The 144179-nt window shown below is 42.4% G+C and overlaps 1 protein-coding gene and 1 long non-coding RNA gene across 5 annotated transcripts; one reads left to right on the top strand and one right to left on the bottom strand.

The window, feature by feature from the left end:
• The first annotated feature begins 76864 nt into the window (after nucleotides 1–76864).
• PIK3R1 (phosphoinositide-3-kinase regulatory subunit 1) lies at nucleotides 76865–143035 on the top strand. 4 transcript variants are annotated; one of them, XM_079995486.1, is made up of 16 exons: nucleotides 76865–77032; nucleotides 86337–87073; nucleotides 114742–114834; nucleotides 119307–119381; nucleotides 121588–121719; nucleotides 122665–122866; nucleotides 123205–123284; nucleotides 131071–131173; nucleotides 131717–131815; nucleotides 131930–132110; nucleotides 133366–133491; nucleotides 135098–135240; nucleotides 135354–135530; nucleotides 135636–135704; nucleotides 137344–137514; nucleotides 138602–143035. In XM_079995486.1, exons 2-16 carry the CDS (start codon nucleotides 86740–86742, stop codon nucleotides 138789–138791), a joined length of 2175 nt encoding a protein of 724 aa, XP_079851612.1. In that variant the 5' UTR covers nucleotides 76865–77032; nucleotides 86337–86739; the 3' UTR covers nucleotides 138792–143035. The 4 variants fall into 4 exon arrangements, with proteins under 4 accessions (XP_079851612.1, XP_079851613.1, XP_079851615.1 ...); XM_079995487.1 differs by lacking the exons at nucleotides 76865–77032; nucleotides 86337–87073 and adding an exon at nucleotides 110142–110416; XM_079995489.1 differs by lacking the exons at nucleotides 76865–77032; nucleotides 86337–87073; nucleotides 114742–114834; ... (2 more) ...; nucleotides 122665–122866; nucleotides 123205–123284 and adding an exon at nucleotides 127238–127388.
• Nucleotides 119706–121581, bottom strand: LOC307226891. The gene is made up of 2 exons (XR_013843662.1): nucleotides 120559–121581; nucleotides 119706–120008 (listed from the first exon to the last, which is right to left on the bottom strand). It is a non-coding gene; the product is annotated as an uncharacterized lncRNA (long non-coding RNA).
• Nucleotides 143036–144179: the final 1144 nt, after the last annotated feature.

Here is a 144179-nt window from a genome sequence, read left to right as displayed (position 1 = left end):
TCTGGACAATCTTTAAAAGAAGCCTCACATAGAGCTGATATAGGAGTCAACCTGAGAAGATATGAATGAAGGGATAATATGGCCAATTCTCTAATCTAATTAGGCATCTTATGGATTATATGGAGCTGATTTAAAAGGCATTTCTGGCCATTGTGACAAACTAAAGTTTGTCCAGCGGTGCACCCAGATGTAAACCCAGGGGAATTTCCAGGTTATTTCTGATCCTAGTGTTTTAGGAATGCAAATTCCTAACTACTGGGCAAATTGTCTGAAGCACAGAGTTGGTAGGCTAACTGGTACAGACATTTCCTGAAAGCTCTGCTTGATCTGGTTTAATATAAAACATGCAGACTTAGAGATACCATGAAAGACTTGGAGCAAGTATGTTATCTTATAACACTGCTATTGTTTTCATAGCTTAGTATACATGACCAAACAATTCTGATTTTTTCTCTTGATAAGTGAAGAGGAGATTCTTGAGTGCAAACATGATGTGAAAATGCATAGCTCATGTTTACAAACTCTGCACATCTTATCTTTCTTATAACTATCTCACTGCAGATTGTTTAAAGTTGTTTTAAATCTGAGTAAATATTACATCAGCCTTGGTTTTACGAGCCAAAGCAAATTAATTTTGGATGAGAGAGCCCTCAGAAGTGAAATTCATGGACCTCGTTTGGCTCCTTTAAATTTGTAGATGAGTATCTGGAGCAAGCTGAGATGGATTGGGACATTATTCCTGGAATCCTGATTTCTCGGATGCTTGTATACTTGGGGTGAGCAGGGACCTTTCACGTAGAAAGTAACTTTATAACTAGCCGGTATTGTTCAGTCATCATTGTCGCCAGCTGGACTGAAACAGCTTGCTGATCCAGTACAAATCCAAAGCCATACCAATCAGAAGGAGCTTTACTTATTTCCCCTGAAACCAACCAAGAAACAATAGCAACGCCCCACGGAAAGGCTCCAAAGAAATGAGGCACCAGATGAAAATTACAGCTATGCACGCCAAGAAAGCATTTCTTCAGGCTGTACAAAATCTGAATTCTATTTTTAAAGTGACTTTATAGCGATATGGTTGATTTGAGACAAACTATGTGGACATCTTTCTCCAATTAGGCAACGCCACTGCTCATAAGAAATCTCATGCACGTTCACATTGCAACAACCTCACCAGAGTGGCAGCAGGCCAGGTCTCCCCAAAGTTCTACAGCTGTGCCCCAAGCCAAGACAATTTTATATTTTAGCTCCAAGGAGCTGAACTGCCAGTCCTCATCGTTCGCTTGGACTACTAAACCTTGATCTCATTTTAAATGAGTGGAGGACTTGATACTGTTCCCCAGGAGCCATTCCATGAGCACTCTGCATTCTAGCCCAAGACCTTTACAAGATGCTCACTCAACTACAGCTTGAACATCTGCTTTGCATACAGAAGATCCCAGGTTCAAACCGCGCCATCTCCAGGTAAAGGTAAAGGGACCCCTGACCATTAGGTCCAGTCGTGGCCGACTCTGGGGTTGTAAAGCTCGTCTCGCTTGATTGGCCAAGGGAGCCGGCGTACAGCTTCCAGGTCATGTGGCCAGCATGACTAAGCGGCTTCTGGCAAACCAGAGCAGCACACGGAAACACCGTTTACCTTCCCACCTTCCCTATTTATCTACTTGCACTTTGACGTGCTTTCAAACTGCTAGGTTGGCAGGAGCAGTGACCGAGCAATGGGAGCTCACCCAGTCATGGGGATTCGAACCGCCGACCTGTAACCCTACATATGCCAACATGAATGTAAGCCATGTTAATTTCAGTGTTGTCTATTCAGTTATGAAGCAGTCTCACTGATGTATATGGTCTATGTGGTCAGAGACTAAGAGCAAACTACAATAGTTCCATATACCATAGACACAAACTGCGCACATGCTAAAGTTTTGGCATGCATTACCCTTCCCTGACTGTGATGAATCTTGTTTTTTTCTGAAATTTCAATCCTGATTTCCCCTTGCAATTTTTCCTTTCTGTTATGGCTCTGCCTTTGACAGAATCCTGCTTAAAGCATCCTTTTTCATTCACTAGCTGTCATTTCAGCAAGCAGCTGAATGCTTATGCAGCAAAATGAAGTGTTGAGTAAGAAAGCTATATAGCAAATACAAAATTGCAACATATAGCATGTGATTCTGATTAAGGAAAATAAGGCCCTTGCAGTGGGAAGCTGTGGCTTCTCCAGTTGGTGGAATATAAGCAGAAACATGTCTCTTTTCCTTAGAAGTAAATAGCAGCAAGTTCATAAGCAGCAAAAGGAAATACTTTTTGCACAATGCATAATTGCCTCAATTAAATTTTTATTTCAAGATGAACGGAAACCCTTGGGTAAACCAAAAAGATATCTCTGGGATTAAGACTCTGCCTCTCAGTAAAATGTCCTTCTTTCTAAAGAACTGCTAGACATTTTCTTTCCCTTCATTTATTTTATTTTATTTTATTTATTTTAATGCAAAATCAAGCATAAACAAAATCACCACAGAATACAAGTATGAGCTATCAAAGCAGAACCAAAAGGGGGGGGGGGTCAGAGAATCAGCAATACATTCCAGACTTTTGATTTAATATAAATTATAACAAGTCTATAATTACAATATGTCTGTTGCTCTCCTATGCCTTCAGTTCAACTGAAGGTGGTTTGTACTTCCATTCAAGGAGCGAAGGGAGTCTGTTCAACGTCTCCATGCCATTTCAGAAGTGTGGTGGGTCCTTATCCAATTAATCTTTTTTGCAGATGATGCAGCCTTGACACTTTGAGGAAGCTCTACAGAGATTCATCAACCAATTTGCCCACCCAAGCCTGCATGAACTTCGGCCTCACCATCAGGCTGACAAAGACCAACATCTTGGGTCAGGGCATCGTCAACACTCCGTGTATCAGTATTGGTGAACACATGCTTGAGGTGGTAGATAATTTTGTCTATCTGGGCTCCACCAACTGTTCCATTGATGCTGAGCCAGATAAGCATACAGTGGTATCTTGTTTAAGAACAGCTTAGTTTATGAACAACTTGGATTAAGAATGCTGCAAACCCAGAAGTAGGCATTTTGGTTTGTGAACTTTGCCTTGGAAGCAGAACATGTTTTGCTTCTGGTTGAGTGTGTTCCATTGTGAATTGAGTCCCCCACTGCTATTTGAAACCACGCCTTGGTTTAAGAACGCTTTGTTTTAAGAACAGACTTCTGGAATGGATTAAGCTTGTAAACCAAGGTACCATTATATTGGCAAGACAGCTATGGCAATGGTTCACCTCTCTGAAAGGAATAAAATAATAATAATAAAAATCCTTCCAGTAGCACCATAGAGACCAACTAAGTTTGTTATTGGTATGAGCTTTCGTGTGCATGCACACTTATTCAGATACCGAAAGGGTTTAGGAGCATGTGATGCTAACAACCAAACACAAGGTCTATCAGGCTTACATGTTGAGCACGCTGCTTTACAGAAGTGAGTTGTGGACAATTTACATCCGCCAGGAATGGTGCCTCAATGCCTTCCATGTGAGCCGCATCAGATAGGGTATCACATGGCAGGACAGAGTCTCAAATGAAGATGTGCTCTTCCAAGCCCACATTCCCAGCATGTTCACATGTGATGTCTCAGCGATGTCTACTCTGGCTTGGTCATGTACCCAGAATAGAAGATGGCAGGATCCTCAAGGACGTGCTCTATAGGAAGCTGACTTCAGGCACCAGGCCTTTGGGCAGACCACCTCTGCAAATGTCACATGACGGCTGGCAACATTAACCTCATCATATGGAAATCCCTTGCAGCTTGTGTATCCACAGAAGTGACCAGAGGAGGAATGACCGCCGGGAGGAGTGCAGAGAGAGAAAATGCCAAGGTGCGCCTGTAGCAGCAAAACTATATCCCTTCACCTGCCCCACCTGCAACATGTATTTCACGTATCAGTCTCTACAGTCACAGCAGGTGTTGTAACTCTCCAACATGTTGACTTCACCCCTGAAACTGCACTCTTCAAATGTCTCCCGAGACAGACAGATGCCAAACCTCTAGCACTCAGCCTCATTATCCCCAAACACCAGATGGAGGAGAGTTCAAATTGATCTATCATATAGGACTGTGTAAGGATTACAGTCACAGATACTGAGTTAGTTCAGACATAACACCAAAGTGCAGTTAGTTCAGACATAACACCAAAGTGCAGTTTGTGCTAATAATACGTCCACAGCATGGCTTGTGTTTCAGAGGTACAGGCAAAACATTTATTGTTCTATTACCTTTTGAGATTTGCAAACTGGCTTCAAACCATTGTTTAAATCCTGGTTTTGTCAGGTTCTCTTGGTTTAAACACCACAGACTCAAGCATATGAAAACACTTTGAGCACTACAAAAGCACCATATAAATGCCAAATATTGTGCTTATAACATACATGTAGCACATTCTTACATCCTGCAAGCTTACTATATACCAGGCAAAACAGTTCTGCCCTTTCTTCATGCAGGTGTAGCATAAATAGGGTTTTTTTGGGGGGGTTAGCTTCATGAGTATTTAAGTTGATACGGTATATTGGGTTCCACCAGAGGTCCTCAATCTTTTTGGGCCGGCAGAGGGGGCACATTTGAAAATCTAAGAAACTTCCAGAAAGCACGAGGAAACATTCATTTCACAAAAGAAAAGCAAAATAGTGATGCTGAGGATCTACACATACATCAAACTGATGGAGCACAGACAAAAAAAGAGGCAACACTTCCCACAACCAAACAACAACAAACATCAGCAACCCCACCTCTTTAAAAATATATAGGGAGGGCCAGGAGGTCTTTGCAGGCACCAAAGAAGGTGGCTGAGGATGCTATGGTGACAACAGGTACAACATTGGGAACCTGAATATTAAACAAGCTTCTGTTGCTGGGCAAAATTTCCTGTCACACATAGCTTGTTAGCAAGCAGAATTGACAGGCCGATAAATACTAGAAGAATAGAGGAGAAAGCAACATTGTTTACATTAAAACCTAAGTGTGTCCTGTCACCTCATGTGATGTGGCATATTCATGTAGCTTTTAGCACTGAAATATAAAGCACACACACACCCTCCAACGGGCCAGGATCCATCCACTTTCTCCAGGGACCAAATGCCACACTTCTGTCCTCAGTTGAAGCCACAGAACACATTAAGACTGTCTGTGATGGTCTTTTCAATTGCACTGGAGATTAGAATTAATACAGCATTTAATTTCCTGATGACAAATAATACCACAGATTAAAAGCATGTGTGGATTTTATTGAAAGTCAAATGGGTGGGGATTATGCTATTTCCAGGCCTTACTCACAACGGGAGAGTGATTGTTATGATTACATGACGAAGATAGCGGTACTGAGAGAAGCCACATCTGTGAGTCATTCACAGAAGCTCAGCAAACAGCCCGGAATAAGGGGATTAAGAGGGCAAGACTGCAGAGATGCTTTGGAAGGATGTGTGTGTGCTTGTTAGGTGTCAAGAGAGATAATTGAGGATCATGCTGCATTAAGGAGATCAAGCAGGACCCAGACCACATTTGCACACCAGATGCCAGGCTAAATTGGTCACCAAGTCTGCAAAGGGCTTTGCTTTCTCCACTGTTACCTTTCCCTGCTTTCCTGGAGAATCTGTCTATGAAGCACTTCTCACATACATGCTCAGGAACACCTCGTTGATCACTGTGGCAAATCTGAAGTGGAGAATAAGGTGTCAGGGAGTGCCTAAAGTTTATGCTACCTTTGGGGCTGTCATTAGTGGAAGGACCCAAGTTGATAGAAGTTCTTGAGCTGGTGGCCAAGGATTGCAGGCAGAGATTCTGTGCGTCACCATTTTTCTCAGACCAGATAATAGAACTGCAAGGAGACCAGCCAAGGTAACCTGGACAAAATAATACTACTCTACCAGCTCCACAGAAGCTCCCAGATCAGGACTGCTGACTAATGTGATGAACTAGGAGGCTCTCCTCTGATTACAGATTGCTTTCACCTCAACTACACAGGAGCTGAGTCTAGCAATCACTGTAACTGACCATGCAATTGCATCATCTCTTGTTTAGAGATAATGTGCCGCCTAACAGTCCCTCTGTAGTAAGCCGGTGCCAATAGGTGTGTTTTTGTTTTGTTTAGTTTTAACAACCCACCTGGATGTGCCTCTTGATCTATAATTGTGGTTTGTTTGACTTATGCATTGTATGGACTTCTGGTTTCTCTCAGACACCTTCAAGCAAATGCTGAGGTTTACTGAGTCATGTCTTTCCAGAGGTTAATCTTATTATCATTTTTTGTGTGAAGGGTTTCCATTATGCACTGCTGTGGAAATGAGCCATCTGGGAGGATGCCCAGTTACTTAATCTACCTGCTTACATAGCTGGATATGAGCAGGCCTCTCATGTGGGGCTGTTGGTCTTAAAATTGGCCTGGACATTTGTCATCAACATGTGGTTGTTACTCAACTGCTTTTCTGTTTTAGTTGCTCTAGAAGGGGCATTGGGTATCCTAAATGAGTGCCTGGAGTAAAAAAATGGATGAAGATTTGAACTTTGGTCTCCTAGAGGAGACCACTACACCACATTGGCTCTTCAGTGTCATGTCATCCCTGACCATTGGTCTTGATGGCTGGGGACTGGTGAGTGCTTGGTGCTGTGTAAATATGGGAATATTCCTCTCTATTTATACTCATTGCTACCAGGTGCTGTAGAAATTCAAAGATTTCATCTTCTTCCTCTTCAGCATCATTGCTGGTGAGTGTACAGCTGGTCCTGTACAAATGTGGAAAATGTCCTTGCTGGGTTGCGTGGCAGGGAGGAGTGTGTTTTGTGGTTCGCCTCAGGTACCAATATGTCTTGGACTGGCCCTTATAAGTGAGGTCTGCATTTGTGATTTGTTAGGTCTGTTACAGAGTGGCTTTATTAACTAAGAGTGACTGTTCAACAGCTCTAATAGAGTTATTGTTGATCTCCTGCAGACTCTGGCTTTCTTTCAACATGGTGTCAGCAGTGGGGCACATTTCTAGTTCTAGAACCTGACATCAAACCTTCCTCTCTAGTTCAGCTTTTACCTTGGGAAGTAATGGGACTGATATTGCCCTAGCTGTATGGACTACATAGGCTAACAGCTTCTTCCCTGAGCCTTGTCTTTATTGGTGTCATTTTCAAAGTTCTCTGTGAGGTCTGTCATTACTGTAGTATTGGTGTTATTGAAAAATAATATATTTGCCATTTTTCTTTGCCTTAGTCAGCAGAGCTCACTATTCTGCCATTCATACAGACGGATGGGGTACGTTTTCCTGGGAAGGGAATCAGCATCCCAGTTCAGCAATACCTATATGGAGTCCAGAACACTTAATGACCAGTTTGCCAGAGACTGTACTGTGCATTTTATTAGCATTGCACTGTATTCATTCTCTCCCCCCACCTTGGTCCATGGCCATTCTGCTGTGGGGGTAAAAGCATAACTACTTGGCTAAATGAGTACTTTGAGGATATGAAAGCTTGTTCATCAAACTACTATTTTTGTTTGCACGCTAATGGTAATGTTCTGAACTCTTTCCCCCCTGTGGGAAATGAGAACCTGCTTGAGAACTGCATTAAAGCACAAAGACAGTCAACTGTGCCCTACAAGTAGGAGCAAGCTGGAATATAGAAATTTCCATGATGTGCTCCACAAAAATGTTTGAGACTTTACACACAGAGAAATGGGTGAGGGGGGCAGGATACAAGGAGGGAGGGATAAAACCTCCCTCCCTGTGTGTTTTTTGAATGCAAGGGGTGGCAGGAGGCTGCCCGCTCGCTAGCCATGCCCCTCCAGCAGCAACATGGTCACCACAATGAGAATTTGTATAATTTTAAGGCCATCTAAGATTGTCACCCCTTGCTCTGTCGTTCTATACCCTGTGGCATTATTCTTCATCATGGGCACCTATATCTCTGATCTGGTTCCACATACTTAATCCAATGTGCTTTTAATTAAATACTGCATCCTTTCACAATATTTTTGATTATTTCAATAGCCAATTATGTATTTTAATTATTTGCTGTTGGCTTTATTTGCATTTTCCCCCTCTTTACATTTCTTTACACTGTTGTCCCATCATGGAAGCCAAGGCGGCCCACACAGGGTTCCCAGAAAGTCTTCCATCCAGACCTGCTTAGCTTCTTCAAGATGGTAATCTCATGTATCTTCAGCCTTGGCTAGCCACTTTGAGTACAGTTTCTGTACTCAAAAACTGAGGGAATAACAATGAAATGGGTCCGTATCCTAATTCATGAGTGAGCAACACTCTTGTTGAGGGCCACATTCCCTTGAGAGTAATCAGCTGGAGGCCACATATTAGTGGGAGTGACACCTGGAGTAAAAAAATGGGTGGGACCGGAGCCAAAGGTGGCTTGGACCACACCCTTTCCTCTCTTTCTGCCACATTCCCCCCCCTTTCCCCTGTTTCATCCCTCCTTCCCATTCACATTAAATTAGACTAAAGGTTGAATGCAGAGACCTCGCAGCGGCAGGTTATTCTCCTCCACCCTGAATAGTGATGGTTAGTATCCCCATGGCTCATGTCAGCTTGGGCTCAGAAATAGATTGACCCATGCCCCACCCCCCAAAATGGAATAGTTCAACTTAGCTTCATGCCAGCTCTGAATATGACATCAGGATATCTCAAATCCTTCACGATACGACAAATCCAAACCCCTGATTCTCCAAACCCTCTCTCTGACTCCCTTAGACCCTACTGACAGCAACAGTCTGCCCAAGAAAAGGAAGAGGAGGGAAGTGGCTCCCTCTCTTCCTGTAGTTTTCCCAAGGGCCACCACATTGCAAGCTTCCATTTCTGAGCTCTGGGTGAATCAGTTTCATTGGCATCTCTATTCTTAAGTACAGTGGTACCTCAGATTAAGAACTTAATTCATTCTGGAGGTCCATTCTTAACGTGAAACTGTTCTTAACCTGAGACACCACTTTAGCTAATGGGGCCTCCCGCTGCTGCCACACCGCCGCTGCACTATTTCTGTTCTCATCCTGAAGCAAAGTTCTTAACCCGAGGTACTATTTCTGGGTCAGCGGAGTCTGTAACCTGAAGCGTCTGTAACCTGAGGTACCACTGTCATCATACATGCTGAAAATCTTGTGGTCAGTGGTATCTCCAAATCAGGACTTTGTAGCAGAAGTCCAGGGCTCTCCCTGCTCAGCAGAACACAGCAGGGCTGACGCCATGTTTTGAAGTAATGCATGCTGCCTTCTATCTCCCCCATTTCATGGAGGGTAGGGAGACAGAGAAATATGTTTCATATTTTAATGTGACCATCCAAATTCAGTTCCTGAAATGATATGCAAACTGCAACACAGCTTTCCTGGGGAATTTGCACTTTTTTGAATTTGCAATGCCGTTCTTGAACCTAATAATGTGTATTGTATATTGGTGAAAATAATGTCTACAAGTGTGTTTTATTTGGGGGGAATTGCTTGCAAAAAGGCTTACACTAGGCAAACGTGCACACAAATTATGTATGTAATACAAATTTCCCTATGGACTTTTATTACTGTTATTAATAATAATAAGGGACGCGAGTGGCACTGTGGGTAAAACCCAGCTCCTAGGACTTGCTGATCACATGGTCGGCGGTTCGAATCCCCGTGGCGGGGTGCGCTCCCATCATTCGGTCCCAGCGCCTGCCAATCTAGCAGTTCGAAAGCACCCCTGGGTGCAAGTAGATAAATAGGGACCGCTTACCAGCGGGAACGTAAACGGCGTTCCATGTGCTGTGCTGGCTCGCCAGATGCAGCTTGTCACGCTGGCCACGTGACCCAGAAGTGTCTGCGGACAGTGCTGGCTCCCGGCCTATAGAGTGAGATGAGCGCACAACCCTAGAGTCTGGCAAGACTGGCCCGTACAGGCAGGGGTACCTTTACCCTTAATAATAATAAGATATGTCGAAATGGGGCCAACTGCCCTTAAGATTGGGGGGGGGGTGAGAAACAGAGAGAATTCAAAATCAACAGATTCGTTCATCCCCAATGGTGAGGTGCTTAAACATGTAGGTTAATTTCAGGCAGGTAGATTTGGACAGCACCTGCTGTCATGGCACCACCAAGCCAAATCCATGTGCACTCATTTCTACACCAGATAACAGATACACATAAAGAGGGCTAAAACAAATCTCATTGCTTCAATAGCATGTGTTTGTTCTGTGTTGAAGACATTGCTATAATTTCTGTGATGTATAAAATAAGATGCTCTGAAATGTTGTGAATACGTTGCTTCTCTGCCCTTGTTCCCACCTGAGGCTGACCTGGAATGTAGACATCCCTTTGTACCTTTGGATCTAATGAACTGCTCCCTCTCTCCCACTGAAATCTGAAATGGTGCCCCTATGTACCATGATGCAAGAGATGGGAAGAGAGGGACCCCTTTCTCTTGACAATAGCTGTCACACTGGCAAATGAAATGAAGAGGGCGGAAGAGCCTTTGAAAAGCAGGTTTTTCAAAATGTCATTGAGTAGGTTTGGCCTGAGCTTTACAGAAACAATCCCATGAATTTCACTCCTACTCTGCGGAGCAAGGATGCCTTGTTCTGCCTCTATTTATTTTCTCTGGCTTAATGAATGTCATTATCTCATTGAATGTGAACCTAATGAAAACTGAACAGAGCATGCCAAGCAATATGGGTGCATCCTTGTGGAATTAAGACATCCTATAGGAGAGCTCACAAGCCAATAATTCCAACTGCACCATGCTAATTGAGAAAATGTTTAGGTTTCAGGTTGTTGTTTTTTAAATTGTTTTCCCTTTTATGTTAATGTGCAATGGGAGAAAATATATTAACTGATATAAACTTGATCACAGAATTTAGTTTAAGGAAAAGTAGTTTGTGTGTGTGACCTTGTTTGGAAATACTGCTAAACTATGGTGAATGAGGCTCTAACCACCACCACAGAGAAGGGCAACAAAGATAGAGATATAGGGGGAAAAACATATGGAAAAAGTTGAAGGAACTTGATAAGTTTAGCAGTACCTATTTATCTACTCGTGCTTTCAAACTGCTAGGTTGGCGAGAGCTGGGACAGAGTGACGGGAGCTCACCCCGTTGCACGGATTTGAACCGCCGACCTTCCGATCAGGAAGCCCAAGAGTTTTGGTGGTTTAGACCACAGCGCCATGTGTAGAAAGGACATGTATCTCTTAAACGTCTTTCTCTAGCAAAAGTATATGAACTTATAGGCACTCTTGTCTTAAATGGTACGCTACTGTGTGGAGCTACATCCTGTGATTATGACATTTTCTGTTTCTCATGTTCAGAAAGTTGTGCTGAAATATTTAGCAGCTAAGATTCCGCTTCAAAACACATCAGCCATTTCATATATTCTTTTGGAACACAAAAAGTAGAGCAGCTTTCAAGACATCGTATTCCTGTTGTTGCTTTGGGTTTCATACAGCCCAGAGAACGAGAAGCCAATTTAGTCTCTCAGGGAGGAGGGTGGGCAAGCGGGGAGACAGTTTGTGAAAGATCAGAGCCAGCGTGCATTCAAGCTCTGTGGGGTTGTCAAAAATGCTCTCGCTTTAACCTTAAGATAGGAATGCTGGGTGGAGAGGGGGTCTCTTTGAATTCACTCCACTGCTGCATAGAAATGGAGCTGGCTCAAGGATATGGACTGCTTGTCTCATTTGAAAAGCCCTTTTCTTGTGGTTTTTCTTTTAAAGTTACCTTGCTGGTTACCTGGCTTAGCAGTTTTTCACCAGCTTGAACTACCAGCAGTTTCTATGAAAGTCATTGGTTAGCATCTAAGGAACTACGGCTATTCTTTGCCCTTATTGAAATCTGAATTCTTTATGTAGCTGCTGAGGCTGATCAGAGGCAGCAAAGCCCTTTCCACCCCCCACTTCAGGATGGGGGAGAAATTGGATAAAGTTCACATTTAAAGTTGGATCTACCCGATCTGCACTTCCCAGAAGAACATGTGGAACTGAGACATCCTTCGGAATTTGCACTTCTTCAAATGCTGCAGTGCAGTTCTCCAGCCATGTAATGTGAACATACTAAAGTGCACATAAGATGCACATATTAGTGAATGTAACATGCCATTCCATTTTGTGGGAAAATAAGCTTTGCAAAAAATGTGTGCATTTGGCAAAAGTGCATATCAAGAGATATCCGCGCTAGAGTGCTGGTGAATTTTTATGAGATTTTTTTAATTATAAAAAATCAAACTGATATGGAAATGTGGAGAGCTGAACATAAGACTGGAAGAATTAGAGAGAAAGCAAATGGACAGGTTGCCCCATCCCTACCTGCTGCCTTGCAGACAGCAGCAAGTGCCAGGTAAGAGCTGCATCACCTGATGGGGAATATCAAGCAGCAGAACCCTTCTTTAATTTGTATGAAGATGAGGCAGGCTTAAAAAGATAATTACTTAAAGGTCTAATTGAACTCACAAATGCTTGGATGATCAATTGGTCTCAATGAAGACAGGCAAGGCCCTGGTGTTGCCTTCAGGGACTGCCTGGGTGTAAAATGGAAGTGATTCAATAGGGATTGGATTGCTTCATTAGTGTCCTGCCCTCTGATGCACTTACTTAATCAGAATCGACTGCTGTTGTAAAGAGGATATGGACTGCTGGTCTAATTTGGTAAGTCTTTCTTTATGGGTTGTTAAAAAAAAAGAAAGTCAACAAGCTTTAAATCAAGACTTCTTCCTGCCGAGACAGCGCTTTTGCTAAGTAAATGCAAATGCTAATTTCCATTTTCCTCCCATCTCTCCCTTCTCCTAGTCAAGTAATAGATTTGCTGCATATGCCAATATCATACCTATGGGCCTGTTGCACAAACACTGAATCTGATGCATTCATAAACATCCCAAGTGTAGCTGGGAACCACCACATTTGACTTAGCAACGTGCAACTCTTGCAACAATTGATATCAAAATGGCTGGTACTTCCCAGAGTTGTTTCCTTTGATGGTTCCTACCATGTCTCAGGCTCTCATTTTAACGAAAATATAACATTCGGTATCTGATAGCTTTGCTTATCACCCTGTTTCTAGTTAGATATCTCAGCATCCAAAACCATTTCAGAAGGCACACAGCCAATGTTGTGCTACAACAGTTTCATTTGTTCTGTCTTAACCCTCTGGCTTGCCTGTATCTGATGTTGGCACACCTGCATTCGCTCAGTTGCTTCATCCATCATTGGCTCGGGACATTTAGTGCTCTGGAGATCTTGTCTGCTTCTGCTGTAGACAGCTGCATAATCCGTCTGAACAAAATATGATCATGGGGTCATGCGTTGCTCAATCACTTTTGTGGGTTTCCACACTTCACTTTGACAGATGGTAACCAAATCTCGCACAGGCAAAAGAGAGGCAGGCTTTTGCGCCTTTGCCTTGTGTCCATTCCCGTTATCTCAATTTCAGTTGTACCTTACACTTCGTTTTGCTGAGGTTGTAACAGTGGTGCTGAGATAGGCAGCCTGGTTCTCAAATGCCTCCCCATTGTATGCCGTAAGAAACTGTTGCCCAGTACTACGTACTTAAGCTGACTGGCAGTGGCTCAGGTTCCCTAGGGTTTCAGGCAAGACTTCTTTCCAGTCCCACTAGGAGATACCATTTATTAAACTTGGGACTCCTGATTGCAAATATGTGTTCCACCACAGAGCTACAAAGGGAGGTGAGTCAGGAGGTTACTTACTGCCTGTCTTCCCTGATCAAGAGTATTCCTAATGGTGCTCTGAGGGTTAATCTTAAACTGAATAACCACGCTGGCCTTGAATGTATTTCAAACAATTATGAGACATTGGTTGGGGGTGGGGGGACAAAGAAACAAGTAGAACTAAGGTTCTGCTCTTGAGTAGAAAACATGGCAATAATCCCAAATCTGTAGGATGCAAAGCCAAGCATTTCTTCCCAATGCGCTAGAAAATAAAGCACTTTTTTAAAAAAAGAGTACAGCCTTTGACACAGTATGTTAGACAAAGCTTCCTTCATTCTCCCACAATGCATCAGCTGCTGCTGCCAAGCATGGAATAATCACTTCATCGTTTTCAAGTTACATTCAATGAATAATAGGTGCTCTGCCCCATGTGGAATGACTATTGTGTTGCCAGAAATAGCTCTACATTTCTAAATGTTTGCATAGGTAGACATGCCCTGCAGTGCTGGGATGATGCCCTTGCAGTGTCAAGGTAATGCATGCTCCTGGCACAACAAACAGTCTCCAGGCCCTGATGGTGGGACCAGGGAAATTGCTGTTAGTAGAAGCAGACCCTTGTTGAACTGGCCAAGGCACTGGGCTGAAGTGAACTCTTTTTGATGCCATGCTTAATGGGCTCTGGCAGACCTCACCTTGCTCTACTGAGCGCAGCCAAGGATACATGGCCCCCTTTTCTCTTGCCTCAGCCACTTCTGGATTTTGTCCTGGGAAAGTTCATACCTCATTAAAGTGTGCCTGGACAGATTTTGCAAATGGCATTGTTCCCTGTTTGCCAAGGGCAATGTCTGATCCAGGTAGTGGAGAACCTCTGGCTAAGAGTTTGGCAGTGGGCCCTCACCCTCCTCCTCACTTCTGTTCTTGATGCCCATTCCCTTCCTCTAGGCCCAATCTGTACAAACACCCAGAGGAAGAGTGCAAGTCAAGCAAAGCCCTTCCCGATCTCCTCAGCAGGCAGTGCTAGGGAGTAGGAGCAGCAGGGCCAAGAGGCTCTGGGAGTTGACATTTGTCCCCACCTCCACAGTGGTGTGGACCTTAGCAGGTGCCCAGTGATGCCCATGCTTGATGCTGGTGCTGATCAAGTGTCATTCTGACACTGTTACTTATAAATAAACTTGATTGTGCTGGAATTCCATTTCAGACCGCCGTGTTGCCACACCTGGTAGCAAATTTATTCCAGAAAAGAAACAGCAATGAGATGCATTTTCATTAGTTTGTGTCTATGTCATCTGAAAAACAACATGGTGGCATCTTTGGTTTCTCCTTCCTTCATTGTCTTTCATTGTCTCCCTTAAACACAAGTCCTTCAGTTGTGCAAAGGGAGCAAAGAGACTGCGACTGAAAAGAGTTGGGACAAAACCAAAATCAATTTAGGACAGTGTTCTTCAACCATGGGCCTTCAGATGTTGATGGACCAGAACTCCCATCATCTGTGACCATTGGGCTCAACTGTCTGGGGATCATGGGAGTTGTAATTTAACAACACTTGGAGATTCAAGTTTGAAGAACATTGGTTTAGGATACCCACTGCTGTAGGTTCCCCATAAAATGTTTCCCTAACCTTTACTTTAAAAAACTGCAAGGAAGATGATTCCATGGTGGGTTGGCTGGGTTTGTAGCTGCCACCAGTTTTTAAGGGGCTATGGCCCGCCTTCAGTTAACCCAGTGCATTAATGGAAGCCGGTGCAAGGACTCCAATTATACAGTGGGGCTTTCCCTTCTCCTCCCCCCCCCCCCATGCCTCATATGCCTTCCCCAAATCCACTGTGGAGGGAGGGAGAACGCCCAGAACAGCACATGGGGTTGGAGAGAAGAATGCTCTCTGGAAAGCAGAAATGCTGGTACTAATGGAACCATCATGTTAGTGCAGCATTTAATTCTACCCCAATATTTTCATTTTGTATTCATCACATGCAGCACAGTTTCCATTTTCTTGTAGTTCCTCTTCTGCCCAAAACTATGTCATTCACTGTCCATTGAGGCAAAATTACATTGCTTACGTCATTAACTGCATACAACGTAAGTTATGTTGTCATTACATTATTCCACCCCATTTGTTTCAATGCAAAGGAAACACAATGCAAATGGTGTGAGGTGAGTGTAATCAATTGCGCACTGAGAGCAACAGCAACAGTCAATGCCAATCCTATTCACTTGATTGATTTCTGTTCCAGACATGGAAGGAAAAAATGAATATTGGCAATTTCTGCTCCACTTTCCATTTTCATCAGAATTCCCCAACATCCCTAAATGCAAATTTTCCATTGTCAGAGAACTCTTTGCCATATACACAGGCGATGGCTGTGCTGCTGAAAGAATGGCCATGCATACCCAGATGCCTACACAAGCACATTTCAGCAGTGCATCCTGCTCTCTGGGAACCAAAAGGCCACAAAAATGAGCCGTTTGTTCTTCTTAGAGCCCACACTCTCGCCAACACCCAGCCCTTTAGACCCGGCTTCTGATTGAGGCAATTGTGCTGCAGGCTGCGCTGCTCCTTTTGGGTGCTGCTCTCTGTGCCCTCCTGTTGCACAGCTATGAGCTCACTTTATGCTCCGTGCAAGACTTCCTGAGAGTCAGCGAGAGGAAGCGCAGGAGTGTGCCAGAATGCCGACTCAGCACAATGGTGCAGCTGGCCTGGTGGACGAACCCTGGAAGAGCAGAAGGGAAGAGGAAACTTGGTGCTGTAGGAGAGCAGCACAAGAATGAAGGAGCCCATTAAAACATTAAAAGAATGAACAAAGGAATGAACAGGCTCAGGAGGACAGATTCAGTGAAGAAAGGAATGAGCAGGCTCAGCACGATGGAATAAATCCTGGCAAGGGCCAAAATTCAGAATCAAGCTGTACCTGAGAGGCTAAACAAACAGACATTTCTCATCCACATCAAGAATTATTAGGTTTCCAAAGATTAATGCTTTTTTACTCTGTCAATATTAATACAGAGTACAACTGGTGTGTGTGTGTCTGTTTCCTCTCCATGCCTTTATAATCAGGTTTCTGCAGGGCCTGTTGATGGAATACAAATCCCTCCAATAACAGAATATTCAGAAGAAGCTCGCTTTTACAGCCTTTGCAACATTGGGGTTGATGGGAATTGTAGTCCAAAACACCTGGAAGGTGGCAGCCTTTTAGATATTTGAAGGTGGTTACCCTATCTCTTCTCAGTCTCCTCTTATCCAGGCTAAACATACCCAACTCCCTCAGCCATTTCTCATAAGAAGAAGAAGAAGAAGAGTTTGGATTTGATATCCCGCTTTATCACTACCCGAAGGAGTCTCAAAGCAGCTAACATTCTCCTTTCCCTTCCTCCCCTACAACAAACACTCTGTGAGGTGAGTGGGGCTGAGAGACTTCAGAGAAGTGTGACTAGCCCAAGGTCACCCAGCAGCTGCATGTGGAGGAGCAGAGACGCGAACCCGGTTCACCAGATTACGACACTACCGCTCTTAACCACTACACCACTCTGGCATTGGACTTGGTTTCCAGACCCTTGACCAAGGCAGAACAGAATAGTACTATGACGTACCTTACTTTGGACACCATACTTCTGCTGATGCAGCCTAGAATAGCATGGAGCCAAAGCATGGAACCGACCATAGTGTAGCTCCAGTGGCCTGCTCCTTCTCCTTCTCCTCCTCCTCCTTCTGCCATGGAGGGGAAGGAGGGTTGAAGCAGCCTCCCACCAGTGGCATCATCAGGAGGAGGAGCAGGAAGCAGGACCACCAGCAACATCATTGCCCCCACCCCAATCACCCTTACAAGCTGGCACCTCTGCTTCCCACTATGGAGTTTACACATGTATAAGCATTGGCATATCTTAACTTGGCAGCAACATAAAGAAGGAGCAGAGGGGGAAGCCTCTCTGGTTGTTTCCTATGGTGATTCTAGCAATATGCATGATCAAAGAATATGAAAACAACCACCTCTTCTCCTCTCTCTCTTTAATCTAAAGTTGTGGGCTTTGTTTACAGCAGTGCCACTCGTGCACTGAATCTTCCAATAAGGCTAACTGAAAAGTATCCTCCAATGGGGTCCATCTGTCCTACAGCAGATAAACCGTGGGACATTACTGATAGTCTAATCAGGCCACACACTGGCAGAAAGCCACTATGCTCCTGAGATTATCTACTATCCCAACTTTTTGACCTGCAACCATGCAACTGAAGTGTGACTTGGCTCGCTTCCCAGGATCCTCTAATTCCCACCTTCAAGATACAGACTAGAAGTTGGCACAAGTAGCCTTTAGCCTCCTCTCCACAGCTAGCAGGCAGACTGAGCAAGGACAATGAGGAGAGACATCCGTCCTTATATTAAAGACAGTATCATCACCTATGTTGAATCTCTCAAGGAAATGTATTGCTGCTCTTGGCAGGATGGAACTAGTAGGCCAATACATAAACAGAGCATGCTCCCGAATCCTCTGTGCCAGAGTCAGAGCCAACATGAGAGCCTGGACTTGTGCATGTCCTCCAGCCTCAAGGAGACTCCTTGAATCATGCTGCCCCATGGGACTGCCTGCCCACTCTTCTATTTGATATGAGGACTGCCTCTATACATAAAAGACTTTATGTATAGAGAGATTTTACTACTTTATGTAGTGAGAGATTTTACTTTCTTGGGCTCCATGATCACTGCAGATGGTGACAGCAGTCACGAAACTAAAAGACACCTGCTTCTTGGGAGAAAAGCAATGACAAAACAAACCTAGACAGCATCTTAAAAAGCAGAGACATCACCTTGCCAACAAAGGTCCATATAGTTAAAGCTATGGTTTTCCCAGTAGTGATGTATGGAAGTGAGAGCTGGACAATAAAGAAGGCTGATTGCCGAAGAATTGATGCTTTTGAATTATGGTGCTGGAGGAGACTCTTGAGAGTCCCATGGATTGCAAGAAGATCAAACCTATCCATTCTTAAGGAAATCAGCCCTGAGTGCTCTCTGTAAGGACAGATCGTGAAGCTGAGGCTCCAATACTTTGGCCACCTCATGAGAAGGCAAGACTCCCTGGAAAAGACCCTGGTGTTGGGAAAGATGGAGGGCACAAAGAGAAGGGGATGACAGAGGATGAGATGGTTGGACAGTGTTCTCGAAGCTACAAACATGAGTCTGACCAAACTGCGGGAGGCAGTGGAAGACAGGAGTGCCTGGCGTGCTCTGGTCCATGGGGTCACGAAGAGTCGGACACGACTAAACAACTAAACAACAAATGTATTGAGGCTCCCCTTAGTTTCACCTTCTAGAGCTCAGGAGATTCTGTGGCTCATACAAATGCTTCATGTACCTGATGGGTCGCTTGCCACATGTGTGAAATACAGCTGTCTGCACCCCTCTAGGTAGCCCTCAGGACTCTCCTTACCTCACCAGCCTTGCCTCGTGCCCTTCTCGAGTCTTGGAAGGCTGCCCAAGAGAGGATGTGGCTCTCATACTGATCCCTGATTTATCAGACAACTGCTAAAATGATCTAAAACATTTCCTACTAATCTCTCGGGAACTATTTCTCCAACACCGCAGCTAGGCTTAAAGAAATTATCATTCTAACCCTGTCATGGAAGTTTCCACCTTTCTTTTGGTCGAGCCTGCTGAAATAGATGTCTGCTTTCTAAACCAAGAGTGGAAAATCAAGTTGAACCGGATGAAGTAAATGTTTGCCATCAGCAATGCCCTCTGGAGCAGCTTCGTCCAGTTTTGTCCTTGGGAAAATCTTTTAGTTTTGTTTTAAAACTCTGTTTAAATTTCTAACATTGCAATCCTATGCATGTTTGCTCAGACATATGTCTGACTCCTCGCAAAGGGGCCTTTGCTTGCAAGGTAATCAAACAGAATTTGGAAAGCATTTCACAAGGGATTGTGTCTCACCTCTTTCTTGGTTTGAACTGGGTATATGTCATAATTTGCTCCACGGAGCTAAACAGATAGTTCCCACATTACTTTGTGAGAACAGGATGCTGGACTAACTGGGCTGTTGGCCTAATCCAGCAGGTTCTTCATATACTTCAGTATCAGTTTACAGCCAGGGTTACTGTGATGCTTGTGACAGCTATAAATACAAAGAAACCCTGTGATGTAACCCTTAGCCACTTATTTAATATATGTGGCATGCAATTGCCACTGAATTGAGGCTTCAAGAATACTAGAGCTAGTGTTTTTTGTTAAGTGGAATTATAATCCAATTCTCACTTCATGCAGGCAACTACTTGCATCAGGGCAAACCCCTGGCAAGATTAAGATCCACCAAACTGAGCAGCTGATCGTGGAAAGCTCCACCTATACTGTCCATGCATGTGGGTAGCTCCATCGGTGAAGCAGGTCCAAATGTCAGTTACAGGTGCAGCTGAACCAGTCGCATTTAACTAAGCATGTTTTCCTTGGCACTCCACAAGGGATATCCTTGCTTTATTCAGCAAGTTTTTATCTCTTTTCCTGAGCTTGCATTTAAACGGGCCAGCTTAAGAGCAGGTGAAAGTGGAATTCAGACAATTCGCTGCAACGTAACAGTGCTGCATGCAAACGTAACTATGGGAGCCAATCGTAAGTTTCCATTTCCAGCAATGGAAATATATAGAACCATTTTAAAAATGGAACGGACTTTGTGACTGTCAACCTTCACCTTGTTTATATTAGACCATTTCTTCGGAATGACATCCACAGGAGCGAGGCAATGCTCACGCCAGTGGGAATGAGGCCTAATCTAATTTTATGTTGTGTGATGGGTGTGGGCCTTTTTACAGATGAAAGGGCTGGTCTGTGTTTTACTCGGCCACTGACGTTGGCTATCCAGTGGCATTTGTTCACCTACTTGATTTTTGAAAAAGAACACGTAGGTACATTCATGTGTCTGCATGTATACACACTTCAAATGCTTGACAGCGGCTCCAGCATGGGGGACTGCAAGAAGGTTCTTAATTGAATGACTTCCTTAATGTCAATCTACACTTTTTCACACAACAGGATAAAAATACAAAAAAAATCTGCCTTATACTAGTCAGACTGTCTGTGTAGTATTGTCTTCCTTGACTGACTTTGATTCTCTCCAGGGTGTCAGGCAGAGATCTTTTGCATCATCTGCTACCCAATCCTTTTTTATCTGCAGATAGTTGCACAGCTGCCAGGTGAGGGTTATCAAAAGGACAGGGAGGATGGTTCCACTGAACTACACTGGCAGCAAAATGAATAATCAGGGGCGGACCTTGGGGTCTTACATTTCAGCAGTGCCTTGTGCAATGCCAAAATTTGGCGTCGCCCCCCCTCTCGTGCTCCATTCTACACAATAGTTGTGGTGTCCCCTGCAGCGCCCCCTAGGCTCCATGCCCAGTGTGATTGAAGTGGTTGCTCTCCTCTAAATCCGCCTCTGTGAATAATCCTTAAATACTGGAAAGCCTAGACCACAACAAGCACAGAAAACCAGCTGCAATACCTCCTGCAACCATGAGAAAATTCTACTCTATGAACTACATAATCAGTCAAGTTTCAAAGAGTTTGGGGATGCATTTTTGGAACTCTTCGCCAAGTGATACCCACATTATGCCTCCTTAGCAGTTCTTCTAGAAGTGGAAGGAGGCACAATGTAGGGATGGAAACCTCCCCAACTAAATGGATGTTAAACTGGGACTCCAGCAGAACCCTGACACTCATTATCTGAGCCTGCAGCATCCTTAACAACTGTACAACAGAGATGAAAATACCATAGTTAAAAAGAGGGCATGAGTTTGAAGAGAAGTAAGGAAGCTGGAATAGGGGAGGAGGAATAAAGGACTGCATTGTTCCACTGTAATACTGTAGAAAACCCTATTATAATATAGATAAAACAACCACAAGGTTGCAAGGATTACAGCAGGGACCCTCTCCAGGTAAAGCACTGAGGCATCTATAATCCCGACCTATTCGCTGGTATTTTTAATTTCTTCCAATTCACATTCAACCAGAAAGGGATCTCCATCCCTGGCCAGGCAATTGTGGGGGGAGGCTTTTCACGGACTTTGCCTTGTTGTTGGGCAGGTGGGGGGATCTCACCCACCCAGCCAGTCAGGGGTGGCAGCACCCGTACAGAGCTTGCCCCTCCCCATTTTGGGGGCAGCAGTGGGGTGTTTAGTCTTGGTTGCTGAAATGCCTCAGGCCGCCCCTGAGCTTATCCTCCATGACTTTGTCTAAACCTATTTTAAAGTCATTCCAGTGGCCATTACTGCATCTTGTGGTAAATGAATTCCACAGTTTAAACTATGTGCTGTGTGACTATGCACTTCCTTTTGTCTGTAGTGAATCTTCCCATCTTCATTGGCTGACCCTTGGATTCTAGAATACTGAGAAAGGCCTGTCCACTTTCTCCATGCCTTGCGGAATGTTATACTCCGCTATCATGTCTCCCGCCATACTCACCTTTCCTCCCCCAAAAAATAAAAAGGCCCTTTCAAAAGTGTTCCACAATGCCATGCAAATTGTCAACATAGTCATCACATTCCAAAGCAGCAGGACCGGCAAACTGGAGAACCTGTTGCTGTGTGTCATCATCAGAAAGTTATGTGGTGATCTCATTCCCATCCAGGAAGACAAACCTAGAAGGTAGCGAAACTAGAACCAGGGAGCAACAAAAAAGCCAAAAGAGGGTGCTCCATTTCAGATGGTCTGGCCATCTGTTTGTAAGGCCCAGGTGCCTGTCTCGGCTCACTCCGCGCAATGAGGCTCCCAGAGCTTCTGTATTATTTATGCCGAAATGTACACATAAAACTTCCTACCAATGTACGCATTCATTGCAAAGGTCAAGTATGTGCTCAGTTTAACTTTGCTGATGGCTCGTGTCATGAGGTAATAGGAAGTTTATAAATATCTCAGTCCTAGCCTGTGCCACCCAACAACATTAAAAGAACAAAAAATATTGGAGCAAAATGGGCACAGGGTATTTTTTTTTAACCCCTCATTTTTTTCATTTTTTTAAAAGAATTTCTGTTATAATGTCCTGTGTGTTTATTATTGAACTTCTTCTAGGCCAGTTTTTCCCAAAGTGGGAAATATTTGCCCTTGGAGTGAGGTGGGATTCGGGGGGGGGGGGGCACTGAGAGCCAAGAAGATGGCAAGGGGGCACTGGAAGTGTAAATGACTAAGGCTTTAAAAAGCAGACCTCAGTGGATCAAGTGGAGCAGTTTTGTTGAATCAACTAAACTTAATAGTTTTAATTGGCTTTTGAATAAATCTGCAATTAATTGTTATTGATTTGAATTTTATTCCGTTATTATCTTCCTTAGTGAATCATGGAAACTGCCATTCTGAACAATGCTTTTGATAGGGTAAAGTAGGAGGCACTGGGGGGGGGTGAGTTTATGGAACAAAGGGGGCAGTGCCCCCCCCCAAAAAAAGTTTGGGAAGCACTGTGCTAGACCTTGGCCAAATTGTCCAAGATGTGAGGATCCAGGAGATGCCAGAAGTGGCCAGCGAAGTGGTTCTTGAGCAGGAACTCCTGCTGGTCACCACTGAAGACGAGAGAGAGAGAGAGAGCGCGCGCAATTATCTGGGAGTGGGATGTCCCACCTTATCAAGATTAGGCAGGAGGCTATGTTAAGGCAGGGGCTCCTTGCTCTGCACCAGGCAAGCAACAAGGTAGCTGATGGGCTGGCTGAAGCCCCTGCCTGATTGGAGCTGGTGCCAGTGAGTCTACATATGTGCAAGTGAACATTTGCAAACCCACCCTTAATTTTATAGTGCCCTTCTCTGCAACAATCGCAGGGTGGAGTACGACAAAACAAAGCCAAACACAAAATTATTTAAACCAATTCACGCAAAATGCCTACATAAATAGTATCATAGCAGTGTCATACTTACAATTGGCTTCACCTATCACCTATCACGCAGGTGGCGCTGTGGTCTAAACCACTGAGCCTTGGGCTTGCCGATCGGAAGGTTGGCGGTTCGAATCCCCACAACGGGGTGAGCTCCCGTTGTTTGGTCCCTGCTCCTGCCCACCTAGCAGTCTGAAAGCACGTCAAAGTGCAAGTAGATAAATAGGTACCGCTCTGGCGGGAAGGTAAACGGCATTTCTGTGCACTGCTCTGGTTCCCCCAAAGCAGCTTAGTCATGCTGGCCACATGACCCGGAAGCTGCCTGTGGAGAAACGCCAGCTACCTCAGCCTATAGAGCAAGATGAGCGCCACAACCCCAGAGTCGTCTGCGACTGGACCTAACAGTCAGGGGTACCTTTACCTTTACCTTTATCACCTATTAAAAGCCTGGTTTTAAGAAGAGCATCTTCACCTGCCACCAAAAGGAATATATTGCATAGCCAAGGCATCCCTCAGTGGGGAGTTCATTGACTGTTGTGAAGGCACAACCCAAAAGGCTCTTGCACAGTGCTGACGCACCCCACCGCCACCACCTGTTTCTAGTAAGGATGGGAATTCCCCTCCTCCTTCGACAGATCATTCCCTTGACTATGAAAAGCTTTAGACATTTGCCCTCCAATCAGCTGGAGACTTGCTTTCAAACCTCTATGCATATCCATCACAGCCTTAATCTTCAAGTGAATTAGCCTGGTTAACTAGAGTTGCCAAAATCTACACAACCAACCTTGAGCTGACATACATCCAGATTTTCCCAGAAGTTTCAGTGATTTCTGCCCCCGGATGCTGCTTAAGGGGGCTGAATACCGACTATGTCTGGAAAATTCCAGATGTATGGCAGCCCTAGGCCAAGTGGTTGTCCAAAGAGAGACAAGAGAAATAAGTCTCTTGTTTCTGTGTAGATGAAGTTCTGTGGTGTGAAAGGCATATTGGCTGCAAAGCTCAAAGCTTTGGATTGTACTCCTGGGTTGCAAGACGGCTCGATTTAGTTGCAAACCAATTGCTATAGCAGGTAGCATGTATGCTTCTTCAGGAAATACATGGATTTCAAAGTGGGATGTTTCCTTTGTCAGTGATAAAAATTTGTCTTGTTTCCTTGGTGAGTTATCTACTAATTTAAATGAACCCATTTTGCATGAAATAGTGAACTACTGGATCTTATGATGATGAGTTATCTGGCAAACTCAGTCCATAATCGCATCTTCAAAGTTTGCCCATAACTAGCATTCTGCTGATGAACCAGTGGAAAGTTTGGCTATTAGCAAGGATGACTGATTTTTGCTCTGAGCTGTCACACACCAGCCTCCCTGCTCCCATCCATAAATATATTCATTGTTATTCTCTATTTAGGAAGTGCCTATAGTAACAACCTTTAAATCACTTGCAGCTTAAAGTATAATAAATTTTATTAACAGCACATTAATCAATCCCTCAAGCTACCCAGCATTCAAATGCCACATGTTGCTCTCAGATGTTAAGGAAATCTGAGATCCTCTTTCTTTCCCTGCTTTAATGAGTAGGAAATATTTACTGACTATAAGGCGGCAGTCCTAAATACTTCCTTGTAAGGCCAGAAAGAATTCAGTGGAGTTTTGCTGATGTGTTTGGATGAAGTTAATAAATAAAAACCAGTTACAGATAGGTAGCCGTGTTGGTCTGCCATAGTCAAAACAAAAAAAAATTCCTTCCAGTAGCACCTTAAAGACCAACTAAGTTAGTTCTTGGTATGAGCTTTCGTGTGCATGCACACTTCTTCAGATACACTGAAACAGAAGTTTCCAGACCCTTCTATATAGTGAGAAGGTGGGGAGGGGTATTACTCAGAAGGGTGGTGGGAATGGGTGATTGGCAGATAGCTGTGATGAGCCTGTTGACGACTCTTAACGACTGTAATAGGTCTTACAGGAAAAAGCTTCTCACCCCTTGCTTTTTCCTGTAAGACCTATTGCAGTCGTTAAGAGTCGTCAACAGGCTCATCACAGCTATCTGCCAATCACCCATTCCCACCACCCTTCTGAGTAATACCCCTCCCCACCTTCTCACTATATAGAAGGGTCTGGAAACTTCTGTTTCAGTGTATCTGAAGAAGTGTGCATGCACACGAAAGCTCATACCAAGAACTAACTTAGTTGGTCTTTAAGGTGCTACTGGAAGGAATTTTTTTTGTTTTAAATAAAAACCAGTGATTTCAAAAACCCTGCCAGTTTAAGATCAGAGTTAAGGCTATTTCATGTTCGCTCAGACTCCCAAGAGCTGGAAAATTGGAAGCTTAAACAGATGTACCAGATGATCAGCAATGATGTGGTGGAATGTCACAAACTGTGCTTGCTAATAACCTACCCTCCATGTACCCACATTTTCCCTTGGTCTTTCAGACCCAGATCCATATGGAGAGCCTGGAGTTTTGCTTTATGAAGCACCTAAAACATTTTGCATATGTAGTTCCATGACATTTGTGGCTGCAAGAGCATGTGGTGTGGTTGCATTCTGTGTACAGGAGAATACAGGGTGTGTTTACAGGGGGGAGGTTGTATAGTTGCAGGGATATGTGTTGGGATGGTGCGGAGGGGTGCTTGTGTGAATTTTGAAGGGTGGCTGGTTGTCAGTTCACAAATTGTTTCAGAAAGTAGAAGTTCAGTAGGTGTGCCAAGTCAGATGAATTCCCCCCATCCCTACACACTAGTCAGCCTGAAGATACTGGAGTTCTTGATAGAAACTTGCCAGACCTGCTGCAATGTGAGAGCCGGCATGGTGTGATGTGGCACAGTCTGTATGGCATAGCAGTGTGGCACTGCCATGGAAATCTTTAGGAAATCAAATAAATGAATTAAATGAATGAATTGGAGGATCAGGCTATGACTGGGGAGACTCAGAGTCAAATGCCCCCTCAGTTATAAAATTCACTGTGTGACCTTGGGCGAGTTATTACATACGGTATACCTGATCTTAACCTACTACACAGATGGCAAGGATAAAAAGCAGAGGCAGACTATGCATCCTGCCTTGAGCTCCTTGGAAGAAAGGTAGGATTTAAATGTGGTGAATAGATACAATATTTCCCTGATGCTTCACTATACCAACACTGTCATGGGAAAGCAGCATAAAGAGTAGGCTTTTCTGTTTATCTTCTACCACTCTTCTTGCTGAAATGCTGCACTCTGCTCTCCCAGTGTGAAACTTGAGTCACCTATTTGGTTTCAAGCCTTTCAATTAAATTTATGTTCTGATTTGATGGCTGGACATCTTAAGAGCTGTAAGACAGAAAGGACATAGACTCAGGTAAGCTCTGTGCACAGTACATGTAACAGATCTCCCCTAACCACCATTGGAAAAGCCCAGGGAGTAGCAAGCTGACACTCCAGTATGCTGCTCACTGCATCCTCATCAGCTCTCTCTTTCTCTTCTGGAATATATGCCAGAACAGCCAGTCCAGGAAAGCCCCTAATTAGGACTCCATCTTTGGGGAAATGGGACATCTCTGAGGACATCTATTCCAAGGAACATGAACTCTGACCTCATCTGCTTACAAGCCAAGGAACCTGTTGTGCCAAGCAGATCTACTGACAGAGAAGAGTTCTTGCCTGCTAGCTAACATGGCAGTCTAGAACAGTGGTGGGAGAACCAAGCTGTGCCCAAGTGGGCACGAAACTACCCGTGGCTGCTGTAGGAGAAGATATATTGCTTAGTTATTATCCTTCCTTGCTCACATTAGTGAGATCAGCATAGGACCATCCTTTGCAACTTCAACTTGGAAGCTAAGACAATGTTGATTTAAACTTCTAGCACAACAATCCAGGATGCTTTAAGGCAGACTGAATTTTCCTTGGTATTTCCCCTCACCCCCTTAAAAATAATAATCACACACTGTTTTGTGAAGAACTAAAACTAGTATTTACTTACATAATTTAGGCCTTGAGGGAACAATTACAATAGCAAAATAAAGGCAGGTTGATAACCGCTATGTAAGTTACAAATGTACAAAATGTAAGTTCAAAAATGCTCTCTGAGCTGCAGAGCTCAGACATGCATGTGCGGTCAGCTTAGAAGCATGATGAAGAAAGAGACAGATGCCCAGGAAAAAAGCTGTTACAGCTTCTAGCCAATGTAGTAGTCAAATAACTATCTCATATAGTTCTCTCTAGCAAATTTTACAGGAGAGCTCTGTGAGCTTTAGCTGCTTCATATACCTATATAGCAAAACATGAATTGTTGGCTTGGCTGCAGTAATGTCCCACATCAGCAGGCAGAGGAAAGAGGCCTGGATGTTTTGGATCTGAAGACTTCATTGCATCTCCTGAGGGACCTGATCCTTGGTGCCTGGAGCTGACACAGCAAAAAAAAAAGTCTACATCACCACACTGCTGCTTGATTATTCCCTGCCCTGCTCTTCTCGCACCTTGTACTGTGATCTATGCGCTGCTCTTTGAATGTATGCACCCCAAAGGATAACACAGAAATGCATTAGTGCAAGGAGGAACAAACTTAGCAGAGCTTGCCGCACCTTGCCCCAGGATTAGAAAAACGGCGATGACACACTCTATAATTGTTTAGGCTGTATTTGCAACTCATAACAGCCACCCTCATGAAAATCCTGAGCAACAGAACTTTTACTTTCTCCAACCCCATGATTCATCAGAGCACACTGGGGTCATGAACTCTTATCTTTCGCATATTTTTGCACATGGAGTGCAACAATGAGCATCAGTAAGTGGCAGCCAGATTACAGCTCACTTACCTTGCTTATTATAGGATATTCTGTTACATCTTTGCTTCACCCTTCCTTCCAGGAGCTCTGAGCACATCATCAGTCTCTTATTGCCTCCTCACAAGAGCCCTGTGAGGTAGACAAGGCTGAGAGAGAATGGCTGACCCAAGATTGTCCAGTGAGCTTCTGTAGCTAGGTGGGCTATTGAACTCAGGACATGGAATCTTGCAACACTTACTGCACAATGGGTGGCTGGTTCTCTACTTTTGTGTTTCATCTGTTTACACTTTGCATTGTAGAATATTCTGGGGTTCTTTGACACCTCCCCTCTCCCAATAACCTCTGTTTTGCTTGTCTTTACGTTCCCATCTGCAACAGATACAGCATATGGAGAAAGTGTGCTTCTGGGTCACATAAAAATTTTGAGCTCTAGACATAGCAGAAGCATGTCCCATAGCATACGTAGGTCTCCAGCCTGTGAGCCAAACATTACAAACCAGGCAAAGCGTAAATACTGCATCAAGGAAATGACATGGAGAACTTTTCACAAGTACTTCCCTCTTGGCAGGAATCCTGTCAGGGATTTGGAGGAACACATGTGCTTCATGGTTAATGAGGACAACTCGTCAGTCAATGGATTTATTTGCAAACACCTTACTTCATTGTCTGCCTCTTACCAAACAACCATTACTTCATCGCCGCTAATATCGTTAGGAGGTTGCCGAGTATTGACTGGAGTTAAATATCACTCAATCTATAAACTGCAGCCAATCAACATGCTTTGTGATCGCTACTCAAAATTCTCAATAGGATTGAATAATGGAAGGGAGGTAAATCAAAGCTAACAGCTTCTAGCTCCAGCCAGTCTGTCTCCACTCTAGGCATCCATTCAGCTGGGAAGCATATCAAAATTTATATCCTCGACGTTTATTGTGTGGGGCACTAAAATGATGAGGAACCCTACACTCATGCCGCAAGAGCCATTAAGAGGAGGCAGAGTCTATATTTGAACAGTCCTATACAATTGCTCAGTAGCCAAAAACAGATGGAAGAACTGAAACATTTATCTACACACCAGCCAGATTTAATCTCTGTACAATGACAAAAGATTTTCTTTTTTGGAAAGCAATGTTGCAATCCAAAGCATATTTATCTAGATACAAGTCCCACAGAACTTTAGTGGGATTTATTTCTGAGTACTGTAAACAGTCAGGATCAGGTTGCAAAGTTAAAAGAACATTTGCACTTATTTTTTCTTCAAAATCAGAACGCAGGTGTGGGTGTAACAGAGTGATTTTGAAGAAACATAAATGCATGGCAGTGTTTGTTTCCTGCAGTACTGGGTTTTCAGAACTAAAATATTGTACAGATCTACAGTGCTTGTTTAATCAATATGGATGACACATTTGATCAGCTGCTGAAAGAGGCTCTGTCTGCATTCTGTGATTTGGGTGGGATGTCTGGGTACAGAATTCAGCATTCTGAGAATCCCAGGTGTCAGTTATAAAAAACAAACTCGTTGTCTTTATGCTCAGTGAAATCTTCAGACCCATGAGAAGGGGAAGTAATAAGTTTTGGGATGTGGATTCAGTGTCCTGCATCACTTCCCATGACCATTGGAAGCAAAATTAATTATGCAAAACGAGAAAATATATGCAAATGGCTTGAAGTACATAACTTACAAGTTAAAAACGACAACTTTTTTAGAGCATTTTTGAGGTTACATTGAACAGAAAGTTGATTTTTTAAAAAAACCTGCAGACTATACTCCAGCCTAACAAAATGCACATTGATCTGCTATTTCCAGCACACATTGTTAATTGTTCATGACAAACACTGAGAGCACTGTCACAGTCCAGAGCATGGCTGGGTATGTCACTGCAAGCAATACCAGCCTTGGTCCAAGCACATACTGGATCCTGCATATGAAAAACCTGCAAATTAAAGAAACTGGTCTACCACGTTCCTCTTCATGAAGCAGCATTCACTCCTTCATATCCTTGTGTGTGTGTTCTTAATTATTAGCCTAAAATTAAAGAAATTGGCCTGAATTGCTACTAAATGTCCTATTTTCTGGCTGTGTTGGGTAAATATATTCTCCAAGCACAACTGGACAAGGAATTTTTAAGAAAAACGCTTCATGTCGATAACGACTTGCACAGTCACAAATCACCAACACATTGTTGCTTTTCCAGTGCTAGGTAAAAGATGTCTTAATTTCCCCAGTCTTGTGAAGTACGCTTTTTCTCCACTGTTGTTTTTTCTGCTGTGTTTTATTATATTATTGTTTTTGCTACGTTCCAAGTCATCCTGGGAAAGTCTATGAAGGGCTGTATATAAATCCTTAAAATTATATTTTAAGGTGTATATATATATATACCTGCAACCGAGGGGCACTGGTGTAGTCATACCCTGAGTTGCACAATACTTGTAGATGTGATGGATGCTTTTACATAGTCACAGGGGTAAGTTAAATAGGACAGATCTCTCCCTAAGCACTTGCTAGCAATCAATTTGCTTTTGTCAGCATTAAGTTAGTAAATATTGCACAGTGAGCTTTATATAGGAGAAGTCACTGTCTGTGTATTTTCCAGCTTTCCTCCTCTTTTCAAAAGAGACTAGCAAAGCAAGCCTATCTATGTCTACTCTAAAGGAAGTCCTATTAGATTAAGTGGGACTTGCCACACCCACTCACCTAGCTTGCTTCTGAGTAGACATGGTTAGGTTTGTACCGTAAAGATGCAATCCAGAAAGCCAATATATATTAACCTGGGGGTAAGGTTTGTTAAACTCAAAAGGACTTCTAAGTAGATATGAAAATGACTGTACCATAAAGATCCCGTAGCTTTCTCCATGTAAACCACAGGTGGGGAACCTGTGGCCCCCAAGTTAGGCTTGGGCCACAGCACTGGGCAGGACAGACAACAGAAAGTGCTTCTTCACACAGCACATAGTTAAATTATGGAACTGGTTTCTACAGGGAGTAGTGATGGTCACCAACTTGAATGGTTTTGAAAGAGAATGAGACAAATTTATGGAGCATACAGCTATCAGTGGCTACTAACCATGATGGCTATGTTCTGCCTCCACAGTTGGAGCCAGATGCTGGGAGTCACATGTGGGGAGAGGGCTATTGCACTCTTGTGAGCTTCCCACAGGCTTCTAGTTGGCCACTGTGAGAACAGGATGCTGGACTAGACAGGTCATTGACCAGATCTAGCAGGCTATTCTTAGGTTCCTATGTTGGAGTTGGAGTTGAACAATCTGGAGGGCCAGGTTCCTCACCCTTGATGTAAACCAGGGATGGGTAATTTGTGGCTTTCTAGGTGTTGTTGGATTACATTTTCCATAATCCTTGACTATTAGCCATTCTGGCCAGGGCTGATGGTAGTTGAAGTCCAGCAACATCTGAAGGGCCATAGGTATGCCATCCCTAATGTCATCATCAGGTGTGTCCTCAGATGTGCGTAAGATGTGAATGAACAATTATGGGTACAGGTGGCAGCAGTTTCATAACCATGGTGCAAGATGGAATGGAGAACAGGCTCCTGCATTTTTTCATTGTGCTACAGAAGGCAAGCTGCAGCTGCCGAAATTTTCAGTTAAAGATGCATGAGACCTCTTTATCATAAGTCCTACCCTATCATGATGCTATAGCAATGGTCACCATGTCTGCACACATTATATGAGCCAGTATGTGAGGACATTTGTCAAGCACTAACCAGAATTTTAAGCTTTTTACTTACAAGGAGGAAATGCTGAATTCTCTCAATGAAATGCTTAGCTTTGACTGATCCATGACAGCGAAAGGTAGCCCATTAATCAGATGCTTGTCTGACTCTTCTTTCTTTCTTATTGCCATTTGTCCATCACCTCAGAGCCCAAGTTCCCTAGGCAACAACCTGTGCTTAACATCCTGCAGCAATTAGGTTTAGAACAAAAACAAAAATGTACATGGAATAATAGCAATGATATGAAAATATGCTGGAGAGGTAGAAACTTGAGACAGTGGCATTGCTGGACTTCCTTGTGGTGCTACTAGTTCTATATAAAAGAAGGACCTTTTTATTTTCTAAGTATAATTTTCTCAACTTGTGCTGTATAAAGCTAACCAACACTGCAAGAGATTAGCTGGCTGCTAATCCCATCTGCGCTCCAATTGCTCATGCCTCTGGAATGAACTGAAAACCTATGCTACATATAGGCTAACATCCTATTATTATTTTTTAAAAAGAAAGGTAATCCCTAGTCTGCCTCTAACAATAACCAAGGCTGCATTTCTGTAATAATTAATTCATTTCCCTGTCACTATGGGTCACTGTCTGGAAAAGGGGAGGCCAAAAATAGACAGTTGTTTCACCACATATCATATCTACTACATACAAGAAAGTGGAGGAGATACTGGGAAACTCTTACGAATTTATGTTATGAAGAGCTGTGGACCCAAGAGCCCTCTAGTCCAGTGCCCCATTTTTAATAGTGGCTAGTCAGGTATTTCCGAGGAGCCTACAGCAGGACAAGAAGACTGGAGCGCCCTTTTCCTCCTCTTCCTGAGACACACCTTGGAGGTTAATTAGGTCATCGTAAAAAATACCTATTGACAGCCTTATCTTCCATAGTGGAAAGGCTCAGTGGTAGACCATCTGCTTTGCATACAGAAGGTTCCAAGTTCAACCCTTGGCATCTCTAGATAGGGGTGGCAGGGGTCCCCTGTTTTAAACTCTGGAGAGGCCACAATCCAGCCACACAAAAATATTTGAGGTGCAAAGCATGGCCAGTGAGCTGTGTGGCCTGGCAGAGTTTTGAGGGCCAGACAGGTCTCTACCTGGAAGGCCATATCCAGCCCCTGGACCCTGAGGTTCCCATCCTTGCAGTATAGGGTAAAGCACCTATTACATTACAGTAAACCTGAAGGAGCGTCTCCACCCCCATCGTTCTGCCCAGACACTGAAGTCCAGCGCCAAGGGCCTTCTGGGGGTTCCCTCACTGCGAGAAGCCAAGTTACAGGGAACCAGGCAGAGGGCCTTCTTGGTAGGGGCACCCGTCCTGTGGAACACCCTCCTACCAGATGTCAAAGGAAAAAACAACTACCAGACTTTTAGGAGACATCTGAAGGTAGCCCTGTTTAGGGAAGCTTTAAATATCTGAAGGACTATTGTATTTTAATATTTTGTTGGAAGCAGCCCAGAGTGGCTGAGGAAACCCAGCCAGATGGGCGGGGTATAAATTTTTTTTTATTATTATTATTATTATTATTATTATTATTATTATTATTATTGGTCCATCTAAGAGCATTGATATGGTAAGCAGCTGCCTACAAGTAACAGCCCCATGTACCATACAGGAATAACCAAAAAGTCACAAATATCTGCAGCAACCTGTTGAGTTGTTTGTTTCTGTGACAAGGCTCATTTTTGTTTCTGTGTGGCATGTCAAATCCTGCGGGGTGCTGATTACAAACTGCTTAGTGTACTTTGATCTGCTAAATGAATTAATAACTCGGGCAACAGCCACAACATAGACATACAACCATATGTACACTTGTATGTCATGTGTTTTGTTTTGATTGTGTTTTTTTAAAAAATTGGCACAAATCAAATATAACAAACAAAATGACAAACAATAAAAATACAGAAAGAAGCATTATGCTGATTTTGAAGAGCATTAAGCTAAATAATTGAAGCTATCGAGCTAGCCAAATTGTATGTTGTATCATAGAGAGGGAGGGCTCCATGTAACCAGATTAGTTTTGGATGTGCTAAAGTCCTATCAAAAATGGAGGCAGTGAGAGATTTTACTTTCTTGGGCTCCATGATCACTGCAGATGGTGACAGCAGTCACGAAATTAAAAGATGCCTGCTTCTTGGGAGAAAAGCAATGACAAACCTAGACAGCATCTTAAAAAGCAGAGACATCACCTTGCCGACAAAGGTCTGTATAGTTAAAGCTATGGTTTTCCCAGTAGTGATGTATGGAAGTGAGAGCTGGACAATAAAGAAGGCTGATCGCCGAAGAATTGATGCTTTTGAATTATGGTGCTGGAGGAGACTCTTGAGAGTCCCATGGACTGCAAGAAGATCAAACGTATCCATTCTTCAGGAAATCAGCCCTGAGTGCTCACTGGAAGGACAGATCCTGAAGCTGAGACTCCAATACTTTGGCCACCTCATGAGAAGAGAAGACTCCCTGGAAAAGACCCTGATGTTGGGAAAGATGGAGGGCACAAGGAGAAGGGGACGACAGAGGACGAGATGGTTGGACAGTGTTCTCGAAGCTACCAGCATGAGTTTGACCAAACTGCGGGAGGCAGTGGAAGACAGAAGTGCCTGGCGTGCTCTGGTCCATGGGGTCACGAAGAGTCAGACACGGCTAAACAACTAAACAACAACAACAACAAAAGTCCTATCAGACAGCATACAATTTTTCAGGTTCTTCCAAACCTATGGAAACACACAGTTAATAGGTTTTTTGTTTTTCCCCCAGCAATTGCTAGGGTCCTTTGTATCAAAGGGAGAGCTGCAAGTGCTGCAAAGTTTGGGAGCTGCAGAAATACTGTCCGCTGCTAACATCCAAGTTAAGAGATCCTTAGAACTGAAATCTTTCATTTGATCATCCCAGGAAAACTGTGAGGAGCTTGGAATGGGATATTTAAATGTTTTGGTCATCTCTTGACATACCGTGGAATGTCAGGTGTTAAAGAATAATGCACTGGCTTGCTGTCATTAGATGGTGACTTTTGTGTGGGAGTCTTATCTCTCAGCAATGTTAAGAAAGGCTTTCCAATAGTGTTGACTCAAGGAGGAAGCCCGTGGATATGGTGCTGCAGAGACAAAGGTTAATTGACAGAGCTTAGAGTCAGCTGAGACTTATTAGTCTCCAACAATCCCAGCCCAGAGCAGTAAAGCAGAACGAGAGACAGGTGCTGCAACAGGATCAGTGGCCAAGCTAATTCTCAGAGGATAAGTGGGTGGTGGACAGCAGACAGCTTTCCTTTTAATATGCTCTGCTTAATACTCCTTGCTCTGGTATGAGGAAGAGCAATAAATCGGAACGAGCCCAAAAACAGAGCATGGTCTGACTAAAGGCAGTGGGTGCCACAATCTTGTTGATGCCCTTGCACGCACTCCAATCTCTGAGTTGCTCATCCAGGGTTCAGCTTCCTTGGAATGAAGGTCAGTGGAGACTGTGATGCCTTTAGGATATATGGCTTTATTTTACGACCTGAGCAAAGGATGGAGGGACTCACAGCATCAACTCTCCAACAGATCTTGCTTCCCCATTAGGTTTCAAGGAAGGCTTCAAGTCAAAGCTTGGAGTCCAGCCCAGAGCAAGTCATGCCTTTGTCTCTTCAGCTTCCAACATCAACTGAAACTCACACACAAAACCCTAGTGATTGTTCAACCTTACAGGGGATACCCCCATTTGTCTCCAAGGCAGCAAGGCAACTTCTTTCTAATGTAAATAGTGTACTAATCTGGCTGGCTAAGGTCATTGCCTTAACAAAGGAACTGGTTGGGTTGGTTTCTTCTTATAGGAAAGCCTCTACCTACACAGGTTTTTTTTTGGGGGGGGAACCCATGTGTATCTTCCAGACTGACCCTTCAAACCTATGACAATACTAAACACCTCTGACTCTAGACAGTGCCTGGGTGGTAGACCACCTGGGAACAACACCATGAGTTATGTGAGGAAAGATGGGGTATAAATAAAAACAAAGAAAAACAAACATACCAAGTACCACCCAACTTACTTGCCAAGCTAACAAGATGCTTTAAAGATGCATCGTTTATCCAAATGGGAAGGGCTTCTAAGAATAAGCTTCCTGAATGGAAATAGACCAGGCGATCTGGTGTGCCATGGTTTGTTGCAGCATGAGTTGGAATTCTCTGTTGAGATGTGGGGCAATCAGTCATGGCTCTCCATTGGCTTAAACTGGAGTGTTTGATTTTCTATCACTACTTTTGCAGGCATTTGCTCCTTCATCAAGGGGCAAGACTTATTCCTAATCAAACACTAGATTCCAAACAAAAAAAAATTCCTTCCAGTAGCACCTTAAAGACCAACTAAGTTAGTTCTTGGTATGAGCTTTCGTGTGCATGCACACTTCTTCAGATACCTGAAGAAGCTTCCCCATTAGGTTTCAAGGGAGGCTTCAAGTCAAAGCTTGGAGTCCAGCCCAGAGCAAGTCATGCCTTTGTCTCTTCAGCTTCCAACATCAACTGAAACTCACACACAAAACCCTAGTGATTGTTCAACCTTACAGGGGATACCCCCTGAAGAAGTGTGCATGCACACGAAAGCTCATACCAAGAACTAACTTAGTTGGTCTTTAAAGTGCTACTGGAAGGAATTTTTTTTGTTTTGACTATGGCAGACCAACACGGCTACCTATCTGTAACTAGATTCCAAGTCAGCCTAGCTCCTTTTCCTACATGCCCCTAGCCCTTCCCATTGTTCCCCTTTGCATTGGCAAATTTGTGTGGCATAAAGATGAAACAGATGGCACAAGGGTATCTCTACAGTGGTGTCCTTTTATTAACTGGTATCATGTGGTGCACCACAGCTGCAAAGGGGTTTAGGAGCAATCTCCCACCCAGGAGGTGTAACTCAAAGATAGAATTGCTCTATTGCCTGAGAAATCAACAGAAAGTATGGTTTAGATATATCTGTTACACTTCAGATTGGATTCCGTTGATTATAATTCAGAAAAGAGAAACAGAGTAAGTCTAGTGGCTCGGCAGAGAAATTTTCCTTGATTACAAGAAGGTTTGAAATTAACATCAAACTCTCTCTCCAGCGAATTGTATGGTTTTAATGATATTTAATAATATTTTAAATCTCCCTGTTATTGTTAAGCAACTTCACTCTTTGAATGGAAGAGCAAATTTGCTTGATTCCCACTATTATAATAGTGGGAATATTTTTAGATGCTTCAAGTAGGCAATAGCTAAGTTATTAAACAGTTAGCAGCTACAGTGCATTGGCCAGCACAAGATTATATCATACAAATGGCTACAAGTCTTCCCAGGGTAATACAACTCGGACGCCTGATTTCTTGGGTCATTACAAAACTTTGTCCTTATGAGAAAAGGAAGGTGACTTCTCCTATTTATCTAATTAATTGCTACTGCAGCCTATTATAGCTCTAGGACAATTTGTGGGTGTATAGACATAAGCATGGTACTGTCACAATTCTTGACAAGGCCTTTGGAGGAGCTGGAGGCTTGGCTGCCAAACAGAATAAACAGTGCATCTTGTTAAAGTGACAGGACTGTCTCTTTCTAAAATCCAAGTCTATGGGAAAAGACTACTCTCCTCTTTCAGCTTCTTCTAGGCCTCCTTCCTAGAATATGGAATAAAGTGGTGGGATATCAATTGGACTAGGATCTGGGAGAAAGGATTTAACATCACTGTTTGGCCATGAAGCTCGCTGTGAGACCTTGGCCAGACTCTTGACCTAAGCCACCTCACAGGGGACAATACAGTGGTACCTCACGGTAAGTACTTAATTCATTCCGGAGGTCCGTACTTAACCTGAAACTGTTCTTAACCTGAAGCACCACTTTAGCTAATGGGGCCTCCAGCTGCTGCCATGCTTCCGGAGCACAATTTCTGTTCTCATCCTGAAGCAAAGTTCTTAACCTGAAGCACTATTTCTGGGTTAGTGGAGTCTGTAACCTGAAGCGTATGTAACCTGAGGTACCACTGTATGGGGAAATGGAAAACCAACTTTAACCCCTTGCAGAAAAGCACGGCTCTAGGTGTAAACGAAGAAGATATCCGGACTGTCTGTCCCTGATTCTGAAGTGGGGAAAGGAGGCTAGCTTTGGAATCTGGGACACCACCAGGATAAACTGGCCTGTGCACATTATAATTTTCATGCAGGTCCTTGGCAAATACAATATCTGTAGGGACAGGCTTGCCTGGGTGAGTTGTGCAGTCAGGGTTTCATCTGTACTCCTGTACTATGTATAGACTCTGTACGCCACATTCTCATCTGAACTATCCCATGCAGGTTCCTCCTTTTTATGATAGCAATTTAAATTTACCAAAATATTGGACAGGGTTTTTCCCCCCACAACAAGCATGCAAAGTAGGCCACAGTGCAATGTTAGCCAAAAAAGAAGAAGAGGAAGAGTACAGGGGAAATAGCTGACTGGCCAGTGAATGGGATTTTGACACAATCGGTTGCAGCTATTCAAATAGAAGACATGGGAGTGTGTAGGGAACCGAAAGCAGTGCCCCAGTTGCCCTAAGAGATCAGCCTCCGCTCTGTAGCTGAAGATCTACTTTATGTTGCTGTGGCTGTTTAAAGGTGACACTCCTAACTGCATCCATCTAATTAGTGTGGTTTCACTTGTCTAAGGGCCTAACTACATGTGACATTAATGAAATGATTAGCAACCATGTAATTACATCGTGTGTGTTTTTTCTATCTTTTCATTAAACACCAGGCGTATGTGGTAAGGATGGATAAATCCGTCAACGTTAGTTTCTCTTTTTTGCATTTTAAGTTCAGTTCACATCATTTCTCCATCAGTTTGCATTTTTAAAAATAATAATAATAATAATAATTGCATTTTAGGGCACATTTTACCTAATATGCACATTTTTGTAAACTGTGTTCCCTAATATACTATAGTTTGTATGTTGTATACATTTTATGCCTACTTCCTCAATATACACAACGTTGTTCACATTAATTTTGGTAGGAAAACTGCATCACAAAATTCAGCAAAGTGTGAATTCAAGGGATATCTGCATTTTGGTTCAGTCAGTCACCAACCCTCCCCCACTTGGTCTTGCATCCAAACAGCTCCCCAATTTCCAAACCTTTGTTTGTAATCCAAGACACATTGTACATCTTGCCTCCCAAATGGTTTCTGTGCCCATAAGTCTACAGAAAGAAGTAACAAATGAGTATTGTTGTGTTTTCATGATACAGCAAGACAGGACTGGTTGAGAGAAGGCAGCACTAGAGCAACCTTTACAATTTTAGATCTTACTCTTCTCACTATTTCCTACTACAGTTGCACAACAATCAAAATTCAGTATTTCCCAATGGACATACTCCATTATTTTTCTCTCACACACGAACTGCAAAATCCTGTAGTCACAATGTTCACGGTCGCTTACAGAATAAATGAGGGCTGATACATCTGACCTACTTTTGGACTTGATTTCAAGTCACATTGAACCCACATGAGCCCACTTATTAAATTTGTGCATCATTTTCTGAGTAGTAAATAATGAGATGAGGAACACTGGGAAGTCTGCTATAAGTCATGCACAAAATGTCCACACAACTCAACCTGATTTCAAAACAAGTTTTATGTATCATTAAGCTGTATCATCAAGAATTTGGAACCCTTCCTTATTGTGATTTTAAAGCCACATGCTGACTTCTGTTGCTCACTCCTGTGTTGTGAAAGATTGCATGCAATAAGGCACATGAGTAAACCCATGAATTACAGTGGTACCTTGGTTTTCAATCTGTTCTGGAATTCCGTTCCAAAACCAAAGCGTTCCAAAACCAAGGCATGCTTTCCCATAGAAAGTAATGCAAAATGAAAAACGAGACCATTGATCCAATGAAAGCAATAATCAATGTACTGTACTATAAAATAAACAAGACAGTATTGTAGAAGATAAAAATTTAAATTATTATTTTTTCTTACCTGCACTGATGATAGTAACTGTTTGGATGGGGGGCTTTTATCCATTTCTGCAGTCAATCAATCAGTCAATCAATCAGTAGCTGAACTGGGTTGCACACAAAAGCAAATTAACCAAAAAAGCCTCAAAAACAAGAACGCAAAATAAATAGCAAAAACAAGAGCACAAAATTTAATTTGTTCCAGAAGACAGTCTGACTTCTGAAATGTTCGAAAGCCAAGACACAGCTTCTGATTGGTGCAGGTGCCCTGGAAACAATAGCCAACAACCCCATTGGACGTGTGGCTTCCAAAAATCATTCAAAAACTGGAACACTTCCTTCGGCGGGTGTTCGGCGTTTGAGAACCAAGGCATTTGAGAACCAAAGTACCACTTTACAAGCACTGCAGTCCAATAGGGTATGAGTTATCTAGGCAGCTGGATGTTCAATCATTTTTGCCTGGAAACTCTAAAAAAAGAAATAGTTCTATTTACAGTCCCTTAGAGGTTGCTTTGCTGTGGTGTGGACATTAGGTACACTAGAAGCATTTACACTGCAGGGGTTGTAATGAGGATGCTGAGAATTTAGAGATTGCTACCCACCATCCACCAAAGAGAACTACATTTCAGGGGATGGGGAATTGCAATTAAACCCACCTACACTACAACGCGGTGGTGCTGTGGGTTAAACCACAGAGCCTAGGACTTGCCGATCAGAAGGTCGGCGGTTCGAATCCCCGCGACAGGGTGAGCTCCAGTTCCTCAGTCTCTGCTCCTGCCTGTTGGTTTCTGCTCTCTTCACTGTGCAGCGAAAGGCTTGTCACAAGACAGGTGTTTACATTCCACAGAGTTACTGTTGGAGTTTTCCCACGGGAAAGGGAAACTGGATGTGACGTACACTGGTTTCCTGTTTTTCACTGTTCTCACACAGTGTGATTCTCTCTGAGCTTCAGAGGAGAGAGGATGCAGTTTTCTGCTCCGGCAGAGTAAAGATGGTTTTCTGTAATCTACCAGCTTTGAAATGTAAATAAAGCAATAATAGAGCATGTTGGCACGTATTCCTCATCATTCCGCTGTGCACTTGGATGCTACAAATCAACATTTTGGTTATGGACTCCAGAAGTCGAATCGGGCTCCTGGCAAAGGAGCAAAGACGCAGTCATCTGATGCCGGCAAAAGGATTGGAATGCAGAAGGACGGATCGGACGGTATCTGCGCGTCAAGATGATTGATGAGGTATGTGCTACTGCTCCGTACAGCCTGCCAGCAACTAATTAATGGCTTTATGGCTGGACTTTGAACTTTTATGTCCGTTTGCCGGCTACAGGCAGCGGCTATGGCTATGCTGGGGCAAATCGAAAGTAACTTTTGGGCTGAAGCAGCTGCTGATAACAGAAGTGACGCAGCATGTTTTAAAGGCAGCAGAGAGAAAGCTGTTTTGAACTTGCCTTTGGAATGAGGCTTGAAGCAGCACAGACGCAGCTTGTATAAAGCAGCTTGTTTAAAGCAGCAGAGATGATGCAGAAGGCTAATGCCAGAGTCATGATGGCCCTTCAGGATGCTTGTGGGATTCCCAAGCTCAATAAAAGGAACTATATGGACTGGGTTATCTATGCAGAGGCTATTCTGCGGAAAGAGGGTCTGTTTGAAGTTATTACAGACACCCCCCCAGCTCCAGTTACAGATGCATGGAAAGCTAAAGATTCCAAAGCAAGGGGAACTCTTACATTGATAGTATCCCCAGAAGAGCTCTGTCTATTGCGTGATAAGACCTCAGCCAGAGAAATTTGGGACGCTTTGAGGGAGGCACACTTGAGGACAGAAGCTGGGTCTACTATGTTTTATTTTAACAAGCTGCATAATATGGCTCTTGCTGAAGGTGGAGATGTGCGTACACATCTGATGGAGATGCAGAATCTGAGACATGAGCTGCAACAGAGAGGACTCAACTTTCCAGAGGCTGTGTATTCCTTCATGATACTACAATCTTTGGGTTCAGGTTGGGAGTCTGTTGCGACTCAGATTGCTGTACAGCCTACCGCTCAGCTGACAGTGGATTATGTTACTGCCGTGATTCAAAATGAAGCAGATCGCCGGGGTGCTAGCTGCATGGGAAAGGGGGAGTATTCACAGTCGTCATCCCATAGTGCAGTGGAACCACCAGATGGCGCCAAAGCTTTGAAGGCAGTGAAATGCTACTCGTGTGGACGTCTAGGCCATATGAAGAGGGAATGCAAATATCCCAGGGCCAAGACAGAGCAGCGCAGCGGAAGCTCATCGCGTGGAAAAGGCCAAAGCAGAGGCAAAGGTCCGGTGTCCAGGACAACGCAGCACAAAGCAATGGTCTCACGCTTCACTCCAAAAGTTGCAGAGGTCCAGAAGACGTCTAGATCTTTCTTCGTTGTTGATTCAGCGGCAACGCACCACATGTGCAACGATAAGCGACTGTTCGTGTCTTTTACACCGCAGGAAGGTGCGATTCACCAGGCGGATGACCACACAATTCCCAGTAAAGGCTACGGAACTGTTGTTCTTCACAGTTTGGACTTATCGATACAGAATGTACTTTATGTGCCAGATGCCAAACATAATCTGCTCAGCGTCGGACAGCTGAATGAGCGGAACATTGACGTTTCCTTTAAGAACAAAAGGTGCATCATCACAAAGAAAAATGATTATGTATTGTATGCTGAATATGTTGATCGTTTATATGTTTTGTATTATGATGATGTTGTGCAGGATGACACTTGTTGCATTGCAGGTTCTAACAAATGTTTGCATGCAGAATGTATTCATGATTTTCATCGAAAATTTGGACATTTGGGTTTTGAGGCAGTATCTAAAATGCCTGCCTTGGTTGAAGGTATGACTATTAAACCCTGCAGGTACCACATGAAGTGTAAGGCATGCGCAGCAAACAAGGTGAAAATGGCTGCGAAAGGTAAGGTGTCTAGTAGGCAAGCTACAGAACCATACCAAATTGTTCATGCTGATTTGGTTGGACCACTAGCGCCCTCTTTGGGTGGAAATAGGTACTTCATGGTTCTCATTGATGCATTTTCCAGGTATATTCATGTGTACAATCTCAAGCAGAAATCAGAGGCTTTTCCTAGGTTCAAGGAATTCTGTGCTTGGTTGGAAAATGTGCATGGTAAGAAGGTAAAAATTCTTTTCACAGATCGCGGGGGAGAATTCACTTCTCAGCAGTTTGAAGCTTTTCTGACTGAGAAAGGAATTCAACACGATTTGTCTAGTCCTCGCTCGCCATGGCAGAATGGACTTGCAGAACGAGCAAATCAGACATTGCTTCAAAGGTTAAAAACCTTGCTGCATGATGCAAATCTTCCAGAGAGTTATTGGGCCGAAGCTCTCTCATGTTTCACTTACAGTTATAATCGCAGGTTATCTTCAGCGATTGGTTGTACCCCCTATGAGAAGATGTTTGGCAAGAAGCCATACATTAAACACATGAGAATTTTTGGTTCTGACATGTGGGTTCACTCACCACAAAACTCCAAGTTAGACAAGCGTGGTTTGCATGGTATCTTTCTAGGTTATGAGAAAGGTTCTTACAGAATAAGGATGACTGACTCTAAGGCTATTAAGCTCACAAGAAGTGTTGAGTACAATCCCAAGTGGGGGGAGAATGTGGGAATTTTCCAATGTTACCCTGATGACAGTGATGAGACTGAGGATAGTCAAAAGCAACCACAACCACCCACACCCACTGATGAAAGTTCTGATTCTGAGACTGAAACTGATTCTGAGTCTGAAACTGAATCGGGTGATTCAGAGGATTTCAAGAGTGCGAAAGCCTCTATGCGACCCTCTGAAAGCTCTGATCAAGAATTGGAGGAACCATTGTTCACAATAGGTCGCTTTTCTCCTAAGAAGGAAGAGGAGAGTGCTGAAGACTTAAGGCTAATTCGCAGGTCACAAAGAGCAACAAAAGGCAGACCTCCAAAGAGATTTGCTGATGAGTTTGCCAAGATAGCAGTAACAGCTGTTAAAAGCTCCAAGAAGGTATTTGAACCTTCAAGTTTCCAAGAAATCCAGGATTTGGATTCAAAGGAAGCTGAGCCATGGTTAAATGCCATGAAGGCTGAGCTTGATTCCTTGGAAAGGAACAAAACATGGGAACTTGTTCCAATAGTTCCAGGAATGAAACTGCTTGGAAGCAAATGGGTCTTCAAAGCGAAGACTGATCAAAATGGCAAGATAGTCAGACACAAAGCCAGGTTGGTAGCCAGAGGCTTTGCACAGGTACCAGGTGAAGACTATCACGAGACCTACTCACCCACAGTGAGGTATGAGAGCATTAGGCTTATGCTCAAGCTAGCTGCAGAGGAGAATTTACACATTAGTCACCATGATGTGAATACAGCTTTTCTGTACGGATCTCTAGATGAATCACTTTATATGCTTCCACCTGATGGCGTACAGGTAAAACAGGGATTTGTTTGTGCTCTGAAAAAGTCCCTTTATGGTCTCAAACAAAGTGCACGGTGTTGGCACACAAAACTCACTGAAGTATTGTTTTCTCTAGGTTTTCAGCAAGGGAAAGCTGATCCATGTGTATTTGTCAAAGAGGAGGGGCAAAAGAAACTGTATTGTTTGTTTTATGTTGATGATTTATTATTCTTTTGGGATGATGTCACGATGTACAATAACGCCCTAGCTCAACTGAAGGAACACTTTGACATGAAAGATCTTGGTGAGGTAAACAACTACCTATCTCTGGAAATAGAGAGAGATCAAGATGGTAACATTCTAGTACACCAGTCACAGAAAATTGCTGATGTGTTAGGCAAACTAAACCTGATGGATGCTAACCCTGTAGACACACCAATGATAACAGGTTATCAGGTAGATGACACTGAAGAAGCATTTTCTGACACTACACTGTACAGAAGTGTGCTAGGCAAGCTAAACTTCATTGCCAGATGTTCAAGACCAGACATTGCTGTTAGCTGTAATTTGCTAAGCAGACAAGTCAACAATCCTACTGTTAAGGATTGGAAAGCTCTGAAACGCATAGCGCGGTATTTGAAAGGCACTATGCATTACAGACTGAGATTTAACAATCAGAAGTCTGGTGGTCTTGAGATATTTGCAGATGCAAGTTTTGGAAGTGACACTACAGACAGGAAAAGTACGTCTGGAGTTTGCTACATGTACAATCAGGGTCTATTTGATTGGTCATGCAAGAAGCAAACAACAGTTAGCTTAAGTACTTGTGAAGCTGAACTGAATGCACTGTCTTATTCACTCAAAGATTGTGAATGGTTGTTACAATTGTGCAAAGACATGAGAATTCCTGTCAAATGTCCAATCCAGGTTTACCAGGACAACAAAGCATGTTTGGCTTTGCTGAATTCTGAAGGTTGTAAGCAAAGCACGAAGCACTTGCAATTGAAGGTGCAACATGCTAGGGAACGTATTCAGAAGGGACTCGTAACGGTGTCCTATATGCCAGGTAATGAAATTCCTGCTGATGTATTGTCCAAGATTGTATCAAGGGATCAACACTGTACCTATGTGCAGAAGTTGGGTTTGTACTGATATTGTACGAACACGCTGCCCAGTGGTGTTCACAGAAAGGGGGAGGATGTTGGTTTCTGCTCTCTTCACTGTGCAGCGAAAGGCTTGTCACAAGACAGGTGTTTACATTCCACAGAGTTACTGTTGGAGTTTTCCCACGGGAAAGGGAAACTGGATGTGACGTACACTGGTTTCCTGTTTTTCACTGTTCTCACACAGTGTGATTCTCTCTGAGCTTCAGAGGAGAGAGGATGCAGTTTTCTGCTCCGGCAGAGTAAAGATGGTTTTCTGTAATCTACCAGCTTTGAAATGTAAATAAAGCAATAATAGAGCATGTTGGCACGTATTCCTCATCATTCCGCTGTGCACTTGGATGCTACAAATCAACACTGCCAACCTAGCAGTTCGAAAGCACGTCAAAGTACAAGTAGATAAATAGGTACCGCTATGGCGGGAAGGTAAACGGCGTTTCCATGCGCTGCTCTGGTTCACCAGAAGCAGCTTAGTCATGCTGGCCACATGACCCGGAAGCTGTACGCCGGCTCCCTCGGCCAATAAAGTGAGATGAGCGCCGCAACCCCAGAGTCGGTCACGACTGGACCTAATGGTCAGGGGTCCCTTTACCTTTACCTTTACACTACAAAAGGACATGATGCCTTCCTTGTGTGTTTAAAAAAATAAAGTAAGAATCCATTTCACTTTGGATAGTAAAACATTGGATTCCAAAGCATTTGTTGACTGGGTGACTTGGTTCCAGCTCTTGCACTCATAAGGCAAGTTTCATATTGGAAGGGAGCGGAAGAAGGATTGTGTTCTGATATGTTTCAGTCATGCTCATATATCATGGTAAATGAGCAAGCTTGTAAATGTCTCCGCACAGTTTCTAATTTGCTTTGAGTCACTGCTCTGTTGCTCACTCCATAAAACAAAAAGAGAGTGCTTCTTGCGGCATAGCTAGATGCTCTCTTTTAACTGGCGCTGTCATCTACATCTGGGAGATGTGGGGACTTGTGTAAAAATAGGAAGCTCTTTAAAAAGTCCTGTACAAGTTGTATCGGCCACCAAAATATAACACTCAAAAAGGTAGAGATATTCCTGGCACCCAGAGATTGTGCTTACATAATGGACCCATCCAACTCTGCTGAATAATAATTGACAGCTCATAAAAGACAGCTTCGGGTTGGTGGCCGATGAGGATATTTCTCTTTAAAATGTATATCTGTTAACTGAAAAGGTCACAGTATGCTTGTTTTGTCCTAGAATGTAGTTCACTTAAGTCCACTTCACTTTGGAATTCAAATTGTAGATTATTTCCATTCTTCAGTAGTGTGTGCCCATTTCTCCGTGAGTTATAATAGGAGTTATTAATACTTTTAGAAAGTATTTATAACATCTATTCAGACCTCATGGAGCCTGAATGGAACACCTGACAGTTTGTGATGTATTTATGTATATGTGCTCCACGGGAATAGGTGGCAGATGTGTACTGCAGGCAAAAGAGGACCTTACAGGGGACGGCAGGGGAAATGTGGTATCTTTTAATTCCTGCTTGCAACACTCTTCAGAACAGTAAAAGAAATACATTTTCACACATTTAGCTTTCTCTTTTTCCCTTCCTGGCTCTCTCTACATCTCCCCATTTCCATTTTCTTTCCTCGAAATTGCTTTTAGTGGCATTGCATGCTGCTGCCTACTAATTTATCACAAAAGATTTTAAATTCCACTTTTCCTTGAACTGGATGGTCTTTTATTCCTGTACATAATTGAGAGCACTTATCTGCCTCCATACGCTGAAAGGAGCTGGGGGGGGGGGCAGGAAGCAGTCTCTCTTCTAGCATGCCATGAAGTTATTGGCCAGCATTATAACCACTGTCTGAAAAGAAGAGACTATTGGTTTATATTATGTTCCCTGATACTGTTAGCTGCTAAATGAATTTCAGATGAATATGATTCCTTCTCAACCCTAGCCCATTTGTATTTCAAAGAATTTGGGTATGGCGGTGGATAACATTTCAGGCTGTTCCATTTGTGAACTTGATGCTCGGCTATATGTCAAACGCCTGCGCATGTCTCAAGGCCAGTGAGGTCTCAACGTTCCTAGAAGTTGCCTTTGTTGGGAGAGTGCCATGGAACAAGCCAATTTGTTCTCCGTCTTCTAAGAACAAGGAGGCTGGGGATCCTTAAAGTAAAAGTGTCCTAGTAATATATGTCAGATTAATATATCAGACAAATAAAGGTGTGTGCCGTGGGTGGGTGAGTGGGTGGGTGGGTGGACTCCTACACAGGGCTTTGGATAGACTGCATAGTATTACAGTGGTACCTTGGGTTAAGAACTTAATTTGATCTGGAGATCCGTTCTTAACCTGAAACTGTTTTAATTTGAGGTACCATTTTAGCTAATGGGGCCTCCCGCTGCCACCATGCCACTGCCGCACAATTTCTGTTCTCATCCTGAAGCAAAATTCTTAACCCAAGGTACTATTTCTGGGTTAGTGGAGTCTGTAACCTGAAGCGTATGTAACCTGAGGTACCACTGTAGTTGGAGAACGGTCCAAGAAGCAATGGTAAAAAGGAAGGGAGGAAGGGAGGTAGAAAGGACTACCACTGTTAACCAGTGGTGACTGGTGCCTATGGGACTTGATAGGACAGAAGGCAGGGAGATGAACAGTAGGTGGAGCCAGAGCGCATGACAGGCAGAGTCCACTCACTGTAGTTTTGTTCCCCTCCTGCTCCTTGTTGAGTTCTACAAGGGCAACACAGAGGAGGAGGACGACAGCCAGTGCCACCCCTTGATCTGACTGTAAGAAAGAAGGAAAGCTGGTGGGCACTGGCTGAGGAAGGACTGAAGTTGATGGGCAGTGACTGTCATGTGCACGTCCAGCATGAGTTAGAAGGCAGCCAGCAACAGAGATGCTTGCATTTCTCTCAGACAGCTGGAAGCAGTTGGCTGTCAATGCTCCACCTCCCTTCTTGACACTAAAAGGAAGGTAGATAAGCCATTAGCAGGAGGCGGGCTGGAGAGAAGCCAAGTATCTCAAGAAGCACAGGCAGCCTCAGAAGGCAGGAGGGAAACATTTCCTCACCAGAAGAGGAGGCAGTTAGCCTCATGAACCCCAGGAGCAGACAAATGGGAAACGTTTCCCTTTTTTAAAGGGAAATTCCCTTATTCTGAATAGGGATGCTATGATGGGACAGCTATGATGGGAAAGGAATTAGACATAAAACAAAACCAGAAACATAGGTTCAGGATATTCTGCAGAAGCTGGAAACACTCTTCAGAAGGGTCAACTGAATCATAAAACACAGACACTTAGCTAGAGCGTCAGAGGTTAATTGTTTGTTTTGCAAGAAATCTTCAAGCTAATTACGACTTGCATGCTGTGTTATCAAGATGGCAGCCTGGGCTCCTGACAATGACCCATTTACCCAAATACACCAGCCCACTGCTGCTGACTGGTAAGCCTCCTCCAAGCCTTTCAAAGAATTCACCCCCCAAAGAATTTGTGAAATGCAACCCACCGCCACCATTCACAGTTTGCAAACAGGGTGGCTTATTGGGAGGGGGGCATTTTCTCTCTGCCTTAATACAATGGATGTAGAACTCAAATAATAAAGACGTCAATATGAAAGAAGAGTTTGGTTTGGCATTTGCCCATCTCTTAACCTGAAAGCAAGTGGCTCATCATAGGGAAGGTTTACAGTCAAGACGAAGACACTTTGGCTAATGAGCTGCAAATCAAGCACCACCAGCATATTTCAATATATTCACCACATAACCCACTCCTTTAAATTGAATGTGAGTCTCACCACTGACTTCTGCAGGATGTGGACTGCATCCATAAAGCATAAATACTTCCACATGCTTTAGATCAATATTTTGCTTTTTAAAAAAATGACCCACAGGGAGACAAAAACATGCTTCTCCTTCTTCCTTTGCTGTCTTTTTCCTATTTTGCAAGTTGTCACTTGCTCCAGCCTGTGTAAAATGGAAGCTACTATCAAATAAATAATACCTTTTAATGGTTAGTAACAATAAATCAAGTTATTCCTCTGTTTCTTTTAATCAGGAAGTAAGATGGAGTGGGAAAGTAAAACATGACTGGCAAGCAGCACACCTTTGTAAAAATTGTTCACAGACACAAAGAGAGCGCAAGTTGTGTGCAAATGCGTTTCAGGTGTTTAAACTCCCTGAAGCCAATACAGTGGACTACAAATGATGAATGCTCAAATTGCTTTTCTGTTTTTCCACCACTGACCCAGCACAGATGCTGAATTTGGTAATATTTTTATTTTTTAAAAAATGAGTTAATAAAAGTGAAGCAATTTGCTCCCATATTAGCACAACCTTATCTTACTATCTTTAATGAACTAAAAAGGAACCCAACAACGGAACATCGAAGATGACCACCGGGTGTTTTTAATAATGCTCTCAGTTGTTAAAGGTTGACAAAAGAGATACCTTCTACAATTTACAGATGAATGGGTGGAATTTTAAATAATAAAGTCTTCTGTTGCCATCATTATGCAGAGTATTGACCCTACATCGTTCCTGCAAATGTTTTAACTGATCTCATCTAAGAGTTTTGAATGATATCATCTGAGAGTTGTATCTACTGTACCAACCCCTCCCCCCAAATTATTATTATTTTTACAAAAAAAAGAAAGTGGCTGACTCTTAACAGTGCTCATTAGGACTGCTTATCATGGTGGGATATTTCCTGTTATGCTTCTCATAAAATCTAAATTCCATGAGCTCTTTCCATGAATTTGTCTTACTATTTTAAAATTAATACTTTATGGAATATGATTTCATCCTGATCCCTGTTATCAGGGCCAGTGTCAAGTAGCAAGTAAGTGATGGAAAATCTAGGCAAATGATACTGCTGGAAAAGACAAAGGATGCTGAAACAAACAGGCCCATGTTTAGGCAAAAGCATCTCCAGAGAAGATAGCAAGCTACTGTTTCCAAACATTACTGAAAGTAAGAAGCATTGTGGTAAAAAAAGGCCTGACGTTTTAAGTAGGATAGCCACTGGTTCATATATAAATGGACTGTTCATAGTTTCTACCATAATAGGCAGAAAAAATACCATTGCATGACCAGGCAGCGACAGCCCCAGCTCCTAGGGATTATAAGGAAGGAACAAAGACTCTGACAACGTTATATGGAATTAAAATTAGGCCACAACTTTATTAAACTTCCGAATGTAGGAAGACCTTGGCTTAGACCTTGGGCGTGTATCCCTCCCAGCCCCCCAGCCAGGGGGAACTGGGGCTCATCAGGGTAAATGGGATAGGGGGGTGCTCTGCGAGACGTAAGTGTAGCAGGCAGCCCAGCAGGGTACTTCACTGACGACCTTTCAGTGTACGGCCAGTGACACCCATATATATGACCCCTTTAAGAGGGGGACCCTGGAATCGTTGCCGCAGGGGATAAGTCATCACTTCAGGGCCCCCCCCCCCATATAGGGAAGAAAAGACTAAAGGATTCCACCCAAGGCCATAACCGCCAAAGTTGTGATGAATTGCTACGGGGAAGACAAAACCTGCCAATGCAGGAAAATTTCTTCCCAGTCCTTCAACAGCAGCCAGTCAAAGACCGTAGCAGCGCCTGCTAAACAGGAAGAAAAAAGTTAACCTGCAAACAAGAAGCATTAAACAAAGGGAGGGGAGGGATGGTGAATCTCCAGAGCTGACTGCCTGGCTATTGTCGGCTCCACCCCCTATTTATAAATGGGGCTGGCCCCACCTCCCAGCAAGAAACTTGATTACTGAGGCTGGGCATGAACCTCCAAAAATTAACACTGAGAGGCAAGCCAGCCCCTGTTTAGCCAATAAGCTCCCTGGGAACTGTAGCACCACACGTGATCCCACAAAGGGCACCCACAATGTAAAGTGTGAGTGCTCATTAATGGAGTTTGTCCAGATATTTTGGGGGCATATCACCAATCTTTAGAAATGTTCAATACGCTTTACTCCCAGGTTAGTGTTCATTCTATTGCCAATTCAATATCCTACTCTTTTTGTCATACTAAAACAAAGACACATAATTATCTATAATGTTCCAACCTGAAAAATGACAGCTCTTTAGTTTTAATACATAGGGTGGTATCCAATGCACTTGTTATGTTTGCACAAATATTTCCATTTTGCAAATGAACTTGCCCCACATCCTCTCCAGCTCTTCCCTGGAGAGTTGAGGAAACTTCCATAGCAGATTTAGAGGGAGTGCACAGGAAGAGGAGAAGAAAGGGAAGTTTCATTGCACAGGCAAAAGTCCTTGCACTGACGGAACAAGTGAGTTGAATATTCAGAATAATGCTTTATAACCAGTCAGTGTGGGAGCAATATTTTGTGCATTCACTTTGAACGGTGAACATTTTTGCGCTGTTCAAACCCCTCCCTCCCTCCCCCTCAATTATAACTGAAAGGGCAAGCTCCTCTCAGGTTCTAAAGCTTTCATAGAAGCCTTCTCAATCTCTTCAGCTCAGTGCTAAAGGTAAAGGTGAAGGGACCCCTGACCATTAGGTCCAGTCGTGACCGACTCTGGGGTTGCGGCGCTCATCTCGCTTTACTGGCCGAGGGAGCCAGCATTTGTCTGCAGACAGCTTCTGGGTCATGTGGCCAGTAGGACTAAGCCGCTTCTGGTGAACCACAACAGCGCACGGAAACACCATTTACCTTCCCACCGGAGCTGCACCTATTTATCTACTTGCACTTTGACGTGCTTTCGAACTGCTAGGTTGGCAGGAGCTGGGACCGAGCAACAGGAGCTCACCCCGTCACAGGGATTCGAACCGCCGACCTTCTGATCGGCAAGCCCTAGGCTCTGTGCTACCTACCAGTAATTCTCTTGCAATGATCTTGCATGGGCAATATTTTTCTGTTTTACCCTAACATTTGCTTATAATGTCTCATCACCAGGGCTTTACCAAGCTTGTCACTATACTCTAAAATTCTTTGTTATAATCAAGTGATGCTCTTTGGTTGAAAAAATGAAGAATTCCACACATAAGATGTAAGCACTGCAGGCAGAAAACATTCAATCTTCAAGGTGCTTGGACACAAAGAGTACTCATTACTGACATGGCATTTTAAAAACGTAAATATAAACACTAAGCAGAGTCAATTAGGCAAAAGGGAATTTCTTCATCTGATGTTAGTCATCCCAGAAGGAGTCTTCCAAGAACTGCTCTTCCTTGGATTAAATAAGGCTGAAACATTACTCCTTCTGTAACCTTATTTAACATAGCATCAACGAGATGCCTCTGTGAAATGTCATTGGAGTTATGATCCATTAACACATTTGTAGCTGCTCCTTCTCTGAAGGAGGTAAGCTCTGCAGTAGAGTCCAGTTCAGAGATTTTACAACAGTGGCCTATGGCCCATCTCATGTGGCCCATGAGGCCACCTCAAAAGTATCAGAAGGGATTTTCTTAATGCTGCGGACATTTCCAGAACAACAAGCAATGAAAGCCATAGTAAAGCTCACTTCCTTCTGCACTCTGGCCTATTCTGACTGGGCATGCCTAACCCTATGTAAGGACGCGGGTGGCGCTGTGGGTTAAACCACAGAGCCTTGGACTTGCCGATCAGAAGGTCGGTGGTTCAAATCCCCGCGACGGGGTGAGCTCCCGTTGCTCGGTCCTTGTTCCTGCCAACCTAGCAATTCGAAAGCATGTCAAAGTGCAAGTAAATAAATAGGTACCGCTCTGGTGGGAAGGTAAACGGCGTTTCCGTGCGCTGCTCTGGTTCGCCAGAAGCGGCTTAGTCATGCTGGCCACATGACCCGGAAGCTGTACGCCGGCTCCCTCGGCCAATAAAATGAGATGAGCGCCGCAACCGCAGAGTCGGCCACGACTGGACCTAATGGTCGGGGTCCCTTTACCCTTTAACCCTATATAGCAAGTCACCCTCTTTCCTTCCACCCCATTCATTCAGTATGTCAGCTATGTGAGACTGTGAGAAGGAGGTCTCAGGGCAGTTCACAGAAAATATCACAATATATAAAATCAAAATAAGAACAATAAACCAGTAACACCCCCTCCTCCAAAAAGAGCAACATTTTAAAAGGGTATAGGATGTCAATCAGGTCAACCAAAGGCCTGGGTAAAATGGAATGTTTTTCCCTGGCTCCTGAAGGTATATAATGAAGGCGCCAGGCAAACGTCCCTGCAGAGAGCATTCCACAGATGGGGAGCCACTGCAGAGAAGACCTGTTCTCATGTTGCCACCCTCTGGACCTCTTGAGGAGGAGGCACATGAAGAAGGGCCTCAGAAGATGATCTCAGGGTCCGGGCAGGTTCATATGGAAAGAGGCGGTCCTATATTTAAGTGAAACACAAACTTAATGAGAATAATGATGTTTTTAGTTGACAAATCACTGGAAAAGAAAATGGCTGATAACAACACTGAAGGTTCTGTCGAACATTCTCAGATACATTGCTATCTTCACATGCAGAATATGGATAGATGGATAGATGGATAGATGGATGTTCAATTCCTGCAAAGTTTTCACCCTTTTAGATTTGTGTACTTTGCTCACAGCTCTCAACTTCCACTTTGAAATCTACAATTGTGATTTATCTACTGGCTGACAGCTATCAGCAAGGGAGAGTAGATGAGGCAGAAGATATAAGATAACATTTTTTAATTTACAGCTCTTTCGCATCAGTACAGACATTGCCAAGGAAACCAATGTGCGATTCAGCAAATCGTACCCATGTGAGAATTTTAGTTGCCTCGGATTAATTTACACCACTTTTTTTTTAAAAGAAGACATTGGATTAGTTAAATTAAATGTTTAAAACAATCTTACTAATCCCTTAGTGTGTTTTTTTTTAACCTAACCCAGCTCAGTTTCCGTGGGATCAAGGTCAGAAAAGTCACAGAGAGCCAGCAGGATACTAGCAGCTGAGAATGAGAACTCTCACTTTTAGATTTTTATCTGAAAGCTATAAATGCAGGTTTACAGGCAGCAGCTGAGTCTTCCAAGGCTGGCAATTTATATGATCTTTTAAACAAGAATAAAATATGCATTTTAAAGCACTTTTTTCTCCATGATGGCCTAAGAATGCCTTTGTTTCAAAGCCCTAGCATCCAGCTTTATTATATCTATGTTTAAGGAGGAATTTATCAAATTAGTTCAAATAGCAGTCTCCTTAACAAAAGCACATTTATGTTGAGGTTTGAGCTTCTTGGGTGGCAGGAGACATGGATATGCACGGTTACAGCCATATATTTTGCAATGCATTATTTACTCACTCCAGCCCATCTATTATGTTCTATAGATATAACTCCGACAGTTAACGTTAAGCTTTGTGCTATAATTCTAGAGTATTCGCTTCAGGTCACAGTCTGGCTTTGCAACAGAAATGCTTTGTGGAATAAAATGCAGGGGCCTCATTGCACATCCTGCCTTGAATATTATGTGTGGAATTTTCTGAATTTTCGTATAGATTAAAAATGCCGGTTCTGCCATGCCTCGCAAGGGAGAGGCATGTCTGTGTGGTCTTTTGAAACTGTTCGCCTTAGCGGGGATGGGCGAGCTCCCAGTTTAGGACAGGGGTGCGGAACATGCAGCCCTCTAGATGTTGCTGAACTCCAACTCCCATTGTTCCTGGTCACTGGCTTCACTGGGGCTCGTGGGAATTGGGGTCCAACCACATCTGGAGAGCCACACATTCCTTGACCCTGGATTTAGGATTTCTTTCAGGCAGCATAATGTCTTTGGCAGCCTCTGCATCTTCCTATGCATCTGAAGCTTGGGCTCATCTCCCATGTGAGTTTCCTTTGGCTTTCACACACACACAAAATTGCCAGCTGGATGCACAAATCAGCCACCGTTCCAGTTGGCAGGCACTTCCCGTAACACTATACAATGCATTGTAGCCATTTGTGGCCATATAAGAGCCTTCTTGAATATAAAGATAACTATCCTGGCATGGCAAGCATGCTTCAGGTCAAAAGGCTATTATTTCCAGAATCGCTTGTCTCGTGGAATGACTTCATCCATACATTGTGCATGAATATAAATAACTGTGCCGGCACGCCACATTTGCAATTGTTTTGCTACTGTAGGGTTTTGTTCTAGATCCCACAGCTCCCTGTGCAGTTGTGCCGTTATCTGTCACATTGGGGATTTGGAAGTCTGGGTTGTTGGCATACTTCTCCTTGTTTGGGGAATAAGTCCTCCCAGAACACACATCAGAAAAGATGAATGGGAAATTGCAGGGGGAAATTGGAAAGCTAGTAAGAAAGAGAGTTATACATTTCCTTCTCCCTTGCACTCTCTGAATACAGGATATAGATAAATGTAGGATGACGGGTACCATCTCCGCCTGACCTTTGGCCTGATGGGAGATGGAATCCAACCTGAAGGAGCATCTCCACCCCCGTCGTTCAACTTGGACACTGAGGTCCAGTGCCGAGGGCCTTCTGGCGGTTCCCTCATTGAGAGAAGCGAAGTTACAGGGAACCAGGCAGAGGGCCTTCTCAGTAGTGGTGCCCGCCCTGTGGAACGCCTTCCCATCAGATGTCAAAGAAATAAACAACTATATGACCTTTAGAAGACATCTGAAGGCGGCCCTGTTTGGGGAAGTTTTTAATGACTGATGTTTTAATGTATTTTTAATCATTTGTTGGAAGCCGCCCAGAGGGGCTAGGGAAACCCAGCCAGATGGGCAGGGTAGAAATAAATTATTATTATTATTATTATTATTATTATTATTATTATTATTAAAGCAGCAGGTTGGAAAGGCTGAAACAGAGGTTGTGGACGTGTCCATTTCAATAGAGAGTTTTGTTGCAAATTAGGGTACGTTTCATCCTAGTTTGTTAGATCCTTTCCAGACTAGCTGACATTTCCAACCAAAATGTAGCCTTCTGAGCCAAGGCATTTGTGAGAGGACTCACAAAATGGAAGGAGAATAGTGCTTTTTGGCAACAGGATGTTTGCTGGCATTTCTTCGAGCACAAGAATGCTGAGTTATTCCCGTTAAAACAATCACATCTCAAATTTGTTTAGAGGAGGCTTTCAATACGTTGGGTTTCATGGGATCTTTCCACCTTTTGAAATTGATTTTACAGTTAAGAATGTCAAGTTAAGGTCCCCCCACACCCCACCCCTGGAATTATGCATGCTATCACTTCTGGGGAAAGAGAAATATCAGATTCCGTCAGCCTTGGCCAGAGTGTTCTCCTTGTTTGATCCAGCTCGCACAATAACCTGAAACAACTGGGTTCTAAAATGAAAAAAATGTTTTTATTTACTTTCTCTGTGTGTCTTTCTCTGAGATTCCCCCCCCCACACACACACACACAAACACACTTCAGTTTTTTGTTCCTGCTTTCATTTTACACTTAGTGACTTTTTTTTCCAGCATTGATCCAGTTATGTCCTGGGCTGAGCCCTGATTTCATTCTCCTCAGCACTTAGAAGTGAAAAAGAACATCGTGTTCCCGCAAAGCAGCCCAGCAAACATGCTTCGTGCCTGTGCCAAGTTTGCAGCTGACCAATTGGCCCATATTCTGAGAGGGTTCGTTTTCAAAACTCTCTTTCTTACAAATAAGCTGACAACACTGGAAGATGCTTTGATTTTGTCAAGAAAGAATAAAGAGTTGGGTCAGATTCCCCTGAAGTCAAGAATGAAAGACAGACCCTTCTGAGCTAGGCAAACATTTTAATGTTTGCTTTATTGCCACGGCCACCTGTGTGAAATACTTTTGTCGAGAGACTTCCTTGGGAGATGACTAAAGCTTATTCCATATGGCGCTGGTCTCTGGCAACTCAGATTGGAAGAAACAGTGTGATTTATGTGCCCTGGATTTACCGTCCCAGAGCCCAAACTATTTATAAATATGAAGTCAGAAGTGTCTGTCTTGAGTAACCCAGTCAGATGTGGTGAAGGACCGATTCCTTTAACCTACCTGCATAGCCAATTTCACATCCAGCAGCTTTTTGAATTTTATGACCCACAGTTGCAAAGTAGCCATAATAGCAGAGATGGGTAGTTCAATTCTACTTTGTACTTGTGAAAACTTTAGTTTGCACCAATTTTTATCCAAGTGATTTTGTTCGTGGAAGATGCCAATGGAAGAAAACAGGCAGTTGCCTCATAGGTGTGAAATGGCTCAAGAAGAGAGCAGCCAAGCAGTTAGATTCTAGATTCTACACCGTAACTTTATATTCTTATAATATCCTCATATTGTGGACCAAGTTTTTTGAATTTGGGCTAGCTCCATAATCTCTGTAAAATAAAACTAAGATACATTGGATTTTGTATGATTTTGCAATTAATGTCCTGCTGTAGAATCTTCTCTACCTATTCTGGGAGTAGACAACATGTTGCCTTCCAGATTCTGAGAGCCACAACTTCCATCTTTGCTGACTCTTAGAAAGATGAAACACACTAAATTAAAATATCCAACATGAAGTATAAGGAATGCTTTAAACTCTCTGTTTCTTAAGCAGTGAGATATTTAATGCAACCAGTGCTTACTCACAGTACTGTGAGGGGGGGGGCGGCTGCAATATTTAACACTTGCCATTTTCACGACAATAGGACAACAGCACTTACTTGGGGAAGTGTGCCACAGCACATGTGCAGAATGCCATTTTCTCCTATCTTAAACAAAATCTTTTATTTTCTGCACATCTAAGGACAGGGAAAGAGCTGTTGAAAAATTCCAAGCATTCATGTATTGGTTTAATGGGTTAGTGTTGGGTGCCTTAAATGACCTACACTGAATATCTGAGTTTACTGAATAGATATGATGTCCAGATGAAATGATACATTAGATAGGGGGCATTTCAGGGTTTGACTGACATCTTCTTCCCCAGGAGCTATGAAATGAAATTAAAGTGTTTTTCTAACTCAAGATTTTGAACGAACTATGTATGAAAAGTATTTATACAGTGCTTTTCATGCAACCCTCTCAAAGCAGTTTAGATGAAAATGAACATTATATAATAAAGCAGAAGGGGTGGGGAGCAAGCTTCAATGAGAAAAAATGTTTTAAAAAGCCAAGTGTTTTCTCCCCTCAGGGCAAGGTGATTCTTGAGTAGCCCTGCGGTGGCTATTGAAGGCAGGAACCTATTGAAGGCTTTGCCGTGAGGCAAGAGAAAGAAGACAGAACAGTTTGGTGAGCTGCCTGCTATCTAGCTCCTGGTGCTCCTGTCCTCAACTGCCTCCTCAGGGCTACCCAGGAACCATTTTACACTGGAGGGGCAAGACAAGACTTAGATTTTTAAAAGTGTTTCCCCCCTTTCTCCAGGGAACACACTGGCAAGGCAGCACCCATCAGGGCTGAACTGTACATCTCCTTTTCTGCCATCGTCTCCTTTCCTTTCTCAGGAGAGGCGCAGTGAATAACCTGTCCTGGATAAAGGCTGGAATAGGGTGTTACAGAAGTTTTTAATCTGGTTTGACTTTTCATTTTCTGTACTTCTGTAATGAGAATGACATTTAATGAGAGATTTAGTGACGGCTGTCTTTCTGGTTTGAAGTTCCATTGCTGTAGCCATCCTGACACAGGGTTGCCTATAAGAGAAAGAAGCAGAAAAAGAAGATCCGCTCTCTTTAACAGGCGATAACTTCAAAAAGACAAAGTTTAAGGTAAACACTTATTTGTAGATTATACAAACATTTAAAAAATATTTTAAACCCCCCCCCCCCGGTTAGATAGATATGAATAATGCACTCTTACATTCTCCTTGCAGGTAAAATGCCCATTAAAAGCAAGCACAACATAGATGAATTGGCCAGACACATTTTAACAGGAAGTGACTTTTCACAGTGGCCAAACATTCATAATCTAACATAAATATATATATAAATAATGGTGATCTCAGATAGGGGTGAGACTTTTTAAATAAAGAATATGTTATACAAACTTATTACTCATCCATCGGCTTTGGTATAAAAGCTTCGGTTTTCAAACAAGCCTCAGAAATCAAACATGCCATGCAGCTTCCGTACTGAGCTTTCTGTATTGAGGCTTCCGTATTGAGTTTTCAGTTTTCGAACGTTTCGGAACTTGAACAGTCTTCTGGAACGGATTACGTTTGAAAACCGTGGTACCCCTGTAACCAGAATAGATATAACACTTGTTCAAATGCAATACAGCATATAAGGGGAACCCAATTCATCCACGGGGCACCCAAATGATATTTGGTTGCACTCTACCCTGGCCGCATTTAGGGGAAAACTTTTAGATTAGTCCAGGCTTTTCTGATAATTTTGCTGATTATTTCGTTTCTGTATCTGTATTTGATGTGATGTTTTAAAGATATTTGATTGCTGTTTATAATTGTGATATTTTGCACTGCGTTGTTAGCTCCTCTGAACTCCCACTGTGAGGAATTGTGGAGCATATTTCCAGGGAAATAGATAAATAAATGTTTTGTGTTGTGTGTTGTTGTTCTTTAAAAATGTAAACGTGTGTTGGTTTTCAGTTTGATTTCTGCTTAAAGAAGAGATCTACGAAACGCTAAACGTGCTCACTCCCATCATCTAGCCCTTTTCTAATAAAGGGTTTCACTTTACCTAGGTTGTCTTGCTCGTATTTAATATGGTAATTGATATTGGACACCTGCCTAGTCTCATCATAGCTTTCTCTTTCTCATGCACCTGTCTCGTTTGGCCAAAACATGACATGAGAACAGAAAGAGAATGCAGGACATAAAAGTTCAAACCTTTCTGTGAAGCTAACACAAGGATGACAAAATCTGTGAATGGGGGAGTTGGGGCTTTTTATTTCTGAGGAAGATGTGTTTTATGGATCTGAAGTTAGATCTTCTCACTTTTATTTTATATGAAAATTTACAGCCCACCTTTCTAGTGCCTATGTCACAGGACTCGTGACATTTAAAAACAACTCAATCAACTAGAAAGAGCAATGTTCAATAAAACAGAAAGGTGATAGCACAAACACAGCTTTAGGTTCTTGTTGCTGCAACCGTGCCTGGGCTTCCTACATGGTTTCATGTCTACTTTGGAAGGATGGGATAATAAACCTAACTGGTAGCAGCAAATGTTGACGAAGAAGACCCAAACTACCCGCGGAATGGGGGGATCTTTTTATTTTTTGTGCATTTTAATGAGAAATAACGTAATTCTCACATCTGAACCCAATTTGAGAACCAAAATAGAAGCAACCTTCAAAATTCACACTTTCCCCCAACCAAACATTGCACACAGAAACGCACGTATTAGGGAAAGTGTGCCCAAAAATGCATACATTATTTAAAATGACATATAGATATGCATTATATTATGGAAAAACGTTTGCAAAAATATGTGTATTAGTCAAAGCTGCATATTAAAATGTATATATATTAGGAGTTAATGTGTCTGCGGCTATATAATGAATACTTTTTTGGGGTGGGATGGTGGAAATGGTAGAAGAAATTCACATTAAAATGCTGGTAAATTTTCACGAGGACCTGATCTGGAAAAGCTCAGGGGAAGAGTCTTAAGCCACAGCCAGTGTTTTAATGTATGCATCTGGTGACTGTTTCACTTTTGTGCTCTACATATTATTTAACTGTGCTGGTTCTGAGTTTTTATGTGCTCTCTTAAGTTTAGCATGATTTTATCATAGTATTATTTTATTCTCCTTTGTGTGATGCCTGGAGAAGTGATTTTATGGGGCATCTCATAAATACAAATCAATAAAATAAAATTATTTTAATCCAATAAAATGCTGCCTCTTCCAGTTGCTCTGAAACAAGGCAGAAAGAAAGAGGAAACGGGGGGGGGGGCACCAGGTGGCGCATTGGAATATGGTTGACAGTAACATCTCTCTGACCCATACGAGGTAATTAAGAGGCTGCTATGGGAAGTATGCAGTCTTCCCCCCCCCAAGGATATGGGGGGGGACTGCCTTGCCAGCGGTGGCCACAATGCACCCCCAGACTTGAGAGAAGGGGGTGCGCCAGTCACTTGGCTAAGCCCTCGGTGTGTTCGGCTCTTCCCGGACGCTGTCTCCAATTCGTGCGTGCTGGCTTGCTTTAACACAAAAATATAATTGGAAATATATAATTGGAGATGTTGAAGCACATATGTCAAGCAAAGGTTGGGAGATAACACTGCTGATTAATGGATTTCTGGGATCGGAGTGGCAGGCGAAAGACAAATAAATCAAGAGACGAAGCGCCATTAAGAGATGGGTATGTTTGGAGTTAAGAAGGTGGGGTGGAGGAAAAACTTTTCTTTCTTAATATTATATGAGCATAAATAACCCTCCACCCCAAAGAAAAAAGAACCGCCGTATTTTACTACACAAGTAGGAATCTAAAAACTGTGTGGGATGAATTAATGATGAATGAAGAGAGGATTGGTAAAGATCGGAGAATGGAAAATTTTATGACGCAGTTTTAAAATGGCGTCTCGTAAGACAGGCTTGTTTAAGAAAGATGGGGGGAGGAGAACCAGGACTGTTTGAAAGTGAACGATGTGTGGAATTTGATCTTTAACCTACAGAGCCCTCTAGGAGATATTTTACAAGCCTGGGACAACTAATGGGCAGACCGAAGATAAATTTTCGAAGTAGGAGTGGAATGGCGGCTGTCCCTATGAAATATGACTTATGGAGTGTGTAAAACCCACACAGACGATGTTTGTTCTTAACCTGCCTGTGAAGATTATCAGAGATCACAAAGAAAGGAATATATGACAACAACAAGAATGAAGAAAGTTAAAAAGAGACTATCCGGATAGAACTGGATAGAACTGTTTAATTAATGCAGTAATAGAAGTGATGTTTGGATTCTCATCCGGAGCTTGATGTATGGGTACCCCCAACAAAATTGAAAAATTCGACTGTATAATTTGGAATTAATGTGATTTGAAATAATGTGATATGATTGGCCTGTTAATAAAAATTATGTTAAAAAGAAAGAAAGAAAGAGGAAACGCTTTCAAGAGCCAGGAAAAACAGGAGGGAAGGAACTCTGATGGGATCAAAGGATAGGAGGCAGTCTGTGAATGCTCAGCGACATACAGCTATAGCTGCTGCAATTTTTGAAGGCAATTTTGGTGAACTTAGGTACATCCAAACTACAACTCATAGCTTTATCTATCCATCAGGGACATTTCCTAGAACGTATATATTGAGTAGAAGCCTCCTGATGCATATTTTGCTCTAGGAGGCTTAATTTGAGGGTGCACTTCCAGAGTTAACAGTGAATACATTACTTCTTGTAAATACAGTGGTACCTCGGGTTACATACGCTTCAGGTTACATACACTTCAGGTTACAGACTCCACTAACCCAGAAATAGTACCTCGGGTTAAGAACTTTGCTTCAGGATGAGAACAGAAATCGGGCAGTGGCAGCGCAGCGGCAGCAGGAGGCCCCATTAGCTAAGGGTGACTGTTAAGAACTGTTAAGAACAGTTTCAGGTTAGAAAGGAAAAATATACGAAAACAACAAGAAGAGATGAGGAAAACAACAAAGAAGGAATGGATAGAATTGTGAACATTATTTGGACAAAATTGTGAACATCAAAGCAGCAGCAATAAGATGACTGGATCCCTTTCGGAGCTTGAAACATGGGTACCCCCAACAAAAATTTAAAATTTGGCTCTGTGATTTGGAATTAATGTGATTTGATTGGTTTGTTAATAAAAAATATTTTTTTTAAAAAAAAAAGAACAGTTTCAGGTTAAGAACGGACCTCCGGAACGAATTAAGTACGTAACCAGAGGTACCACTGTAAGCTACCATAGCTGCTGGAGAGCCATGAAAATTTGTGTCCTGGGCTTTTCAGACTACTCATGTACTACCTGAAACCAAAGCCAGATGTCCCCCCCCCCCCCCAGTTCTCCTACCCCACTAATTTGGCTTATTAGTGCAGGAAGCTTAGCGCCCTTCCAGTTATCAATTGCAGGTAGGAACAGAGGACACATGGAAATCTGTGAATTGAGATGAATATGCAGAGCTGAAACATCGCTTTTCTGAAATGACCTATTTCTGTTATAGAAAGCCACTTCTTGGGAAGAAGACCCAACTCTGCAGTAGTAGCATCTCTCTTCCTCGGTTATTTTTATCATAGGGCTCACAGGCTGAGGACTTGCTCAATACTCATTTGTTGGCCACTTCAGAATGTCTGAGTCTTTCTGAGATAAAACATGCCTGCGGCCAATATGTTCTCATAAAAGATTAACATTCCGTTCTTTATCAATAATCACAAATTAGTCATTCCTTTTCACACTCTTGTACTTTGGAATCAGAACAACATAAATTATTAACTGTTCTCATACTCCATCATACAAATGCAAGTGTTTTCGATAATTGCTAAAATATGAGCCTCACTTGGGCTCAAATATCTTCTGGTGCATTTGTGCCAAAAGTGAATTTCAGTCATCAAAAATGGGGAAGTTTCTCATGACAAACTAGGAATTGCAGTGTATTAAACAGCTGAATGCTTCCTTACACATCACCAATAACTATTCGCAGATATTGAGAAAGTCATGAATTGATGAACAGCCTGGCAACCCAGCATGGCTGAGGAAAGCCATCAAGACAAACGTGTTATCTAAAATACCGTTAGCAATCGACATCTACAAATCAGTACATTGATTCTGGATAAATGGCAGAAATGCATAATTTGATTTGCTTAGCAAAATATACCACCAAATAGTTCAGCAATGACTGTGTATAACAAGAAAGGAAGGGTAAAGCATCCCAATATTAGAAGATATTATCAGGCTGTTAAATTAACCTCATCAAATGAATGATTTAATGAGGAAGATCAAACAGGCCGAACTGGAAATGTTAACACTTAAATTAGTGGACCATATTTGGTTCCAGCAAAGATGAACATTAAGAAAGCTAAACCAGTTGTCAGCCTTGGCCAGGGCCAGGGCCAGACTTGGGGGGGCCTTGAGTATGGTGTTGACCACCATCCCCACACTACCCACAACCAGGGAAGGGCCCAGCCTTGCTTATGGTGACTGCAGCTGACACACCTGAGGCCTTGGCATTGATGTCTGCTGGGCATACTTCAGCAGTGGGCAGGTTGCATTGATTGCAAATAGGAGCTAAGAACTACCCAGACTATCAATTTATGAAAGCATCGTATTTAATAGATTTATGGGCTGGAGGCATTACATTTCAGGTGACTTAAAATGGCAGGCAGTCACTTAGGTGGGAGCTGAGTTTGACTCTCATTGAAAATTGGCAGCACCACCAACTGCTGAAAGGCATCCATGGACCGAGTGGGGCAGCTGGTGATTGGCAGCATGACTGGGTCAAGCTGGGAAAGGGCTTTATGAAGCTCCTGGGCTCTGAGTCAATGCCTGGCCTGGCCAATCGCTGCGGCTGGGCCTGGTAACCAAAGTTGACAAAGCCTTCTATGACATCAGAACAGTCAAGCCTATGGCAACCAGAGAAACTGTGATGCTGTAGCTTACACCCCACCCCACAGATCAGCCATTCGATGTTAAACAGTACTTACAGCATGTGAATATGCTAGTCTTCCTTGACCAAGCAAATATTTCCAATGTTATTTTTCTAACTCTGTGAAATATTAGGCCTGTTCAGAAATAAACCCTCACCAACGTATGCCTTGGGCAACCACCACAACAGCATATCTGGTGACAATGTGAAAAAGGAGCCTGTGTACACATGGAGGACACCTTCACATGAATTGGGACATCTGTACGTGCATAGGCTCCTTTTCACACAAACACTGAATGCAGGACACAGGGACAAATGTAGCCAGTGAGTGTGTCAGTGTTGGAGGGATACATCTTGTAGGTACAGCAAACATGGTCTGTTACCTCCTCAACACATTAGGACATTAATAGTGGAACTATCAAAATGATATTACACTATTTTGTAACCCCACTCATTATTATAACATCTCATTTAGAGGAGGGAAGAGTTTGTGTCTAAGTGTGTATTTGTGTCTGTGTGTCTGTTTGTGTTGTTTGTTCGCAGACCCTTTTGAAATGGCCATTTTCTGATGTGGTATAAACAACTGTGAACTTGACTTGGACGCTTATATAGAAAGCCAATGGGATAGCATTCTTCTCAACTAGAAGTTAATAACATTCTTTGCCAACTGAACAATTTTCAGCTTCATTCTTGGCAGAAGTCGCACCACAGACAAATGGATCAGACATTTTTGTAGAAGCTGTGGATGCTGAGTGCTTCTCTGAGAAGAAACACAATGGGAATTTTCACATGGGAATTGGGCCAGATGGCTTTCCCTGAACCTTCATTTTCAAATAATTCCACTTCTACCGCCTAAGTGGGTGAAGGAGATGGAAAAATAAAAACCATCAGTGTGAAAAAGAAAACATCTCACAGTATCCAGTGCTTGAGAGAAAGTTCATGTCGTAATTTTTCAGAAGGTGAACTGTAGGCATGTGTCCACATTTTGATTTCAGCTCTGTGAACCTATATTCCATATTGCTGGAGCCTTATTTATTTAGCATTTTGTTACTTATTTTGCTTAGCAGCTCCTATGAGCAAAACCCGCATTTGCTGTTGTGATGTAAATATGGGGGTGGGGACTCATCAATGACCAGATCAACAGGTAGGAGGATGAACAAAATGCTCCCCATATGCAGCATGTTTTCCCTGGTGTGTTTACCTCCAATCCTCCATTCTTCTGCCTCTCACCACAAAAAACAACACCATTGGATTTACTGCTGGATTCACAGTCCAGCTGGCTGGTGGGCTGAAGGAGAGTAATGAAAAAGGAGGGGGAGGAGGAAGGATCAGAATAGAAGGATCTGTGGTCTCAAATGCATCCCCAACTCCCATATTTGACTTATTAGATAAACATGGAGATGGGGGAGTTGTGTTTGTGCCATGAGATCTAATTCAGTTCTAAGCCTGTGGACCGTAAACTTGTTCATCATGTAAAGCATCAGGAGAGAACTTCTATGCCTGATTTCCTCAAACCTGGTCCAAAATTCCAACCACAGTACCACACTGTATCTCAGATCATATATGTTTCCATATATGCCATATCTCTTGTTGTCCGACACTTTTCTTCTCCCTTGTTGTATAAAGCAGTGCTTTCGAAGAGGTGGCTATTCTTTGTTCCTACAGATGTCGATTGACTCCAACTCCCATCAGTACCAGCCAAGCATGGCCGATGGTCAAAGGTTATGCAAGTTAGAACAGAAAGATGGAAGGTACCACAAGGGTCTAATCCAACCACGTGCATGCAGGAATCTTTTGCCCAACATGGTGCTCAGACCCACGACCCTGAGATTAAAAGTCTCATGCTCTGCCAGCTGAGAGTTGTAGCCCAACAACATCAGGTTCCCAATCCCTGCTTTAAAAAATGGAAATAAGCAACATGGGTTTAGCCTATAAGTCCTAGTTTGGTAGCAATGTTTTGTCATATGCTGAAGAAGTACCTTTTTACCGGGCCTTAGACATGTGTGAGATGTATTTTTAGGACCCACTTCCTTCTTTTAATTGCAGGTTGTTCAGTCTGATTTTGATAGGGTGTTTTTCTATTGTTATAAACCACCCTGGAACCTTATGGAGAAAGGTGAATAAGAAATTTAAATAATAATAATAATAATAATAATAATAATAATAATAATAATAATACAAAAATAATGAAGTGGGAGAATTCTTTATTCCAGACTAGTAAACTTTTGCTGACAAGCGTGCGGAGTTCAGTTCCTGTGCCAGTAGCAAAGCATGGTATCAAAGGTAAAGGGCTGAATTTCTGTCTTATCTTTGAAGGTCCATACTTTTCCTTATTACTTTATTGCAGTTTTTTGTGGTTTGAAAGATAAAAAGTGACTAGTAGGGAGTTGTACCAGCTGCATGCAAGTTTTTGTTTTTTTTTTAATAAAAACCCCCGAATCAATTGGTTGCTCTGGGCATTACTGATATTATGCAAATGGCAACTGAATTGTGAGGACAGTTTTATCGTTAAAAGACAAATTATTTGTGGTTTCTTGTTGCTCTCATTGTATTGTTTTCATAAAAGATTTCTCCACCATGCTTCATTACACAGCATATTCAACAGTTCCCCCGCACACTGCTTATATAATACTCGACATTTTCAAAGATTCTGTTTAGAGTGGAAGAAAAAGCCCAAATATACTAGGAAAATGCAGGTGAATCCTATGCATATTTTCTCCGAAGCAGGGACTGGGGAGGACTTTGATTCTGTTCACATTTGAAGGCAAACCTACATAACTTGTGCTTTCCAAAACAACATGGGTAACATAGGCAGCCTCCAGGATTCACACTTCTTCCAATTTTGCAGTGCAATTCTCTTCGCCAAAATGAAAGTCTCTGGCCCTTCTAGAAAGAAAGCTATGAAGCATAATGTGCCGTTTCTAATCAATTTCTGTTAAATGAGCCGGCCTGGCTGCTCCCACCTGTTTTAACCAATGAGTGAAGTCAGAGCTGTGATTGATAAGTGAGTTGTTTCGATTCCAGGCAATAGAAATCCCTGAAGTCCTAACAGGGTTGGATTTATAATGGTGCAGATGGAATACTTGCACCAGGGCCCATGCCAGCAGAGACCCCAAACTCTTCAGCTTTCATTTGAAAAAGTAAGTCTCTGGGCCTTCTAGATACAAGGTTATGAAGCATTGCATGCAGGAAGCTTTCTTAAGATGTAGTTTGCCAACCCAGTGCAAGCAGAAGAATGAGTTTAATGCTTTTTCTGGCTCTGCAGCACTTGCTGAAGTTGGTTGAGTGACCTGCCAGCGGCAGCTCCCTCATCAGAAGTGTTGTATGGTGTCGTTTGAATTTTCCCTCATCTGTAGAGACACTCTGTTAATCCCACTGGTTCAGAATAAAAAGACTACACAGAGTATTGTAACTGTGTGGCTTGGTATCTTTCTTCCCTAGGTAGCCTCCAGGTGAGAGGAGACCCGCAGAAGTGCTGTAATACAACACTGTATGAGTTAAAATATTCCCTTTTCAGTTTTCAAATTCTGTTAAACGTTAGCATCAAATGGCTTGGGTTGTTGGTCTTTAGAGAGAGTGACATGCAGTTTTATCGTTGATTGTCAAAAAGATTGTGTGATAGTTCTAGGGGTTGCTCGTGCGTAAGCCGGTGCAAACACCTGGCTGGGTTGCCTGCGTGAACCTTTTCTGTCCGGACAGCCACTCACCCGTGGCTGTCTCAATCGCTGGCAGAATCCGTCAGTGGGCGTTTCTTAAACTTCTTCCAGCAAAGAAGTTCTTTGACGCCTAGTCTCCTCCTACTCTCTCTGCGTGAAAGCCTTCTGCGCAAGGAGGGCGTAGGCAGCGGAGGACCCCTACTCTCCCCGCTGGTCCCCGGCAAGGAGTCATAGGACCACCTCGCCTCTTCCCCCATCTGCCCCCCTTCTCCACTGGTGCTACGCTGATTCTCCTCCCCAGAAGATGGGCTGCCTCTCCCAATCCCGGGACGCTCTCTGGAATCCCTCTGGATTTTGCTCTCTCCCTCTGGCACTGATGGCAGTTCCCTGACAGATTGTGTTGCTTGCCTCAAACTTTACAGATAAGGCAAGCTGTGCACCAAAATAAACCTTAAAAGATTTTTAAATAGAAAAATGATATCTAGAAAATGACGGATATACAAATGATACGGTAATCTTGTTAATCTGACATCTACTAAATCAATCGGTATTTATGAAATAGCTCCCATCCTTCTACTATTGCCACTGTATTAATGTCTGGCAGTTATCATGACAGTTATTGCCAGTTCTTCCTCATATTTCATTGCAATATATTTTCCCTCAAACATTTGCTGCCCACATACACGTGTTTCCTGTCTGCAGATTGTATCTGTGCCAAATGAGCACTCTTGTGATTTACATTTGAAGGCGATTTTTCCATTTTAAAATTAGTCAAATCAAAAATAGAAAACATTGTTTTGCTGCTTTTTCATTCGTCAGGTGAGATGGTACCATCAGTACAGGTATTTTGCTGGGATCTTTTTTGACGCTTAATCAATGCCACTAATACATTAGTGATGCCCAGGCATGGTCAATGCAGTCGATTCTAATGTTACTCCCCAAACCAGCAGCCCAACAGATTGGGAAGAGGACAACAGAACTGATAACTAGACTGTAGCTTAATTTTCTTTTTGGGAAAAGAAAGCCAGCGAACAAAATGGCAGCCAGCCAGATGATTAAGGTGGTTGTCATCATTTTTAAAAAAGATGATGCTACAGGGCACAAATTTGCATAAAGTTTTCAAGTTGCATTGCTTTATATGTGTAGACGCACATTTATAAATAATTACTAAGATTTAAATAGAAACACAATGTATATTTACTATAGTGCAGAAGGCTGTGACCTGGTGAATTGTGTGCCCACTCAGTTTGCTGTCTAGGTGCAACTGTTGATAGGCCATTTGAAGGCCTCTATGCTAACCTTCATGTCATTCTTCTCTTGAAGATGGACTTGAACCAGTTGGACTTGAACCAGGAAACCCTTCAGAGAGAGGACACCTTCAAATAGAGGACTATCTTCTGTAACACAGGACACATGGCCACAGCGCAGATGTCAGCTAGCTCTGGGTCATTGAGAAGATTAGTGTCACAGTTTTTCCAAGGCATACATGCCATTCACAAATCCAGGCACATGAGCTGTGATAAGTAGAACTACATAAGAGTCTTAGAAAATGCCCTGGAGGTCATTAACTGGCAGAGGTGGATTTAAGGTTCTGCTGCAGTGGGCGCTGAGCAGAATAAAAGGCAAGAGGCATGGGAGCACGCGCCAAATTTTGACCTTGCACAGGGTGCCACTGAAATCTGAAGGACCAAAACCCACCACTGTAACCAGGAGGGTTATGGAGCAACAGCATATGTAACTAACTGACCTGAAGAGGGGAAGCCTTCCTTCCTAATGTGGAATGCCTGGGGATAGATTTTAGCATGCATTCTAACAGACGGTAGCCCTTGTAGGTTATTACAACCCATGGAGTGGTAGGAAGACCAGATATCAACCTCAGAGAATTCCTACGTTGTACATTTTTGTTTATCTGTAGTTGCTAGCAAAGGGGAACATCAACCTTTCCATTCAGTGTGGATAATTTTCAGGACACTCACAAAAATAACTTTTAGCAGGCAGCCATCTGGACCTTCCCTTTGACCTTTAGCTATGGAATCAGTTCTGTCTTTGGTCTGTAGCAGAACCATTACTATTACTGGATACTATTGGGGGATGAGCCATATTTTACACATTCCCTAATCATGTGGCAAGGGACGCGGGTGGCGCTGTGGGTAAAACCTCAGCGCCTAGGGCTTGCCAATTGCATGGTCGGCGGTTCGAATCCCTGCGGCGGGGTGAGCTCCTGTCTTTCGGTCCCAGCTCCTGCCCACCTAGCAGTTCGAAAGCACCCTTATGTGCAAGTAGATAAATAGGTACCGCTTTCTAGCGGGAAGGTAAACAGTGTTTCCGTGTGCTGTGCTGGTGCTGGCTCGCCAGAGCAGCTTCGTCATGCTAGCCACGTGACCCGGAAGTGTCTCCGGACAGCGCTGGCCCCCGGCCTCTTAAGTAAGATGGGCGCACAACCCTAGAGTCAGACACGACTGGCCCATACGGGCAGGGGTACCTTTACCTTTACTTTAATCATGTGGCACAGAGCGAAATGGCAATTCAATATCGAAATGGCACAGGAAATTTCCCTGAGAAAAAATAGAATAGTTGACCATGTTCATGCACCATCTGTCACATGGTGCTGTGATCTAAACCACTGAGCCTCTTGGGCTTACTGTTCGGAAGGTCGGCGGTTCAAATCTCCACAATGGGGTGAGCTCCCGTTGCTCTGTCCCAGCTCCTGCCAACCTAGCAGTTCAAAAGCACGCCAGTGCAAGTACATAAATAGGTACCGCTGCGACAGTAAGGTAAACGGCATTTCCATGCACTCTGGCACTCGTCACGGTCCTCCATGTGCCAGTAGTGGTTTAGTCATGCTGGCCACATGACCTGGAGAGCTGTCTGTGAACAAACACTGGCTCCCTTGACCTGAAAGAGAGATGAGCACTGCAACCCCATAGTCGCCTTTGACTGGACTTTACTGTCCAGGGGTCCTTTACCTTACCTTTTACCTAGTGAAAACTAGCCCTATTAAATTGGTATCAGTACAGGGTGATTCTGTGACCAACTTTAGTCCTCTGATCTGCCCCATAATAGAAGAAATAAACACAGCATAAAGGGCACTGTGACTTCTAAAGGGCGTTCTGATAGTATAAATTTTATGGTTCCTTTAATGGATTATCTGTAGATGCTTATAAAAATGCTGCTTATGTCACAGATATTCTCCAAATGGAGACAATTGTCTCCATGACTGGGAAGCGCATAGTACAATAATTATCTATGGGATAATATGGTTCATGTTTTACTGTGACTTTGTTAGCGGTGAAAGCCTTACTCATATTTTAGAAACAGTAGGATCTGTGTTGTCATACTTTTACAAGGTTGAGAAATAAACACAGATGTCACAATTACAGATAATGTTGCACATTTTACTATGTGCTTGCAAATAAAGTTTCAGATATCTAATTATCAGTGTGGAAAATGCTAAGGAATGGTGAAGTTCAGAGACACTGAGCTTCTGAGTCCCAGGTCAACATCGCAAACATTTCCTGAGAACCCTGCTTTTTGTTATTTTCTTCATTACGAATACCTTACTGCAGAGCTTTTGAAACTTTTCATGTTTGTGGCACACCTTTTAGACATGCATCATTTCACGACACATTACCGGGTAATTCAGCTTTACTAGAAAGCCAGAAGTTAAGCAAATCCCTTTCCAGCCCCAGGAGGAGCATGAGGAGTGTTCATGTGACCCCCCCACACACCAGAGCTGACACACTAATGTGTTGCGACTCACAGTTTGGAAAGCTCTGCCCTACTGACTATATTTTTACTGAAAAGGAAGGTCCACCATGACATCATTGTAACATGGCCAGTTACATCAACAAATGTGGAAGTTACTTAATGGCATTCCCAAGGAAGCTGTAAATACTAGTCAATTTTTCTTAAAACCAGAAAATGAATGGTTATTCTTTTACTCTTTCCAAAATGTACTTGAATTCTTGAATTCTAAAGGGGGAAAAAAGTCCCAATTGAACAGCATCATCCTGTTCATGTCTACTCAGAAGTATATCCCATTGAGTGCAGTAAGGACTGTGGTCTACTTCTCGCTATTAGTAATTAGAAATAGTATTTCTTCTGACACAATTAGAAGCTGATTCCTTCACATTTGTCCACACACCTCAAACTCTTCCACACGTCTTTATATTCTTGATTATTACAAACGTTTGTTCCCCGACCTTTATGACAGTGGTGTAGCTGTCTTCAGTCTCTACAAAATTCAGTGCTAAATCCATCTTCTTTGATGGCCCCCAAGATAGTTATTAGAACTCACTCTTTTGAACATTTCTATTGATTCCCAGTTTCCTTTCACAAAGGCATTAAAAATTCTCAGCCTTGGTTTTAGAACTTTAATCCTGTCTGCCTGAGTATTTCACTCAGCCCTCTGTTACAGTAACTATATTCTGATAAGTTATCTGAATGCCCCGGTTTTATACTATGGCCCGAGTTAATATCTGGCTACCCTGAACACCTCCCATCTACTCCAACTTATTTTTAACTGTCCTTATCTTTGCAAGCCTAAACAGCTCATAGTGCAGTTGGATGCTCTTGACAAGTCCAAGCATGTATCTCTCATTTTGAATCTGTTATTGGGCTAGCTCTCTAACTGCACTGTCACACATTTTAGATTTTGCAGGACAGACCTTTTCAATGAGGTCTGCTGCACTGACAGCTTTCAGGAAGCAACTGCACAACCATGACACATCATTGTCCCATTGCATCATCACATAAGGGAAACCCGAACACAGCTTACGTAGCTGACATATGAACATGTCATAATAAAAAATGCCCTTTTATTCAGGAGACATCTAATTATTTCAAGACATGATACGCATTTTGCAGATTTGTAGCACAGAAGAAGCATATTATCTATACATATATTTATTTCATTTTGCATTGGGTTTTTGTTTGAACTCTCCTTATGCTATCCTTTAAACTAAGGATGGGGAGGTGTTTTGAGCCAGTTTGCCAACCACGACAAGTGTAATTGAATCTACAGTTCTGACATAAGCAATTTATCCAGTTCTTTCAAAGGGGACCTGATCCAAATGGAAAGTTATTTCTTTGAATTTTGTATATTCCTCCTGCAATTTCACCGACACTCCAACTTCTTTCCAGTACACATGGGGTGGAATCTACAACCCCCTCAGTTAGTGTGTTTGTGTCTTGTTGTTTTGTTTTAAGAAAAACTTCCAGAAGAGGAGGAGATTCCGGTGCTTGGAATGGATGAGGGAAAAAAAATGGAAAGGAGGCCTAGGAATGTTTCCTCTACAGCAACTTTTGGAGAAAGAGTTTCCACTCAGAAAAATGTTTTAATGGTGTTACCTCTTGTTTTGGAACATTGCATTACAAAGAACTCTGCTATTTACATAGTTTTCCGAGCCACAGGACATTCTGAAATCAGAATTTTCTGATTTGAGCTTGTGTGGTTTTATTTAGTCATCGAGCCATTGAAGTCCACAAAACATTTTTTTAAAAACCCTAGGACTGTCCTTATTTAATCATAGTAGGGCTCCAGTGTTTTTATCAGCTCAAGCTTTCTTAGGAACAGGGATGAGAGAGCAACCTGCAGCACTGGAATGTGTGCATTTACTTCTAAATAAACTTGGCTAAGGTAGAAACAAAACGAAACAAAAAAATCCAAAATCCAGTTGCATAATAACTTTATTGGAGCCGATAAAATGTTGCAAAAATGTGTGCAAGCTTTGAATAATAATAAAAAATATTCCAGAACTCTTCATCAGGTGAGATGTTGCACAAAGCGGGAGTTGTGGGGTGAAGGTGCTAAACAAGTTGTTTTACTATTAGGCTGACTTCTGAAGCCTTGGGGTCAGCATTTAGATCTGGGCTGTGGGACCTGAGGCCCTCCAGATGTTGTAGGACTCCATCTCCCATCATCCTGGTTAAAGTAACTTGTTTAAAGTACTGGAAGCAGAGTGTAGGAATAAATGTGGACAGTTCTCCCAATAAAAGAAGTGAAGTCCCCCAAGGATTGACTGGAACATTTGCTTTTTAAATTCTTCATTCATACAGGATTTGGAGTTATGAGTGAGCCGTGAGGTAAGTGCGTTTGTTGATGATAACAGAGCTGCAAGAACAAAAACAGATTGCGGGAGGCTCCAAAAGGATATCTCCAAACTGGGGGAATGAGCATTAAAATGGCAAATGTGATTCAGTGGAAGCAAGCGTTGTGTCATGCATGTTGGGCTAATAATCCTAACCACATATACAACTCAAGGACTCTGAACTGGAAGTGACTGGCCAAGGAGCAGCTTGATGAAGATATTGACCCAGTGTGCAGCCGCTGTGAAAAAGTCGAACTCCCTGTTAAGGATCATTAGGAAAGGGTTTAAAATAAAACAGCCAATATTATATTGTCACTGAACGAATCTGTGATGTGGCCATGCTTAGAATACGGTGTTCATTTCTGGTTGCCACACCAAAACAATACTGTACAGCTGGAAAAGGCTCAGAAAAGGGGAAGCAAAATGGCCAAGAGGCTGGAGCAACTTCCCTATGAGGCAGAAGTGGTTTGCTGGGTGCAGTGGAACAGCTCTACTGGTTGCCTGGCAGATGGGTTGTTGCTGCTTACAGTGAGGTGAAGGCACGGCAGTGGGGAGGTCATTGCCAGCAGGAGTGCCAAACTGGGGTTTAGACAATTTCACGACAAATAAGGCAATGGCTGGAGTACTGCAGGCACAATGGCTCTAAATACTCATTGCTGGAGAAAGTGCTGTTGCTGCTCATGTCCTGCCAGCAGGCTTCTCATAGGCATGTGGTTGGCCAGCATAAGAACAGGGTTCTCTATAGCCTATGCACCTTTGGTCTGATTCAGCCGGGCTCTTTTCATGTGCTTACCACTGACCAATTCATTTCGGCACCTGAGGCAAAGCACAAAATGGCACCCCCCTGGGAAGAAGAGGTGAGTGAAGATCTACATCAGGAATAAGAAGGGGAATATATATATATATATATCTACAATGATAACAAGAGGGTGGGAATCAAATTAACCTTACCCAATGGTTGAAGTGAGAATCAAGGGCCATCATGTGGGGAAAGGGGTCTGCTCTGAATCATGCCCCTATCAGCTGAGAGGCCGCTGTACTGGTGACATTTGCCTGGGTGGGGTGCTTCTGAGGAGGACGCAGATCCGACCTCCAAGGAGTACCCCACAGCCTTTGTTGCTGCAGCAATGATGCATTCCTTGGAAGCAGGAACTGCTGCCCTGGCAGATCCTGCCGCCTGACCACTGCCTAATGGGTGGGCTGGCCCTGCCTCTGCCCACTGTCCATGCTGGTCAAGGGGTGCCATCTTAAGTACAGTCATACCTTGGGTTACAGATGCTTCAGGTTGCATTTTCTCAGGTTATGGCAGTCGCGCATGTGCAGAAGCGCTAAATTGTGCTTTGCACATGCACAGAAGCGCTGAATCACACAGATGCACCGCTGCAGGTTGCAGACACTGTGGGTTGCGAACATGCATCCCGCACCGACCATATTTGCAATCCGGACGTCCACAGGGGGAGCAGCAGGTAAGCTCTGTCTTGCATAACCGATTACAAGATGTGGCACATGCACACCATTTGCATGCCAATGCCCATCAACTTTGTTGGGGATGGCCCCCTCAAATATTTTATTGGGTGGGCCGAAGGGACCTCAGCCCCTACGAGTTGGCTCTCCTATGATGCTGGCTGAAGCTTATGGAAGCCCAACAGCGCCTGGAGCCCCCTCACCCATTTACAGAGGCGTGCAAATGGCAGGTAGTCGTGAAAGGCGCAGGAGCCTACCAGAGGAAAAGCTGGCAGCCTTATCAAGGGGCTCGATAGACCAATGCGGGTGCAAAAAATCGTGTGATGTGGAGCCTAGACTCCGGTGTGGCCAGGCGCCCATTCTGCAGGGAAGGAACGTCTGAGCGAGAAAAAAAGGCGCCTGGCTGGTCTTCGATCCCCTTGGCGCGCGCTGGGGATTTCCACACCCCCCTAAAATTCCTCCCCCCCTCCCTCCATATCGTTCACTGTCATCTCAGCGGGTCAATGGCCGGTTCTTTTCCTCCGGCCCGCCACCCGAAGGGAGAGGGGCGGGCTGCAGCAAGAGGAACCTTTTCGGCCCGCGAGGGCGAGGAGGAACCGCCAAGCAGCCCGAGGGGAAGCGGACGGCCACTGCGGTGGCAGCTGTGGCGTCGGCTAGAGCGAGAGCAAGCTGGAGAAGCTGCAGCCTGGCTGGGCGGGGAGGCGGCGCTTGGGTCGGCCAGGCCTGGCGCGGGTTGGCAGGGGTGAGGGAGCGGAGGCGGGGCGAGAGGCGAGCTGGGAGGGACGCCAGCCTGCGCTGGGCTCGGGCTGCCTGGCTGGCTGGGGCTGAGGCGAAGGAAGCAGCGCGGCGGCGAGCGAGGGCTGCTGTGGTAGCGGCGGCGAAGCAGCAGCAGGCGCAGACGGAGGCTTGGCGCGCTCGGCTTCTCTCCCTTGGCTGCAGGGCGCGCGACTGGGGCCCGGGCGGGTGCGTGACAGCCGAAGGTGAGAGCCTTTCCTGCCCGCGTCGCCGTCCCCTCGCCTCCGCCCGCCTCCCTTCCCTGCCTCGCTGCTGCCGGCCTAGCGAGCGTGCGGAGGGGAGTCCGGCGGCGGGGCCGGGACGCCGCTTGGCCGCGCGCTGCAGACATCCTGTTCGGCGGCGCGAGGCCTCCTGCCGCCTGAAGGGGGGCTTCGCTGTCTCTCTCTCTTGCGCGCGGCTCCGGCTTCTTCCCCTCCCGGTGACAGGCAGGCAGGCAGGCAAGCAAGGAAAGCCTTGCATTGCATTCATTTCCCGTCTCCCCTGCCCAGCTGGCTTGGCTGGAGGAAGTTGAACTGGAGCGGAGCGGCGTCCTTGCAGCAGCGGGACCCGATCCCCGCGCCAGCTGGTTAGCTTGCGAAGGAGGAAAAAATGCTTTCTCGGGGAAAGGGCGCTCAGGATTGCAGGAGGTTGCATTTATGGCAGCCCCGCTCCTCAGCCCCAGACCAGCCTAGGTGCCCTCCACTCTCAAGGTCTGGGGACTGGGAAGGGTGCGAGGAAGGGAGGAATTGCCGGGTTAAATATTTCGTATTCCCTGCCTCGCCTCCCTCTTTTTTGGGTGCTGCTGGCGGCCGACAGAGTTAAAGCTGCGCTGAACTGCATGCATCGCGGTTAGGCGAATTCTCAATCGGCTACAGGTCGTTTGAAAAACCCGGAAGGAATAAACCCTCTCGCTGACTTTATATTTCAAAATCTGAACACGTTTCCTTTTTCTTTCTTTTTCTGCCTTTGGACTTTGCACAGCGGCTGTGCTGCGTGAGGAAGTCCACACTGCTGGCTTATGTGGAGAAGCAAATCAAAAGAGTACATGGCACTTCTTGGTCTAGACAGTGTGCAATGGCAAGAGTGGAGCACCAGGTGCTAGACTTGGTTGATGCTAAATAAAGCTGGCTAAATATTGACACTAAAATCTCATTCTCTGGATAAGCGAGCAATCCACGGAAGTTAATCTGGAAAATTGCTTCACACCATTTTCCTGATAGGAATTTTAATCATGTGTTGGAAGGCTAAACCCCCCCTCCCCACCGCACTCCTGTAATGTATTCATATTATAAGTACCGAATTTGCATAATGTTGTTCAACATAACTTTGCTCTTTTCTACATGTATTGTCTTTACTATTTTGAAAAACTTTAATTTCTCTTATAAATAAGTAAGCAAACTCTTACTACCCTATCCGGAATACACAGGAAGACTTACTGGTTTTAATTAGATGCAATGTGAAGCAGAGATGCAATTTGTTGAATTCATAGCCCAGATATTATATGAAGCTTGTGTTGCCAAAGCTGCATTTCAGTTAAGTGTAATGAGCTGTTAAGCGAACTTCTTGTGCTATCGAGAGTGCTGCATTGTGTTTGCTTTGGGATTTACTGGTGGCATTTTAGAAAAATAGCTCTTATTGGTGTATTGTGTCTTTCCTGGAAATGGAAAGTGTCTGGTTCTGGAGGAACAAATGGCTGGTTGAAGGATTTGAGTTCAGGAAGGGGAGAGGAAAGTCTTGGGTTTTCTGCTGCCTTGCCTCTAAGCATTGGATTAAAACGTGCCCACACTGAAAAAAGAGGGTATAAGAAGCATAGAACCATTTGAATAGGCAGAGAAATTTCTTGCCATTCAGATGACAAGTGGAAAAGGAATTGCAAAAGGAATTAAGCAGGGTGTTGCATTTTCACTTGATGTGTGTTGCTGGGTTATATTTTTATTAATTCATCAACAGAAAAAATCCAGTGTGTGGTACCCATAATGTAAAAAAAAAATGAAGACATTAGGTTGTATCCAACATAATCTCTACTTAGAGTAGACCCACTGAAATTAATAAACTTGACTAACTTATTTATTAATTTCAATAGGTCTACTGTGCGTAGAACATAGTTGGATACAGACCAATTAATTGAATGTATAAGGGAAAACAAAACAAAACAAAAAACCAACACCCTAGTAAAATCTCTGTGGTGCCGACAGGAGGAGCTATTATAACTTAAGGCTATGACACTCACAGGTGCAATCCTGTGCCTGTCTACTCAGTAGCAAGTTCTGTTGAGTTCATTGAAACTTACTTCTATTTCAGTAAGTACACAGTTGTAGTCTTAATGTATAAAAATTTGTATAGTAGAACAGATGCTTTGCAAGTATAAGGTACCAGTTTGTTAAATAATTTTGGCCAGAAGAGCTGGGAATGACTTCTACAGTCAGAGTACAGTGGTACCTCAGGTTACATACGCTTCAGGTTACATACGCTTCAGGTTACATACGCTTCAGGTTACAGACTCCGCTAACCCATAAATAGTGCTTCAGGTTAAGAACTTGGCCCCAGGATGAGAACAGAAATTGTGCTTCAGCGGCGCGGCGGCAGCAGGAGACCCCATTAGCTAAAGTGGTGCTTCAGGTTAAGAACAGTTTCAGGTTAAGAACGGACCTCCGGAATGAATTAAGTACTTAACCCGAGGTACCACTGTATACTGTTCTAAGGTAGAGGGACTGCTATAAAGAAAGAATCCCATTACTCCTCAGGATTAAAACCTGTAAGCTACAGAAGGATAAAATCTGGACCACATAAATTTAATGGGCATTCTGCTTCTTGATCAGGCAAATCCAATTCCACTTTATTTAAAAGATCATAATAATGTTTGCATATAGTACTTGGATTGTCCTGCAATGCTGTAATCACTTATAAGGGAGTAAGCCCCATTGCACTTCATGGAACTTACTTCTGAATAGATGTGCAGAGAATTGCATTCTAACTTCTTTAAAAGCTCCTATAATTAGTACAGGACTGTTTACAATAATGGCTGGAGACAGTGTTTTAATTTTGTTTAAAATGTGATTGGCTTGTGGAACACATTAATAGCACAAAGAATAAACGTAACAAGTAAATAGTTCTTTTAAAAAGTTATTGCTTAATGTGTAAGGTCATAAAGATGTCTTAGGCAGAGCGAATAGCTCTTCAGGACAACTTCAGAAGCAGAAAACTCATACTAAAATGTCTTGGTCAAGCAAACAGTTGAGTCTATCCTGAGAGATTCTTTCCTGTTCTCAAACTGACTGCAAACCAGAGGCTGATCTGTACCCTATCACTTGCTGGTATAAATACTGCAGTATTTCTGTATTATGGAAGTATTGGAGCATGGCAGCCATGTTGGTAAGATCCATCAGTTTGCTGTCTTGGAGAATAGGCTTAACAGCTAGAGGTTTGCTGGGCAAGACCATTGCTTGGCCCTGATTTCCAATACAGACTTGTACTGGCTGATAACAAAAAGGCAAAATGAAACTGCTGCATTTGGGGAATACAGTACATGGGTATAGAGAAGTTGAGCACTTAACAAAGCGACTTGGGGCATTTGCTTCACATGTGATACATTGTCAACCCTGAGGTTCAAGGGGGTTGTTGCTGTATTGTATCTACAGTGCAACCCTCCCTTTTCAGATTTAACTGAAAGTTTGTTGGGCTGAGTGGAGGGGCTGTGCTATCTTTCTCTACTGGTGGGGAGGGGGGAAATAGGTCAAACTAGACATATTTTACAGTGTTTAGAGAAGAACTCTAATTGGCAGTGTGCCAAAATGGTTGTGTCAACGAGAACAAAGTGAGTAGGCCTTCTCACAAACTTGTGCACTTGTGGAGCTGAAACTATTTCTTAGCGTGATAATAAATATTTCAAAGCATTTGAGATATTTGGAGAAGTGTTAATTTTCTGGCACAGGTTGTGTATATATTTAGTTGAGTGTTGGCGATGTTCCAGACTCTCAAGTCAAGGTGTGTTTAAGTGGACTTGCTTGTTTGTTGCAAGAATTAGTGACGAAAACAATGTACACAGAAATCACTGTAGAACAATTTAATTAATACTTACGGTGCATTCCCCCTTGTTTCCAGTTCCAGATGTGTTCCTAGGCATAGGTGTGAAAGTTCTAGAGTTATTAGTAGACTTTCATAGCCAATGCCGAAGTGTTCAGTTCCTTAGTGGGGGCATGTTGAGGCACATAACCTTACCTCCCCACCACTATACTCCAAGAGTCTAAATCCAATGTAAGATGTTTGGCTAGCTTCCAACAGTACATAAGAGCCCTGCAGGATCAGATCAAAGGCTTATCTAGTCCAGCATTCTAGGCGAGCCTGATGCTTGGGCAATAGCACAATCCCATAGGTGCAGTGGCAATGCTGTGCAAAATTCTGCATGCTGTATCTATAGAAAGTGGTTTTCTTTTCTATTAGAGGCTGTTTACTGAGTGTAATCAGTAAATATATTTACTGATATGCATATTTTTTCTTATTAAGAGGTTTACCACTGAGTTTTGGTGGTGGGCTTTGTTAGATGTGCATTTGTCAAGTGACTTGGAGGCGCCACCTTCTCCGGAGGACCGAGGGGACCTGATCCGACATCCAGTTGTCGTGCATGCGGGGGAGGGGGGGCACAGTGCCTCAGCCCCAAGGAGCTGGCACTCTTGTAGCATATCAATTCTTTCAATGCATCATTTACCCTTCTTGTCAAGTTCTTTTTGCAGATACCAGAGAGTGGAGAAAATTAGCATGTAGTGATACTGCATGTTCATTCGTGGGTTCCTAAGTACAGCAGAAAGGCTGGAGTACAGTGAGAGAAGAGCTTTGTAGAGATGCTACATGGTGCCTTTGGATGGTTGATAACTTGTGGCATCTTCAGAATCAAAAGGGCAGCTTTGCAGAGAGGAGTGTAACAGAATGACAGAAGACGTGAGGGGGTATAGGCACTTGTAACAGAGCTTACTGGCTCTCAAATGTAATTCTTGTTTAATCAAAGCAGTCAGTACTGTATACCCAACTAACAAAACCAAAGTAAGAGTTTGGGAAGGGATTGTACTTGCAGGAGGTCTGTTTCTCCTCTTTTCTTTCCAATAGTTTCACCTTTTAAGTACATTGATAGATGGCGACTTGTGCAGAGCTGTTTCTTGACCTTGTGTATATGCACAGGAATACTCTTTTACACTTGGCTTACAGTCACACAGCCAAATGACAACATGCATGAAAATAATTCTGTTGACGGATGATGATTGGTTGTCCTTATTGATTAGTCTTCACTAACATTTCCTCAGTGCATTGAAGATGTAAGGGATCAAAAGGCACTTCCCCCCATATATTATGAAGCCTGGCTCATGGAAGAGTAAACATGGTGTAAAATCCCATGTTTTTAAGATCATGAGAACCAAAGGACCTGTTATCATTACTTCCAATATATTTGCCAGTCATTGGTAGACAGAGATATGGCACTTTGTGCTCCATTTTTCTTCTTTCATACATAACTGCACATTGCAGGTCTAGATATAGAAAAAGATGATAACTTTTAGTAAACATTTACATCCATTAGTAACCATTGGTTATATTGAGAAATATTTCCCCATATTTTATCCTCTGATGCTACTGAATCTGTGTCATTGCTATTGCTTGTGAAGCCATCTGTGCTACAAGTTTCTTCACATAATTCCTCTTCTTCCTGTGAACTCACTAATACAGTCATCAGGTATCTGTCATCATTAATCATTCAACCAGTGTTATTAATGGACCAGTTGGTGATAATAGCAGTACAGTTGTCTTCACTGAAATATTTGGTAAGAAGTTATTTGTATATAGAGAAGCAAAGTGCTGGATGTAGGAGAAAAGAAGTTAACAGTGGTACCATCACTATTCTGGATCTCAGTATCTTGAGCTTCAATATTTTGTTTGTGTGAGATTCTATTTTGTTTCTAATTTTCCCACATTTCTATGGTGGCCCTATTTTCACAGAACAGTAAGCCATGGTCAATAACAAACCATGGCATACCACAAATCATGCTCGTCACACTCCTTCCTTTACTGAGCTGGGTGGGAACAAAGCAGAGTGCTGTCTGAATGTTACATGTGAACCAGCACTCATGCTTTCCTTGTCTTCAGACAAGCCATGAGCAGAAGCCAAGGTTTGTTCTGGGCTTCTGTTTGTGGCTTGTTTGGAGAGAAACAAATGTAAGCCCTGGTTCACATTTATTTTCTCTGTGCTAAGCAAAGGGAGCAGCAGAGTAGATGCAATATGAGCAGTCATGGTAAACCATAGTTTACCATGATGTGTGAACCCAGGCCAGGTCCTAAGAACAAATTCAGGAGACATATTAGAAAGCTCTTTGGTTTCCAACACCCAGAAACTTGAGGACCATGTAAGGCAGGGGACCTTTTCTGGCTGGTGGACCAGATCCAAACCTCCACCATCCTCTGCAGGTCACCTTGACCAGGTGTGGGAGGTACTCACTTGTCCCATTGTGACATCAAGCGATAACTTCAAAGGTGCTTGCTAAAAGCATGCTACAGATAAAGAATGTCTATTTGCAGCTGTGGTTTGAATCCAAACATCCAATTTTATTTTCATTTATTTATTATATTTATATACCGCCTTTATCTTCCGAGAAGATCAAGGTGGTGTACAGTGGATGCTCGGGTTGCGAATGTGATCCGTGCGGGAAGCACATTCGCAACCCGCAGCGTTCGCAACCTGCAGCACCGCGGGTCACGATTTGGCACTTCTGCGCATACGCAAAGCGCAATTTAGCGCTTCTGCATATGTGCAAGCACCGAAACCCAGAAGTAACCCGTTCTGGTACTTCCGGGTTCGGCGCGGTGCGCAACCCAAAATTGCACAACCCGAAGTGTCTGTAACCCAAGGTATGACTGTACATGGTTCTCCTCCCCAATCCACCCTCACAACAACCCATGGGTTAGGCTAAGAGATGGTGACTGGCCCAAGATCACCCAGTGAGCTTCATGGCTGAGTGGGAATTTAAACCACACTTAGCTCAAATGGATGAAGCAGGGGTCAGGTTCATTTCCCATCAGCTGATAGGCACTGAAAATGATCCCCACTTAGTGCAGCTGATCCCAGTGTGGCTCAGATGCATGAAGAGACAGTATGTCACAGTACAGAACATGTATACTGCCTTTGGTGCAGAATACAAAACTGTCTCCTTAACTCATAATTTTCATGCTTTTTGATGCATGAATGACTTTGTAAGAACCTTAACTCTACTGAAGGAGTTTTGATCCTAGAATTATTAGGTCATGTGTAAATGGTTTCTGTGACTTTGAAAATGTAGGATTCGATACCACATCTATTCTACTATGAGCCATAGTTCATGAAATACAGATTTTCAAAAATTGTGTTATGTGATCCTACTGCAACTGGGATAGAGCGGGGTTTTTTCCAGAGAATTTCTTTGGCAGAATTAATCCATCAGTTGGAATTTTCACATAACCGTTATTCATTATACTTTGCAGCAAATGGCAGAGTGGCAGTATAAAAAAAATATTATCCTGTAAATAGTCTCACCTGCTAGAATTACATAGCCCCCTTAAGACATTTTATTCTTTGCTTTAAAAGGTTTTCACTGTTTAAGTGAATGCTTTCACTTGTTGGTACAGCAATGCAGCAATTAGATTATGATTTGAATTTAGCTTTTTCTATAGCTGTAGAATGAATAACAGGTGAAATAATAAAAACTTTATAAGGCACCTACTGTTCTGGATTTCTGTAAGCTAGTGTTTAGTGTGTATATTTATAGTATTTTACAGCAGTGTATTGCTTTTTTAACTTCGTAATCACACCAACATGATTTAAATGTTCAAGCCTCGTCTTTTGCTCCAGGTCTAATTTAAGTATTTACCACTTCCCCCAGCCTGACAAAATACTGCTCCTTAGGTGGTCTAGCTTTAGTACAGTTACATAAAGCTGTGGGAAATCACATCAAAATATGAAAGGAGTAGGTTAAAGTCTTCATAGAAAAATTGTAACCTTGCTGTTAAATGTATAGTTTCTGAGGGAATAAAAAATGGAGGCACGTGATTTCATGCATAAAATCAATTTGTGTTCGAGCAATTCTTCTTTTCTCAGAAGAACCACCCCAAAGCAAGAAGGCAAGCTTGGGAGGATGCCATGGGTTAAACCCACCCTAGTTTAATTCACTCTTTCTCATGCTTGCCCTCAGCATTGGAGAAGGTAGACCAGTAGGGAGAAGAGCACTGATCCCCTAGGAGTATAGCCGATTTTAAAGATAAGAGCCCCAGAGCCCCTTTCCTGCCTTCTCCTGTCTTAGAACTTAAGCTCCTCTGTCCATACTCAGTCACTAGATTCTGCGCTGCCATGATGGATATTCGTTGAAGGATGGTTGCGCCACAAACTAGGCCTAAGATGAAAGACCTGTGTGCCTTCACGTTCTCTCCCTTATCATCACTTTTAACTGTTTGCCCCTGTTTCTATCTTTTTAAGCATGTATGATAAATTCACCTTTTAATTGCCAGTCATTATCCCATACCTGTTTTAAGTCTTATGTGTTCAGTTTATCCGTATGTCTTATCTTATGCTGGTCTGTGACTGAAATAAAGTTTGATACTGATATTTAAGCTCCTCTGTAAAAAAAATATGTATGAAATAGGGATTCAGTAATTTGCGAGGGGTGGGGTGGAAGTGCACCAAACAGAGAGCAGGGGTGACTTGGCCATTAAGGATGAGCACTTATTAGGGGGACTTCCCATAGAATCATAGAGTTGGAAGGGACCCCGAGGTTCATCTAGTCCAACCCCCTGCAATGCAGGAATATGCAACTGTCGCATACGGGAATCGAACCTGCAACCTTGGCATTATCAGCACCACGCTCCAACCAACTGAACTATCCATTCTAGCAACCCCTGGACTGGAATGCGGAAGCATTGTTCACCTGGTTTCCCAATGCAGAGGTCGCTGCTGGTAACTGAGAAAGGCGAGATGGTGGGGAGGGTGGCAAGGTGTGGGGGCTGTCAACCTGATGCCCCCACCTCTCTGCCCACATCATACTTATTTCCACTCTAGTGTGCTCCTCTCAGTTACTGGCAGTGACCTCCTCAGTGAGAAGCCAGGCAAGCAATGTTGTTCCACCTTGCTCTGTCCCGCCAGACTGGACTTGATTTCCATTGTAGAGGCAGTACTACAAGAACTAGCGCACTGGAAACTAATTTTCAGTATGTGCACTGAAGTTGTTAGTGCTCACCCCCTATCTATATTACGAAAAGAGGGGTGCTTGTGTAGAAGCTTCCTCTTGGTGCCAAGTAGATTCTTTTCTGGGTTGGCGTACCTCCTTGGAGTTCTAGTTTGAAGTCCGTTTTGTCAGGTCTTCCATTTTAATTTTTGTTCCGTGCCAGCACACTTGTTTCTGAAACATTTCCCACTAGAACCTGAGCTTACCATAGTTAGAGCCTTCAGTGAGAATGGGAGTAATTACGTTAATTTCATGTCTGAATTTTTTTCTTCCTCCGTAGGTGAAGTATGCGTGCAGAACTCCACCGCAAAAAGTTTAAGAAAAGTGAACATTTTCCAGCAAGTACATCAGAAGGAGGTGCAGCAAGGAGTAATTTTCAGCCCACCTTGAAAAATTGTGCCCATAAGTGCCAAGCTGACCTGAAAAGGAACTAGCTGGGAGTCTATACATAGATAAAAGTCCAATCTTCTGAAATTTCACTGATTAAATGTAAAAGACGCACATACAGCCTGAGCTGTACAGCCACAGATTCTGGTGCTTCTTATATGTTTGTGTTACAGTCCTTCTAACTGACACGTTACTTCCCCTGTTTATAACTTCTTTCGCTGTATATACAATAAAACCGAGTAGCACTGTGTTGCTGTTATTCGCTAAAATAATTGAATGTTAAGACCTTTGCCAAAATGAGTGCAGAAGGATACCAGTACAGAGCTTTATACGATTACAAAAAAGAACGAGAGGAAGACATTGACTTACACCTGGGAGATATTTTAACTGTGAATAAAGGTACTTTAGTGGCCCTTGGATTCAATGACGGGGAAGAAGAGAAACCTGAGGAAATCGGTTGGCTGAATGGTTATAACGAAACTACTGGAGAAAGGGGGGACTTCCCAGGAACTTACGTAGAATATATCGGAAGAAAAAAGATTTGTCCCCCAACTCCAAAGCCTCGGCCTGTTCGACCTCTTCCTGTGGCACCAAGTCCAGCAAGAGTAGGAACAGACAATGATCAACCAGGTTAGTAGTGACTCTCCCCCACCCCTAATCATTGTGGTTCAATGTCCAAACCTTTATTCTATGGAATATTTAGTGGATACTGCAAATGGTAAGTCATTGAAATTGGTCAGAACACTGGTAGCTTTATTATTATTATTATTCGTATTTCTCTAAACCATGTTCACTTTGTAACAACTGCATTTTCCTATTTGGACTAGAAAAGAGTTCATGCTTTCCTTGCATTTTGATTGCCCTTGTGCAGCATGACCATAAAATAGCAAAAACCATAATGGTTTTGGGAAGTACTTCAGCATACTTGCCTTCAGACTGTGTTCCAGAGAACCCTGTGGTACTTCAGTAAGAATGTTGGTAACGGCAAACAAGTTTTCTTTAAAGATACATTTTCCATTACTACCGAATTTCCTCTATAACATTTTACCCTTTTGAGTCTCAGGGCATGTTGTCAAGTCAGCTAGGGTGAGATCTGGCTAGTACTCTTCAGTGCTGTGCTCTTGAAAATCTACAGAATCCTCTGCAAAAAGCAGGGGTTCTCTTCAAGACAAGTGTGGAAGGGGTGTCCTGAATGTAACCCCCCCCCCAAAAAAAAAACAAACCCTGTTGCTCATCTAACGCATAGGACAGGGGAATTCTAAGATAATAAACATCTCAGTTTAGAGCAGCTGTCACCAACATGATGGCCTCCGGATACTGAACTATAGTTCCCATCACCCAAGATTATTGGCTGCACTGCCTGAGGCTGATGGGAGTTTGGCAATATGTATGATCTGCATACATGAATTATAACTATTTCAATAACACCTGAGTAGTTGTAACCACACATATCACTGAAACTATTACTTGCGACTATAGATAGAAATAAAATATCACTGCTACTGTTGGGTTGTATTCATGGGCCAGTTCTGCTAATATAGCTTAATATTTAAGAAAATATACACTAACTTTATTCAGATAAATACATGGTTTTTAAATGTAATAGGGGCCAGCCCTACCATCATGCAGAATGAGGCAACTGTCTCAGATGACAGATGCTGCTGCAGTGGCCCATGGCTGCTCCTCCAGATTCCTCCAGTCCTTCCACTGCCCCCCCCCAAATGTGGCCTGCTGCCTCAGATCCAGTGAACGATGCCATCTTATCACTAGTATTAATGTAAGTGTCAACTGCTGGCCCAGCTAGTTTTTGCTTGAGGGAAACACCATTTTGTCCTTTGCTTCAGACAGCAAAATGCCTTGGTCTGGGCCTAAATGTATTTTTGCTGTCCTCTGAGGCATACTGGTATTGAAAGCCAGGTCAATCAACTTTTTTTGTAAGAAATATATACATGTAAGAGAAAGAGGTTGGGAAGGAGATGGTTTTCACTAATTCTTTCACCTCCCCACAGTCTATGCCCCCCATATTTGCTCCAGAGAGTTGGGAGGACCCTCTGGAACAGCATGGGTGATGGTTTGGTACTTGCAGGGGGGCATGGGAATCACTGGAAATTGCCTCACTCTCATCTTCTCCTGTTGGAAAGCTCCAATGGATCAGAGAGTCTTCCATCATTAGAGAGATGCCACTTGGATGCAACCCTTAGTCTTGGTGACTTCTAGACCGTCATGTTCTCTCTTCAAGCTCTCGTGTGTGTGTGTGTGTGTGTGTGTGTGTGTGTGTGACAACAGAAGTAACTTACTAGGAAATCATTTTTGTTACTTTAAATGAATTAACGTAACGTGAATCTTTATCGTGTTTTTTTTGTTGAGTAACAGTGTTTGTCATCTTCACCTTTCATGGACCCCTGAATCCCGCCTGCCCACCAAAATCCCAAAGTAGTACAGAATGGTAAAATGTTAAAGCTTGATTCAGAAAAGTAGTTGCTGATGGGAAGGTGGCAAAGTGGAATGGAACTGAACTGCAAGAGATGGCTGTGGCTACATGTATCTGTGTACATCCATCTCCTTTGACGTTGCCTGGGGAGCAGCATGTGCATAAATGAATTTCCCTCTGAGGTTCTGTTGTGCAGAATGCCCACAAAGTAGAAGAGAAAGTGGAAACATGTAACATGGTACTTTCTGCTCTCTTTCTTACACATGGCAAATGTAAGCACCTTGCATGTTTAATAGAGCTGTTTTAGAACAACAGAGGGAATAATTCACAACTGTGTGAGTGTTCCACAAAGTAGTGACAATATGGCTGCCTACAGCTTTATGTCGAAAACATAATCTCCCCTTACATATTAGATATTAAGAAATGCCTTTGGATCCTATGGTGTGGGGAAAATATTTGGTGCTTAAATACCAGCACTGGTGCCTTTCCTTTTCTGGAGTCACAGTGTAAATTATTAAAAGTGGAAATTCTGTTCCCAGGATAATGAAATGGTTAATCTTTTATATAGTCCAAATGAATGTGGGCAGCAAACCAACAGGAACCTTCCCAGGATAATAAACCATTGTTCTGCCCATTAGAGTGCATTTTGACTATAAGGAGACTTGATGTAAAGCTTGCTTGACTGTATTTGGTCAAGTTCATATTTTCCATGCTTAACTTTTTCATACTGCTCCATCAGTAGGAGAGGGAGCACATGAGGAGTGATGTTTCTTACTGTACTACTTGGAGTCAAATTGAAAATGAAAACATAGTTGTATGGTTTACAGATTAGGCCTCTGTTGTGGTTTCTCACTGATATATTCACCATGGTACCTTTTCCCCAAACTATTTTTAACATGTGTTCCCATAAACAAAACAAGCTTTATTTGGGGTTTCTGCTTTTGTTTATCAGACTTAGTAACTTGATACTTGGAACACTTCTCTTTCCTTAATCAGACAAGTGTTTTGTCTTTGTGAGCATACATATCTTGAAATCAACAGATGTGATTGAAATTTGTGCACTATGTTTGAGGACGGCTGAGCTTTAATTAGCTAACAGAAATGTTTTCTTTTTCAAATTTAATTTTCTATACTAACCTAGGATTTAAAATATATAATGCTAACCAAAGCAATTTAATGTATGCCTAAATAACATAGACTACATAACATAGAAATTCTTAAGGGGTTGTGGAAGACAAATAATAATTGTTTTCAACAGTTTTGTCTCAGCCTTTTTGCAGTTAAAGTAACATTTTTGTAGCACCCTAATTACTTAACAAATTAGTAACTGGCTTACCCATTCCAGGATCTTTGTTATCTTCAGCACTGTTTTGCTTTGTGAATGGTTCTACATACCTACATAAGCTTTTAACATAAGTATCAGTCTGCACTTTCCCTTTCATGTTCTTTTGACCTCATTGCTTACAATCCTTTCCCTTTGCATGTATATAGCAATTTAGGATAACATTTCGCCCATCTGATGAAGGGGACCTTGCTTACCAAAAGCATGTGACATAAGAAATGCATTAATCTTTAAGATGCCACAAAACACTTTTTTAAATAATAACAGTGTTTAGCCTTACTGCAGAAAAATGAAATTCCTCTTTCTAACCCCCCGTTTTTAAAATAAAAATTACTGGTAGTTATTGGGAATTCCAGTGATTATCTGAGGTTAGGATCTCTGTGTACTCATGTAAGTACAGCTTGACAGTAAGGGCCAATTTAACATCTTAATGATGGGTGCTACTGCTTCCCCATGTTTAGAACTCTTTCTGTTATTGTCATATCTAGAAAGAGGAATTATGTGATATGGGGAAACCGTGTGGTTATGTCAAACACCAGTATCATTTCTTCCAGGGATGCTGGTCTTGGAAGAAACCACATTACTCGCCCACATGGTGTGGTTTCTCTTTTCAGATTGGAGCCATAAGGAATTTAGCCAACAGGAACCGGCTGTCACACTGCTCTGGTAACCAAATAGCCATAACTTATGGATGAAATTCAGGAACATCCCCTTGAAATTTTGTAGACAGTGCTGTTTATAATTGGTCATTACTGGGGGTGGGGAGAGAATTGGGGTGACTGGAGAAGTATGGATGGTCTTCAACTAAGTTTTGCTCAGAGGAGGCCCGTTGAAATTAATGGACCTAACTTAATCCTGTTCGTTTCAATGCATCCATTCTGAGCAAATTTTTGTTGGATACCTCCCCCAGTATGTTTCCCTTTCCAGTCCCCCCCCCCCCCCCCCCGTGCTTATTCTACTCCACTAACATTTGTGTGAGTATCAGTGCTGGTATAATCATATGGTTGCAAGATGGAGGGCACTTCTATTACTCCTCTTGCAAAAAATAATAATAATCTGTATAACCTTTAAGACGTTTATTGGTTATTCTATGTGTTTACACATACACAAACACACATACAAAAATCATTTTTGGGTATGGTGGTTGCCCTACCAATTAATATTAGAAATATATTTTCAAAGGTAAAAAGTTTCCAAAATAACCTTGGGGGGAGAGGGAGAGACATAGCGGTGAAGGGGAGGACATATCTTTGTGAGTTTCACCTCTCCATTTGACAACATTCGACAAAGCTGAACAGCATGGTCTTTATGTATATTCTGTCTTTTGTTGGGAATTGCACAAAGAGGGAAATGCAATTATTAGCACCCTGCAGAAGAATTCAGATAATCCCTAGGGACATCTTCCTCAAGGGAGAGAGGCTACTTGTACAAATAAACAATATCAGGAGTCTTTACTGATAGTAAAATATTGAAAATTGACAGTTCAACGCTGTGAAACAGCATCCTATTCTACAGCATATTTGTATTTCTTTTAAGAGGCATTGCAATCTACTGGTCTGATTCCCCAGCAAAGCAAGTGGGGTTGGTTGTTTACTCCTGAAATAAAGCTTCTGAAAAGATAAGTGACAATATCTCAGCTTGGAAAAATCTCTACTGCTGTTTTTCAGACCCAGAAAGAAAATGTTTCAAAAGTTTATTGCATTATTTACAAAGATGTGAAATAATATATGAAGTCTCTTCAATATTTGTACAGATACTTCTGTGGGAGGCAGTTGTCTAAAGCCAGGATAGTGGGGAATTCTTGGATTCCCCAAACGTGTTGGTATATCCATGAAATATATTGCAAAGCCAGGTGCTTTAAAAACATGTGACATTTACAAGTAACCTCCTGCCCTAACTCACATTTCAATATGTATCTTGATCCCTGTACTCTAAAACAGCAATCAAACAAAGTAGCTGAGAAGTTGGTATCCCATCATGGACTTGTACATCATGGACTTGCACATGTGCAGGAAATCCAAGAATGGGCTATATCTACATGTTTGCCCACGGAGGTAATAGTTCTCTTCAGGTGTTCTAAATACCTGTGTAGGAGGCACAAAGATGTACATGTTGGCTCCACCCCTTCACCCCGTGCCTTCCCACATTGAGCAGGAAGATCTGAAGTGGGATAATAAGCCCATTCAACACTATAAATGCAGGAATGTCAGGATGGAGGGACGTGGGGCTGACTTCCTGAACCCTGTAGCCTCTGTATAGTTAGACACTGTTAATCCCTAAAGAGGGCTAATGTATTCATGCTAACAATTCTGAACTCCACAATGAAGAGGGGTGTGTGGATGCATGTGTGTGTGTATGTGTACATACAGACAAATATATATGGCTGTTTTATTCCTAAGGAGAAGAAGAAAAGGGGAAGGAATTATTACAATTTTTGTTGTTGTTGTTGTTGTTATACCCTGCCCATCTGACTGGGTTGCCCTAGCCACTCTGGGTGGCTTCTAGCACACATAAAAAGACAATAAAACTTCACACATTAATAGGCTTCCCTATACAGGGTTGCCTTCAGATGACTTCTAAAGGTTCTATAGTTACTCACCTCCTTGACATGTGATGGGAGGGCTGTTCCACAGGGTGGGTCCTGCTAGCTAGGGAGTTTTAGTCCAAAAACAGATAAGAGACCCAAGTTTGGGGAACTCTGATATAGATAGACATGGTAATACACCTTCTGAACAACTTTTACATTAATACTGTTGAAAAATGGATTGACATTTCAATATGCCTCCTAAAATGTCTACCTGTTTAGGAAGTTTCTGTTCACTAGTTGTTGTTTTTAAGGGCTAAATGGCTGATTTATCAAAGGACTTCTAGGTAGCTATTAATCTTAAGTAATATACACACAAAAGGGATGGAATTATCAGTTTGCTTGGCATATTTTTGGTGTTACATTTGAACAACTGATTTATTTATTTTTAAAAGGCTAAAGCACTCCCCCCTCAATGCCACAGAACTTCTCTGACTGCTGTTTGACTCCATCTGCTGGTAAATACTCATAGTCCCAAAAACATTTCACACAAGTAATTGATGGATTGAAAGTAACAAAATGAAATCCAGTCTTTGTGTGTGTGTCCCCCACCCAACCAAGACAGACATCTTATTTAAATATTGTATCTAATGGTTCCAACCTAGTAGTGTATCTGATTATAACTCCTGCTAAAATGAAAAGAAAGCCAAAACCTGTCGTCTTGTCTACTTTTAGGGTCACTTGCTTGTGTTAAAATAGACAATTGCATACCAGCCCCAAACCCCGATCCCACCCAACTTCTAATACAAAATTGAAGGATATACTTAATTGGTGGTAATGCGCATTGCTGACACAGTCTATAGGTTTAGCAGTCTTTCACTTGGGGTTTACTTATAAAGGAAGACTTGGGTTTTTTTGCAAAACGTGGTCATTTGCAGCTGCTAATTTCTTGCCAAGAAATGATTAATTCTGTACCACCATGCCCCCTTAAAACTTTTCTTAATGCCATTTACAGATACAGAGTTTCTTGTGAAAGAACGCAGATGTCTGCAGCGCAGCTGGCCATAAAACTTTCTGCATGTGTATCTTGCTTAAAATCTTGTGTCCATGATGAATTACCATGAAATCAGTCTGAAGGCTGAAATCTGAGGAATTACCTTATTTTAATAGCCTGGAATGAAAAGGGCATTTGTGTTGCACTTTAAGTATTTAGCAGTGGTTATGGCTTATGCATTCTGTGGCATTATACTGACAGTACTGAAGGAGTGGTTGGGTTTGCTTTATTAAATCCAGCCAGCTTTTAATTTTTATTTCAAAACAGAAAGATTCAGATGCCATGTCCTAATTCTTTAAATTCTCATCCTGCCCTATAACAAAGATAGTGCACTATATAACAATACATAAAATCAAATAAAACACAACATATTTTATTTTTATTTTTTTAAAAAAACTTATGTTGACTAAACCCTGACCCCAGAAGCCAGCCCAGACAAAGGTCTTACAGTGCTTCTAAAAAATATGCTTAGTTTTTTTGGCTTGCGTCCAAGGGGAGGGGAATTCCACAGCTGCGACAGAGACCAAGAGCTCTTCTGTCTGTGCCTTTTTGTTGTCTGAACGGATCCAGTGAATGGAGTTTCCAGCAAACTTTCTGATGCCCTGAATAGATTGGAGTTGATTAGCATGTTTGTTTGACTTGCATTTATTTAGCAAACAAAACTTTAAAAGCACAGTGCAACATTGGGATTTAATACGCTGCATACATATCACAGTCCTCCCCCCCCCCAGAAGTATTTGAATTGAACTGTGTGGTTGATTGCTGAAAAGTCAGTAAACCACACCTGCACTGCAGTATATGTCTACTCAGAAATAAGTCCCATTGACCTTACGCTCAGCAGCACATGTTAATAGAATGACAGCCTTAGTGTTGACTAAATGCTTCGTTCAAAGCTTTACTGGGAAATTATTCTTCTCTGAATGCTTGTAAATATTTTAACACACAACTCAAGAAACTGGTTAAGGAAAGGAATGAAGGGACCAAAGACTTGTTAGGCCAATTTTAGCATGCTTAGAAATCAGTGTGTTTAGCTTTGTTATACAGTGGTACCTTGGTTCTCGAACAAATTGGCTCCCAAATGCCGCAAACCCGGAAGTAAGTGTTCCGGTTTTGCAAACATTTTTTGGAAGCCGAATGTCCAACGCGGCTTCCGCTTGAGTGCAGGAAGCTCCTGCAGCCAATCAGAAGCTGCACCTTGGTTTTTGAACGGTTTCAGGAGTCAAACGGATTCCTGGAATAGATTAACTTCAAGAACCAAGGTAACACCATATATGCATGCGTGTTTAGGAATGACTCACTTGAAACAATACAGTTCAGGAGCTGTGTAATTTGACTAGTATTGCATAGTATACAATCTTTTCATTGTGTTACTAATCAATTTTCTGGCATATGCATTTTAGTAGTGGGAAAATTTCCACCCCCGTCACTGAATGTATCACATACAAATATTAGAAGGCCAGTCATGGCTGATATTAGAATGAAATGGAATGAGGAATAGAGGAGGAGCCAAGCTTAGATAAGCCTAAGATGTTTAGAGATTTGTAGTAAAATTTAGCTGTACAGGGAAGTGACTTTGGTGTGGCTCACTTGAAGTTATAATGTGGCTTAAGGAGCCAAGGTAGACATTATATGGGAACGTGAGCTTTCCTTCACAATGCAAAGGCAGGAAATCCTTCATCATCCCAATACAGGGGACAGCGTTTACAGAGAAGAATAAGCAGGTGGATGGGAACTGATGCCTTCAACGTGCTGATCTTCTGCTGATAGTCCCTCCGCTGCACTCGCTATTATCTATGGGGCTGTAACTGCATTTCTCAGGATAAACCCAGAGTGGACCCTAAGACAGTTCTTGAATTTGAGTCTCCCAGCTGCAAACCCCACAATGCTGCTTTCTCAAAGTGCAAGTCACTGGAGGCAAAAGTAATCACTGCCGCAGTGAGTACAGAAGCTCACACAGCTGCTTGCCTGCTAAACTGAACATCATAGGACATCTCATGATGAATGGTGAGCAGGTGAACGACACAGTTTGCGCCACTGCGATTGCTTTCTGTTACAAGCAGAGATTTAGTCATCATTGCCCTGCACTGTAAATGCAGCAAAACCCAACTCATTATCTTGCATCTGTGGCTCATGTAATTCAGAGTCAAAACTGGTCTCTTTTTTTTTACTTGCATGCCTTGCTGTAACAGTTAGTAGTCTTCTCTAACCAGCAGCAAGAGACATAGAACTCCCCAAGTGAATGAATGACTGCTCTTCCTTTGTGTAAGAAAGCAGGGTGCTGATTACTACAACTCAGAGCTATTCCCATACATGTGCTTTTGTCTTTTGTTGAAAGAGAAACTGATACTCAGAGAAGCGGGGCTTGCATCCTGGTCTCAACTGTGAGCGAGCAATGACAACATGTGAATTCCAGACAGGGCCAGGAATGGATTAAGAGCTTCCTGTCAGTGTTGTGTATCAGGCTGTAAATCTTCAGTTTTAAACAGTCACTTGAATACTTAATCTTAGTAGTCCTTGCAACAACAAAAATCCAACAAGGCAGCCCAATTTTATTCTTCCACATACTACAGATGAGAAGAGATGCTAAGACTTGAGAAACTGTACTGAAGGCCACTTAGCAAGTTTGTGGCTGAGCTAATATTTAAACTGGGGTCTGCTCATGCTTTTAACCCAACACTAAAGCAGACAGCAAAGAGATATTTCTAGACATTATGGATGTGCAGCTTCATATCAACTTCAGCCTAAGCACATGCAAAGTGGTGCATCGTGAGACAAAAGTTCCTGATTGCACATAGATGCTGATGGTGTCCAAGTTGGTTGAAATTGTTCATGAGATCCTTGGTTCATAGCAAAAAGCTCACTGACAGCACCTGCTGATTGTATAGCAAGAAAACCGATTGTGTGTGTGTGAGAGAGAGAAAAGAATGAAGGGATGTATGTGGACCATCACCTATGAAGGAAGGCTTGAGAAGTTCCAGCTGCTGAGTTTAGGGGGCAAAAGAAGAAGATAACTCATCATTATGAAAAGTGTGGAGAGAATTATGAGAGAGAAAATACTCTGTCTCCAAACACTAGAACATAAGAGTGATACAGTGGAATTGATCAGTCACAAATTCAGGACAAATAAAAGTAAGCTAAACCTCCCACAATAATTATGGAATTTATTGTCACAGAATGCCACAGCAAACATGAGTACATGTCTTTTTTTAAAGGGGGGAGGCTATTCTTTGCTTTATAAATTATGATTATTTCTTCTCTTGAGAGAGAGAAGGTTCAGAAATGGTTGCTGTTTGATTTTAAGCTTTTGAACATGGACTATAGAAGAGATTTAGAGTTCTTGCCAATTCAAATCCAGTCGGCTGTTCCAAATCCGGAATAATTTAGCTGATAATTAGCCTGCATAAGCATTTTTATGAAAAGCATTATTGAGGGCTTTTCCTAGCATAATCCAGTTCTGAGACTTGACCTCTCTATGGGCTTGTTAGTAGTCTTGCTTGTTAGTAGGAGAAAGTGTTGAGGAATGCATGTTCAGTCATACAATGGTACATAACAAGAGCTACTTGTTTTTAAATCAGATATCTAGATTTTAAAGGACCTCTGTTCATCCAGGAAGGGGCCTCCTCAAGTGCACTGATGCTGCAAAGTGATGGTAAAAAAAGAAAGGAAAAAACAAGCTTTTAAAAAACCACCCTTAACTGCCACCAGTTCTGTATTTTCGCAGTTTCCTCTCTGGGATATATTTTTGTGCTGATGCTAACAAAAATCTTTACTATTAATTATTTGTGGTCCAGAAATGAATTCTAATGGGGTGTAATAATTTTGGGGCCTGTACCCAGTGAGATGGTAATAGCTGCAACACATGCCATGGGCTTTTTAAGACCCCTTGTTGTTAATAAACTGACAGTTGTCCTCACTCATTTTTCAAAGGACCTTGCAGTGAATGTACCCGTTTAAAACGGTTACAGACTAGTTTGACCACTCCAGACAGCTTTCAGCAAATAAGGCTGTTTGCTGGTCAGAATTGTGTCTGCACTGCAGGCCACTTTGAGAGAGAAGGCATGATCCTGTGCCTAACAGTCAGATGGAGAGGGAAGGTGGTCTCTTCAGGGGATGTCTCAGCCAGCACTATGTAAGTGTGCAACTGCTAGGAACCCACAGTGTGTATTGCTGGCATCACTGGAGAATGCTAGGTGGTTGACAACTATATGCTTGCATAGTTCTGACTGACACACTCAGGGTCCCATCATCACTTCTCAGCGGTTACTGGCACGCTCTCCTTGCTGCCTCCACCCTGACTGCCTCTTGGCAGCTCCCAGATTTGTAAATAGCCACTTTTCGGTTTGCCTCTGGTGATGAAGAATTGCCTCCAGGCATCTGGGCAGGGAAGATTTTGCAATTTAGGAGAGGTGGCACTTTCCCCCCTCTTTTTATGGAGCGGGAGACAAGTTCGTAATTTTTGTGAGCTTGGCCATAATTAAGGTTCCTTCATAAGCTGTTCGTTAAAGTTAAATGCCCACCATTTGAATGACTGAAGCAAAAAAAGGGGGGACCCAAATTGATAGTGTAAATATCTATGATGTTTGAGCATTCTTGCCAACATACGTTGGTGCAACTCTCCCCACAAGCACCAGAGGGGAAGACAGTTATAGGCTGGTCTAGGGTTTTCTCCAGATGTTTCCTCCAAAACTCACAACTAGAAGGTTTTTTATTATATTTAGGTAAGAGAAGGAACCAATTAACTTTTTTTTTTTCGTTTGTGCTATTTGCCTGATGTTCAGCATTTCTCACCCTTTTAATCTGCAAGGTTGAATTATCTTTTTCGTAAATAACTACCACTGAAATGCTTAAAAAAAAAGATTTTATTTTTTTTTGCTAAGGGTGTGTTTAACTTTCTTTTTGTTCTCAAATATTCCATATTTGTTCAGAGTAAGACAGGAAAGAGCAAGCTGTCATCTTCCTCCTGCCAAGGTCGTCAGCCAAATCCCTCATTAACGTGAGTGAAAATAGGATCAGACCAACGAAGATTATCCGGGATTGCCTGTTTAACCTGGGAATCTTGTCTGAGAAAGTACTGTGGGGTTGCACTATAGCCATAAGAACAGCCTTCAGGATCAGGCCAATGGCCCATTCAGTCCAACACCTGTTCTCACAGTGGCCAACCAGATAGCTGTAGGAAACCAGGGAGCAGAATATGAGCACAAGAAACACTCCCCCTTCCACCTCCACCTTCCTGATTTCTAGCAACTAGTATTTGGAAGTATTGCTGCCTCCAACAGTGGACAAAGAGCATAGCCATTATGGCTAGTAGCCATTGAAAGCGCTCTTCTCCATGAATTTGCTTAAAGCCATCCAACCTGGCAGCCATCACTGCTTCCTGGAAGAACACGTTCCCTAGTTTGACTATGTGGTGCACAAAGAAGTACTTTGTTTTATGTAAAACAAAAGTTTATCCCAAACCTTTGGGAGATTCCATCTAAGAACACTGTTAGAATGCAGTAGGTGTTAGAATTCCTGCTCCATGATTTCAGTCATGGGATTTTTGTCTATTACATGACGGTGTATGTTTTGACTCCACAGAGTGGGAAGTGAAGGAGACAGGATGTTTGTGTTACTGTGTTCCGTGAAATGGGACTATTGTCCTCTCCCCCCCCCCCGTCTGATGCTAGAGAGAGAGGGAGCCATGTCGCAGTGCTCCATGTGTGTTTGTATATAAAGTAGATTAGCCAAAATGCTGAGTTGCTGAGGTCTGTTACGCAAGCTGTGAAGATTCTGTGGATCGCTAAGTGTGCCAGTGTCTGTTAGCATCGGTCACTGTGATGTTCGGGCTGAAGAAAGCTTTTGAAGCTCCCGAATGAATGACCAGGAGGAAGAGAACATGCCAGTTGGGTTTGTGTCTCTACCAGGGTCCTACTCGAGTGTAGGACGAGCTCCTGACAACTTGTGCACAACTTGTGCACATTTAACTCGTGTGAAAGCAGCTTTATGCGCTTGGCAGCTTCCAGAGCATGAGTAGAGAAATGTCACGTGGAATCACCTCTGAATGATTTCGTGTGGTTGAAGGAAAAATTTGAATTACTTCAAAATTTGATTTTGCAAATGCATAAAACATTTTATTTATGTTATTCATATTTTGCCTTTTACCAAACAGCTGCAAGCTAGCTTACATTTTTAACAATACGGTATCATAAGAACACATCCACCACACTAAACAGCAAAATTAGACCAGGACATAAAACTGTGAGGTCAGTAGTGAAAGCTAGACCAAAGCAGTAAATAAGTCTGAAACATCAGTAAAAGCCATTGAAGACTTGGACAAACACAGAAGGCATCAGCACCTAAGAAAGCACAAGCCAAATATTTCTTGGGAGGGAGTTCTATAATTTGGGTGCTATCGTGGAAGAAGTCCTCTCTCCAGAAGCTACTTGCTTAGACAGGACACCAAGAAATTGGTGAGCAGGTTTCTATGGGTGAAAGCAGCCCTTTAAATACTAGGACATGTAGGACTTTAAAGGCCCAGACCAGCAAATAAATGCATATATATATATAAAGACAGTAAATGTGCATTTGCAGATGCCTATACAGTATTATACTGGTACATGTAGCAAGGAGCTGGAATGGATTATATCCCCTCTTAACCTGTGAAGAACTTGAGGGACTGTTTTATATTTTTCTCACTGCACACTTACTGTGGAAGAACTCTTCTAAAGTTGGAACAGCTTGTTTCTTCAGTATGGGAAATTTCTTCCACAGAAACAGCAAATTAAGGTTTTATTTATTTATTTCACTATTTTGGTTTCTTAGGGAAGAAGAGACAAAGCAACAAATCAGTTCTTAACAGTAAGAAACCGCCCAAGAAATTTTGCTGCCTGAGGTGAAGCACAAAGTAATGCCTCACCCCCACCCCACATTCTGACCCCAAGTGGACTGGCAATTGAATCTCATTTTAGCACTGGTGATCTTCCACTGCACCAGAGTTAGGGGCCCCAGAACAGACCGTGTGGCAACAGAGGGGAACAGCAGCTGGGGAGCTCATGGAGGAACAGTTGCCTCCCTCTGTCTACCAGCCCCTATTGACGTCATCTGTTGCCTTTTTTGATAGAAGTCTTATTTCTCTTTGGATTCCTATGTACAGATTCTGTACAAGGTTCTGTACTTTGACTTTTCTATCTCTTTCTCTCTCTGCTAAATCATGAAACTTAAAAAAATGAAGAGGGGAAGGAACGAAGAGGAGAAGGAAGAGTAGTAAATGAGAGATTGATGGAACATATGTGTGCTTTTTGAGTACCTAAGGGTTGTGAATGTACATTTATATAACAGCTAATATTGAGGAAACCATTTGTGTCGGGGTGAGTAAACCTCTGACAGATTACATGCAAACACTTGCGCATGTGTTTCATTATTTGATTGCCTTAGGAGACTGCTGTTTAAGTTGGCAGATCAACTTATTAAAAGCAAAGCTTGTCTGCTGGCAAGATTACAGCACACTGGGGGTGGGGGAGGGCAGAGAGCCCAAATGCTGAGGTATAGTGTGTTTATAGTGTAAGGAAACTATAATGTTACTGGAGGAAAGTAGGATTAAATGTGGTTCCAATTTATTGTACTGGGCTCAAGATTATATTCCTTCAGGATTTGGGCATATATGATGTGTGTGTGTGTGTGTGTGTGTGTGTGTGTGTGTGTGTGTGTGGCTTTTTTTAAAAAAACACACACACGTTTAAGTCAAATATGTTGAGAAGATCTGGAATACCTTTCTCTTCTAACTTTTAGAAAGCGCGGGCATTTTGTTCTCAATGTTTCTTAAGTATTTGAGCAGCTTTGAAAATAAAGAATGTCGATAGTAACAGAACAGCTAGATTTGCTGGTTTCACTATCCAGTTATCATGCTGTGCTAAGCTGCTGCTGGTGGTGTTGCTGTTAAATTTGTATACTATCCTATACCCATAGATCTCAGGGCAGTTCTCAGAATAATCAGGGCAATTCACAACATTCTGGGTCCCCCTTCCTGCCTTCTGGTGCAACACACAGAGGAGGGAGTTGACACAAATGAGCAGCCGATTTACCATTTACATGTGGACCAGCTCACTGAGTCCATTGTCAATTTAACAGTGAGCTTTATGGTAAGCAGTTTACGGCTACTTCACACATGGTTTCAAGCTATGCTTTTATCATGTGTTTGGATGCTGCTATGATAGGTTTGAATATATGTGCATACAGGGTAACTGGAAAACAAAATATGATAAACCAGATAGCCCTGCATAATATTTGTGCTAATTCAGATGCCACCTATACGGGACCAAAGATGATATGTGTTTAAGCATATGCTTAGTTTGGCCCTAACACCACATTTGACCCAATTCCATGCTGCAGTACCCTTGTTGTCACTCCGTAGTAGGGAAACTGATGACTAAAATGCACAAGTGAGTTTTCTGTTGCTTTATGGCAACAGAAGCTCTATGAAAGTGACCAGTTAGGGCACAATCTACCTGCCCTTTCCTGGTAGCCCATTGAGTGGGGGGAAAGATGATCCTGTCTCTACCCATTGTTGGTATCTGCCCCACAGCAAGTGACTCCCAGCACTAGCTCAGAGACCACCACCATTATCAGAGCACATTCAGTGTGTTCAGGTTATTTTGTATGGGCCTCTGATGACAGCACTGCTTGCACAACACAAACTGTAAACCCTTTCCTACAAATAATTAAGATAGCTATTTACACAGTATGCCTGTTATACTAGAGAGATAGAAAGCAGTACCAAGGCATCCAGTATAAGGGAAGTGACTGGCTGAAATCCTAGATGCCCTTACCTTAGAGTAAGTCCCATCAAACTCAGTGGATCTTACTTATGCGTAGACATGGAGAGGCCTGCAATGTTAAGTATCTTTAAAAAACAAAACAGCATGCGGGGAACAGGAAAGAAAATGTGGTGGACAAGAAAATAAGATCCACTCCCCGAGGGTTACTTCTCTTTCTGCAGCAAAGCAATATGAGGCGCAATAGATTAATTGCCACATCAGCGCAGTTTTAAGCAGCTTTAATTGGTGCATATGTTTGTACATTGCTGTAAGATTCAAGGGAAAGGCTAATTAGGGTACAACTTGTTCTAACTGCCTGTGTGGATTCAGTGTAATAAAAAATCGTGTGCAAAGTACATGCTCAGGTGCTGTGGGCGGTGTTGCCTTCAGTTATTTTAGGAATAAGTGCACTGGCCTATTAGAAGAAAAGGTTACCAGACCTAGTTGAGACACAGCTCTCTCTCTCTCCCTCTCTCTCTCTCTCTCTCTCTCTCTCTCTCTCACACACACACACACACACCATTTCCTGTTTACCAGAATTCAAATACTGTACGTAGATCTTAAGTTCTCCGTACAAGTAGGGCTGCTTTATGTAATGAAAAAGTCCTCATTGAGCATTCTGGCCTAAACATCTCCTGTCTGTATTGCATGGGCTTCCTTGTGGGTCTGGCATAGTGCCATGTTGTATGATGCTGTGTAAACAGAACATGCAAGGAACTGTTTGCTGATACTAGAAATCTTGGGATTGTTAAATACTGGCAGCTTTAGTTTTTGTGTTAGAAAAGAGATGAGCTTTCCTACTGGCAGAATTTTGAAATTCCAGATAGTTAGATGTTCACAGACGGGCAAGGGGTGGTTTTCTTGATATAATTGCAAGCAAGAAACCTGCATTAAATCAATTATATGAATTAGTCCCTGTCCCCTATTGGTAACCTAAGACACCCTCCAAATGGTGGTGAACTACAGCTGCCCTCAGTCCTAGCCAGCTGTGGCCAGTACTCAGAAATGATAGCAGTTGTAGTTCAGCAACATCTTGAGGACCACTGTTTCTCCACCCTGCTTATGTGATTTTAATCATTTCGATGTAAACAAAGCTGTCCTTTTTAAAAACGAAACCAGACTGAAAATAGCTCACTATAAAATGATTGCCAAAACTTGTCATAGGTATCTTAACAGATGACAAATGAATCTGCAGAGCAGTGTGAAATGTCACGGTGTTAACTCCTGTTACGAGTGACAGCTTGTTGTCAGAGTGCCAATATGAAATAAGACCAGACATTGTCACAAATACATACAGCATATGCTTATGTGCATGGTTGGTGACCTACCCAATTTTCTGTGTAGAACAAATTCTTCATTATGTCATTAAATTAGGCACACACACACAACATTTCGTCTTCTAAATATGAGGTGCTAATTTGGAAGAAAAGTATTTGCTTCATCTCCCTTGTATGAGAGATAAAATAGGCAGCTAAATGTCTTAATAGTACAAACAAAATGGATACATAGTAGGAACCCAAGAACAAATGCGTACATTGACAATAAATGTTTACAGTTAAGTTTCGTCAATGTTTGCTGATAATATAAAGCTACCATTATGAATCTTGCCTCCTTTTGCCTGAATGGGTGATAAGACTTCAACTCTTCATATAAAAGCCCACTTTGGACAAAATAAGTGGTAATGAGCCAATCTGTTGTAAAATAAATCGCTTAAAATCCATTTCTGTTCCCCTAGTCACATGATTAGTCAAAACCTGTTTAATTCCTGGACAAAACAATGTAGTAAAAGGTAAAGGTAAAATACAAAATAATGTAACACTTCAGAGGTAAATGCAATGCTCTCATAGAACTGCACAGATTAGAAAAAAAGGCTTGGATTACTTTTTAATAAAAAAATTTAAAGCATCAGTTTTAGCCTATAATTAAGGAATAACTAGAGACTTAAAAGAGATGTCTGCAGCATAATGCTGCTTATAGCATAATGGCCTGCTGTTGTGCAGGAGACTGATCTAAGGTTTTTGTGGAAAATACTGACACCCTGAGGTGAAGAGTAACTTCAAACCAATCTCACGGTTATAAGATCACTTAACTCTTACATTACGTTGTTTCCAGTAGATTTTTCTGCTCTGCATTTCCTCCCCTTGATGGTATCCCTTCTAAGCATTTTGAGAACTTTGGCCCTGTAACTGGTGCTGCCCATCTCTAATGAACTTAGGAACGTAGAAAGATGCCTTATACCGAGTCAAACCCATTTGCTCATCTAGCTCAGGGTTTCAGCCAGGAGTCCTTCTAGCCATACAATGAGATACCTGGAGTTAAACACGGCAACTTCTGCATGCAAAGTGTTGTGGGGGTGGGTGGGTTACTGCTAATGTTGTTGTTAACTGCTCTCTAGGCACTGAAAATTCATTCTTCTTTTGGCAAAGATTTACCAACATTACATGGTACTTGCTCCCTTTTTAACACAATGCAGTACAGTGGTACCTCTAGTTAAGAACTTAATTCGTTCCGGAGGTCTGTTCTTAACCTGAAACTGTTCTTAACCTGAAGCACCACTTTAGCTAATGGGGCCTCCTGCTGCTGCTGTGCCATTGCTGCACGTTTTCTGTTCTCATCCTGAAGCAAAGTTCTTAACCCGAGGTACTATTTCTGGGTTAGTGGAGTCTGTAACCTGAAGCGTCTGTAACTCGAGGTACCACTGTACAGGTCACGGCAAGATTGGCCTTTGCAGGGTTCAGGTAAAATATCTTTTGCATGTCTCACTTGGGTACCAAACTGGCAAGATATTACATATTTTACTGGCCAAAAGTAACCCACAGTCAATCTCTCAGGCTACCCCTCAGTGAAGATAAAATTTGGAGAGAACATGTAGGACTGTAGCTCTAAATGCCAGTTATAAATGAAATAAGTAAATGAATTATGTTACAGTGACCACTTACACATCACCCAAAAAAAGAGGACAAAAGACAAGAGCATGTGCTTTGCTTGCAGAAAATCGCAGGCCATCTCCAGGTAGGACAAGAATGTCCTCAAACTGAAACCCTGCAAAGCCACGGCCAGTCAGTGTACGATGCTATATTGAGCCACAGACCCCTGTGTTCCTTCCTGTAAGCACTGGTGCCAATTTTAAAATTTGGACTATAATTTAAATAGAAAGCCAATACATCTCAACATTGGGAGGGGGGAGGTGGAACCCTGTGTCCAGGTGACCTATGTGGCTGCTCAGACTACTGTCCGTGCAGTAATTTCCATGCCCCTGTTTTAGGGTTATTTGTCTTGAAACCGGACTAGGTCAAAACAGAGGACTCCTTCAAAAAGAAGACTGCCCTTTGTAAAGCAGGACTAACAGACAGTCTACATTGGGTACTGCTAGGGCCATCAGGTTAAGAGAGCCAGAGAGAGATAAAGCAGGTCGCGGATCTTGCCAATGTCCTGCATTGTTTTAATAATAATAATAATAATAATAATAATAATAATAATAATAATTTATTTATACCCCGCCCTCCCCAGCCAAGGCCGGGCTCAGAGCGGCTTACAAGCAATAATAAAAACAAGTTGAATGATTACAACTTAAAATACAACATTAAAATATTGAAACATTAAAATATTAAAATGTAGCTTCCTCACAGGAAGAGAAAGGAAAAGAAAAAAGAAAGAGAGGGAGGGAATCAAATTGGCTCCAAGCCAAAGGCCAGGCGGAACAACTCTGTCTTACAGGCCCTGCGGAAAGAAATCTAATTTTAGTGTAATTAAAAAATGCATTTCTATAGTTGCTGTTCAACAAGGAAAAATATTAAGTGTGTATTATTATTATTATTATTATTATTATTATTATTATTATTATTATTATCATTACTTCCACAGCATGCTATTGCTTTACACGGTGTTTTTCTACAGTAGCACAAGCAAAAAGAAGATAGTTCCCAGCTCTAAGGGTCTTACAAGCTAAACCAGGGGTCTGCAACCCGCGGCTCCAGAGCCGCATGTGGCTCTTTTACACCTTTGCCGCGGCTCCGGGGTGGATACTAGTGAGGGGAGGAGGCGCATTGTGCGCCCCGACACTCCCCACTGTGGCAGGCGCTGTACTGGCTGTGACGTTGCATGGGGGCGGTGCATGCGTTAGTCACGCACCGTCCCGACGTCATCTTCCCGCCCGCTGTCAGATCGGACATTAAGGTAAGAAATAATATATGCAGTGTTAATGTCACAATGGTTTTGCAGCTCCCAGTTTTTTCCCCTTCGGAAACGGGTCCAAGTGGCTCTTTTTGTCTTAAAGGTTGCAGACCCCTGAGCTAAACTGTTACTCCAGTCAGTGGCGTAGCGTGGGGGGTGCAGGGGGGGCCAGGCGCAACATCTGGGGGTTAGGGAAATCCATGGGTTAGGGGGCGCAAATCCATGGGTTAGGGGGCGCAAATCCATGGGTTAGGGGGTGCAAATTACTTGCCTTGCCCCGGGTGCTGATAACCCACGCTACGCCACTGACTCCAGTGCCACTAAAGTTTTGTCAGCACCTTTAACTTACAGTTCTACACTGAACATGGCATTTCTAAACAGAGGGCAGGTTGAAAAAGGTGTTGTGGCTTTTATAAAATAGTGTGTGCTTCAAAAGCAGCCCGTAGAGGGGAGTAGAATATAACAGGACGATTTAACTACAGGCATTTTTTTTTTTAAAGAGTTCCAGTTGGAGCCAACTAAAAACATCTGCTGTCTTATTTATAGTTCCCAGTTCCAAGAAGTATATTCTGTGGCAGATGAAAAAGAGGATGACAGCTCATAATTCATAAAGTTACCGAAGCCTAATCTGATAGAACATAATGTACAAACTCCTCCCTCCCACACAGACAATATCGCTTCCTTTTAACAGGAGATAGCATGGCTTTGCTACATATTAAATTGAGCGCTGACATACAATTTACAGCCCTTGTTATAATAATTAAACTTTAATAAAGAAGCACCATGGCCTATTATTGCAAAATGCTGGCTCAGAACCAGCAATTTGGGGAGATGCATCTTGTTAGTGTGATTCTAAGCCAGTTTTGTTTTGTTTTTAAATCCAGTTAACTCCCCCCTCAGAATCTATTTTTGTTTTGTATGATAGGGACCCCTTGCGTTGTTGTGCTGAGGATTGTTTTTCTTTTTTCTTTAACAAGGGAGAGGGAAGACATTTTCTAGCATATCATTTTTTATTTTGTTAATACTGTTAATACTGGTAAATGAGAGCTTTCTGGGTAGTGGGCTGGGATTGAATTAGCCTGTTGTGAGAGTGTTTGTCCAGCTTAATTTATAATCAAGTTTTTGGATGAAGGCTTTGGTAAGCAGTATTTCCCCATGCAAGCTTTTTCCTAAAGTTTTAAAGCTGCATTTTCTTTTTGAGGGTATGGAGGTGCTCACAACACATATTCATACCACAGATGGCATATACACCTTATTAAAGCAGCTTAAAATGGTATAATGTGCGAAATATAAATGCATCATTTTTACAAATATAAATATTTACATTATGTTGCTTAGAAAGCAATTCTTTGGAACAGGTGCCATCCAAATGAACAGTTGTTGCACCACTGCACACACCCAACCCTCCCATCTCACTAGACCAGAGCTTTCCAAACTTTTCATGCTGCTGACACACTTTTTAGACATGCATCATTTTGCAACACAGTAATTAAGTTTTACTATCAAACTGGAGATTAAACTAACCCCTTTCCAGCCACAGGAGCAGGACGGGGGGTGTTCGCCCAACACACCTACACACTACAGCCAACACACTAATGCAGGCTTCTTCAACCTCAGCCCTCCATATGTTTTGAGACTACAATTCCCATCATCCCTGACCACTGGTCCTGCTAGCTAGGGATCATGGGAGTTGTAGGCCAAAAACTTCTGGAGGGCCAAGGTTGAGGAAGCCTGCACTAATGTGTCATGACATACAGTTTGGAAAGCTCTGCACTAGACCTTGGAACAGATAAAATATGGGGGTGAGTTCTTGAACATTTGGGGGACAGGGCAGAAGTGGTCTGGAATCCAGATGGGGGCGACTATATTACTTACTAATTGTTTTTTGAGGTCTTCTGTGGTCACCCCATGGGGAGGCAACCATCTTGTTTTCATACAATGTGCTCCTAACAACACAACATCACTCTACATGAGTGCACCCCACAGTAGCAGTTGGGCTGCCGTTGTTCTGTCGCTAAACTGTGGCTTCATTTTAAAGTTAAAAAAGATAAGAGAATACAAACACCAATCCTTGTGATAAGGAAGGAAGAGAAATTCATTGGTCCACGTTTTGATTTTCCACCCCAGGAGAGAAATGTGGATTAAAATGCAGCTGTCATTCAGATTACACAGTTCTCAGAATTTCGTGGTGCTATTTCTGCTCAAAATATTCGCACAAAATGCATACTTCACAGAATTAAAAATGCAATAGTATGTATTTAAGGGGGAAGTGCAGTGAAAAGCATATGAAACATACATTTTAGCAGAAAGTGTGAATAATTTGAGTGCAAATTTTTTTTTAACTGCAAATAAAGCATGGCAAGGAATTAATCTGTGGTTGAGTACGTGTGAAACTCACACTGAGCATAAATAAAGGGATCCAGCCACCTACATACATAGCTCAGTTGGTAGAGCATGAAAGTCTTAATCCCGGAGTCCTGAGTTTGAGCCTCATGTTGGACAGAAGATTCCTGCATTGCAGGGGTTTGGAAAATATGACCCTTGTGGTCCTTTCCAACTCTACAACTCTGTGATTCTACAATCTCCGCCTTTGGACCGCCTCATAAAATACCAACAGAGCAATTCAGACTGTGACCAGGCAACAGCAGGCCATGCTGGGGTGACCGTCACCATTGTATCCACAGCCCCATCCATTATGTTGGTGTTGGAAGTTGAAGGAGGCAGGCAGAAATGTGCTGTGATCTATGCCGGCTTGGAACTGCTGTAGCCATTAGGCCTTCATTGGACCCGGTGCTGAGAAAATCTAGGAGAAAAGAAAAGGTAAAATTACTCAGATTTTGATTTTAACTAATGTTAGACCATAGTCTCCTGAATACCTTCTAGTAAATGAGGTGTGTCCCCTCCCCCCCCCCAGCTTTTTCAATAGTGTATCTTATTACATTTTAAAGGGCAGGTTAGGTTATAATTTTGGTTCTACCCACTTTCATGCTTCCTCTAGCAGTAATGAAAGGTTTGGCTCAGAGGCTTGCAGAGCCAATCTTCCAGCTTTAACTTTCCATAGGTCTTTGCCAGGTAATAACTCTGAAAATCTCTTTTTACTGAGAACTCCTGCAAAAAGTGCAGCTGTGTGCTGGTTTCGTCTTGCAGCTCATAGCTATGTTGGCAGTGCTCAGTTGCAAGGTATGTGTCGTCTGCTCACACACGTTGCTGTTGCTAAATGCTGTTCAGGCATGTCTCTATTAACAAGAGGGGGGAGAGCTTTTGGATTGGAGGGAATCTCAGCTTCTGTTTCGTCTGATTGGTTATGGCCGGTGGCAAGGTAAAAATAGAAGGAGTGGAAAATCCAGCATTTCTCGCATGTCATCAGAAGCCTCCTTTTAACCTGGGATAAATGCCTAATGACCAGGGAAGAAGGCTCTTTTAAGACAAACCCCCAGCAACTTTTAAACACCGGGGGGCAGCGGGCTTCAAAATAAAACCCGAAGGGTACACTTTGTCTTAACGTGAACGTTAAAATGATTACTTTAAGTGAAAAATTGATACTGGATTGTAGCAAAGGGATCTGCAAAGTTGCCCAGATTCTTAAGAGTGGACTTGGCTCTCCAAACCTTTGTGCTGTGAAGCACACATCAAAGCAGAAGATAGTTTTGAAGTCAGGTACAGATTGCAGGCTGCTTGTCAAGTTTCGTTACTTCTCTGTGTCCATTGAAAAATTGTGTGTTGAGAGGGGTGAGGTGGGGGTGGTGGGGGCTTGTTTCTTGCCATAATCCTTTTGATACATGTTCAGTCCTCTGCTCTATTACCACTAATCCATATTCAGAGCTTGTTTTGGCAGTGGTAGCTGGAATACTTGCTTCCATTCCGTTTTGTTGCTGTAGCATGTCAGCTTTCTTTAAAAAAATATATTAAAAAATTAAAGCACCACGAACAAACCTGGCTTCCTTCTGTGTAAATCTTGTAAAATGGTACTTAGTTCTAAGAATGTTGTAAAGTGTTTAGTTTGGCAGACAACTGTTTCCTGAGGTCTTTTTTATTTTTTAAAAAAACCCTAAACGACTGTAATTTTCAGTTTTGTGCCAAAGGTGGAAAGTTTACTGTCGAAAGTACCAATTGCAGTATAATGGTATGGGAATTTTATACAGGAGCATCGCAGAACAGAGCAGCTCACGGCTACAAGAGCTACGAAACCCACTACTATTAAGAGAGTGTCGTTGTGTCAGGATTGTTGGTGATATGCTTTGCTCACTCATCACTTCATCACATTACAAAGTTAAGGGGTTCCCCTCCCCATCAGTTTATATAGAATTTAACTAATTTCGTTAAAATTACGATTGGCAGTTTGTTTGAATCAATGAGGTGGTATTTGGCTTCAAAGAATCAGGGCTGTCACCCAATTAAACAAATCTTTTTAAACTTTATGATATTGGTTGATTTACCTATGATTAATCAGTTAAATTTGCATATGTAAAAACAGTTGTGAAGTAGTCATATACCATACTAGATTATTTTTCCTGTTCCACCTTTTTCATTTTAACTTAGGAGGGTCATTCTCTCTTTTCTGAGAGAGCACGGAGAATACCTGCTCTAGTGGCCATTTCCAGCTTACATATATTTTAAACGCTGCTCAATTAATGGCAGTGTTAGAAACTGAGATATGAGAGCTAGGAGCTAAATGGCACCTTAAACCTAGGTTATGGCCGCAACAACACAATGTTTAGGTGCGCTTTTTTATAACAAGAATACAGAGCTGAAAATGAATGAACTGCAGCTAAAATATTATGTTCATTTTTCACATGGTCTCAGAAACTGCTCACACACATGGAATTCCCTGTCACAAAATGTGCCTAGAACAATGGGAGTTTCGAACACTGATTAATGGGTGGTAGTGGTAGATTTTCAGGCAGTTTTAACTGATTTGTCTACATGGGGGTAAGCCCCATTGGAAATGTGCATAGGATAGGGCATGTTGCAGCCCTCAAAATTATATTTTATGTAGCAAACCCAATTGATTGCAAGAGCATTTATAGCTCCGCAGCAGCTTATTTTTCTAACTGCAAAAGATAAGACAAGACAAGAGAAGCCTCTCTTCTAAAACATCAAAATACTTGATACAGCATTCCTAATTTACTTCTGATCTAGGATGGGAGAACTAGGCTCAAAGGAATTGTGGTGGGCGGTTGGAAAATGCAATTTGTTTTCCTTACAGAAACCGCTAGAGGGAGTAAGAGAGAGAAGGCAGTGAGCTGAATTTTTCGTTCTGCTGCGTGCCTCCCTCAGAACTGCTTTGTGCACAGCTATTTTCGATGCAGATATTTTTGTGCAGAAAACCGACATATACATGGCCAGGCATGCATGCATTTGAAAAAGGCACAGTGATTGAACACTTATGTAGGTATAAAAGTACAAGTACTTTTAAAAATACAGCAAGGTGCTTTGTGCATGGATATCTTTCACAATGATCAGTTTCCCCAAAATTGGCAGAGCTTCTTCTAAACATTTATAACATGATTGCTTGTTGACAAATGCGAGATTGGCTACTGCTGGCTCCACCATGCTAGGATGGGAGTGAATGTTCTTTTCAGAGAGTTCGTTCTTCTGCTGGACACATTTCACAAAGAGCACTTCAAGGAAATCTTCTTCAGATTCTTGTACTGTGGATTTCCTAGTAATTGTGGCATATTCAAAGAACTGCTGTTAAGAGGAAGTTTCTGATCCTTTAAAAAATGTGGTATTTTTATAGTTCTTGTAGAAATCACAGAAGGGGGGGGGGCAAAAAGAAAGAAGGTACGTAGCTCCCCCGGCTGGTCAAGTCCAGAGCTTTCTGTTCCATTGCATTTTGTTATAAGAAGGTTGTATAGATTTTGCACATTTGGCTGTGTTCTGTTTTGAAGTGCACAAGAGGTTTTTTTTGGGGGGGGGTTTAAGAAGTGCACAAGAGTTATACAGTAGAGCAGAGCTCATGTTGACACAGGGAAACACGCGCGTGCTTTGTATGGAACACTAGGGTGTGTATGTGTGTGTGGACATATGTGATCATGCATCTGTGTAGCCTGTGGAGGACAGGGGAAGAAAAGAGTAGGAGGAGGCTCATCAAATACAGTGGTACCATGGGTTAAGTACTTAATTTGTTCCAGAGGTCTGTTCTTAACCTGAAACTGTTCTTAACCTGAAGCACCACTTTAGCTAATGGGGCCTCCTGCTGCCGCCGCGTCACCAGAGCACAATTCCTGTTCTCATCCTGAGGTAAAGTTCTTAACCCAAGGTACTATTTTTGGGTTAGCGGAGTCTGTAACCTGAAGTGTATGTAACCTGAAGCATATGTAACCCGAGGTACCACTGTATGCTACTTTATAGCAAGTGCTATGATGTGGACTCGATGACAACACAGACTTCCCTGTGCCTGTCGCTTGTCAAGTGCACCTCCATTCTGAACCCTTTTCCCTGGGGAGGCTGAACGTGTCATTTCAGGGAGATTACAGGTTGTGAGGGAAGCAAGCATACTGCCCTTAAAGAGCCTTTTTAGCGACAGAAAAAGTGGGTGGTGGGGTCAAGCGAGTTGGAGTATTGGTTATGCTGTATATGCAGTGCGAGGAAAAGCAGGTGCAAGTGTCTTTTAAGGACAGAAAGGCCTCAGGAACTTGAAGAGGAGCAATGAACACAGGCGCCTCTGCATCTCCCATCTGGACTTCCCAGTGCAAACGGACCCAGAATGGAAGATGGGTGCAATTCTGCACAGGGGCGGCCTGTCCCGTTTCGCCACCTGAGGTGAAACGAGAATTACCACACTTGCCATGTCGCAGTTCTTGCCAAACTCTGCAGGAGCCCGAGCGCTCCTCCAACTGTTGCCACTTGCTTTGCTTATCTGCCTGGGGTGGGGAAGACGAGTGGTAGTGCACCAGAATGCCTCCCCCTCAGCGGCAGAAGTGGTGTGGCTCTGATACTGCCTCATTGATTAATGGTCACATTCCAGTGGTGCCCTGTGCTACAGAGCTATGCGTCACCGTGCCCAACAGACTTCCTTCATCAGTGATACTGAAAATTGAAACAAACAAGGCCGAGGGAGGCATGTCAAGACTTCTCAAAAGCTTGCTCCAATGAAGAGCTCCAGTTGCCATTTTGGTGTGTCCATGAACACAAAATTGGATGCCTGTTTCAAACTACTATGCAATTTCCATGAACCACCGTACAGCAACTATCCCATTATCCCCAGCATATTTGGGTGCATGTTTTCATTGCTTATGGCAGCCAGTGCAAAACTCTGGACCACCTTTCACCCAGCAGGGTCCATCACTGCTCTTATACTCTGTTTTAGCTAGCCATGGAAATATGCCATGCTGGCAGGGATAGCATTCGATATAAGGTTGCTTCTTCTTCTTCTTCTTTTGCAAGAAGTTGATAGTGGCACAGTGACCCCCAAAGCACTCATGTGGCATGGTTGCTATTCCCATCCACTAAAACACTTGTGCATGGCTATCACACATGGGCTAGACACAGATCTGGATAAGGTTCATGACCTTTCTTTTATTTATGTTACTCAGAAATGAGTGTGCCATTGATGCAACATGACTTGAGCCCTTTGCAGTGAAAGAGATATAGAAATATAAGGGTGCATATTATTTATTCACTATTGCATGAGAAAATTCATGTTGTAGTGATAAGTGGCTCAAAATAGCAAAGGGTGTAGCATGTGTTTCTGAATTTTCATTCCAGGCCAGCAGAATTTCTACTGAAACTATGCTGAATATGTCCTGAATTATTTGGGACTCAAACTTCTTCTTCTTTTTAACTAAGTGATTATGTATGGTTCTAATACGCAAGGGCTGACGAGAAAACTGTTTGCCTAGACTTTGCCAGCTGATAAAGGGAATTTGTTCAGTGTTTAAAATTTAACCAGCTGTATTACATCTCATGCTTTTCATGAACTCTTAACTGTACCTCAGCTGCTTCATTTTTTTTATTTTTTTTTCTCCTTTCCTTTACAGCTTTTACACTTCCAGATCTTTCAGAGCAGTTTTCACCACCTGAAAAGGCAGCTCCTCTTCTTATCAAGTTAGTGGAAGCCATTGAAAGAAAAGGTATGCATATGGTGGCATGGGGCTAGAATATAACTTTGTTGTGTGCCTGGTCATTTGGATACCACCCCTTTTGAGCTTCACATTTTTGAATTGCAAATGGCAGGCCTAAATGTCAGGAGGCATATCAAGTCATGCTTAGTCTTGCACAATACTCATGTGCTTGCTTCCAGTGATGTTGGAATTATACCCAAGGTCCAGAAGTAATAATAATAATAATAATAATAATAATAATAATAATAATACAGTCACATGCTGCTTGAATTGTGGCTACTTGGTTTATTAAAGTAGTAATGAAGCTTGAACATCCATGCCGACACGACCTTACAAGGGGCAGCTCGGGACTTCGTGGAAAGCATGGCCTCCATGGGGCTGTCCCTGAATAAGTCTGGCCCAACTCATAGCCACGGACATGCCTTAGACTTGGTGTTTACCTCTACGGATGTTGGTGATCTGACATTAACTAAAAGCGAAACAAAAGAAGTGCCATGGTCAGATCACTTCCTGGTGCAACTGGACTTCTCCGCAACCCTTCCCCTCCGCAGGGAGGTGGGACCGATTCGGATGGTCCGCCCCCGCCACTTAATGGATCCAATTGGCTTCCAGAGAGTGGTAGGGGATGCTTTATCCCAAGTTGATGGCCTTTCAGCTGATTCCCTGGTGGCACGCTGGAATGCGGAGTTAACCAGGGCTATTGACTGTCTGGCTCCGAAGCGCCCTCTCCGATTGCATGGAGCCCGGACAGCCCCGTGGTTCTCCCTGGAGCTGAGGGTGATGAAACAATCGTTGAGACGGCTAGAGCGCCGGTGGCGGAAAACTCATTCCGAATCAGACCGGACACGGGTTAGAGCTCAACGTCGAGCCTACCAAGTGGCAATGGCGACGGCGAAGAGGGCCTTCTTCGCCGCCTCCATTGCATCTGCAAAAAACAGCAGCAGGAGACTTTTTCAGGTGGTTCGCAGTTTATCGGAACCACCTGTACCACCGGGGCCTGGTAGGGACCCCAAGATCTCCTGCAATGCTTTTGCAAAGTTTTTTGCAGATAAAATCGCTCAGATTCAGAAGGAAGTAGACTCCACAGTGGGAGCAGGGCCAGGGCGGGAGAGTGCTAGAGTTCTGTCTGGTCCTGTTATATGGGATCAATTCCAATCTGTTACCTCCGAGGATGTGGACAGGCTGCTTGGACGAGTGAAACCGACCACCTGTCTTCTTGATCCTTGCCCATCCTGGCTGATAAAAGCGAGCCGGGAAGGGCTGGGCGATGGGCTTTGCGGGGTGGTGAATGCTTCCCTCTGTGAGGGAGCCTTCCCAGACCCGCTGAAAGAGGCGGTCATTAAACCGCTTCTTAAAAAAACATCTTTAGACCCGGCCAATTTGGCCAACTATCGCCCAGTCTCAAATCTTCCATTCTTGGGCAAGGTGATTGAGCGGGTGGTTGCTGAACAACTCCAAGCACGCCTGGAGGAAACGGACCATTTGGATCCCTTCCAATCGGGATTCAGGCCTCACCATGGGACTGAAACTGCCTTGGTCGCGCTGGTTGATGATCTCCGGCGGGCTAGGGACAAAGGTGAGAGCTGTTTCCTAGTTCTGCTGGATCTCTCAGCGGCCTTTGACACCATCGACCATAACATCCTTCTGGACCGTCTAGAGGGGCTGGGAGCTGGGGGCACTGTTATACAGTGGTTCCGCTCCTTCCTCCTGGGCCGTGTTCAGAAAGTGGTGGTGGGGGATGAGTGTTCAGACCCTTGGGCCCTCACTTGTGGGGTACCTCAGGGTTCCGTCCTCTCCCCCATGCTTTTTAACATCTATATGAAGCCGCTGGGAGAGATCATCAGGGGGTTTGGACTGGGTGTTCATCAGTATGCAGATGACACCCAGCTCTACCTCTCCTTTAAATCAGAACCAGTGAAGGCGGTGAAGGTCCTGTGTGAGTGCCTGGAGGCGGTTGGAGGTTGGATGGCGGCTAACAGATTGAGGTTGAATCCTGACAAGACAGAAGTACTGTTTTTGGGGGACAGGAGGCGGGCAGGTGTGGAGGATTCCCTGGTCCTGAATGGGGTAACTGTGCCCCTGAAGGACCAGGTGCGCAGCCTGGGAGTCATTTTGGACTCACAGCTGTCCATGGAGGCGCAGGTTAACTCTGTGTCCAGGGCAGCTGTCTACCAGCTCCACCTGGTACGCAGGCTAAGACCCTACCTTCCCGCGGACTGTCTCGCCAGAGTGGTGCATGCTCTGGTTATCTCACGCTTGGACTACTGCAACGCGCTCTACGTGGGGCTACCTTTGAAGGTGACCCGGAAACTGCAATTAATCCAGAATGCGGCAGCTAGACTGGTGACTGGGAGTGGCCGCCGGGACCACATAACACCGGTTCTGAGAGATCTGCACTGGCTCCCAGTACGTTTCCGAGCACGATTCAAAGTGTTGGTGCTGACCTTTAAAGCCCTAAACGGCCTCGGTCCTGTATACCTGAAGGAGCATCTCCACCCCCATCGTTCAGCCCGGACACTGAGATCCAGCGCCGAGGGCCTTCTGGCGGTTCCCTCATTGCGAGAAGTGAGGCTACAGGGAACCAGGCAGAGGGCCTTCTCGGTAGTGGCGCCCGACCTGTGGAACGCCCTCCCATCAGATGTCAAAGAGATAAAGAATTACCTGTCATTCAGAAGACATCTTAAGGCAGCCCTGTTCAGGGAAGTTTTTAATATGTAATGCTGTATTGTTTTTAACACTGATTGGGAGCCGCCCAGAGTGGCTGGGGAAACTCAGCCAGATGGGCGGGGTATAAATAATAAATTATTTTTATTATTATTATTATGAACACCTTGCCACCTCATAACTGGCTGTTGAGCTATATTGAAATGAATATGTATTACCTAAAGACAAATTTGGAAAAGCCCTAGAAATGTGAAATGTTTTCAAACAAGTAGCAAAAACTCTGTTCTTGAAGTGAGTAGTTGATCCACAGGTAGGGACTGCTTGGGAGCATTAAACCAGCTTTTCCCCAACCTGGTGCCCTCCAGGTGTTTTGGGCTACATTTCCCATCGAACCCAGCCAATGAATGGTCAGGGATAATGGGATTTGTAGTCCCAACAACATCTGGAGAGCATTAGGTTGGGAAAGGCTGCCTTACGGGGGCCCTGCTTCCCTCAGGTGTGAGAAGCCAAGGCACAGTGTTAGGGTTTACTTTGAATGGCGGGGAGTCCTGGAGAGTAATAATGTCTTTTGTATTCCCTGTTTGTAAACAAATATACCAACATCACACTTTGGAGAAAAAAAATTCATAAGGCAAAAAGCACGATTGCTAAGGCTGTGTCAGTTTCTTAGAAAGAAGAACAGCCGTCAGAGTGCTTCAGTGTTAGTAAACTTCAGTAGAAACTCTCACTTCTGTGTGTGTCAAAATTCAAACTTGCTACCAACCTTTCTTTGCCCTTCCCATTTGCTGAAGAATGTTGCCAGAGGAGAGAAATTTCCTCCCATCATGAAACATGAATTTTCCATCTATAGTTTGACTAGCATTTCTGTTACTGTTCCCATCCCAGCATGGATTTATTGTGTATGTGTGTTCCTTTCTCCATCTGACTTCTTCAACTGGTCAGCCTCACCTCTGCAGTGTTATTCCATAGGTTTAGAAGTTAAAACAGGACTGACTATTGGTGCAGGTTAAAAGGCAGATGGTTTGAAGGTTGTTTGTTTGCAATCTCTTAAGTGTAGTTCTTGCACTCATGGCTGGTTTACTTTAAATGCAGCCATTGTTAAATGTCACCAACTTCAAACACTTCCTATTGAAAGGAAGTAGCACCTGTACTGAGAATGGCTGTTTCAAAATATACAGGCACTGAGTTTGAGAGGGTTTCTTAAAGGATCATGCCAAACTCTTATGCTGTTGAAACATCTTCCACCAACTAACTGCAGTGGTACCTTGGGTTAAGTACTTAATTCGTTCTGGAGGTCCGTTCTTAACCTGAAATTGTTCTTAACCTGAAGCAGCACTTTAGCTAGTGGAGTCTCCCGCTGCCGCCGTGCCGCAGGGACATGATTTCTTTTCTCATCCTGAAGCAAAGTTCTTAACCGGAGGTACTATTTCTGGGTTAGCGGAGTCTGTAACCTGAAGCGTATGTAACCTGAAGCATATGTAAACCGAGGTACCATTGTATTAAAGTTTTGTTTTCTTTTAAAGTCAGAACTGATCATAGATCTTCCATTTCATGTTTAGTTTGGCCCTGATGCAAATTTCAAAGTCAAGAATTTGGATAAGGTATATTTTTGTAGTGTTGCTCAGCTAGTTGTTTGCAGACATGTCCTGCATGGGGTGCAATTAGATGTGAGAGACTAAGAATGTAATTACACAAGCATGTGCAAACTCCTGCTATGCAGTGGCATTTGGGTGAAATACGATGTACAAAAAGCCACAGGATTTGTTTGAGAGTGCTTGTTTCTTTGTTTTAAAAACCCAATCTGCTCTGTTTTTAAGGTCTGGAATGTTCAACGCTGTACAGGTCACATGGATCAAGCAGTACTGGTGAATTGAGACAAATTACTGAGTGTGGTAGGTACAAATATTAATAGATTTCAGGGTAATTCACATGGGACAAATTGATTTAACATGCAAAACTTACACATGGCAGAGCAGTGTATTCCACTGGTATTCAGTTACAGGCTTAGCTTTCACTGACCCCGGGTCCCATTGACTTTGTAAATTCCAGGGATTAGGCCTACTTGGAAATATCTTGGTTGGTAATAGCTTTTAAGAAATATGATTGGCTGAGGATGCTGCTATAACTTAGGTTAGGTAAGGTAAGATTTATGCATGGCTTCCCCACTAAAAGAAGTCTCAGAGCAGTTTACGAAGAAAGTGAGAAATACCATGAAAAAAATCATATAAACATTATTAAAAGAGATATAAGAACACAATATCATAGTGCTGGAAACTCCCAAATGCCCAGGAAAACACAAGCAAAAGAACAATAGCAAGGTTGGTGCCAGTGGGCCTCCCTGGGGAGAGAATTCCCTAGGGACCGATCCAGTACATCCATCACTATAACTGCTTGAGCAAAACATGAGAAATAGAGCCTTGTGTAAGGAGAATATTGATGAAAACATGCTGTAAAACTCCAGATACAGCCAGTCTACAGTTGTTCAAATCTTCTGGGTCCAAGGAGGATTTCTCTTGGACCTGAAAACATATTTTTAAACTTTGCATCCATTTAATAATTTTGTTCTGCATGCACAGATCACACATACACACACACACATGCACACATATACACACACATGCATATATGTGTATATGCATTTGAATGTATATCTGAAATTTTAGAGATATAATGTAACTTTCAGCACCAGCCAATAAAACATTTTCTTGTTTTCACTCTGGCCTTATCATTGGTTATAATGCTTTACTGTGCTACTGTTTACACAAAATATTAGTATGTAAAACATAGCTCAGTTAAAAATACCTTGAACTCTTAGAAGGCCTAAAACAATCTACTCATATTGCCCCATTTGTGAGAGGTATATCAAAGGAACGAAGTTTCCTGGTGGGTTTTGGACAGATCTCTTTGACTGGGGTATACTTTTGTATGTTATTTGTATGGTGTGGTGATGTATTTTCCTTTTCATTCATGATTCCTTGAATGGTCTTACAGGTGAATAATGCAAAGGCATTCAATATGTTTGTAAAGGTTCTTGCTTATTATATATATATATATATAATTATTCCTCACCAGTGTGCAGATTCACCATGCTCTCTCTTAGCAGCCTGTTGCCATTACTTTCTGTAGACAAACTTGGCATTAGAGGGGGGCATGGGATGTGATTGTCAAACTTCTTACAAGCGGAGCTTTTACAGTACGTTGTCTTTCTGCAATGTCTCTTACATGTGTTCTACATAAAATTGAACTTCTGTGAAGAGCTCCTTTTTTAGATAGTTGTAAAAGGTATGGCGTCGTAGGGGGAGGGGAATAAGAACCGGGCAACAGAACATCCAGGCAACAGAACACCCAACTGCCATCACTAAGCAGCTCAGCCAATGCACAGTAGCTCCCTATCTGCCCTTGGATAGTATAATAAGACCTATAGCCCTGTAGGAAATTGGGGGTATGCTACCCCAGAGCAATGACTTGCATGAAACCGGGTAGAAGCAGCCTCAGTGATGTTGTGTCGCGTGTTATTTTAAGTAAGCTGACTTGGGTAGCCTTCTGGATCGAAATAAATACCCGTATTTTTCGCTCTATAACACGCACCAGACCATAACACGCACGTAGTTTTTAGAGGAGGAAAACATGAAAAAAAATATTCTAAACGAAATAGTGGATATATGATTTTTGTGGTTCATGCTGTGGCCACAGACATGTGATCTGACAGTGAGTTTGGAGTAGCCCAATGCAAAAATCCTGAGGATCCATGTGGATCCATGCTTTGTAACCACGGAAGAGGGAAGGGGAACCATGGATCCTCTGCTCACGACTGCAGCAGATCCCCCGCCACCCGCAGGCATTCGCTCCATAACACGCACAGACATTTCCCCTTACTTTCTAGGAGGAAAAAAGTGAGCGTTATGGTGCAAAAAATACGGTAAATGAAAGCACATTTTGGGTGCCTTGTTTGCTACAAATGGTTCATTATAAACCAAATTGAGATGCAAGCATTGCTTTCTGTTTTGCATGATCAAGAAAACGGTAGGGGTGGGGGCAGGCAGACTGAACATGCTCCAGCGGCAAAGCGTGACTGGGACCTGTCTCTCCCTCTCTCAGATTTTTCTGCAGTGGATTTTGATGCCCTCGATCTGCAGGTTTTATCAGATGCTTTGAAGAGGTACTTTGTGGACTTGCCAAATCCCGTCATTCCAGCATCTGTTTACAATGAAATGATTTCCATAGCACAAGGTATGAACGTAAACTTTTTTTTTTTTTTTTTGCAAATGCAGAATTCATTAACAGTGGTAATTTTTGTTTCTTCCAAGGGTAGGTTATGGGAGGCTTAATATACCAAAAATCGGACCTTTAGACAAGACTCACATACATTTTTTGAGCCCTGCAGAAACACACACACATTCCTTTTGGATCTGCTTTGTACACATAGTAAAGATCTGCCTGCCAGCCCTGTTTCCCTGGCACACATATCTAGTTGAAAACGTTTGTATGTTTGCATGTTATGCGCTCACCTTTCATTTTCATGTTAACAAAATCTCATGGAATTTTCTTAAAAACATAATGTACAAAGCAGTTCTTGGCGTTAAGAACTCATTGTGACTTGGCAAGTACAATATTTGTACAAACCCTGGTTAACAAATCAAGGATTTGACTGTATGCAGAAAGAGCTAATTGTTAACCTTTTATCAGTACTTGCGAGGTAAATGTATTAGAGTAGACAAGATTCCATTCCAAGTCCATTCGCAATTCTGGGATACAGTGCAATAAATATGCATAGATAAGGCCCATCTCTTTTAGTATTGAATTCAGGCCGTAGGACTCAACCTGTTCAGTGGCAGCCTCGATAGTTATTGCAAATTCTAGGGACAGGATATTGCTGCTGGTGTAACCTTCAAAGTTACAACAGCACCTCCGATGCTTATCAGCTACATCTCAGAATTACCCAATCATGTATGATACTAAACAGAAGACAGACTTCTACCAGCACACGCTGAACATTTTGTGGCTTTTTACCAAATAATACTCCTGTTTCACTTTGACTTTTGTATAGTTGATCCTTTTTTCTGTCCATGCTTACTAAAGTTTTCATCGTTCAAGAGAAGAAAGAATTCGTGTCTTCCTGTAAAACTTCTTGTTGAATTACACGAACCTCATTAGGAAACGTTAATTTCTTTGCAGAAGTGCAAAACTCAGAGGAATATGCTCAAGTGCTGAAGAGGCTCATCAGATCTCCTAATATACCTCAACAGTATTGGCTCACACTCCAGTATCTACTCAAACATTTCTCCAGACTTTGTCAGAACTCTACCAAAAACCTTTTAAATGCAAGATCCTTAGCTGAAATTTTCAGCTTTCTGCTCTTCAGGACCCAGGTAGCAAGGTAAGGTGTATGCATTTATTTAACTTACTTATTTATAAGATTTCTTACCTCCCCACCAACCATAAGGTACTAGAGTGAGTTAATAATGAGATAGTATTTAATAAAGTTTCACTCAAAGTATATATATTGAAATTAATGGCCCTAACTTAGTCATGTTCATTAATTCCAGGGGCTCTACCTTAGTTGAATACCACCCATTTAATCGTGCAGTTAGAAAATCAATTACAGTTTCAGAAGCAAGTGAAATAATTTGTATATGTGTCTGATATTATTCGGAATATTCAACTTGTTCAACGCATGCTTCCTTGTTTTAATATAAGACCAATATTTTTTTACAGCTCTGACAGTCCTGAACATCACATAAAAATCCTGGAAGTGTTAATTACAAGTGAATGGAATGAAAGACAACCTGCACCAGGTAAGAAAATCTGGATTTTGGAAGCATTTTGAAGTATATTTTGGAGAAGGCTGTACCTGTGGCATTTTCTTACCCTCTGCCTTTATTATTATGTTGAATTGGGAAATCTGAGGCAAAACGGTTTTGCCTTCTCTGATGGTTAACTTCAGGTAGCAATGTACATAGCTGAAAACCAAGTAGGCTACTCTGGCAAGCCAGACTGTCCATAAGGCAGCTATGAGGAATCTAGGGCAGTGCACGGGAGCCGTTCTGGTATGCAATTGTACCTTCCTGCTTGCATTGTTTTCTCATTAAGCACTGAGGGAAACTCCTGTGTAGAAATATCCAAAGATAAGATATACAGTCGTACCATGAGCTGGGTTCAAATCTCACCTCTGCCACAAACTCCCTAGATAGATTTACACAATCTACTGTGCTGTCCCCACCCCTGTCTGTAAGCTAAGGATGGTAATCTGTCAACCAATTTTTCCTTGCTTAAAGCCATATGTCATCACAACGCAGAAGAGTATGGCTTACCATGGCTCCATGAATGTGCTGACTCCCAGTGAGGAGCTTGCACTCATTTTGCTCCTCCCTGTGCCTTTTTGGCTCCTGCAGGAAAGGTTTGGCTTAGGGTATTGTCCAAGCTCAGGGTCAAGGTTAACGTCACTGTCCTGAAACCATGACCTGTAACCATAGGGCAGACCTTGGCACTGCACTGACATAATGTTGGAAAAAACCTTTCTCTGGGGGATTTTGTATACTGTGGACATTGTAAGGTGTTCTTTGGTGACTGATGACCAAATAAGCAAACTTTTGGCACGTACTTTTCTTTAAAGCAGATTTAAGGTGTTGTCTGAAAAAACTGAGTGCAGTAGAGGCTGTCTCGGGAACAGAATGTGAAGTCAAACCGATGTGATTTGGGTGTATGAGCGGAATTTTAAAAAACAATAGTCGGTTGAAAACGTATACCCAGAAACAAATGGGATGTATTGGTACTGGGTATGAAAACTGTGAACTGTAAGGGAGACACAGAGATCTAAATAGAGAATGTTATTTGTGGTGCAGCATCCCTTTTGCTTGTATTTATTTTTGATTCAGATTCGTCATGACCAATGGCTAGCACAGTAAAGTTATTTGGATTGGATTGGATTGAGTATGAAAACTGTTGCCTGTTTTAGAGAGCTGTTGTAGGGAATTGTGAAAAAAATGCATGTGAAATCTGACGGCAGCTTTGGTCATTGAATTGACATTGTTAAAGGTAAAGGTACCCCTGCCCATCAGGGCCAGTCGTGACCGACTCTAGGGTTGCACGCTCATCTCGCTCAAGAGGCCGGGAGCCGGCGCTTGTCCAGAGACAGCTTCCGGGTCACGTGGCCAGCGTGACTAAGCCGCAGATGGCGGACCAGTGCAGCACACGGAAACGCCGTTTACCTTCCCGCTGGATAGCGGTCCCTATTTATCTACTTGCACTTTGGGGTGCTTTCGAACTGCTAGGTAGGCAGGAGCTGGGACCGAACGACGGGAGCTCACCCCGCCGCGGGGATTCAAACCGCCGACCTTTCGATCGGCAGGTCCTAGGCTCTGTGATTTAACCCACAGCGCCACCCGCGTCCCTTGACATGGTTGGTTGACCCTTTTTAGAAAACTGGATTATGAAAACTGTAGGCACTCAGTTCTATCTTGGAATAGACACCACACCAAGTGTCAAAGTATTCTTCCAAGATGGTACCTATTGAATCGTATCCATGCATATTCCCCCTGCTCAAACCTTGTTGTTGTTGTTGCTTTATGGGGAGATGGGAGCATCATGGTTTCAGGGGAAGAAAAGGAAGGAAGAGCCCCAGGAAAGGAAATTCACCTGCACTGTGCTGTGTTTCACCCTATGTTTTTATTAAGGAATAATTTAAGTACATTATCAGTTGATATCACTGTAAGCTGTGCATTTATAGATTTCAGTATAATCCTTTATCACAACTCACCTGTGCTTAGGGAAAATTACTGAGTCTAAGTGATTTGGCTTTAAAAACATAATTTTAACTCTGTCCCCCCGCTCTTGGCGTTCCATACTGTCACTTTAAGCCAGTCTACATTCTGATGTTTGTCCAGCAGAGGGCTCCCCTTCTAAGCTAATAATAAGCAAGGCTCATATAATTTTAAACTAATAAAATACCTTGCTGAATTGTGATTCCCATACTTTGTCAGTGCTTCTTATTTTGTATGTGTTTTTTTTTTGGGGGGGGGGGTACAGACACCAGTGATTTCCTTAGTGTAAACTAAGTAACACAGACAAATATTGCAGTTGGAAGTTGGGTTTGTATTCAACCTCTGCTTTTAGATGCTTTGTGAATCCAGTCTTTCAAGCACCATCAAACAAGTAACCAAATTATGCAAGATGTGGTAAATTTCTGGTTTTTATGGAAGAGAACAAATCAAATTCCAGGCACAATGCACAATCCTTTTGCTTTTTGCATGCAGCCTTGCACACACATGAACGGATTACCGGTAGTTCCACACACTGAGTTCTGTGTTTTTGGTGCCATCTATAGGGGAAGAACTAAATCAAGCCCAAATTAAATATCAGATACTCCTATAAGTTTATAGAATCACACAGGGGGGCAGTGACTCTGAATACCATTCCTGTATTCCAAGTCAGAGTAGATGGGAATGGGCTTTTCTATAATTGTTGAAACAATATCATAAAATGGAGTCAACAGGTTTCTGTAATTAATAGCAGTTTCTGTAATTAAACATGAACAGTTTAAGCAGATTGCCGTTATAGTACTCAAATTACATTAAAGTGGAAAACATATATGTGTGTCTCCCCCCCCCCCCCATTAATTTTCTGTTCCCCATTAAATGAACCAGAAGCTTATTTCCTTTGTGGTTGCATAACATTTTTATTTTTGTAGTCAAAGGCAAGGAGATGTGAAGCTCATAAGAGAGTAAAATCTCCCAAAATATGTTTCTGCCCAAATTCAGGACTTTTAATGCAGTGCAGTTTGATCCCAGACCAACAAAGATTGAGAATACCAGTTAGTACCCGAGATGCCAAAAGTTGCCAAAGTATACATATAAGTTATTATGGTCAGTTGACTAATAAATCCTGATTTGATTGAGTGAGTGATTGATATAAGCAGGCAGTGCGAGCAAACAGAGGGCTGAGTTTCAAGTTTAAACTCATGTAACTTGAAAGCTCTGCGGCTGTCGATGTACCCAGGTTGAAGCTAGTGGGCATTCAGGGAGGGACTGGGGACTTTGAGTTGATATTAATTTGACTCAGCAGTGTGGGGCTTCATTTTATGGTTCTTCAAACACCACCTGTCGTTGTGGTCCGGTGAAAGTGTGTGGAAGGTGATGCAGTGAATGCTAACAAGCTTCTTCTGCGCTTGTGGGCTCTCAGAGACGCAGAACTTTACAAGGAAGGCTTTCATTCTGTTTCTCTCTCCCCCCCCCTCCCCTCCCCAGCTCAGCCACTTCCTGTGTTTGGCTGCTCATAATGCTTTTATTGACAGTCATGTACTTCACTTCTGCATGCAGCAGCCAGCTACAGAGACTATTTTAAGGCCACTTACAATGGTCTTCTCATTTACTTGGCTAAAATGAGACTGGGTTAGTCTTGCATTGGCCACTTGTTAGCCGATGACAACTCTGACTTTGACTCTGCCTACCCTCCCCCCCCCACCCGCCTGAAATCTCTTGCTCAGCAAATATTTGAACCTGCCCAAGTTAATCATGAAACTGAGATCTTTATCTCAGAGAGACGTGCAAGCTACAGAGGACTTTTTTTTTCAAACTACTAAAATCAGTGATGAAATAGAGGTGAGGAGATAGTCTGGGAGAGTCACAAGAAGTCAATTCTTTCTAAAGCATAAGAGGACTTGGCAGTTTATTTATTTATTATTATTATTTTGCACGTTGCTGCTTTTTCTTCTGGAATTAAGGAGCTAGAAGACACTTTTGGAGACACTTGATTCTTGTTGCCTTCGGTTCCAAGGATAGTTTATTTTCTTGATATATATTGGTACATGTAAATTCTGTGGAGCTGGGCAGAGGCCATCTACAATCTGGCATTTTCAGGTTGTTAAATGCAAGGGTGACCAAGTGCCATGCACAGTATACAAAGTAAGTGACTCACTCTCATTCTCTCTCTCTCTCTCTCTCTCTCTCTCTCTCTCTCTCTCTCTGTGTGTGTGTGTGTGTATACATACATACAATCTTTAAATGAAATGCATGTGATTGTATATATATTGTGTGTGTGTGTGTATAAATGCATGCATATATGCATTGTATATGCATACTTTTACTATATATGATCATTAGACTAAACAGCAAGCTTTCATAGTTAAAATGTGATTTCAGTGAAACTTGACACCTGTTCAGTTATCTGCTGGAAGAGTGGAAAATCACCTGTCTGTCAGTGTCTTGCCTGTTCTGGTTTTCCACATCGTGTCACAGCAAGCTAGACTAGTTTGGGTCAAGCAGTAACCTGATCATATAAGTGTGGCTGTTCCGGAGTTTAGCCAGTAGTAAAACTTTTGGTGAGGGAGTGTACTTATTCTTCCCACTTTTGCTGTTAAAAGTGATTTGAGGGGGGGGGGACAAATAAAAATGACAGCGACTGCCTCGTTGGGCTACGAGAGCTAGCTATGTGTGCTCTTTCGTCTTTCAGAACCTAATTTAAGAAATGTACCTTGGCAACAGAGCTGTTTGGATAGCAGGTGGGCTAAACCCTCAAGTTCAATGTTTGGACTTGTGTCTGAGACTGTCTGAAGTGTCCTGTTACATGAGGCAAATGGAAGGAATCTCTGGAGCATGTCCACCTAAAGGGTTGTAGAGGAGGGGGAGGCTACTATGGGATGGGTTTAAGCATGGCTGTTGCAGGGCTACGAGTGTGCGCATGTTTTTGCTGCTGTTGGTGCTGCAGCCATGTCCTTACATGCTAGTACTTGTCTTGAAGGATAAAAATGGTCAAGAGTTCATTTGTATGTGCAATGCTTAGAAGATGTGAGTTGGCTTTCATTCGTGGTGTTCTGCAATGCACATCACCTAGAGTTCCGGTATAATAATTGGTAAGGCAACAGTAGTACTAATGAGTTAAATATTTTCTGGCTTTCTGTGGTGATAAACGTGTCAAATATTGGAATCTGTCTGCTTGGTGACTTCTTTAAGGATTTTTTTTTTTCTTATGCTGAGTAAGAAATCACCTTTTAAAGAAATAATAGGTTGCTTTAGCTGTGAGAGAGCCTGGAGGAAGAGACCTGAAAAAATATCCAGTCTAAAGCAGAGAAGGCTGACCAAGAATTTTTGCTCTTCAGGAATTGCCAAAATGGCAAATGCCCTGATGACAGCAGGTCAAAAGAAGCAGTATGAACTAGGCATACTGAAATATTCTGGTGTATTTTGCTAAGCATTTAATGGTGGTGGGCTTGATTTAATTAACAGGAAGTTGTTTGGTTTTGCTCATGGCAGTGTAAACTTTTACCGTAGTTTATCTTTTTTTTTAAAAAAAAAAAGACTGATTGGAACTCAAAGCAGCAAAGATAGATTTTGAGTTTCTATGTTTTGTGAAGAATTAGACAATTGCATTTGCCAGCTTTCCTGAAAAAGGGCATTTCTTGAAGGTGACATGTTATTAGTACAGGACCTTGTGTTTTAAAGAAGCAGTTGGTACCCAGACTTGTGCAAAATGAGCACTTGATAATATATCTGGAGCTTCCGACCTTTCCTCTTGTCAGGCTTTTATTTAAAAAGCACACTCATAGTAGAGTCAAAATGTGCATGGAAGGATTGCAGTCAGTCGTAAACCCTGCTAGAGAACAGAAAGCTGGGACAGAGATGTGATCTCTCTGTGCACCAAGAAATCTACTGTATTGAAGGAAAATGCTTCCTGCTGCTGCTATCAGCCTTTTGTCAACCTGCCAGCAGTGGAATGTACCAAGCAGCAGACAGGAAAGATTAAAGGGGTGGGTGGGGGTGGAATCCGTGTAAACTGAGAACATGTCCAGTCGTCTTTATAAATACAATCAGGTGCCGATCACAATTCTGTGAAGTGTCTATTCTTTCTGAAATGACAATTGTTATAAGATTAACAAGGAATAAGAGTGGGGGGGGGGGGAATGAAACAGGAGTGGTCCAGTGACATTATTTTTGACATGATTGGCTGGGGATTATGATGTAATAGGTTACAGTGCAGCCCCTTATAGGTTTTAAAATGAATTCCAAGACACCATTACAAAGAGATCCCGACTGTTTCCTTCTAAGTGAGCTTACTCGCTGAAACGTGTACAAATGTACAACACTGTCTGGAACATGGAAGAACTGGACATAGACTATCCTAGGACAGATATAAATTGTGGCACGGATTTGATGTTTTACATAGAAATGGACCCACCAGGTAACGTTGCAGCATTATTGTCGGAGGCTGGCATATTCCGGATGCCACAAAAGCTGCTCTCAGAGCAGAACTGGGATTTGGGGGTTAACTTGCTGCTGTTAAGTTGCTGAATTAAATTATCTTTAGTGCATGGGGAAAAAAGAAGACAGCAAGGGTTATTGTTCAGAATTCTCTTCGGCTTGCTTAATGAAACTGTAATTGTCATGTGATTTCTGTTTTTAGTTTTTTCCTCTCACCTGTAGGTCTGTTTGTTATACTGTACAGTAAAAATAGCCCTGCTTTGTGTGTCTTGATGTCAGGCAGAAAATGCTGTAAAAAGCTGCTTTTTTTCTCAAAACAATGACGGCGTTTTAAATTATTGGGCACTGTTATTAAATGTTAGGTGTCACCATTTCTACTTTCATTTAGCACAGGATAGGAAGATCAATGGGCTGCATTAAACCTTTGAAAATACAGCATTCATTCTGATGTGCATCTTTCCCACATGCATTGTTGTAGATAAATGAGATTGGAGTTTCCGTTAAAGTAAATAACTTGATTTAATTTTTATTTAGTCCCGATTCCCCACCCCCACCCCCATTTTTAGCTAGTAAGCCAGAAATCCTGCAGTATCTTCTCTGGCACCCACTGGTGTCTGCATGCAGGTTTGACATTGAGAAACAGGACTGTGGGTTTTTGAAAAATCAGTATTGCCGTTTGGAGCAGTTTTATCCTATAGAATGCTAAGATTAGAACCAGGGATATTTGGGTCACAGATGGACTCCTTAAAGTGTATTTTGGCAGGATCAGAGGATCAGAGAAACCCAATTCTTTCCCTATAGCAGTGCTGTGTAATTTTCCAGTTGTTATTAGCCACAGCAGTGTCGAATCTAGAAAGCAACGTAATTCCTCTTGGATGATTAAATCAGTATGTGTCTGTAAGCATGTGTGTGGAGTGTAGCATATTTTTAATACATCAAATGATAGAAAGATGTGAATACCAGGGATGGGAAATGAGGTGCAAAACTTCAGTTTATATCTTTCCAAGTCCAAATTGCAATTTGTGCTACGATGGGAGCGGGGGGAGGAGCTCTCGTTGGCTGAGAGCACAGGACTTTTAGGTAACCAAGGCTGCAATCATATGCACACTTATCTAGAGGAAACCATGTTGAATGCAGTGGGGCTTACATTTAAGCAGATGCATAGGATTGTGTTGAAATTATAAAGGCTTACTAAAGGAATTAAGCTTGTTTCCTGGCAGGAGAGGGAGAAGTTTCAAAAGCAGTGCTGATTAAAAACAAATAAATGAAATCAAAACTGAAATAATTTTCTTCTTCTCAGTGGATTTAAGTTGATTGTCATTTTAGAACGTAACCTACCTGTACACAGCAGGCAGTATAAATATATACGTATTATTGTTTTCATTTGCAGCACTGCCTCCCAAACCTCCAAAGCCTAATACTGTAGCAAATAACGGTATGAACAACAACATGTCTCTGCAAGATGCTGAATGGTACTGGGGAGATATCTCAAGGTAAGGACCCCTTTTATCTTGCTAATTATATATGCACATTTTTAGCACATTCTCTATTTGAAAGGAAATGTTTAAAACATTGAAGCACAGGTTTCGGTTGCAATGCTTTTAAAGAGTTAAAAAGTATATATTTGCAAACCAGAAGTACAAAACATGCCAGAGCTATATTCTGTTAAACATTTCTCTGTTGGTTACTTACAACAGGAAACAACTGTTTTGCAAATGTATCAAGAGCACCAACGTTTGTTTTTACATCTAAAGCTCTCTGAAATTCATACGAAAGAATAAGAATACAACTGCTAGCAGTTCACATTTTCGTACATACAGGAGAAAGTAGTCTATTGCTGAGTTCTCTTGCTATAAACTTCTTGTATAAAGTGGGAAGTCAGTTCATAGAATAACAGAACTTGGCAGGTTTTCATATGAAAACTTCCTCATACTTTGACTGTGCTGAATAAAAAAGAAAAAGGGAGAAAATACGTTAGTAGTGAAAGGCTAGTATTTTTAGAAGCTAAACCAGATGTTGCTTTGGTCCCATCACAGGGAAGAAGTGAATGAGAAGCTTCGTGATACAGCTGATGGCACCTTCTTGGTACGAGATGCCTCCACCAAAATGCATGGGGACTATACACTTACACTAAGGTAAATATCGTTGCACCATCATATTATTTACTGAAGTGCATTTTACATGGCTGGATTTAAGAAACATTTTCCTCATGAAGATGACTGACTTTCCCCATTAAATTTTATTTACAGGAAGGGAGGAAATAATAAATTAATCAAAATATTTCACCGAGATGGGAAATACGGCTTTTCGGATCCATTAACATTCAATTCCGTTGTTGAGCTAATAAACCACTATCGGAACGAGTCTTTAGCCCAGTATAATCCAAAGCTGGATGTTAAATTGCTTTACCCGGTATCCAAGTATCAACAGGTAAAAAAAAAAAAAAGAGTTTTTCATCTCCTCTTCTGCTTTTGTACAAAAATATTGTAAGATTGTCTTCTAACAAAATGAAACTATGTGTATCTGTGAAGGATAGGAATTGGGGTGGGGATGGGGGCATGGTTACTGTTTAACGTAACATTTAAGTGCTCACTGACCATAACCCATGTTAACCTCATCAGATTCAACAGTAGGTTTTTGCCTACAAGTAAAAGCTCATGCCCACTCAATCTGTTAGTCTAAGTTGCCATGGGGTGTTTTGCCAGTACAGACTAACACAGCTCCTCTTCTGGAATGTGCACTGTTATCTAAATAACTGTCTCATTTATAAGTGGATCTGCAAGTCTTGGGTGTGCATCTGGATGCAGTGGTAGGCTGGAAATGACCAAGACTGAGACTGGATCCTGGAAAGATAGAGACCCTGTGGGTGGGCATTCACGAGTCTGGGAAAATGGCCATTGGCCTGTTCTGAATGGGGTCACATACCCTTTGAAGGAGCGGGTTCATGGTCTGGGGCTACACATTGATACAACCTTGTCATTAGATGCTCAGATGGTATCAGTGGCTACACGTGGCTTCTACCAGCTGTGAATGTTACTGGGCAGGTACAATCTGGCCACAGCAGTCCATGTACTAGTAACCTCAATGAGTGCTGCAATGCACTAGATGTAGGTTGCTCTTGAGTTTGGTCCAGAAGTTCTAATAATGGTGCAGAATACTGCTGTTGCTACAATGTTGCCATCTGCTGTTGTTTTTGTATATATTTTTACTTATTTTTTTGTTTTCTGTACACAGCTTTTGGTATTTTTCTAATGTGAGTGGTTTATAAATCTATTAAAACGAAAAGTTGCTGATCTGAATAGTGGTGCACATTTCAGGAGCTCCGTAAGTGGCATAAGCAAAGGAAACATCTTGGAATAATAGGCTAATCACGACACGAGCTTTTTCTTGTAAGCAAGAAGAACGAGCCGTTGCATTTAATAAACACATAAGCTCATTCCACAGTAAAATCCATGGGGTATACATCTGTTTTCAGTGGCAACATTGTAAGCAATGCATTCTGTCATGTGCAGAATCCATGGACGTTCATTCAGTCAAAATTTCTTGGCTGATTGCTGGTGATGAGGGGGGCTGCTGCATTATACATGCTTGTCTCTAGACCCAACCCATTGCATTGTGCGAAACATTAATATGTAAGAAGCCTGGTCTTCATTGGACGTGTATCTCCATGTGCTTGTCTTTCCAGGATCAAGTGGTTAAAGAGGATAGCATTGAAGCAGTTGGGAAGAAATTGCATGAATATAATATCCAATTCCAAGAGAAGAACAGAGAGTATGACAGACTCTATGAAGACTACACAAGAACATCTCAGGTGAGCAGTGTGGAATGTCTACCATGAACTCAGTTTATAAAGCACTCTGCCACAGAGGGTCCTCTTCATTTCAGTACGGATTATATCAGGAGCATTCTGAGGTTAAATCTTCTCGACATTTGTAAAAGTGCTACGATGACCTTTGAGTGCATGTTTTGAAAGGACAAAAAGTGTATGGTTTGAATAGTGGAGCAGCTTGCCGCTGTTTCACTCCTCATTTGCTTGGCCAGTGTCCTGCTTCTCTGGTCACATCCAGGGGCACTAGCACAGTAGTAATTAATAAATTTTACAGTAAAGGTTATATGCTGTTTGAATAAGACAGCTGGGCCCAGCAGGAAAGTTGACATTATCTATACAGACTAGATTTTACTAGTGTGAGTAAACCGCTCTGTTGATATGGGAGGAATCTTCTACTTCTTAAAGATTTGGATATGCCTTTTTAAAAAATATTATTTCTGGGTTATAGTAATACTATAGTTTTGTGTTTTATGTCTGCACACCCAACTTACTTGTAATTTTACTATACCTGGTTTCGGACTAATGCTTATATTCGTGGTAATAATGACTTCCCCAGCAAGAAATATGTTTTAAATAATAATACTCTATTTCTTATCAGAATAACATAGTTGCACAGGTATATGAACACTGTACTGTTAGTACTCTTGAAGGACTTCAGCTTAGCCACTGGAGTCAGGAACAGTATCTAGACCGGACTTAATGCTTTATGGTACTGTCACTAGTAAACCATTGGTTTTAGCGTTTATTATAGCCAAAATAAAACCGGGAAAGCTAACCAATTGCTCAGACGAACTCAATATTAGAGTAAAGTGTTCCTACAATTGAAAATAGTGATGATGCTGAAGTATATATTGGGCTGGATGCAGCCTGGAAGTTGAACTAAGTTCCTATTGAAATCAGCAGACCTACAGTTAGGAACAAAACACAACTTAGTACACATCCAGCCCATAGTATATAGATATATAAACATCTTTATTACCTTTGCTGTAAACCTACAAGAATGCAGTGAACAAATGATGGGATTGATAGAACTACTTTAGATGTGCCCTGCAGAAGTTTTGACCTGTTCTCTTTGAACACCTGGTTTTGAATGTCCCTGCAGTTTAGTTTGCCATGTGGTGGTGGTAGTGGGTTGAGGGGCAGAGCTGCTGTTCAAAAAACACACACCAGCCCATAGCATCCTTGGGCACATGGAACTAGTTGCTTGGCTCCTTGGAGCTCAGCCAAGGCAGGGTGGTAGCTCATTGGTGGAGCACATACATCCTTTGCCTGCAGCAGGTCCTAGGTTCACTGGCTAGCATCCTCAGGTAAGGCTGGAAAAGACTCCTCTATGAAACTGTGGAGATCCACTGCCAGTTAGAGCAGACAGTACACAGCTTGCTCGTCTGATTTCAATACACGGCAACTTCCTGCGTTCTCCAAGTTGATTTTTCAGGCATCAGAAAGAAAGACATGCAGGCAACCACCTTTGCTACTTTACTGGCATTAAAAAAAAAAATACCCTATCACAAATGTGCTTCAGGTATAGAGCATCCAGCCCCTTTCTGAGTTTTGCAGAAACTGAATTTGCAGCTTTTCTCCCCTCTAGGAAATTCAAATGAAAAGAACTGCTATTGAAGCATTTAATGAAACCATAAAAATATTTGAAGAGCAGTGCCAAACACAGGAAAGATACAGCAAAGAATATATTGAAAAGTTCAAACGGGAAGGAAATGAGAAAGAAATACAAAGGTTGGTAGCAGTGTCTAAGATTTTTATATTTAAAGTGCTCTAAAGAAACTGCAAGCTTGAGCAGTGCGTTAAGAATCTACCTAGACTCTAACATGCCTAATTTTCCCCTCCAGAATAATGCACAACTATGAAAAGCTGAAATCTCGAATCAGTGAAATTGTGGACAGTCGGCATAGACTGGAAGAGGATTTGAAGAAGCAAGCTGCTGAATACAGGGAGATAGACAAACGCATGAACAGCATTAAACCAGACCTTATACAGCTCAGAAAGACCAGAGATCAGTACTTGATGTAAGTGCCTATGAGTTGCCAGATTTTTAAGCGTACTACTTCAATTTGAGTCAATTTTAAATGCGTATTACCATGACTAACTATGCCTTCAAATTTACTTTTCAGGTGGCTGACTCAGAAGGGAGTTCGGCAAAAGAAACTGAATGAATGGCTTGGCAATGAAAATACAGAAGAGTAAGCATCCATAGTCTTTTTGAGCACTGGTATTACGCCAGTTAAATGATGACTCTATACATTTTCATTGATGGAATATGAATCTTGTAGTGTAGGGACTGTGATACTTGGTCTCTTCAAGAAAGCTAGCTTGGGCATCAATTTTACATTTTGGGCTAGTGGAGAGCTAAGAGCTGAATCCTTAGCAATTTCATATTTTGTAAAAGAGACTAAGGCGTCTGATTCTCCCACAGGCTTGATACCACAAAGTGGTTATCCTTTGGTCCATCTTAATCCTAGGGAAGTAGAGGAGATAGTCAAACTTTCATCTAGTTTTTTATCTACACAGAGGTCTGTGGCACCTCCTGTTCTTTTCAATAAAGAGCAGCTCTCAGTTTCCTATGACAATTGCAACCACATTATATTACTATTACTATTGAACCCACAATAGTGATTTTGCAGCAGCAGCTAAAGCCTTAGATGTTTGGAGCAAGTAAATGAGAAGTAAACTTTGAGTGCTAGCTCTGTTGGAAAGGTATTTGCTATGCTGCTGCTGAGCATTCCAGAATGTGTTTTCAGTAAACCAGCAAAACAAGGCAGATTCTAAATTCATAGAGGAATGCTTTTAAATAACACCAAGGTGAGATTGGGGGAGAAGCAGTGGGGGTTTTTTACTCCCTGTTAGCAGGAACAGTCTGCATTAATCTAGGGCTTGCTCCACTTTATTTATAAGACACATTCGTGATTATGGATCGCAATCTGTGTTTTGGGTGAATGCATAGTCTTGTTTGAAAACCAGAGCCATTTTAGTGGACCCAAAGCCAACTCATGTTGAACTGTTTTGTGCTGACAGCAGGGCAGCACCATTAGTGATGGCAGTACTTGAGAACTTCTCAGTCATGTTGGCTTAGGTCCAGGCTCCATTCTCACTGGTGGGGGAAGAGAGATGGCTTACCTGTTCACTCCACCTTCCACCGCGCAGCCTCCTTGACATTACTCACATTGATCTAGACAGTTGGAAGGAGACTTTCCGCCCATGGAAGGCAGTCTGGAACCAACCTGTTAAAAAATAATAATAACTGGGTTGTTAAAATAATGTGAAGCTGACAAGAATCCTCCTCATTTTGTTGCCACATGGCAAAAGTTGTAGGCAGAAATTTGTACATCCTGTAGACTCAGGAAAACAATTCTGTAGTTTGTGTCTTACAATATTTGGAAGACAGTCATGATGATTAGGAAATTAATTTCTTCAAATTAAATTAAAGCCTGAATCTTGCCCTCATGTACAGTCGCACCTCTTGTTACATCAGTCTCCGGTTGCGTTTTTTCAGGATACGAACGCAGCAAACCCAGAAGTGTATACTTCCGGGTTTCACCGCACGTGCATAAACGCTCTGTGCATCTCGCCCATGTGTAGAAGTGCTCTATCGCGCCGCACACATGTGCAGAAGCAGCGCTCTAGTTGCAGACTGTTTGGGGTGCGAACGGCAACCCAGAACGGATCAAGTCCGTAACTAGAGGTACCACTGTATTTGAGAATGCTGATGGGGCCAACGTTTGCAGTCCTGAATTAAATAATTTGGGTGGAAGTGTAATAAATATATTAGAAGTTAATTTCATCTGGTTTGTAACTATTACATGTTGCTTCTCCTCCCAATAGGCAATATTCTATGGTGGAAGATGATGAGGATTTGCCTCATCATGATGAGCGAACATGGAATGTAGGAAATATCAACAGAGGCCAAGCAGAAAATTTGCTGCGTGGGAAAAGGGATGGCACATTCCTTATTCGGGAAAGTAGCAAGCCGGGTTGCTCTGCATGCTCCGTTGTGTATGTATCCAGATATTTTACCCTATTTCTAAAGCAGTGGGACATGTAACATCCTCAATTCCATAAAAAATTCTCTGGGCAGAATTCAGCATCACACTCTTACAATTGTTCTGTCAGCAAAAGCAATGACTTCTTGCCAGATGGAACAAACTCTCCTACCCCTGTGTGCTTTTCTGGGGGATCTCCCAACCTCTCCAGAGCCAACTGGGCAGGAGGAAGGAGAGAAGGGGAACCCTCGCATTTGAATCTGACTAATAATGTTTGAGGTATCTGGGATAGCTCAGTTGGTAGAGTATGAGACTCTTACTCTCAGGGTTGTGGGTTTGAGCCCCTTGTTGGGCAAATGATTCCTGAACCTCATGATCCCTCCCAATTCTATGAAGATATTTTCCTGAATCTTAACATTTTAATATTATCAGTTACCAACATTTGTGGGTCTTTTGTAACCTGCTATGTGCTCTCCTCCCTGCCTAATCTCTCTTAGTTATATGCTTATCTGCTCTGCTGGTGGAGAAGACCCCAACAGCCAGTGTAATTTGCTTGGCCGTGCTCCCCTCACAATCCCGTACTTGTTTACTTGAGTAGCCATGTTTTTTAAATTCTCACTCTGCCAACCCAATATGTTCTGCACTTTTAGGCCTAACTTCACTTCTGAGTGAAGGCTAGTTGTTGACATAAAGATGTGCAATTAATGACTTGAACACGAATTAAAGTAAAAATGTTCAAACTTTATTCAGTGATACAAAATGTTTTTGAATAATAGTGTCATCCTATACATGTTTACTTTGAGGTAAGCTCAATTGAATTCAGTGGGACTTCCAGGGGGGAAGGAATAGGATTGCAGCCAAAGTTCAAGAAATATTCTGAGAGATGTTGAAATTATTTCAGAGAAAAAGGGAACTTTAGGTTATCCGTATGTGGAGCCACAAAATCAAAAAATATTATTAGTTAAAGGCGAGTGGAGCAGTGGGAGTAATTTTAGGTTATGTAGTAATAATGGAACAAAGAATTTTTTTATTTTCTCATTTTAAGGATAACTTAAAATAAGAAGGATGTACCTAAAAAAAATCTTTCTCTCTTCTTTTAGTGTGGATGGTGAAGTGAAGCATTGTGTTATCAACGAAACGCCTACTGGGTTTGGATTTGCAGAGCCATATAACTTGTACAACTCGCTGAAAGAACTGGTGCTACATTATCAACACACATCGCTAGTGCAACACAATGACTCTCTCAATGTCACACTAGCCTATCCAGTATATGCACAGCAGAGGCGATGAAGATGTTAATAATACTCTGGGGTTTGTCTCTTTCTATTAAAACACCCACAAAGATCATTCAACAATCTTGAGGCCTCTGGGTAGAGAATGCTCTTGAGTTGGAGCTAAAGTGTCAAAGCCATCTGTCTTCAGATGGGACTGAAGCTTTCTTCGCAACCGCAGTGGGAGAGAATGCAGTTTTAAGAGCTGCCAACACACATTTCTAATCTAAAGTGCTTTCTTTTTTAGAGGAAAAAAAAAACTAAGCAGAAGGCAAAACACATCAAAAGAGAAGTGCTATACCTGTCTCCCTGCAGGGACATAGAGGCCTTTAACCATGGTGCTTGCTGACCATCTCGTCGAAGCTTTAAGAGCTCAAATGTTGGAACTCTGAAGACTCCAAAGTGCAGCAGGGGCTGTGTAAAGTGGCGTCAGAATTTCTCCGTTGCGACTTGGGTGATGTGGTTGCGCACAGAGGATGCGGATTGCCAGTTTTGTGGATTGCTGGTTTTCTGGCGAATGATATGTAGCAGAGCGGCACTTTCATGTTTTAAGGGACACTTTAGAAGACACTTTAAAACAGACATGGGTAACACAAGTGCCAGGAAGTGTTTTTGTTTAGACATTTAAATTCCTGTTTTAAGAAGATATTTAAGACTGAATAAAACTGGACTTTTATGGCATACAGTATATATAATATGTACATAGTTCCGGATGACTAAATATCTTAGATCGATACTGTCAATACCAAACTCATTCTGTTCACTATTTGTTTCACCGAAAGCTAAATCCTTACACTGCTATGCAATACTTCATTTTCTATAGGCTGTATTTGTTCAAGTGTAACTAGAGGATAAGCTTTTTTCTTTTCTTTTTTTCTTTTTGTCATCTCAAAATGTTCCCTTAATACATATTTTGGTGTTATTTCTCAGTTCGTTCATTATTTCCTCGGCCATTTTTTAAAAAAGTAATGTGCAGGATGTCAGTAAAAGGTGGTTTCAGAATTAAAACTATGAACTATTTTAACAGGGTCCCCCCCCCCGCCTCACTTTGTATAGAGAATTGGGCTTCTAGCTCAAGGTTAAAATTCAAGATTTCCTTCTTGACTAAATATTTTGTTGGGCAGTGCCTGATAAGCTTCAAAGCTGCTTTATTCAATAAAAGAATATATGAACATTGCAAAGTATCACTGAGTCCAACAATATTGTTTGAAAAATACCTTCAGATTATGGAATCCCAATATATTTTATTGGGAGAGTTTTAGATTTCTGTGCTGGTTCTGTTTGTATTTGAATGAAGACAAATGTCCATCTTGTTTTGAATGCTGCAGAAAAACAGTCAGAAAACATTAGCTACTAGGGTAGTTAAATCAGGTTTAATCCTGTTGATTGACATGTGAAATTTTGACCAACAGTTCTAGACACTTCATCAAGATATTTTCCATATCGTATTGAAAAATTGTTTTTGATGGGTGGTTTTTCAACCATGTGTGCATTTGGCTTCCATATTTCATATTTTTGTGAATGACAGAGTATAATAAGGATAATTTTAGGAAGCCCTGGTTCTGTGACACATATTTCCCACAGTTAATCTTTTATTACTTTCATATCTCTATGGAGTAAAACGAAAAACAAATATAGTCATCTGAAAAGGCAAACAAATCAGGTACCAATGGATTAAAAGTAATGAAAGAAACATAAAACCTCATTGTTCTAGTATCTAACCAAATTCTGCATTTCTTGAGCAAAACTTTAAAAATCATAGTTGCGTTTTCTGTTTTACAAATTAGTGTTAAGGAACTCCGGAAGTCTTCTTTGTTTTTGTTTTAGTGAATAAGCAAAAAGAAAATAGATATTGTGAAACTTTTTATGGTTTTGACCCGTTAGGTAATCAGTGCTTCTTAAAACAAAGCAGTACGGACTCCTTGCAGATATATCTTTCTTGTTTGGTAACACTATGAATAAATTAGCTTTGCTCCCTCAGTCCTTTTTTTGCTTCTAGTATCTTTATATTTGATGCTGTGAGGAGTTTGTTTATCACTCATTGGCTTTGCTTTTCTGAGGAATGCAGTGTGTTTCAGAAAACTTCAGGGTGCGGTCCAAACCCCTTTTAAAGCCAGCTGGGGCTTTGCCAACCTTGAAGAAGGCTTTGGCGGGAGTTTGGGATGCCCCTGCAAGCTTAAATCCACTTTCACTGGAGTAGTCTCATGAGAGTCAATGGAATTACTCTCAGGTTTACTCAGGTGGAAGTGGGCTGAGAGTCACATTTTATCTCAAGGAGCACTGATCAACAAAAACTATACCAGTTTTAATCAGTTCCTTTATTCTTCTCCACTCAACAGTAGCAGGGAGGAAACACATGCATTTTGCTCCAGTGATAGTTTTTGAGGGCAAATTACGACTGGTCACTGAATAGCAAGTAGTTTGCTGTTGTAATATGACCCGAATGCACTTTGACAGAGATAGTTGTGCATCTGTAGGTTGGCTGCACCTGACGTATTGTCAAACGGAGAGGTGGTGCTGCGAGTTCTGATCACCTGTTCAGAGGGAAGAGAAGGCTAAGCATAGGTCCGTGGGGGCAAAGAAAGGTGACGCCTGGATTCAGTCCTCACACCACCCAAACTAGCCACCCCATTGATCGGCACTGCTCAGTTTGACAGTATTTGCTGTGCACTGTTGCCAACCTTGTTTTGGGAAACCACACGTGCAGCTTTCGGAGCTGAATACAGTGTCTCAGCCAGGGAAACTGCATAGCAATATCCTTTTTAGTTTGTGGTCCCCAAGCTAGCAGTGGGTGCATATGCAAAACTCTGCCTCTGTGCATTGCCTCTCCCTCTCTGGTTTAGGATGCAGAGAGACAGAACCAAACTTCCGAGCTACAAAGATAATTAAACTGGGTTTCTAGAATATGAACTGTCCTGTTTATATCCCGGTGCACCTAAAATGAATACAGCTACTACAGACAAAACAAGTTATGGATTCCTTAACTTGAGGCTTAGGTTTGTTGTCTCTGATGTTACGTGTGTGTGTGTGTGTGTGTGTGTGTGTACCACATTCTCACCGTGGTTTTCAGCATGAAGTGAAACTTTACTCCCAAGTTTCCCATGTATTCAAACAACCTGGAAGGAGCAGGCTGGATGGTGTTCTGAGGTGTATTTTAATGTTCGGATTTTATTGTTTTGTGTGTCGTTGGCTGCCCTGGAGATTCTTTGTGCCATTTGGCAGAAGATGCATTGCAAATAAAATAGAGAAATGGTGTTGATTGGAAGTTTGTATAAAGGGGGAGTGCTTTCTTCTTGTTTTTTTACAAGGAGGAAAAATTGAGTCCAGATCACTATTTCCTATTATAAAAGAGAAATGGAAGAAGTCTGCTGTATTCAATAATGGTACTTAACTGAGCATATTTCAGCGTCTCTAACTTTTATTGAAAAAGGAACACACAACCTTCTCCACCACACCTGCCCTTCAGACTAGGGAAGAGTGAATGATCTGGATGCACCTGATTTCAAATTCCAGCAACTTGTTTCAAAGACAGAGGGAGCTTGGAAAAGGTCATGTTTCTAGAATTTGTTTTAATGTGTCAAGCCAAATCTTATGTTTCAGTGTCAGCTGTTATGTAGAAAAAGTGGCTTTGTCATGTAATTAACAATGAGCTTTGATGCTTTGGGGAAAGGGGGGGGGGTCATTCTGATGTTTTTCATTGAGAAGAACATTGGTTTTAACACAGTGCTTTTGCTATGCATGGTATTTGTTTGGGAAAGTGATTCCTAAGGTGGCTTTTGTTCAGGATCGCTTTCAGAATGGGCAGTTCCAAGCAAAATGCCTCCCATGGGACATGGTTAAGAATGCAATATTCCGTTGGGAAAAAAACATACAAAGAAATCCCACAGATCTTGTAAGATCTGCATTTAAAATGAGCCAGATACAAAATTAGGAAAAGTTACATTACCATTTGTCCCTATGAGACTGCATTAGCTGCCCAACATGCTGCTATTTTTATTCTTGGTTTTTTCCCTCCTTAGGAAAAAAAAATAAGCTCTGTTCTGTTAAATGTCTTTAAAACATTAAAAATTTTGTTGTTTTTAATTTTTGTAAGGGAGGAAGAAGCTAAATGGATCAATTTGTACATTGCCTTTAAAAGGTAAATGCACCTCCTTAAAAGATGCTGGCTTTCTGAAATTGATGGAGCTGTGTCCTGTTTTTAAGTTGCTTTTTAAAAAATTGTACTAGATCTTCAGCCAGAATAAAGATTGTTTTGCAACTGCGCTTTATGTGTTGAATCCTCAATGAGGTCATTGTCGCATTGCTGACTCTCTTGTGTGCTTGGTTTCTGATGATCAGCTGGTAGTCTAAGGGATGGTAGCATATGATTTCTCCCCAAAGGACCCCAAGTATAAAGGGAAAAATAAATATTTCAACTTGGTACCCCAGTAGATTAGTAGTTCCTAGTGCATGAGATGGACATACTTTCCATTCTATTTGGATGGTAAGAGTATAATATGACCTTCCATGTGGTACAGGTAACTTGCAACCTACTCACATTTAACTTGTGTGCACTCAGCTTTATGCGCTTGGCAGAGAGAGAGAGAGAGAGAGAGAGAGAGAGAGAGCGAGCAGGGGAGAGTTCTGGGGAAAATGGTTTAGCAATCCCACCAGCAATTGAACGCAGTGTATTTTTACTATGCATGTTTTTGACTTTTCGCACAGTCCCAGAACATAACCCCCGCATAAGTTGAGTCGCCTGTATTATAATAAAATTTCATTCACACAAATGGCTTTTAGGATAAAACAGATTATTAGTGTCCCCTCTAGACTTTAGGTGGCATCCAGGGTTGTGCTTCTCTTTTGAAACATGAAGGACTTCCAAAAGCAGATTATAATATAATAATAATATTATTATTATAATTTATTGTTTATACCCCTCTCATCTGGCTGGGTTTCCCCAGCCACTCTGGACGGCTTCCAACAGAATATTAAAAACATGGTAAAACATTAAACATTAAAAACTTCCCTAAACATGGCTGCCTTCAGATGTCTTCTAAAAGTCAGATGGTTGTTTTTTCCTTGACATCTGGTGGGAGGGCGTTCCACAGGGCGGGCGCCACCTCCAAGAAGATGCTTTGCCTGGTTCCCTGTAACCTCACTTCTCACAGTGAGGGAACCTCCAGAATAATAATAATAATAATAATAATAATAATAATAATAATAATAATAATTTATTTATACCCTGCCCATCTGGCTGGGTTTCCCCAGCAACTCTGGGTGGCTTCCAACAAAAGATTAAAATACAACAGTCTATTAAACATTAAAAGCTTCCCTAAAAAGGGCTGCCTTCAGATGTCTTCTAAAAGTCTGGTAGTTGTTTTTCTCTTTGACATCTGGTTGGAGGGTGTTCCACAGGGCCGGTGCC

This window comes from Podarcis cretensis (assembly GCF_951804945.1).
Source record: "Podarcis cretensis genome assembly, chromosome: 11".
Taxonomy (NCBI): Eukaryota; Metazoa; Chordata; class Lepidosauria; order Squamata; family Lacertidae; genus Podarcis; species Podarcis cretensis.
The sequence above is the reverse complement of the archived record's forward strand: the minus strand, read 5'-3'. Positions and strand labels throughout refer to the sequence as shown.

Bases quoted from the DNA above. Each gene is read 5' to 3' on its own strand.
- PIK3R1 (XM_079995486.1), top strand. From the start codon at position 86,740: ATGAGTGCAGAAGGATACCAGTACAGAGCTTTATACGATTACAAAAAA. The intron at 132,111-133,365 runs GTAAAAAAAAAA...TTGTCTTTCCAG, and splicing joins CGGTATCCAAGTATCAACAG to GATCAAGTGGTTAAAGAGGA. The intron at 135,531-135,635 runs GTAAGTGCCTAT...TTTACTTTTCAG, and splicing joins ACCAGAGATCAGTACTTGAT to GTGGCTGACTCAGAAGGGAG.